Here is a 104,486-nt window from a genome sequence, read left to right as displayed (position 1 = left end):
TGCATACACTTAGATTTTAGTCATTAAAACTTGTTTTTCAACCACTCCACAAATTTCTTGTTAACAAACTATAGTTTTGGCAAGTCGGTTAGGACATCTCCTTTGTGCATTACTCAAGTAATTTTCCCAACAATCGTTAACAGACAGACTATTTCGCTTATCATTCACTATATCACAATTCCAGTGGGTCAGAAGTTTACATACACTAAGTTGACTGTGCCTTTAAACAGCTTGGAAAATTCCAGAAAATGATGTCATGGCTTTAGAAGCTTCTGATAGGCTAATTGACATCATTTGAGTCAATTGGAGGTGTACCTGTGGATGTATTTCAAGGCCTACCTTCAAACTCAGTGCCTCTTTCCTGACATCATGGGAAAATCAGAAGAAATCAGTCAAGACCTCAGAAAAAGAATTGTAGACCTCCACAAGTCTGGTTCTGTCACGACTTTGGCCGAAGTTGATGCCTCTCCTTGTTCGGGTGGTGTTCGGCGGTCGACGTCACCGGTCTTCTAGCCATCGCCGATCCATTTTCCATTTGTTTTGTCTCGTTGTCCTACACACCTGGTTTTCATTTCCCAATTACTGGTCATGTATTTAACCCTCTGTTTCCCCCTATGTCTTTGTGTGTGATTGTTATTTGTTCAGGTCGGTATGTTCCGGCTGGTTTGTACCGGGTGCTGTTTATCACCCATGCTTTGTGGCAACTGTTATTTTTTGCACTTTGTAAATTGTTGACTTTGTGCTGTTGAGTAAAGTACGTTGTTTCACTCATCTCTGCTCTCCTGCGCCTGACTTTATACACCAGCTACACCCACCAACCTAACAGGTTCATCCTTGGGAGCAATTTCCAAACGCCTGAAGGTACCATGTTCATCTGTACAAACAATAGTACGCAAGTATAAACACCATGGGACCACGCAGCCGTCATACCGCTCAGAAAGGAGACGCGTTCTGTCTCCTAGAGATGAACGTACTTTGGTGCGAAAAGTGCAAATCAATCCCAGAACAACAGCAAAGGACCTTGTGAAGATGCTGGAGGAAACAAGTACAAAAGTATATATATATCCACAGTAAAATGAGTCCTATAGCAGCATAACCTGAAAGGCCGCTCAGCAAGGAAGAAGCCACTGCTCCAAAACCGACATAAAAAGCCAGACTACGGTTTGCAGCTGCACATGGGGACAAAGATCGTATTTTTTTGAGAAATGTTCTCTGGTCTGATGAAACAAAATTAGAACGGTTTGGCCTTAATGACCATTATTATGTTTGGAGGAAAAAGGAGGAGGCTTGCAAGCCGAAGAACGCCAATCGTGAAGCACGGGGGTGGCAGCATCATGTTGTGGGGGTGCCTTGCTGCAGGAGGAACTGGTGCACTTCACAAAATAGATGGCATCATGAGAAGGAAAATTATGTGGATATATTGAAGCAACATCTCAAGACATCAGTCAGGAAGTTAAAGCTTGGTCGCAAATGGGTCTTCCAAATGGACAATGACCCCAAGCATACTTCCAAAGTTGTGGCAAAATGGCTTAAGGACAACAAAGTCACAGTATTAGAGTGGCCAACACAAAGCCCTGACCTCAATCCTATAGAACATTTGTGTGCAGAACTGAAAAAGCGTGTGTGAGCAAGGAGGCCTACAAACCTGACTCAGTTACACCAGCTTGGTCAGGAGGAATGGGCCAAAATTCACCCAACTTATTGTGGGAAGCTTGTGGAAGGCTATCCAAAACATTTAACCCAAGTTAAACAATTTAAGGCAATGCTACCAAATACTAATTGAGTGGATGTAAACTTCTGACCCACTGGGAATGTGATGAAAGAAATAAAAGCTGAAATAAATCATTCTCTCTACTATTATTCTGACATTTCACATTTTTTAAATAACTGACCTAAGACAGGGAATTATTACTAGGATTAAATGTCAGGATTTGTGAAAAACTGAGTTTAAATATATTTGCCTAATGTGTATGTAAACTTCCAACTTCAACTGTATCTGTGATGTATAGGGGTTTGAGTCCTTTGTTGAAGGTTTGAGTCCTTTTTGTTAAAGCTCTATCAGTACAATAAGCCATAATTGATTAAGGGTGTGAAACCTTACTGTTGCATAGAAGTGAGTTGCTAGTTGAGTAGTGATTTTTACATGTGTGGGAAATGTAAGCCTTGTGAGCATTGTACAAGCTTTTGAAGTGAATACAAGTTTTATGGGTAACCAGGCCTTACAGAAACAATTTGTGTTCTAGAAGATGAGGTTAGAAACCTCAAGGGGTTATACACACATATATATATAGGGGTTAAATAAACATATAGATATATATTTTACACCTTTTTGAAGTTAATGTAATGCCATTTCTAAGTGAGAAAACCACTCTGGAAAAGGGCGTAACGGCTGCTCCGTATGTGAACATAAAAAATATTTTTAATTGACTGTCTAGTGATGTGAAGAACCATTACATAGTAGAGGAGTGTAGGCAAGATATAATAAAGAAATATTCTGTCATTGTTGACAAATATGGAATCTGTTCAATATACAAAAAGCTTGGGGGGAAATACAAAGAATGTCTAACTCGTTTACATTGCAGAGAGATAAAGAGCATTTGAGAGCTCTTAGTGAACTGATCAAATCATTAAAAGGAGAAATTCAACTATTGCAGGAGACACAGGTGAAAAAGTCAGACTTGACCCCCACCTGTGGGCTCTCTGTTCCTTCCATCTATCCTCACACTGAATTGCACAAGGCAGATCAGGTTTCAAGCATCTGGTCAGCACTGCCTGGCTTTGAGTCAACAGATTCTGACCGCGGTGACGAACGATCTCTTAGGCCAACCAGAACACAGGCTGTTAAAGGAAGTAAAGACAATCCTCCAGTGACAGTAATCACACATAAATCAGCATCTCCAAGACAGATGGATGAACGGTCAAAGACTTTGAAGTATCCGCGAAACGTGGGACCATTTGAAGCGATATAAGAAACTCTACAATCTACATCCTTATGATGGGTTATAGGTATTGTTTTGAACAACCGTGAACATGGTGTACATGAAGAAAAGGTTTATAGAGTTGTTGGTGGTGAAGAGCAAGATGTGGCCGATGGATGGAGAGCCATACATGTTTTCCTTAAGGGACTGACCAACGCAACCACCAATTGGGGAGAGATAACCAAATGTGTCCAATAACCAAAATAACTGTTTGTTGAATTTAAAGAAAGGTTTAGAGCAGAGGTGGTTAGACACAGTGGGTTACCCGACATGGAAGATGAAGATGCACTCAATTCCTCCAAAAATGGGGCAATCACCCATCAGTTGGTACAATCCATACATGATGATTTGTTTCCACAACTACTGATTGGGAGAGACAAAACTACGGTGACATCATCGACATGCCTCTGTCCATCACAACTGGACAGAGACATCAATCAACATAATAAACTGGCTGTTATCAGAGTTGTGCAGGTTCCGAGTGAAACCAACAACATGATTCGTTCAGCAGAAGAGAAACCTGGTGTATGTCATTATTGCGGGATTCCTGGTCAATTTCTGGTAATTTCTTTATTATCAAATGAGGAGAGACAAACTTATCACACAAGTCAGAGTTATACTTAAACTAAATCTTTATTCACTTATTAATAAGGGAGCAGGTCAATACAACGCACATATATAAAGTCAATTGATTGAGTGCTTTACGATTACGATGGCTGGTCGACGAATCACCCACAGATGATTCGTTGAGAGCCCCGAGACAAAAGTACATAGGTCTTTTATAGCCAAGATACACCCCTTTCAACCTACATGACGAACAACAGATGTATAGAATGGGTCACAAGGTTTAAGATTTGTATGAAACGACAGTATGTGCTGTAAAAACAGTACTCTTTGTGTAGAGACCAAGGTCTGGCCCTGGGGTCATCTCTCCCTGGTACCATATAGAACAGAAACATTAAATCATGCTCTGGAATGCGGTCTCGTTATGTTTTATCACCCAAAAGACATCGTAAATCTCCTGTCAGTGTTATCTCCCAGAGGCCCATCCTCAGTAGAACACACACAGATGAGCCTTCAAACAACCCCTTATTCTGTTGCATAAAACAACCATTTGATGCAATAATAGTATTATAACATAATCTTGTAATTTCCACCATAACCTGCAGGAACATCAGCACAGGTGGCGGAATTGGTGGCTTTGACAGAAGCATTCAAACAGGATGAATGGAAAACAGCTAATATATACACAGACTCAAAGTATGCTTTCGGTGTTACCCATGATGGTAAAAAAATAAAATAGGTAACAGACACATTATGGCCAAAATGGGAAGGTCCTTATCAATTTTGCTCATAACGAGGTCAGCAGTAAAAGTCTAGGGAAAATCACGATGGATAAATGTTACTCATTGCAAGGTTGATGACAAAGCGGAGCCTGGAGAATAAAGAATTTATTGATTAGCAATCTGGGGCCTATCTCGGGTGAAGAAGCATAGTAAGATGATCAAAACCTGATAAGCTTCTATGTTGTACACCTCAGTCATCATATTAGGGATATCTAGGTGAAATGTTCAACTTTTTCCTGAAAATCGGGACATGCTTACTTAGAATACAACCTTACAGTGAAATGCTTACTTACGAGCCCCTAACCAACAGTGCAGTTTCAAAAAAATATGAATAAGAGATAAAAGTAACAAGTAATTAAAGAGCACCAGTAAAAAATAGCAATATATACCGGGGGGTGCCGGTACAGAATCAGACCCGCTACTCTGCGTCTCACAAAGACACAGCGGTTGGAACCAAAAATCTCAAATTTGGACTCATCAGACCAAAGGATAGATTTCCACCGGTCTAATGTCCATTGCTTGTGTGTTTATTGGCCCAAGCAAGTCTCTTCTTATTATTGGTGTCCTTTTGTAGTGGTTTCGTTGCAGCAGTTCGACCATGAAGGCCTTATTCACACAGACTCCTCTCAACACTTGATGTTGAGATGTGTCTGTTACTTGAACTCTGTGAAGCATTTATTTGGGCTGAAATCTGAGGTGCAGTTAACTCTAATGAACATATCCTCTGCAGCAGAGGTAACTCTGGGTCATCCTTTACTGTGGTGGTCCTCATGGGAGCCAGTTTCATCATAGCAATTGATGTTTTTTGTGACTGCTCTTGAAGAAACTTTCAAAGTTCTTGAGATGTTCCGGATTGCCTGACTATTTCATAGTTTTGATGTCTTCACTATTATTCTACAATGTTGAAAATAGTCAAAATAAAGAAACTCTGGAATGAACAGGTGTGTCCAAACTTTTAACTGGTACTGTATATGCAGCTGTTGGTCAAAGATACCTTTAAAAAAAATGGCCTCACAATGGGCCTAAGGATCTCGTCACGGTATTTTTGTGCATTCAAATTGCCATCGATAAAATGCAATTGTGTTTGTTGTCCGTAGCTTATACCTGCCCATACCATAAACCCACCGCCACCATGGGGCACTCTGTTAACAACATTGACATAAGCAAACCGCTTGCCCACACGACGCCATACACGTGATCTGCGGTTGTGAGTCAGGTTGGACATACTGACAATTCTCTAAAATGATGTTGAAAGGCTGCTATGGTAGAGAAATTAAAATTCAATTCTCTGGCAACAGATCTGGTGAACATCCTACAGTCAGCATGCCAATTGCACGCTCCCCCAAAACTTGAGACATCTGTGGCATTGTGTTGCTTGACAAAACGGCACATTTTAGAGTGGCCTTTTATTGTCCCCAGCACAAGCTGCACCTGTGTAATAATCATGCTGTTTAATCAGCTTCTTGATATGCCTGTCAGGTGTGGCATAATCCATCCGGATTATCTTGGCAAAGGAGAAATGCTGACCAACAGGGATATAAACACATTTGTGCCAAAAAATGTGAAAGAAATAAGCTTTTTGTGATATGGAAACATTCTGGGATCTTTAATTTCAGCTCATGGATTTTTTTTAAGATGTTTTATTTATTTAACTAGGCAAATCAGTTAAGAACAAATTCTTATTTACAATGACAGCCTACTGGGGAACAGTGGGTTAACTGCCCTGCCTTGTTCAGGGGCAGAATGACAGATTTTTACCTTGTCACCTGGGGGATTCGATCCAGCAACCTTTCGGTTACTGGCCCAACGCTCTAACTATTAGGCTACCAGCCGCCCCAAAGCATGGGACCAACCCTTTACAAGTTGCGTTTATAGCTTTGTTCAATGTAGATACCATACTCTGTCTCTTTCCTCTCTCTCCCTCTGTTTGGCTGCAGCCTAAAGGCCTCCTTAGTTAATTGCATATGATCGGGATCACTTTACGCCTGCACCCTCAGCCTCTACTGTATATCGTTCCTCTTGACTGGCAGCTTAACTGAAACAATCTCCATTGCTTCCACTGAAGCAATCTCAATTTCATCCTGGTCATGCCCCCGGCTACAGAATTTAATTGCTCATGTGTATCGTCTTTCTCTCTAGCGCATTCCCAACGTCAGGCCTCTGTCTCTTGCTCCTCCTCAATCTTTGCCTTCATTCAAGTCAAGCTTTCCCTGCCTCATTAGTAACCCTTCAGTCTTCCATGATAAAGGCACATGCATTGACTCTTGATGTGGCTGGAGTTATTGAGGTGTCGAGTCTAGCAGGTAACCAGGCTTAAGGTCTTTCTGACAGGGAAACAAAGGACAGGGGTGTTTGATTCACATGTGAACTGCAGCGACTGTTATTCAACTCCTGTTAAACTATTTATGAAGACTTTAGCGCCAAGGGGAGGTCGCATGTGCCCACGGATGTGTGTGTGTGTGTGTGTGTCTGCATGAATATGTGTAGAGAAGTATTTTGTGGGGTGCTCATTTTTTCCTCTGATCGTGACAGGATGGGAGGATGAAGAGATTTGTAATAGAGGACTCAGGACTGCGTTATGTAAGAAAAAGAAATAAAAGAACTTAAGAGGGGAGCTCAAAGGGAGCGATACATGAGGGCGCTTGACGGTGTGGGTGGTTCATGTTAAAAGGGGTGCAGACAGGTAGGGAAAAGTTCTGTGAAACAACAGGGAGATCGATAAAACTGCAATTTCCTCCCACATGTGAAAGACAAGCAAGGACGGTGAGTTTTAAATCATTAGCACTGTTTGAAATACTCATACAGTAGTGAACAATATGTACGTGATAATCAATGTTTTATGTTATTCAGATTCATAGGGAGTTATGCTCTTTCTTTTTAATTTAATTGGGAGATTGTATTTATTGTTTTACCAAAAGTATGTGGACATCTCATTCCAAAATCATGGGCATTAATATGGAGTTGGTCCCCACTTTGCTGCTATAACAGCCTCCACTCAACTGGGAAGGCTTTCCACTAGATGAACACTGCTGTGGGGCTTTCATTCAGCCACAAGAGCACTAGTGAGGTCGGGCACTGATACGGGCGATTAGGCCTGGGTCGCAGTCGGCGTTCCAATTCACTCGCTTTGTGCATGGGGGCATTGTCATGCTGAAACAGGAAAGTGTCTTCCCTAAACTATTGCCACAAAGTTGGAAGGACAGAATCGTCTAGAATGTCATTGTATGCTGTAGCGTTAACATTTCCATTAACGCTAATCAACTGGAACTAAGGGGCTTAGCCCAAACCATGAAAAACAGCCCCAGACCATTACTCCTCCTCCACCAAACTTTACAGTTGGTACTATGCATTGGGGCAGGTAGCGTTCTCCTGGCATCCGCCAAACCCAGATTCGTCCGATGGTGAAGCATGATTCATAATTCCAGAGAATGTGTTTCCACTGCTCCAGAGTCCAATGGCGGCAAGTTTACACCACTCCAACTGACGCTTGGCATTGCACATGGTGATCTTGGGCTTGTGTGCGGCTGCTCGGTGATGGAAACCCATTTCATGAAGCTCCTGACAAACCGTTATTGCAGTTCTGGTGCTGACGTTGCTTCCAGAGGCAGTTTGGAACTCGATAGTGAGTGTTGCAACCGAGGACAGACGATTTTTACTTGCTATGCGCTTCAACACTTGTCGGTTCCGTTCTGTGAGCTTGTGTGGCCTACCACTTCGCGGTTGAGCCGTTGTTGCTCCTAGACGTTTCTACTTCACAATAATAGCACTTAAAGTTGACCGGCCAGTTCAAGCAGGGCCGAAATTTGACGAACTGTTGGAAAGGTGGCATCCTATGATGGTGCCACATGGAAAGTCACTGAACTCTTCAGTAAGGCCATTCTACTGCCAATGTTTGTCTATAGAGACTGCATGACTGTACTCGATTTTATAAACCTCTCAGCAACGGGTGTGGATGAAATAGCCGCATCCACTCATTTGAAGGGGTATCCACATACTTTTGTATATATGGTGTATGTGCGTAGCTTGGTTTGTTATTTAATTGAGTCCATTCGAGTGCTCTTTTGCCACAGTTATGGCTTTTCATATGTGTGCATTTTTATTCTAAGACTACTGCTAAGTACTTTTACTGTTTTGTGTAAATCAGTGCTTGACATGGGTAAAAGCTCACTGGAGCTGAGTACCGTCACCTCAAATGTTCTACTGCTTGAGCTCCTGTTCCTCTTATAGAACAGTAGTTCCCAAACTGTGGGGTGGGGTGCCCCCCCGGCTTAAAACTTACTCCTGAATGTGAATGTAGAACGCACAAGGTGTAATTTCGGAATTGGGTAGTGCATCATCCTGTCCTCTTGTCATGTTAGTCATTGCATACCTTAGAGAGATATTTATAACTTGTCAGAAATGTCCAGATCAACAAGCCCATGTCAGCTAACGTTTATTTATTTAGGTTTTTTAGCCCGTAGATAGTTGTACTTTTTTTGTCACTCAAATATCACATGAATACATTAGACATGAAAAGATTTATAGAATTGCAAGAAAATGTGCTTTAAAACTGCAAAATGCAGGATGTTCCCCAATGCTGGAAGGGGGGTCCCGAGTGAAAAAGTTTGGGAACCCCTGTTAAAGAATATGAGCTCAAAAGTATTGTGGAGCTCCTGCACCTAAATATAAACAGTACCGGCACCTATTTCAGTCCATGTCAAGCACTGGTGAAAACACAAACTAAACGTATTAACAGCTATGAACATTCATATGAACTGTATTCAAATTGTGTGATGTATAACCCAGAAATATTTATTTTTATTATTTAACCTTCATTTAACTAGGCAAGTCAGTTAAGAACAAATTCTTATTTACAATGACGGCCTAGGAACAGTAGGTTAACTGCCTTGTTCAGGGGCAGAACAACAGATCTTTATCTTGTCAGATCAGGGATTCGATCTAGCAACACTTTTGGTTACTGGGCCAACGCTCTAACCACTAGGCTACCTTCAGCCCCAATATGCTAAAATAAACAATACTTTTCTTACACGTGTATGCAAAATATTGAAAAGAGAAACATTTAAGCATTATTGGGATTTTGGGAATACCTAGGGGTGCTCCTAAATACAAAGTGCTGTATTGGCCAGTTTTCTTTTTTTTGTCTATTTCTTCTCTGTCAGAGCAACATTTTTGTATGAGTGTATGTATGTCTTCTTTGTTTTTTCTCTAAGCTGTACATTAACAAGGGTACATGTACACCTCAGAGCCAGTGAGAGTGTTAGATTAAGATAAGGCTGATAATATTATTTCCTCTCTCACAGGAGGACACACGCCCAATGTGGCGTTCACTTATGCTGCAAGTGACTCACCTTACAAGACTTAACTTGGATCTTTAATGAGATATCATATAATCATATGATTTACATTGCAATTTCATGACAAGACATTACCTACCTGAGAAGACTTTAACTCACCTGGCAACTGATCTCATACATTGGAAGACAAGCCATAGGAAAATCAGCTAAGTCTCTGTTGTCTTCATTTATCCTGTTCATCCAGGATCTGCAACACAAGCTTACAAGCATCTCTCAAGCTACTACTGACCCTTAGCTTGATCAGTCACATGGACCAGCACCAGCCAGCTCCTTCTCTGTCCAAGCTGGAGGTGGACGTGGACCTGGGCTTTGCTCTCTTTTTTCTTGCCCTCCTCTGCTTCTTCCTGCTGCTGACGGTGGTGCGCTGCGCTCAGACAGTGATGGACCCTTATGGTGCCATCTCAACCTCCACCTATCAAGAGGAACAGATCACTAATTAAGAAGAGAGTACCACACAAAAGAAGAGGCACTTACAAATCATGTGCTGGAGAGAGTTGACATTCTGCTACTCACCACGCTGAAGATATATGGCAGGAATCCCTAAGCTTTATGAAAAGATAGCCTAAATGAGGGATGTCATTTGACATAGCAACAAACTTTGGTTTAATTGGGAGATGCAGCTGAAATAGCTAATACTGTAGGCTAAGCCTACGCAGGCCAGTGTATAATCCAAGATTATCACTGGGGAAAGAATGCAAATAATTTCCACAACGGCAGCTGAGTTGCACTGTTCCTTTCTATCTTTTTGTAAATAAAGTTTTTGCATGACTTGTACTGTATTTATTTCTCTAGTCTGTACATTCCTTGATAAGTGATGAATGTTTAATGCATTGACTGTATAGGGTTTAATGCCAGACGACCTTATCAGATCATGCAATGTTTACTGTATTTAGAGTGGGTTGATACTCTTATTTTGTTTTACCAAAAATGTGGGAATCAGAGCATGTGGAATTGTCACAGTGTAGGCAGAGACCCCTCTACACTGTCCTATATACATTGAGTGTACAAAACATTTCCATGACATAGACTGACCAGGTGAATTTAGGTGAAAGCTATGATCCCTTATTCATGTCACTTGTTAAATCCACTTCAAATCAGTGTAAATGAAGGGGAGGAGACAGGTTCAAGAAGGATTTTTGAAGCCTTTAGACATGGATTGGGTATACGTGCCATTCAGAGGGCGAACGGGCAAGACAAAAGATTGAAGTGCCTTTGGACGGGGTGTGGTAGTAGGTGCCAGGCATACCGGTTTGAGTGTGTCAAGAACTGCAACGCTGCAGGGTTTTTCACACTCAACAGTTTCCCGTGTGTATCAAGAATGGTCCACCACCCAAAGGACATCCAGCCAACTTGACACAACTGTGGGAAGCATCAGAGTCAACATTGGCCAATTGTGGAATGCTTTCTGACACCTTGTAGAGTCAATGCCCTGACCAATTGAGGAGGTTCTGCGGGTTAAATGGGGTGCAACTCAATATTAGGAAGGTGTCCCTAATGTTTTGTACACTCAGCGTAGAAACGTATTGATAGGGTCATGTCAAATAACTGTCAACATAGCTATCAATTAACCCTGAAACACGTAACAAAAAGTGTGTGCTGACCCAAGAATAAAGCCATTAGCTTTGCAACTTCAGTTTACATAGGCAGAACCTCGATTGCATTCTCCTTGCATCCTCTCTCATTGCCTCCTCAAAACCAATTAGAGAAGGTTATAGGGGCGGGTTTTTTCCATCCAATGGGTTTTGAGGAAACTAGGAGAGAAGATGCAAGAGTTATTCAATTTACTTTGACTAAAGATTATGCATGGGAAATTGGACAAACCTATAAGCTACCTGCATTTAAAACGAACCACAGCATGTTGAAAAAAGAGCACAGGGGCGGAGCTTCGGTGGCGTACCCGAGCGCTGAGAGAACACGGCTCCTATCCCAGCCTCAAACGCGTCCACCTCCACTATGAACGCCAAAGAGGGATCCGGATGGGCCAGCATGGGAGCCGAGGTAAACAGAGCCCTCAGGTGACCAAAAGCCCTGTCCGCCTCAGCCGACCACTGCAAACGTACCGGTCCTCCCTTCAGCAGTGAGGTAATGGGAGCCGCTACCTGACCAAAACCCCGGATAAACCTCCAGTAGTAATTGGCAAACCCTAGAAACCGCTGCACCTCCTTTACCGTGGTGGGAGTCGGCCAATTACGCACGGCTGAAATGCGGTCACTCTCCATCTCCACCCCTGAGGTGGAAATGCAATACCCTAGGAAGGAGACTGCCTGCTGGAAGAACAGGCATTTCTCAGCCTTGACATGCAGGTCATGCTCCAACAGTCGACCAAGCACCCTGCGCACCAGGGACACATGCTCGGCGCATGTAGCGGAGTATATCAGAATGTCATCAATATACACCACTACACACTGCCCGTGCAGGTCCCTAAAAATCTTGTCTACAAAGGCTTGGAAGACTGATGGAGCATTCATCAACCCGTACGGCATGACGAGGCACTCATAATGCCCTGAGGTCGTACTGAACGCTGTCTTCCACTCGTCTCCCTCCCTAATATGCAACAGGTTGTAAGCTCTCCTGAGATCTAGTTTGGTGAAGAAGCGCGCAACGTGCATTGACTCAATCGCAGTGGTTAACTGTACCTCACCGTGATCTGATTTAGGCCTCGGTAGTCAATACACAGGCGCAGACCTCCCTCCTTCTTCTTCACAAAAAATAAACTTGAGGAGGCGGGTGAAGTGGAGGACCGAATGTACCCCTGACGCAGAGATTCGGAGACATATGTTTCCGTCTCCGCCTGTGACAGGGGATACACGTGACTCCTGGGAAGTGCAGCGTCTACCAGGAGATTTATCGCACAATCCCCCCGTCGATGGGGTGGTAATTGAGTCGCCTTCTTTTTGGAGAAGGCGAGAGCCAAATAGGCATATTCGGGGGGAATGCGCACGGTGGAGACCTGGTCTGGACTTTCCACCGTAGTAGCACCAACGGAAACCCCTAAACACCTCTCTGAGCACTCTCGCAACCACCCCGTGAGAGCCCTCTTTTGCCATGAAATGGTGGGGTCATGACGAGCTAACCAGGGAAGGCTTAGTACCATGGGAAACGCAGGAGAGTCAATGAGGAAGAGACTGATTCTCTCCTCGTGACCCCCCTGCGTCACCATGCCCAGAGGAATGGTAGCTTCCCTAATTAACCCGGACCCTAATGGTCGACTGTCCAGAGCGTGAACTGGGAAAGGCCTAACCTCTGGAACAATAGGGATCCCTAACCTATGGGCGAATGTTCTGTCGATAAAATTGCCAGCCGCGCCTGAATCTACGAGCGCCTTATGCTGGGAATGCGGGGAAAACTCAGGAAAGTAAACATGCACAAACAGGTGTACAACAAAGGGCTCTGGATGAGAGTGGTGCAGGCTCACCTGGGGCAACGCCAGTGTGCCCTGCCTGCTGCCTCGACCCCTAGTGGACCAAACCGGCACCAACCAGCAGTGTGACCTCTGCGGCCACAGATGGTACACGTGAAAGCCCCTCCTCCGGCCTCCCTGAGCACAGCACCTCTCAGCTCCATAGGCACCGGAGTGGTGGTAATGGGAGAGGGAATCGACAGAGCCCTCCCTGGACGTCCGCGGGTGACCAGCAGGTTATCCAACTGAATGGACAGGTCCACCAGCTGGTCGAAGGTGAGGGTGGTATCCCTGCAGGCCAACTCCCGATGGACATCCTCGCGCAGGCTGCAACGGTAGTGGTCGATAAGGGCCCTGTCGTTCCATCCCGCTCCTGCGGCCAGGGTCCGAAATTCCAGTGCGAACTCCTGGGTGCTCCTCGTCCCCTGCCTCAGGTGGAAAAGACGTTCACCCGCCACTCTACCCTCGGGCGGGTGGTCAAAGACTGCCTGGAAACGGCAGGTGAACTCCTTGAAGTCGTCCAACGCCGCATCTCCTTCTCCCCACGTGGCGTTAGCCCACTCCAGAGCTCTCCCTGAGAGGCACGAGACGAGGGCGGACACCCTCTCCCTTCCCGAGGGAGCCGGGTAAACGGTGCCCAGGTATAGGTCCAGCTGTAGCAGGAAATCCTGGCACCGTGCCGCCGTCCCATCATACTCCCCGGGGAGGGCAAGACGCATCTCACTGGGATCGGGTACAGGAGGGACGAGTAGTGGTAATCCCTCTTGTGCTGGTGGAGGTGCTGGAGGGACTCCCTGTCTCTCCCAGCAGTCCATGGTCTGTATGATGCGGTCCATGGCAGCGCCGAGAAAGTGGATCATCGGCGCTTGCTCCTGGACGCGCTCCTCGACCCCTATACCAGGGGCTCCTGCTGACTCCATAGTACAGGTGTGGAATTCTGTAAGGGGTGCGTAACTGGTGGCAGGGAGCAGGAGCAGAACTTGGTAATAGCCGGAGCAGTTTAATTGCAAAACCAACGGCATAAAGAATAACACACATGGGTACAAAACCCGTCGCGCACCAGTCAACATGTGCATAAGCACTTACAACAAAACAATTCCACACACAGACATGGGGGGGAACAGAGGGTTATATACACGTCTAATACTGAGGGAATTGAAACCAGGTGTGTAGGAAAACAAGACAAGACGAATGGAAAAATGAAAGGTGGATCGGCGATGGCTAGAAAACCGGTGACGTCGACCGCTGAACGCCGCTCGAACAAGGAGAGGAACCGACTTCGGCGGAAGTCGTGACAACTTTGGATTTGTGTGGATTGTTGTGAAATTGTTAGATATTACTTGTTAGATATTACTGCACTGTTGGAGCTAGAAACACAAGCATTTAGCTACACCCGCAATAACATCTGCTAAACACGTGTATGTGACCAATAAAATTTGATTTGATGAGCTGTTTTTGCCCACAGAACTCCGCTGACTGGATGTGTTTTCTTTGTCGCACCATTCTCTGTAAACCCAAGACACTATAGTGTGTGAAAAGCCCAGGAGGGTGGCCGTTTCTGATACATTGTATCCGGCGCACCTGGCAACGACAATCATGCCACGCTCAGTAGCTTAGGTCACTTGTGTTGCCCATTCTACTGTTCAATAAAACAGTAACTGAATGCCTGTCTGCCTGCTTTAGATAGCCAGCCACGTGACTCACTGTCTGCAGGAGTTGATTTTAAAGCAAAAATATTCGAGTGATAGGCTCTTTTAAAACTCTGCACCTGCAATTTACCTGCAAATGTTTTATCTTTACACAAAAAGTATGTGACACCCCCCCCCCTCCCAAAAGCCAGATGGAGCTTTGTAAATTAGACGTGAATTCAGTCCTTATATAACTGTAGCAGTAGAGGCTGCTGAGGGGAGGACTTAATGTCTGGAGCGAATGGAATGGTATCAAACACAAGGAAACCATGTTTGATGTACACTGCTCAAAAAAATAAAGGGAACACTTAAACAACACAATGTAACTCCAAGTCAATCACACTTCTGTGAAATCAAACTGTCCACTTAGGAAGCAACACTGATTGACAATAAATTTCACATGCTGTTGTGCAAATGGAATAGACAACAGGTGGAAATTATAGGCAATTAGCAAGACACCCCCAATAAAGGAGTGGTTCTGCAGGTGGGGACCACAGACCACTTCTCAGTTCCTATGCTTCCTGGCTGATGTTTTGGTCACTTTTGAATGCTGGCGGTGCTTTCACTCTAGTGGTAGCATGAGACGGAGTCTACAACCCACACAAGTGGCTCAGGTAGTGCAGCTCATCCAGGATGGCACATCAATGCGAGCTGTGGCAAGAAGGTTTGCTGTGTCTGTCAGCGTAGTGTCCAGAGCATGGAGGCGCTACCAGGAGACAGGCCAGTACATCAGGAGACGTGGAGGAGGCCGTAGGAGGGCAACAACCCAGCAGCAGGACCGCTACCTCCGCCTTTGTGCAAGGAGGAGCAGGAGAAGCACTGCCAGAGCCCTGCAAAATGACCTCCAGCAGGCCACAAATGTGCATGTGTCTGCTCAAACAGTCAGAAACAGACTCCATGAGGGTGGTATGAGGGCCCGACGTCCACAGGTGGGGGTTGTGCTTACAGCCCAACACCGTGCAGGACGTTTGGCATTTGCCAGAGAACACCAAGATTGGCAAATTCGCCACTGGCGCCCTGTGCTCTTCACAGATGAAAGCAGGTTCACACTGAGCACGTGACAGACGTGACAGAGTCTGGAGACGCCGTGGAGAACGTTCTGCTGCCTGCAACATCCTCCAGCATGACCGGTTTGGCGGTGGGTCAGTCATGGTGTGGGGTGGCATTTCTTTGGGGGGCCGCACAGCCCTCCATGTGCTCGCCAGAGGTAGCCTGACTGCCATTAGGTACTGAGATGAGATCCTCAGACCCCTTGTGAGACCATATGCTGGTGCGGTTGGCCCTGGGTTCCTCCTAATGCAAGACAATGCTAGACCTCATGTGGCTGGAGTGTGTCAGCAGTTCCTGCAAGAGGAAGGCATTGATACTATGGACTGGCCCGCCCGTTCCCCAGACCTGAATCCAATTGAGCACATCTGGGACATCATGTCTCGCTCCATCCACCAACGCCACGTTGCACCACAGACTGTCCAGGAGTTGGCGGATGCTTTAGTCCAGGTCTGGGAGGAGATCCCTCAGGAGACCATCCGCCACCTCATCAGGAGCATGCCCAGGCGTTGTAGGGAGGTCATACAGGCACGTGGAGGCCACACACACTACTGAGCCTCATTTTGACTTGTTTTAAGGACATTACATCAAAGTTGGATCAGCCTATAGTGTGGTTTTCCACTTTAATTTTGAGTGTGACTCCAAATCCAGACCTCCATGGGTTGATAAAATGGATTTCCATTGATTATTTTTGTGTGATTTTGTTGTCAGCACATTCAACTATGTAAAGAAAAAAGTATTTAATACGATTATTTATTTCATTCAGATCTAGGATGTGTTGTTTAAGTGTTCCCTTTATTTTTTTGAGCATTATATTTCATACCATTCCACTTATTCTGCTACAGCCATTACCATGAGCCCGTCCTCTCCAATTAAGGTGCCACCAACCTCATGTGAACTACAGAACAGCATAGGCTAGCCTATGTAGGCCTACCTGTCACAAGACAAACGTTGCCAGGATAAGATGTCGCATGCATTGTGAACTGCACTCCATACTGAGATGCGCTGTCTGTCCCCACCCTGAGCGTCGATGATTGATCATGCAGGTAATAGAAAGGAGGTCGTAGAGACGCCAGATTTAGACATCGCATATAATTTAACAGTTCCATTTCACGTCATGCCGTTCATATAAATAATTTACTCATTACTCAGCTATTTATCCCAGGAAAAGGCAGTGGGTTTGGCCGGTAAATTTCATTAACCTGGCTCCCGCTATTCAACCCTGTAAGGCAGGGTTTCTCAAACTCTATCCTGGGCGCCCTGTTGTCCCAAGTGAAGCCTCAAGCTCTAGTGATACCCCAGCAACTCGCCTTGCACGGTCAGAGTCTGAACCACCAAGTCCACAAGAAGACGGCGACGATAATACTCCACCGTCAAAATCCAAAAAGGTTTCAACAAAACATCCCGACGCCAGCAAATGTGGACGACTGAGAAAAGTTGAAAAGAGAAGAGAATCTCCCCTAGCCAAACACAAATTTGGGTGCTACATTGAAGACTTGTCTCCTGCCCCTACAAATCCTTCTGTGCCAATGAAACCACAAAAACCCATAACAGGTGACTCCTCTGCATCAACAAAACAGCTGAACTCAAGCAAAGCTGGAACAGCTTCCCCACCAAAATCACAAGAGCCCAACAAATCTGCTCCCAAACTACAAGAGGCCAGCAAAAGTGGTTCCACTGCCCCATCAAAACCACAAGAGGCCTGAAAAGGTGAGTTATGCTTTGCATTAATGGACTGACCTTGTTTTACATTGATCTTCTCTAAATTGCTTTCTACCGAATGTCAATGATATCGTTAATGACCATCTTTAGTGCTCATGGAGGTCTTCTCGCTCCCTGATTTAGAAACAGACACTCTGTTTGTGGTGACCAGCGTGTCGCAAGCTCTGACCCATGCACCCAACCCCGTGACTCAGTCACCCCCTGTCCTCATAGAGGAGGAGATCAAGATTGACATGATGGTCCTGGCCAGGAGGAGGACCAAGACCTGGCACCACGGCAGGATTACAGAAATCAAACCAACAGGTAAGAACACACCCAACCACCGGTTTTTCCTGTTCTTGTATATAATTAAATGTCCTTTACAGATTTCTTCGTTTTCTCCATGCTCTCTATATTTCAACCATTGATGCTCCACAGAGAATGGAAGCAGGTATAAGGTGGACTTTAGAGAAGGGGAGGAGCATGCTGTCAGGACACCACATAGCCTTTGACCACACCGTTTCGCTGGAGCAGCTGTACGTGGGCGTGCGAGTGGTGGCCAAGTTCAAGGATGTCGACCAGTCCTTGTTCTGCTCTGGCATTCTGGCTGAACTCCCCAACCGAAAGAACCGCATGAGCGTAAAGTTAGTGTGTGATTGTGTGTGCAGGGCCGCCTGCTCATTAGGCAGGATTAGGCAACCGCCCATTATGGTAAATTGACGAGGGCGGCATTTTCTGAGCAAAACTGACCAAGGTGCACCTCCCAACAACACATAATTCTGGCCAAAAACAACGACAATTTCTCTCAACCAGTGGCAAATGGGCTTTTTAGGTGGGCGCTGATGCCACCCTTTGATGAGCGGTGCCCACTTTGGCAGGGACACAAAATATCCATCTTGTCCGTTCGCAGCGTGCCTCTCCAGGGTGCTGTTGGAGAAACGCATCGCTACACTGCTCCACCAACATTCCGTGAAAAAACATATTGTGTATCCGGTATAGCATGTGATAGAGTATTAGACCTTTTTCTGTAGCCTACAGCCTGGAGATCAAATGTATGACAATGTAATGAGACGGAAACTTTTTACATCATGCATGTTTCTCCGATCAAATAGCCTAACCTAAATGACACCAAAGCGAATAAAACGTGCTGACATGTTCACAAACGTATCCTTAAAAATAGGACAGGTCAAAGTAAAATGGACAATCCGGCTACTCACAACTGCTGTCCAGGAGTTTCATCCCGTGGGCCAAAATGTCATGATCAGTGGTTTCAAGTTTGTATCCATACATTTTTTTTTATGAGCTGGTCATAACAAAAAATTAAATACTTATGCATTTCCCGCTGTGTAAACACATTGCAAATAGGCTCAGGATAACTCCTCATAAAGTTGGGCAGCTGATATTCAGAGCTAAAATAGCCAAATGGATTCATCACGGGATTCAGAACTAATAAAGCCAATACAACGGCCTGTTTTTGTCAAACGGTGGGCCCAGGGTCATTGCCAGAATTTTGGGGCTGTTTGGCAAGGCTGTTCAACCTGTCTCGGCACATGGTAGATCTTAGATAGTTCTTTCTAAGTTTCAGTTTACTGAAGGCACGTTCACCTCCAGCAACTGTTACAGACATTGTACAAAAGAGTTGCAGTGCAATGCACACCTCTCAAAAAATACCCTGTAGCTGCAGACATTTAGGAGCTCTACAGGAGGAAGACCATCTGAAAAAGTCGCAGCATATATCGTCTTTAGATCTCGCACTTCATTTTCAAATCCATCTGAGATCTTTGGAGTACATGTTTCTCAATTTGTGGCAAGATACACATTTGGTTTTCAGTAATTTTCCTAAATGTAAGTATTGTGAAAACTCCTCTCATATAGCTGTAATCGTATGGAACCTCTTGTCCAAATAACTGAACATATTATCCAGAGCCATATAAAACACTGTTGCGAAATCCATTCTCTGACTTCTGTTCCTTTGCTATGTCATCTTTGGTCTCATCAGGGAAACGTTTTCTTTTTTTTCTTCTGGCAGCTCCTCTGTTCACTGTGAAATGGAGTATTTACACCCATTTCATTTGACACCGTGGAGGCTTCTGCCAGAAGAGCGTCCCATTGATTACACAGAGCCTGTATTTATTCCTGTAGTGCCTTAATGTGAGCTGTTTCAGTGTCCAGAGAAATATTTTCCTGACTGAAGAATTAGGCTTCTATTCTCAATACACTGCAAAACTTTTACCCAGAAAGTGAGCAGGAAGATTGCCTTGAAAGACATGAAGTAGCTTTTCAGACCTTTTGCCTCTGATTTGGCTTCGTTTGTCAGGCTGCAGGTAGCAGGAAGCATGTCTAGGGCCTTGATGATAGACGGTAAATGAGTTGACGCTGGTCATAGCGCAGCAATGCGCTCTCTCCATCGCGTGTCTGAAAGGGGGTTAAGACAGCAGCCAGTCTTTACCTTGAGAATGGCCCATCGCTCTGGGCTGGCACTGAACAGATTGTAAAGATGTTTCACACAGCCAAAAAAGGTTGATACTTCTGGGCACGACTGAGCTGCATGTACACCCACAAGATTAGGAGTATGGTAGGCACAAGGTATGTGGCCAGTAGATTATTTTGCAGTATGTGTGCTTGCACCCAATCATTTTAGAAATGTCACTGCCTGTCTTTCTAGCAAAGTCTTTAAATTCAAGGAAACGTTCAATTATTATTTCCCATTCGCCTGTTCCCTGAACTTTATCTTTGTGTACATATCTCACCAATAATACAATTAGCTCAGTATGGGAAATGTCTGGAGTTGCGTCACATATAACCGAGTAATAGATTGCATCTTCTCTTTCATAAAGTATTGTTTTCAAAAACCCTTTGACCACATATTCCTATGAACTTGTTTTGGCTCTCAGGGCTGAGGTAATGAGTCAGTCGTGCTCCTTTCTTTTTGTCCCTGACTTTCTGTAAGTGGCCACGTAATAGCTGGTCATAATTTGACAACAGTTCAAGTAAGCCTAGATAATGTCCATTATGCGTATCATCAAGATTGAGTGATTTCCCCCAGAATGGCAGATTCCTAGATGCTTAGTAGTGTCCCATCCAAAATCCTTTCTAGAAGTGCTCTGTTTTTATACATTTCTGACTGGATTTGTTTCTGCAGCTGACTGTCTATACCTGTAGCTGTTACGGTATGCTGCAGATTTTTCCATTTCAGTAACAGTTCTTGTGATACACACCATCCTCATGCTCTGGTAGTTTGTCATACAGTCTCCGGCATTTCACTGATGATATCTTATAGCCATCCTTACTACTCAGAGAACTGGGGGATGGTTTACTTTGCTCATGAGAAAAAAATAACACACGGAATGCAATATAATTCCGTTACACTCTTACTATAAATAAGCCAGTCTCTCTGCATCTTTTCTCTTCCGTTTGCTGACTTACTGTACAGTAAATAGTTGGGGAATGGCTTGCCTTCTGAGTCTAGGGGCATGATTTTATACAGTTCTGTCTCCTCACCACACCTGTTGGCGAATCTGCGAACAATAGCTTCTCTTTCATGGTCTTGTACTTTCTCTGGCCACAGTGCTGGATCATATAAAACCTCATCTTCCTCACTTCGAATCTGTCCATACTCTTCCTTTCCCTTATTACTTGCTTGTTCAGTCTCTTCTGTCACTCCTTCACTGGCACTGCTGCTACTCTTTAACTCCTCTTTCTCCTCCCTGCTCTCCTCTGCATCAGTCTGTCTGACAGCTTTCTGCTGAGATTCTGCCTACCTGGGGCTCTCTAGGCACTAGGAAGTGAGTAAACAAAGGGAATGTTAGGTTTAATGTTCGCTCCTACAAAAGGTTACCATACAAAAAATCTACTACTGAAAGAAAACATGTTTTAATAATAGTATACATATCAAATAGATTACATATTTAAGTGTGTCTAAGTAATCATGTGCCTAACTTTACAATAAAAAAAATGGTCTAGTTATGCTGCTGCTGCTACAAAACAACTCCCTCACCGCCAAGGTCCGTTATACGTTATATATGGTTATACGTTTTAATTTATCCGATTTTATTTATTTTTTGTCTAACATTTTTTAAATGATAAATCATTTTCTAAACATTTAGGGGCCCCTACCAGGCTAGGGCCCCATGACTCATTCATGTTTCCCCCCCCCCTAATGACGCCCTTGGGTGGGCCTACCACATAGATGGGCATTCCTAAAATTCTAATTCAGGCGACACTGTAGGATAAACCTCAGTAAGGATAGACCGACGCTGACGCCCTTTGGGTGTCTTTTTTTGATGTTCACGGACAATGAATTTTGCCCGGTCTGGAACAGCCTCGATTTGGACCATACATAGACTTCTCTAAATGACGTCTTTTCAACTTTCATTCAGAACCAAAAATGATTTCCGTCTGGAAAACTACGTGTTTTAGTTGTCTTTTTAACGTCAATTTTTTGGGTCTCGCCTAGGCCGGCAGAACAGCAAGGACCGGCCCTGTGTTTGTGTGTGTGATTAGCTATTGTGGGTGTGGTTGGATGATGATATATGGAAACATGCTAAATATGATTCATCAATGTCTTAGTAAAGCTCTGTTGCACTTCCCCTTGTGTTTCAGGTTCCTGATCTTTTTTGATGACGGCACACCTTCCTATGTAGGCTTGCCGGATCTTCACATTGTTTGCAGACCACGTAAGAACAGCCTCGGACAATTATTTTCTATCTTTAACATTTACTCAATACTTCTTGGCTCAATTCTGTTTGATCCTCCTACCAAATGTAAGATGTCTAATTCAGATCCACCTGTGTGACAATACATGTATATTCCAATGTAATACTCTTTTGAGTTATACATTTTTAAATTAATTGGCTTTTAAGGAGCAACAAAACTCATACTGTGGCTGTTGTCATACAACAAGTTTAATCTGCAAATGTAGGTGTTGGTGAGATGCTTGCAGGGAAACACACATACATACCCACACAAACTAAGCCTACTGTCTCCCTCTATCGTCTTAAGTGCCGGAGGTGTGGAAAGACATACAGGATGAGGCCAACAGGGAGTTCCTCAAGGATTACATCATTGGTGTACCCCAACCCGCCCATGGCCCAGTACAGACTGGGCCATCCCATCAATGTGGAGTTTGAGGGGGTCCAGAGGAGGACAGAAGTAGAGCAGATTGACTGCAGCTTGTTGTGTGTCGTCTACAAGGTGAGAATCTACAACTGCTCACGCTGTAACCATTTATTGAAGTGATAGTGATTGACTTGCAGTATATTGTGCTTGGTGTCCTGGTTATGCTTACCTAACTAAAGTCTAGTTCTTCACTGACGCACATAATGCCAATCCTTTTTTCCTGTGTGTGTGTTCTCAGGATGACGAATATAAGGAATGGTTGTATCGAGGTTCTTTGGGCCTGGAGCATATGGCCAACATGAAGAAACGTGTTGAGGAGTCAAAGGATAAACCAGCAGTGACACTGCACTACGCTGGTAAATGTCTGTCTCTCTTTATCCCTCTGTCTCTGTGTGTTACTGTGTCCTGTAGATAAATATGAACACATCTACAGTCTATCTGACTGAATGAGCATCGAAGTCAGCCGTCTGTTTCCTTACATGGTGTGCACAGCACTTTGAATCATTCCTGTATTTGGATTCATATAGTGGACAACGTGATTATTTCGAGAGCACACTCTCCATCAAACTGGGGGAGCAGTGTCGACCGCTAATACTATCCACAAGACCAGCGCGGCCGCTGCCAGCAAACCTTACGTCACCGCCTCAGCACCCTTAGGGTGAGTAGAATTTATGTCTCCGTGTTTATACTGTTGCTGTACTGTTTTCAAAAGAGAGTCTTGCACAAATTTCATGAATATGTATTTCCTGCATGCATTTATAATTTGATTTTATTAGGGCTGCAGTCAATCTGCTCTACTTCTGTCCTCCCCTGGACCCCCTCCCCTGGACCCCCTCAAACTCCACATTACAGTCATTTAGCTGACGCTCTTATCCAGAGCGACTTACAGTAGTGAATGCATACATTTCATTTAAAAAATTCTCTGTCTTCCCTGTGGCTCAGTTGGTAGAGTGTGGTGTTTGCAAAGCCAGCATGGTGTTTGCAATGGCAGGGTTGTGGATTCAATTCCCACGGGGGGACAGAAAAAAAAAAAGTATGTATTATTGCTAGTTCGAATCCCCGAGCCCACTATGTGAAGGCTCGGGGATTCTAGGGAGTTTTTCCTAGGTACCGTGCTTCTACAGCTGCATTGCTTGCTGTTTTGGGGTTTTAGGCTGGGTTTCTGTACAGCACTTTGTGACATCAGCTGATGTAAGAAGGGCTTTATAAATACATTTGATTGAAAGCACTTAACCATAATTGCTCCAGGGTCACCGTCAATAATGGCTGATCCCGCTCTTGGGGGGGGGGGATATACAGAAAAAAAAATCAATTTCACACCACATGCTTGTATAGGTTACACACGTGTACATGTGTGAAACAGGACAAATATAAGCATCCCCTATTTGATCTTTAGTCCTTTGGATCCTTGTTTCAGAATGGCAACATTTCCTAGTTCGTTCATTCTCCCTCAAACCCATGTCATCTTCTCCCTGATCACGTCAGGAGGCCCTATGGCCAGAACCGTTCAACCGACGAGTCATCTGTTATCACAGCTAAAGGTTTGGTCACCTTCACCCTCCACCGTTGCTGCCCAGCCTGCCTGGAATGCATCGGTCAAAGGTCGAGGCCAAGCACCGTGGACTCAACCCGATGCTCATCCCCCTGCTCTGCGAGTTCCGCCGCATGAAGGGCCACCGCCGGGTCAATAACAAGGTGGGGGTAGGTTGAAGTTTCCCCTAGATGTTGATCTTAGGTCAGTTTAGCATTTTCCTCTCTAACGGTTAAAGGTTAGCATTGGGGGGAGGGGGGGGGGGGTGATCCAAGATCTGTTCCTAGGGGGAAACTTTTTATTTTATTTATTTTTTTCCCTAGGGGGAAACTTCTCCCCAGGTCAATTAGGTGAGCATCTAGATGACTGGTCTGTCTGGAACGTCATACTTCATGATACAGAACTCTGCCATTACCTATAGTGATGACTCCGCTCTTGGGGGTGCTACATCGTGCCGGACACTGCTATTTTTAACTGGAGAGTTGGGAGCAGAGCAAATGACATGTTTCAAATATAACAGATGGAAAATTATGTATTATTCTGTTGTCATCCTACACAGTGAGGGAAAAAAGTATTTGATCCCCTGCTGATTTTGTACGTTTGCCCACTGACAAAGAAATGATCAGCCTACAATTTTAATGGTAGGTTTATTTGAACAGTGAGAGACAGAATTCCAACAAAATTTTAAAAAAAAACGCATGTCAAAAATGTTATAAAATGATTTGCATTTTAATGAGGGAAGTAAGTATTTGACCCCTCTGCAAAACATGACTTAGTACTTGGTGGCAAAACCCTTGTTGGCAATCACAGAGGTCAGATGTTTCTTGTAGTTGGCCACCAGGTTTGCGCACATCTCAGGAGGGATTTTGTCCCACTCCTCTTTGCAGATCTTCTCCAAGTCATTAAGGTTTCGAGGCTGACGTTTGGCAACTCGAACCTTCAGCTCCCTCCACAGATTTTTTTGAGAAATGTGTCACAAGCTAGATTGGCATTGGATATTGTGAAGCAGTTCTCCAAAATATCAGGTTTGGTATGAAATATTTTCAAATGTGAGATGTTTGTTCTTAAAGGAGCTGCCAATCCAACATATTTAACATCTCTGAAAAATATACTGTAACCTACCTGGTTGTAAAAATCACCAAAAACCTTAAGGCTATGAATCATCTTCATTTGAAACTTGTAATTCTCCTCATGGTTAGGGAGGGATTTAAGTCTTCAAGGGGTGCTTTTACCCAAGGTTGAGGGGCTATGTTGTGCATCCTATTTTTTTTTTCTTTTATTGATATTCCCAAATCCACTTGCTGTACCTTTTTAGTTAGGCTATTGTACAACGTCATATGGAAAAGCCACATAAGTTAAAAAGAGATGTTATCACCAACAGGTTTTGTGATGGGTTTTTCCTCAAGGTTTTTGGAATGTTGTACCTCCATTTTGTTTTTCATTATCTTGGAGGGCTTAAGTTTTTTTTACTACAATGTCCTGATATTGTGGGTAAACGTCCTGTGTAATTGGCAGCTTTTCACAAGCAGGCTTTAATGTGCTGGGCTTTGCTGTATAAACAACTTTTCACCTCAAATGTTTAATATGGAATAATTGGTCTATATTACATAGAAACAAGATGTTATTTTACCGTAATTGGTTCTCGAAAAACATTGTCCTAGTCAGCCAATTAGTCAGTATTAGTGGGAATCTGTGTATACAGAGAGATTATAGAAAAATATAACTTTGAGGTTTCAAGAAAGGAATATAACATTGTTCTAAAAGCTATACCTAGTTGGATAAAACCTTTACTACAGAATAAGGAATATTCTGGAATATCTCCTACTGTAAGTGATATCCAGGTGAATGGCATAGGTTTTACTAAACCCAACAAAAATATACGCAACATTTAAAGTGTTGGTCATAAAACGTTACTAGCACTCATCCCCCGTCGTGGAAATATGTGCACTCCCCACACAAACAACAAACCCCTCACTAGGCAGGTTTCCATTGACCAAGGTTTATCCGACAAAGGCAATGTCCCAACAACAACAACAACAAAATATTGCGACGTGTAATGGAAACGGCAGATATAGAAGAAATGTTCTAAAGATTGACAAAAAATTTATTCATTCGACAGAGGTGGATTTTTCTTTTGTCAAACTTTCTTTACTGCCACAAATTATGATTGCCGAATACTTTAAAACTATAAGCTCCACTCTACATTTAATTGTAAATGCCTACTGCTTGCAACATTTCAATATAAATGTTTAAATGTGAATCCCAGAAATGTTCCATATGCATATCAAGAAGCTGATTAAACAGCATGATCATTAAACAGGTGCACCTTGTGCTGGGGACAATAAAAGGTCACTCTAAAATGTGCAGTTTTGTCACACAACGCAATGCCACAGATGTCTCAAGTTTTGAGGGAGCGTGTATTTAGCATGCTGACTGCAGGAATGTCCACCAGAGCTGTTGCCAGAGAATTTAATGTTAATTTCTCTACCATAAGCCACCTCCCACGTAGTTTTAGAAAATTTGGCAGTATGTCTAACTGGCATCACAACCGCAGACCACATGTAACCACGCCAGCCCAGGACCTCCACATCCGGCTACTTCACCTGCAGAGAACGTGTATGGTGTCGTGTAGGGGAGTCGTTTGCTGATGTTAACTATGTGAACAGAGTGCTCCATGGTGGGGGTGGGGTTATGGTATGGGCAGGCATAAGCTACGGACAACAAACACAATTTCATTTTATCGATGGCAATTTGAATGCACAGAGATACGTGCAGATACGAGATCCTGAGGCCAATTTTCGTGGCAGTCCTCTGCTGCCATTACATCATGTTTCAGCATGATAATGCACAGCCCCATGTCACAATGATCTGTACACAATTCCTGGAAGCTGAAAATGGCCCAGTTCTTCCATCGCCTGCATATTCACCAGATATGCCACCTATTGAGCACGTTTGGCATGCTCTGGGTGGAAGTGTACGACAGCATGTTACAGTTCCCGCCAATATCCAGCAACTTCGCACAGCCATTAAAGAGGAGTGGTACAACATTTCGCAGGCCACAATCAACAGCCTGATCAACTCTATGTGAAGGAGATGTGTCACGCTGCATGAGGCAAATAATGGTCACACCAGATACTGACTGGTTTTCTGATCCATGCCCCTACCATTTTTGTTCAAGGTATCTGTGACCAGTCATGTGAAATACATAGATTATACCTTCATGAATTTTTTTAAATGGACTAATTTCCTTATATGAACTGTAACTCAGTAACTCAGTAACTCAAATGTTGCGTTTATATTTTTGTTCAGTGTAGATAAGAAATTTAACAATCGTTTATTAAGGGATATTTACTACAGGATATCGATTCCTTCTGCCATATTTAGTTGGGCTTCATGGTTTGACGTAAACTGGCGCCATGCTTGTCTCACTCCACAGAAATGTACGGTGACCAACAAAGTAAAGGAGATCTCCTTTAAGATTATCCATAGATTCTATCCGTGTAATAGCTTGAATTCTAACTATATTCCTGATGTTACAGTGAATGCAGTTTTTTGTGAACTAGAAACAATCCATTGAACACTTATTTCATAATTGTTTGCGTTGTGAGCTGTTCTGGACTGACGTGATGCTATATCTTGGCAACAAAATGCATACAACCGTTGAAATATCTAAGTTTGACATATTATTTTACACTGATTGTACAATTGAATGTCAGTATGTCATTAATCTTTTTATTTTATTCGGGAAGAAATGTCATACACATCTAAATTTTTGAAAAAGCCTTAATTTTTTACAGATTTTGAAAATTATTTAGAATTATTGAAACGTATGCAAAACAAAATGTCTCATGTATTCGCTAAATGTCTGTATTTGATTTTATATAATGTGGATATGTTTTTATTTAATTTTCCTCTTTGTAATGAATGTCTATGTAATCCGCCTGGCTGTTCTGTCTTTTGTGTTTTGTATGTTACTGTTTAATTAAAAAATATATATGTTTCCCTTACCCATTTAGAGGCAAATTTCGCAATTTGCGGTACTGTAGATCTGTTCTTAAACAATTCTTGTCCTGTAAAGAAACATTATTTCTACATGTACATGTTTTTAGAAGTTGCAAGCACAGGGGATGAGCGCTAGTAGCGTTTTTACTAAACATCATGATCTCGCGAGCTTACGTTCTGTCGCAAAACAGGCGTACGCTCGCGAGACCGTGATGGTTCGTATGAGGCTACAGCGCTAGGAACAGATATAGATAGGATTCCAATAGTGAGAAGAGAAGCGAAAACGAGCAATTGCCAACACGGATTTCCTGTGGGATAAACACACAGGCCTGGCTGCTAAAACGGTAAACAATAAATTGGAAATACACGTGTGCATGTAATTGTATTCGGGTTTCAATGACAAGGTAATCCATGCGAATCAAAGCTAACAAGTAGCTAGCTAACGCTAGGTAAGATGGCGGTCAAATTAGCTAGCATTAGGGAGCTAGGTAGCCGATCTAAATAGCTTTTAGCTAACGTTAGCGACATATTTTCAGAAATAGCCAAACAGTTATTTATTTCGACAAAATTACAATTTATGCTATTCTTCACGAAAGCAGTTCGTGTGACATGGGTGCATTTCTGCGAAATATCAGGTCATTGTTTAGTAGCGAATTTAGCGAAGCGTTCGTTATGCAGCCAACTCGACTGAATTCTGACGTCGTAGTTAGCTAACTAGTCTCAGTCAACAAATTGCTATTTGTTGTCATGATGGCTAGCGAACAGACTTAGTTGTCTAACTACACATTTTGGTCATCCCATGTCTTTTTTAGTTATCACATTTAGTTAAACTGTCACAGTGATTAACCCACGTCATTAAGTTAGTTATCTAACATTTGCATTTAGCCAGGTAACATCAACAAGGTACGTTAGCTAACGTTCTTCTTAGCTACTGTTGTTATTATAAGGCCACTCCAACCTAGCTAAGTTTTTGTTATTGAGTGCAGTAGGCTAACGTTACTGTACTCTTGGCATTTGACTGGCTTAACACTTGTGATCGTGAATACTACCAAACCAGTATTTTTTTTATTTATTTATCCTTTGTTTAACTAGGCAAGCCAGTTAAGAACAAATTGTTTTTTTAAATAACGGTCTAGGAACGTGGGTTAACTGCCTTGTTCAGGGGCAGAACGACATATGCATACCTTGTCAGCCCTTGGATTTGATCTAGAAGCCTTTCAGTTACTGGCCCAATGCTACCTGCCTCCACAATATAGAGTTTGTGTTTCAAAGCCTTCAAATGTAAGTCATGTTTAATTGTATACCTCCCCACCACCTGTTCCTCACCAGGTTTTCTTTGGCTACCTTTCTTCCTTTTCCCCACAATGCAGCTGTTATGTATCCCACCCTTCCATACTGAGTGCAATCCAACCCCTCACCAACTGCAATGAGAATACCAAGTAACAACTCTTGTCTTGTCACAGATGCCACACTCAAGACGGTACCCGTCCTCAGAACGGGCCAGCCGGAGCAGCTATCAAGACCGAGACAGAGGACGCAAGCAGAGGCACCGCAGATCGCCCTCTTTTTCCTCTAGCAGTGACCGGGAAAGGGACAAAGACAGAAGGGGACGGGAAAACAGACAGGAGGGAAGCTATGCTCGCTCTAGGAGGTGTGTTTGTATGGTTGTATTATATCTGTTCACTTGCATACTGAATTAGTTGGTATGGTAGCTTTTGTACTGTATGATATTTTATCTGGTAGAAATGTTTTCATAGTCTTCAAATCTCAATAGATGAATGTACCTGTATCAGAGTGCCTGGTGGCATTCATTTAATAATGTGTAACCTGAGTTTAAGCAATGCATCTTCTTAAATGGTTAGACAGCATTACTCTAACCCATTGTGTTGGCCCTCTTTTGCAGCTACAATAATCGCTCTGCAGAACGCAGGCCGTACGACAGACGCTACTGTGAGGGCTATCGGCGCCTGGACCAGAGCCGCGAACGAGACAGAGATCGCGGAATCAGGGAAAGGGAACATGGAGGAGGAGGAGCAGCAGCAGCCGATGGTTACTACGCACCCGACTTCTCACCGAGCATGTGCGACTACCGGCGGGGTCGTGAGAGGGAACGGGAGCAGTCACTCCGAAGGAAGGGCAGCAGGCGTAAGCACAAACGAAGGCGGCGTAGAACCAGGTCCTATAGCCCATCCTCATCGGTGAGTACAGCCCGGCCCGAGCTTCTCCTTTAACCCTCCCGCTCCTCTTCTCTCTCTCTCTCATGTCTTTCTCTTCTCTCTCTCTCATGTCTTTCTCTCTATTTCTCTTTAACCTTCTCTTGTCCACAGCTCCTGGACTTGGTAAGTAGTACAATCTTTTTTGTTTTGTTTTTTTGTCAGCAGGATTTTAGTTTTTTTTGTTGGTCTTAGTAATTCAATCCAAATGTACTTTCTACAGTCTTGATAAAATGAGTTGTGTAGTGAGACATTGATTGTTTTTTGACACATTGTGGATAAAGCATCAGCCACATTTTATCCTGCATTAAGTAGACATGAATGAGAGGTGACCATAGGTTGGGATATATCACTGTTTTTAATCTCAAACTATTTCTGTTTCATTTCCTAATCATTCTCAGTTTATTTGTTTTCTGGGAAGTACTCTGCTTAATTTTAAGTGAGCATTATTATAATTTGTAGATATTTTTGCTCTTTTATGAATTGGATTTTTATTTATGAATGGATATGCAGGTTGCTTCCTTATTTGTAAGCAGCACGGGTTAAACGGTAGAGGGGGAGAGAAGCAGAGGACGAAATGTGATCTTTGACTTGTTCCCTTGCACTATATCCCTATCGTTATATATTTCCTCACGTGGTGTCATACGAATCGCCCAATGACCACTACGTCAACTACACCACCCTCCTCCTCCCTCCTCTACCTGTGCCGCCTTCCATCGCCGTGGCTACGGCTACCCCTGAAAACCCCCTGTCCCCCTGTCGGTCGTGTCGTGACCTGCTGATGCCGTGGGGGCTGCAAACAGCGGAGCGACAGCCGGACGCGGGCACTGAGTGTGAGGGACGACGAGGAAGGGCACCTGATCTGTCGGAGTGGGGACGTCCTGCAAGAGAGATGTACTCACTGCCACTACTCTATCGTAACCCTTCTCCATATGAGTATTTAAAACCATAGAGCATTCACTGACAGGGGAGTGCCTGATGATGATGCCATGGTAGAATGTTGTTCGCTCTAGCTCAAAAAGCAGGGTGGATTGCACACAATGTTGAGGATAACGGTTTTAGATAAATATTGCTCGTTGTGTTGAAGATATCTAGCTGTGGTATGTTTTATATCGGAGATATTCAACAAACAAAAAATTATCTTCCCCTACCACCGCATTTCCTTAACTTCTTAATCGTCTCTTGCGCTTTAGTTTAAACCCAAGTCCAGGTCTACAAATATTTATTTTTTTGTAATACATTTAATTAGGCAAAGCAATTATGAACGTTTTAAATATTTTTCCAATCCCTCATATCTAGCCCTTACACCTCATGTTAGTTGAGGGAATCTAGTAAACATTCATTGGGCCTCTACAACTTAAGTTGTCTGCAGTGTTGCAATTTTTTTCATTTGACAGTGTTGCATATTTTTAATGCTACACTTCATAGTAAATTAAGAGCATGATAAAAACCAGTTATGATCATGATCTCATAACACCCACACAATTAACGTAGTTTTAAACACCCCCCCCCCCCCTCCCCCAAGTTCAGGAAAAGTTTAGCTTGAGTGTGTCTTTTTAATTACGGTAAACCAGTAAAACCAAATGCTTTCCTTACACTACCTTGCCCTAAAATAGGCACACCACCACATCTGTAGGGAATATACTTTTGTTTTCCTTCCTATAAGCTGCTGGGGGGCACTCAAATTTACTCCCTCCCTTTTTTTATTTTTTTCCCCCCTGTTAGTGTGTGGACCCCAATAGTCATAGGTTATCTAGGACTGTGGAAAAGTAAATGTATTTTTTTTATAGGCATCCCATTTGTCCACAACCTGAAAAGGGGGATGGGCGCTAGCATTGAAACGCCTAACTTTTTTTGCCTTGGTTTCCCTGCTCCTGTCCACATGTCTAATTCTTCTCTTCCCTTCTTTCCCGCTTTCTCCCTCTCTCTCTCTGTCTTCCAGATGAGATTGTCGGCACTCTGGGGGAAGGCACCTTTGGGAGGGTAATGCAATGTATTGACCATGGCCGGTATGTATCTGCATTAAAAACAACTGTTCTCTGACCATTAGCTGGTGGCCTTTTTTTAAGCCTCCAGATTCCTATTTGTTTTCTGTGACGTGTTCCCTCTCCCTGCACTAGGTGTTTACTATTTACACGTTTTAGTTCTAGAGATATAGACCTCTGTGTAAATTCACAGTGTGTCCCAAATGGCAGCCTATTAGCTAATATAGTGCACTACTTTTGATCATAGCCCTGTGGGCCCTGGTCAAAAGTAGTGCACTATAAAGGAAATTAGGTGCCATTTGGGACACAGCCTCCACCTATATCACCCTCCCATGTAATTATGGAAGAGTGGCGTGGCTCTGTGAGTGTAGCTGGCTTGGCAATTATACCCCATGCAAATGTGTGCCATGCTAATGTCCCTGCCTGGGCTCCCTGAAGCATGATATGAGTTTGAACTTAAATGTGATGATAACTGAACGTCATTATGGGAATAAAAGATGATGCATAATCAACATGAAAAGCAAATTTACTCATCACAATTGTTTTCTTGTATGAAATAAGGTGGACTTTCATAGTTAAAGAATTGGACAAATTTATCATGTTTAGAGAGAGCTTTTGCAACCTGCTTTTTAATCTTAGTGTATCCGTCAGTCTTATTTTTGCTACCAAACCTGTGACACCAGGTTTCCAAGCAACAGCACTCTTGGTTAATGTAGATAAACCTCTAACAAGACTCACATTAGGGAATAACAGCTTTGCGCCATATGCTATTCCCTAATGTATTGTGTGTTAGGACGGCACCTAAATTGTGACATTGACATGCGCAATACTTTTGATTTATTGCTCAGTTGACGGTGTTCTCTCCCTTTTGCCGCTTCTCAATCCCCCACACACACTTAGTCCCGCCCCCTGTCACTCAAGCAGGCAGTTCCTAGTGCTAGAGATTCACTCTGCATGCTTTGACCAATGAACAGCATGCAGTCAACAGATTTTTTTCAAACAAGAACGGAGCTTTCCACTTTGTTTCTTAATATAAATCCACATTTTGGATATACTATTCGCTTGTAACTTGCTCTGTGCCACACGCTGATTAGTTGGTCTTCGCAAGCTGCCAATGTGCCTGAAACATTTTGTTAGGCTAGCCTTTAATACTAATCGCTAGCTAAATCCACGGAGGTAGAGCAAATCTTCACTTTTGCTGTAATATATGGTGGTACCAGTGGTGGAGTGTATCAGAGGAAAAGCCTGAAGACTAATCAAAAATCTTTGAATGTACCTAAGGTTAGTGCTATGAGGGATCATTGGGACGTCCTTAGCCTTACCTTAACCGTTTATCTTTCTCATTCATTGTGTTTTACAGGGGAGGAGCCACTGTTGCTCTGAAGATCATAAAAAATGTGGAGAAATACAAGGAAGCAGCTCGTCTGGAGATCAATGTGCTGGAGAGAATCAATGAGAAAGACCCGGAAAACAAACAGTGAGTATACCTACTACTTAGACCACTGGTGTATTGTTTATTACCAGTATATATACACACACGCAACAATTTAAGATTTTACTGAGATACAGTTCATATAAGGAATTCAGGTACATTTTTTTTTATTTCATTAGGCCCTAAACTATCCATTTCACATTACTAGGAGAATAGATATGCATCTGGTAGGGGGAAAAGGTAGAGGTGTGGATCAGATAACCAATAAGTATCTGGTATGACCACCATTTGCCTCATGCAGCGCGACACATCTCCTTCACATAGAGTTGATCAGGCTGTTGATTGTGGCCTGTGGAATGTTGTTCCACTCCTCTTCAATGGCTACGTGAACTTGTTGGATATTGGCAAGAACTGGAACATGCTATTGATCCAGAGCATCCCAAACATGCTCAATGGGTGACATGTCTGGTAAGTACAGGCCATGGAAGAACTGGGACATTATCAGCTTCCGGGAATTGTGTACAGATCCTTGCGACATGGGGCTGTGCATTGTCATTGCATTGTCATTGCCAAACAGCTGATGGCAGCGACTGAATGGCACAACAAGGGGCTTCAGGATCTTGTCACGGTATATCTATGCATTCAAATTGGCGTAGATAAAATGCAACTGTGTTCGTTGTTTGTAGCTTATGCCTGCACTCTGTTCACAACGTTGACATCCGCAAACCGCTCAACCCATACATGTGGTCTGCAATTGTGAGGCCGGTTGGACGTACTGCCAAATTCTCTAAAACGGTGTTGAAGGTGGCTTATGGTAGAGGAATTGACATTCAATTCTCTGGCAACAACTCTGGTGGACAGTCCTGCAGTCAGCATGCCAATGGCACCTCAGCTTGAGACATCTGTGGCATTGTGTTGTGACCAAACTGCACATTTTTAGATCGGTTGTTTATTGTCCCCAGCACAAGGTGCACAAGTGTAATGATCATGCAGTTAACATGCCTCACCTGTCAGGTGGATGGATTATCTTGGCAAAGGGGAAATGCTTCCTAACAGGGATGTGCACTAATTTGTTTAATGGTTTTTGTGCTTGTAAAATTTCTGGAATCTTTAATTTCAGCTCATGAAACATTCAGCCAACACTTTACATGTTGAGTTTATATTTTTTGTGTGTATGTATTAGAAATACAGTTTCGGAATGGAAACACTTTGGCCGTAAACTTAAATGACTAAAATCAAATCAAATATAGTCACATTGGCCAAATATAACAGGTGTAGACCTTACAGTGAAACACTTACTTACAAGCCCTTAACCAACAATGCCGTTTTTATGAAAAATATAAAGTATGTCAAAGATAACGGACCTAATATATTTTTAAGTAATATAATCTTTGACCACCAACAATCACCAAAATAAAAGCTAGCCAGTTGGGGAGAATTAAATTCCCAAATCAATGAATTTAGCAGGTTTGAGCAAAAGGACAAAGCATTAGCCATGGCAAAATGCTTTGAATTGCAGGAAATTTGCTTTAAAACAGCAACATTTTCTTGTGTCTCGGCTCCATGGAGAAGTTTGTAAAATTGCAGGAAATTGGCTTAACAATGCAAAACATGGGGGGGGGCTCTAAAATGTTCTCAAATCAAGCAGTGCTGAACATGCCCATTTCCACACCCACCATCTAAGTCCCTTTTTGATCAGAAAAAGCACTGACTCGATCCTGTATAATTTAGTTTTTGTTGTATTATGTTTGCGTTTAGTGTTATTTAATATGTAACTCCTCTTTACTCCCAGCCTGTGTGTGCAGATGTATGACTGGTTTGACTACCACGGACACATGTGTATCTCCTTTGAGTTGCTGGCCCTCAGCACCTTTGACTTCCTCAAGGAGAACAACTACCTGCCTTACTCCATCGCCCAGGTCCGACACATGGCCTACCAGCTATGCCTGTCTGTCAAGTGTAAGTTTATATATTTTTTAATTGCCTTTTATTTAACCTGCTAAGTCGATGAGGGCATGTTCTCTTTCACATTAACAGCATGACATAAGTACAGTCAGATGCTTGGCTACTACCAGTCCTCCAGTCATAATTCTTACTCCGCAGCCTGGCTGTCAAGTGTACGTGCGTGCCGATATTACACTACTTTCTTGTTTGTATTGCCTTTATTTAACCAATTTCAACATGACCTACCGGCAACTGGTCATACAGTGGATTTGCAAAGTATTCAGACCCCTTTTACTTTTCCACATTTTGTTACATTACAGCCTTAATCAACAAAACAAAACAAATCCCCTCAATCTACACACAATACCACATAATGACAAAGCATAACAGGTTTTTAGAAAGGTTTGTAAATGTATTACACTTTTTAGTAAACGATTACATTTGCATAAGTATTCAGACCCTTTACTGAGCACTTTGAAGCACTTTTGGCTGCCATTTCAGTCTGAAGTTTTCTTGGGTATGATGCTACAAGCTTGACACACCTGTATTTGAGGAGTTTCTCCCATTCTTCTCTGCAGATCCTCTCAAGCTCTGTCAGGTTGGGTGGGGAGTGTCACTGCACAGCTATTTTCAGGTTGCACCAGAGATGTTTGATCGGGTACAAGTCCGGGCTCTAGCTGGGCCACTCAAGGACATTGAGACTTGTCCCGAAGCCATGCCTTCATTGTCTTGGCTGTGTGCTTAGGGTTGTTGTCCTGTTGGAAGGTGAACCTTCGCCCCAGTCTGAAGTCCTGAGCGCTCTGGAGCAGGTTTTCATCAAGGATCTCTCTGTACTTTGCTCCGTTCATCTTTCCTTCGATCCTGACTAGTCTCCTGACTAGTCTCCCAGTCCCTACCACTGAAAAACATCCCTACAACTTGATGCTGCCCCACCATGCTTCACCGTAGGGAGGTGCCACGTTTCATCCAGACGTGATGCTTGGCATTCAGGCCAAAGAGTTATCTTGGTTTCATCAGACCAGAGAAACTTGTTTCTCATGGTCCGAGTCCTTTAGCTGCCTTTTTAGCAAACTCCAAGTGGGCTCTCGTGCCTTTTACTGAGGAGTGGCTTCCGTCTGGCCGCTCTACCACAAAGGCCTGATTGGTGGAATGCTGCACAGATGGTTGACCTTCTGGACGGTTCGAACATCTCCACAGAGGAACACTGTTGCTCCTTCAGTAACCATCGGATTCTTGGTCACCTCCCTGACCAAGGCCCTTCTCTCTGTTTGGCTGGGCAGCCAGCTCTAGGAGTCTTGGTGGGTCCGAACTTCTTCCTTTTAAGAATGATGGAGGCCATTGTGTTCTTGGCGTCCTTCAATGCTGCAGACATTTTTTTGCCACCCACTTTTTTTTGGCAACCTTAGGATTGTGTCGAGGCACAAATCAATCTCGCAGCTCTGTGGACAATTCCTTCAACCTCATGGCTTGGTTTTTGCTCTGTCAACTGTGGGACCTTATCTAGACGGGTGTGGACTCCAAGCAAATTGTAGAAACGCCTCAAGGATGATCAATGGAAACAGGATGCACTTGAGCTCAATTTCGAGTCTCATAGCAAAGGGGTGGAATAGTTACAGTACCACTCAAAAGTTTGGACACATACTCATTCAAGGATTTTTCTTTATTTTGACTTTTCTACGTTGTAGAATAATAGTGACGTCAGCTATGAAATGACACACAGAATCATGTAGTAACCAAAAAAGTGTTAACCTGTTGAGGACCCCCTCGAGATAGGATCCCGTTAGCGGGATTGATTTTGACGACAGCCAGTGAAAAATCAGAGCGCCAAATTCAAAACAACAAAAATGTCATAATTCAAATGTCTCACACATACAAGTATTATACACCATTTTAAAGATAAGATTCTCCTTAATCTAACCACATTGTCCGATTTCAAAAAGGCTTTACGGCGAAGGCAAAACATTAGATTGTTAGGACACCACCTAATCAAGAAAAGCCACACAGCCATTTTCCCAGCAAGGAGAGACGTCACAAAAACCAGAAATACAGCTAGAATTAAGCACTAACCTTTGATCTTCATCAGATGGCACTCATAGGACTTCATGTTACACAATACATGTATGTTTTGCTCGATAAAGTTCATATTTATATCCAAAAACCCCATTTTTACGTTGGCGCGTAATGTTCAGAAATGTTTTCCCTCCAAACCTTTCGGTGAATGAGCACAATGAGCACACATATTACAGAAATACTCATCATAAGCTTTGATCAATATACAAGTGTTATGCACAGAATTATAGATAACCTTCTCCTAAATGCAACCGCTTTGTCAGATTTCAAAAAAGGTTCACGGCGAAAGCACAATTTGCAATAATCTGAGAACAGCCCAGAAGACACCAACAACAAGCAAACAGAAACCCGCCATCTTGGAGTCAATAAAACTAAGAAATTACATTAAATATTCACTTACCTTTGATTATCTTCATCAGAATGCACTCCCAGGAATCCAAGTTCCACAAATGTTCGATAAAGTTTATCTTTATGTCCAAATACATCCATTTTGTTCGTGTTAGGTTCACTATCCAAATCCACAATGCGCGTGCTTACTTAGTCCAGACAAAGTCAAAGTTATACTACAGTTTGTAGAAACATGTCAAACGATGTATAGAATCAATCTTTGTTGTTTTTAACATATATCTTCAATAAAATTCCAACCGGACCTATCCGTTCTCTTAAGGAATATGCCTGCTACTCGGGCCCAGGAGGTAGGATATGCATATTATTAGTAGATTTGCGTGACTGAACCCATGCCTTATAATGGGACACCTACTTCCTCGGGCTGTTATTCCCTTCAAATTCACCATAGAATCCTCAAACAAGGTTCTACAGACTGTTGACATCTAGTGGAAGCTTTAGGAAGTGTAAAATGAACCCTAAGTCACTGTATACTGTAGAGGCAATCACTTGAAAAAACTACAACCTCAGATTTCCCACTTCCTGGTTGGATTTTTCTCAGGTTTTTGCCTGCCATATGAGTTCTGTTATACTCAGACATCATTCAAACAGTTTTAGAAACTTCAGAGTGTTTTCTATCCAAATCTACTAATAATATGCATATCCTACCTCCTGGGCCCGCGTAGCAGGCAGTTTAAGTTGGGTACGTTTTTCATCCGGCCGTGAAAATACTGCCCCCTATCCCTAAGAGGATTTATACAAATCAAAATGTTTATTTGAGATTCTTCAAAGTAGCCTTGATGACAGCTTTGCACACTGATGGCATTCTCTCAACCAGCTTCTTTTTTTGTTGTTGGTTACGACATAACGTGTTCATACATGTCTTCACTATTATTCTACAATGTCGAAAATAGTACATTTTAAAGAAAAGCCATGGAATGAGTAGGTGTCAACTTTTGACTGGTACTGTATGTAGATAAGTTATTTGTTTTTTATTTTCATGCATTTGCTAAAATGCGTTCACTTTGAAATGTTTTATTTAATACATTTTAGAATAAGGCTGTAACGTAACAATGTGTTAAAAGGAAGATGTCTGTATACTTTCCGGATGCACTGTAAGTCTCACTACAACAACCCATATATAGCTCTCCCCTTGAGACTGAGAGGTTGGAGTAAAAGGCCACCGTTGTTTACAATAAGAAGCCTTTAGCCACATGAGGGCATCGTTGGTTCAAACACCTGTCAGAAGAGGAGTGCTCTTTTCATTTACCACCATCGAATGCGGATGTCTCGTTTGTTGGGATTTTAACTGGGATTTTCTCCTCACAGTTCTTCATGATACCAAGCTGACACACACAGACCTGAAGCCAGAAAACATCCTGTTTGTCAACTCCGACTTCACTATGACCTATAACGTAGAGAAGGTGAGACGAGAAGTCAGGCCTCAGGATAATGTACTTTCTTCAGAGCCTGTTTTGCGTTCACCAAGGGTGCGTCCCAAATGGCACCCTATTCCCCAATAGTGCACTACTTTTAACCAGTGCCTGGTCAAAAGTAGTTTACTTTATAGGTTAAAGGGTACCATTTGGGATGCGACCTGATTGTCATAGCAACTGCTTAAGCAGGCGTTAAGTGCAGATGATGAATTGGCCTTAATGTACCAGAGCAAAACAAATGAAGCATTTTCCATTTGGATACAGGTATGGTTAAATGTCAAGGTTACTAGATATCAGAAATGGAGTAATCAAGGCATCACTCACTGGCCCCATTCTAAAAGTTTACCTTTTACTTGTTTCATGAGGTTTGAAATTAGTTCAGTGATAGTGGAAACCTTTTTTTACTTTTTATATATATATTTTTTAGGACGTTTTCTGTTTTTAAACCATGTCATTTTTCACCTTCCTCCCCTACAGAAGCGCGAAGAGCGGACCGTGAAGAGCACGAATGTACGGGTGGTGGACTTTGGCAGTGCCACGTTTGACCACGAGCACCACAGCACCATCGTCTCCACACGGCACTACCGCGCCCCAGAAGTCATACTAGGTGAGTGACCTCCCACTTCAGACTTCATTCCTTCAGGCCAGTTGGCTGATCAATTGGATGAGGACTAGGGCTGTTACAGTGACCGTATTACGGCCACACCGGTGGTCACGATTCACGACGGCAGTCAAATTCCACATGACCATTTAGTCACGATAATAAGGCTTCTCAAAGCTCTGATGCTGCCGATGGTCATTAGTAGCCTACCAAACTTGCTAACTGCCTGGTACTCGGCACTCGATTGTCCCTCTAATCACTCTGACATCAATGCAAATGTGATCAAAAATGTTATCAAACCCTTCATGAGAGCTCATGTTGTGCAACATTTTTATAGGCCATGCGATTGCTGAAGAAAAGAGTGATGGCCTCTTAAGAAGAGGGTCCCATCAGCTTTCTATAGGCTAGGCTTACTATATTTATTATTCAACTTTCCTAATATTAAGCACATTGTAAAGAGAGGCTATACTCCTGTTGCTTATCTGGCTGGCATGAAAATTAACCATGGGAAAGGCGTCCTCCATTCGCCATCTAAGTACATAGATTACATATTTTTTTGAGACCGATTCATGATAATGGGTCATTCTAAATCGAAAAACAAATTTCACACATACAGTGCATTCAGAAAGTATTCCGACCCTGAATACTTTCTGAATACACTAAATAATATACAATGCATGTAGAGACAAGATTAAATCAAGAATATTCACCCATCACACGCTGATGATTAACTGTCATGGTCAAAACATATTGATGCAGTAGTAGCTAAGATGGGGAGAAGTCTGTCTATATTAATGCGATGCTCTGCCTTAACATCACTAGGTCCTACAGGTCCTAGTTTTGTTGCACCTTGACTACTGTTCAGTCATGTGGTCAGGTGCCACAAAAAAGGACATAGGACATTTGCAATTGGCTCAGAACAGGGCAGTACGGCTGGCCCTTGGATGTACACAGAGAGCTAATATTAATAATATGCATGTCAATCTCTCCTGGCTCGAAGTGGAGGAGAGATTGACTTCATCACTACTTTTATTTATGAGAGGTATTGACATGTTGAATGCACCGAGCTGTCTGTCTAAACTACTGGCACACAGCTTGGACACCCATGCATACCCCACAAGACATGCCACAAGAGGTCTCTTCACAGTCCCCAAGTCCTATGGGAGGCACACAGTACTACATAGAGCCATGACTACATGGAACTCTATTCCACATGCAGTAAAATTAGATTAAAAAAACACCTTATGGAACAGCGGGGACTGTGAAGCAACACAAACATTGGCACAGACACATGCATACACACATACGATTACATACGCACTATACATACACATGAATTTAGTACTGTGGGTATGTGGTGGAGTAGGGGCCTGAGGGCACACAGTGTGTTGTGAATGTATTGTAATGTTTTAAAGGTATTATCAAGTGCTTGTCACATTGTGAATGAGAGACTGATGAAGTGTGTACAGCCTGCGCAATAAACAAAGCAGAGCTAGGGCCTTTTCATGCGACTTTTTTCAAATCATTAGTCTCATGCAACCTTAGTGTATTAAAAATCTAAACATATAGCCCAACATTATGTATCACAACTAAAGTTACATGAATATCTCTAAATTAAGCATATAGGAGTACCTATTTCTTTGTTAACCGCTCAACATAGAATAGCCGCATGTGTGCACTCAAATTGTTTGGAGAAAATATCCTATTTAATTCCGTTATGTTCAATTGTATTCTTCATATTATAAAATAATGCCATGGAGTTTTAACCAAATCTTGTCTGCTAAATGAACTAGTGTAGCCCACAGCCATATGGCACAGCCAGATCAGGGCTTAACATGGACAACTAAGAGTATGTTATTCTGTTCTTCTGAAAAAGACTACATTTTCTTCATATCATGCTTCTTTAGACCTGTCTAAAATAAATCATTGATTTATTTGGAAGGTGTAGGCTATATTACATGGATTTATTAGACTGTTTAATGTAGATGTTCTAAAGGTCTGCATCAGTGGCTTGTAGGCAATGTTTGGAAGCCAGGAGATGTGAAATGTGTGTTAATTAATGGTCAAATTACTGTGACTGGCAGTTATTTGCTTGACAATTTCACGACCGCCACAGCCCAAATGAGGACTCTTCTTAAACTAAGGGTGTGTAGCCGCTACGTTGGCAATGAACGTCTATAGTCTTGTCTGGTTGCTTCAGTTGAGCGAGGAGGGCTATTCTAAAACACAAAGGGGGGGGGGTGGTGTTCCTTGGCAGTCGCGTTGAACTGCCATAGCCTGCCAGTTCTGTTCCAGTCAGGTAGACACTGAACAACTCAGTCAGACACTAAGCACAGTTGATCGGCTTAACCTCGCTTAGTAGTGCATGAGATAATTAGTTGAGTGTGCTTTGAGCGGGGTTGATTTTGTCTTTTCACGTCATTTTAAAAGCTCAAGGTGTACGCTTACCCTTGGCCATGTTATGTGGCATGTTTAAGTCCTCCCGTGTTCTATTTAAAGAAACTCAAAAGCTGCACACTCACCCTCTTGATCTGAAACGCTAGTTGTGAAGTGACGAACAATGTTTAGGCAGAAAGCTGTTGTGTTGAGACTTGGATTGTTGCTTTTGATAAATCGAAGCACTGGAGTAAGAGTGAGGCTAGTGTTTTAAATTGAGTTTTTCCTGCTGTTTTGTCAGGTTCCACCAGCCTACACCAATTCAATATGCGTTGACTAATAAGGGGGCATTTCCTGGACACAGATTATGCCTAGTCTTTGACTGAAAGACAAGCTAAATGGAGAATCTCAATTTAAATACTTTGTAATCCAGCATTAGGCTTAATCTGTCTCTGGGAAACCACCTGAGAAATGTTATTTTCCACCCATTATGTTTTTTTCCTGCAGAGCTGGGCTGGAGCCAGCCATGTGACGTGTGGAGCATCGGTTGCATCCTGTTCGAGTACTACCTAGGCTTCACCTTGTTCCAGGTAACCCCACTTCACTTCCCGACCCAATTCTGTCTGGCGACAGCTGCCTTCCTAGATTGGTCGATTTTCAGGAAGGACTGAACGAAGCCCAGAATAGCTTACTGCCTGGTCACTCGGATTGGTCAGCCCGGAGTCGGACCAGTATCACACCAGCATGTGTACCCACAAATACATTTGCGCACGTGCAAGAAAACACGCACATGTTGAGCCGGAGAGAGCAGCAGGGAGACACAGCTGCTAATCCTATTGAGGATCAACCCTTGGTTGAGGTTGTCCTCTGTGTTCTGAGTTTTGCTTGGCCGTGCTTCTAATACCATAGATGCTAGCTCACACATTCTATTCAAAGCTCTCAACTTCAGCCACATTTTACTCAGCGTTTTATTTAAATAGTTTCAAGATAGGTGAGCACTCTGATAATGGTCTGTTTGCATTGCTGATATCCACAATCTACTTTTATGGCTATTTTATACATTGAATGAGAAATGGTGATGAAATGAAGATTTACCATGGCTATCTTGTTTGTTCATCCCTCCCTCAGACTCATGATAACAGGGAGCATCTGGCTATGATGGAGAGAATACTGGGGCCAGTGCCCTCCAGGATGATACGCAAGACAAGGTCAGAGCTCACACATGACCAGGTGCATCTGTGTAGTTTGTTGCAGGTCAAAAAGCAATCCAACACACACCCCCATAGCGTCTAGTTGTTGACACAGAGCATCAAAGTCAAATTTGGTCCATGCCACATTAAAGGGCCTTTTTTCTAGTGATGTTTGTCATTGTCTTACATCGAACCCCATGGCAACTCTTCCAGGGTGCTGCCCCTGCATGCACGTGCACACACAAACTGTTCTTCTAAGTGTTTTTATCTCTGTATGTCACGCCTCAATCTTTGACAATTTCTCAACTCAGGAAGCAGAAATATTTTTACCGCGGCCGTCTGGACTGGGACGAAAGCTCATCAGCTGGGAGATACGTGAGGGAGAACTGCAAACCCTTACGGGTAAGAGAGCAGCTCCTTTTCTCTCCTTGTGTAGCACCCCACTACTTTATCTTCCTTGCCCGCTACCTCTCATTCACCCTCTCATATCGGATTAACCAGGAATTTCTAAAATCATCCTCTTTAGACATGTTAAATGAACCCTAACCCCAAATCTAGTATCAACGGTTCCTGATTTTCATTGTTATGCTTAATCACATCTCTGTATACCCGCTCTCTCTTTGTCTCTCTCTCAGAGATACCTGTTGTCGGAGGCTGAGGAGCACCATCAGCTGTTTGACCTGATTGAGAGCATGCTGGAGTACGAGCCCACTAAGCGCCTGGTTCTGGCCAACTCCCTCAGGCACCCTTTCTTCGAATCGGGGACAGCAGGCGATGCGGTGGGGGGGAAGAGCTGGGAGGGCAACCGCGACATCAGCCGGTGACCCAGGGCCTCCAGACTCTTAACGATAGAGGGATTTAAGGTGGAGCAGACAGATATGACCGCTTAAGGTGGCGTATCACAGCATGAACCTGTTCCCTCCTGCTTACTATACTGCCCCAACCTCCACAGCCAGGTGAGGGGCTCATGCTGGCAGCTAGAAGACCAGAAGGACTTCAGAAAAGGACAGTCCTCTTAGTCCTCTCGGCTTCTACTCCCAACAGAAGACATGACGAGATTAGAGTTTTTAGCCCAACCTTAAACTACCCAGCTCCAGTCTTCCGCATGTAAAGAAAAGGACCGGCCTGGTCTAGGTCCATTAAGTGGAACACTAGTGAGAGCAAGAGGGACCCTCGCTACGAAATCAAATATTGGGACCCTTTCGTTTGATGTCAGACAATAGGCGAAGAGGGGGCATTGTAATGTGTAACGTGGTTAGTTCTTCCATTTAAAGAGCACTATTTATTTGGAAACCATCGATCTGGACTAATATTAGCCAATTGGATGACATGTTTTGTCAATGCGTGATTGACACACCACATTGTTTATGTAGGCCTCTCCTATTGATATATTTATTTCTGTTACGTAATGCTTTCGAGGAGAGGGATTATGCTGCCATATTAATGTAATAATAGTACTCACGCCTAGACGTGTTTTTTCAGCTGGTCATCTTGTCTGGGGAACTGACCCACACACAACGCAAACTGCCTTTTTATACTTTGATAGGATCAGGCTTGTGGTCTATGAGAACGCACGTACCCACAGGGTCATAGTAGTCAAGTGTGGCATCCCGATGCCACAGGCACACAGCAGCACAGTTTACAGTATTTATTATGAGACGCTACTGCTGGTCACCTCCCTGTACAGTACTTTTTGTATGAGATTTAAGTGTATAAAACTGTATATATGTATGATTGTTTAGAATTAAAGTCAAGTCCTCCTTTGCCAGGGCTTATAGTGCTGTTAATGTCAGCTTTGGCCTCTGGCACAGTTATGCGAAGGCTTTTTGTCTTCGATGCTTGATTGTGTCTTTGAATCCCTGATTTATCTTGAGACTGTAGCCCTTAGGAGGACTTCTGTGTGTGTCTGGCAAAACTAGTGTTGGCATAAGATATAGCAGGCTGTCAGGAAACCCCTTAATAACCCCTATTGCTCTATTTCATAGTATTTTGCCACCAACTCTGCTACTACTAACCAAATAGTCTTTAGAGCTACAATCTTCATCTTTCCTTCATTCTGATCTTCTCCCCACCTCAACCTTATTAGAGGAGGTCCTAGGTCCCTCCCCTCAGATGTTCTCCGCCAATGTGTTTTTGAGAAGGAATAGGTAGAATGCAAGGAAAGATGGAGGTTCACCCATGGAAACTCCTCTGAAGTCTGCCTTCCAGATCTGACATAGCAGGCTCACCCACGGGACGGGCCAAGGACAAGAGGATCCGCTGTGGCAGCCGCCTGGCAGGTGTACTCCTCCATCTGTCACTAACTCGTCATCTCTCTACTACCTTAGTCTCTGCCTCACTGTCCCTGGCCTGCTTTCCCTCGCTCCATCTGTTTCTCCCATCTGCTACCATAAAAGTTAGAGCAAAGCTTAGCAAAGCAACAATCTGTAGATAAATGCCAGTAAACTAAGGCAGACAAAGTTCATTCAGACCCCTTGACCTTTTTACACTACAGCCTTATTCTAAAATGTAATTCCGCCATCAATCTACACACAATACCCCATAATGACAAAGCAAGACATTTTGCAAATGTATAAAAATAAAAGCCTGATTTGGTGGATTGCTGCAGAGATGGGAGAACCTTCCAGGAGGACAACCCATCTCCACAGAGGAACTCTGTCAGAGTGACCATTGGGTTCTTGGTCACCTCCCTGACCAAGGCCATTCTCCCCTGATTGCTCAGTTTGGCTGGGCAGCCAGCTGAGCTCTAGGAAGAGTCTTGGTGGTTCCAAACCTCTTACATTTAAGAATGATGGAGGCCTCTGTGTTCTTGGGGAGCTTCAATTCTGCAGAAATGTGTTGATACCCTTCCCTGGGTCTGTTTCTCGACACAATCCTGTCTCGGAGCTCTACGGACAATTCCTTCAACGTCATGGCTTGGTTTTTGCTTTGACATTCTCTGTCAACTGTGGGACCTCTTCTATAGACAGGCGTGGGCCTTTCCAAGTCATGTCCAATCAATTGAATTTACACAGGTGGACTCCAAGTTATAGAAGCAGCTCAAGGATGATCAATGGAAACAGGAGACACCTGAGTCTCATAGCAACGGGTCTGAGTACTTATTTACATAAGGCATTTGTTTAAAAAAATATATATCTTTGCTAAAAATGCTAAACTTTTTTTCGCTTGGTCATTATTGGGTATTGTGTGTAAATCAATTTTAGAATAAGTCTGTAATGTAACAAAATGTGGAAAAAGGGAAGGGGTATATGTAGCAACCAAGGCAGACATTAGGTTGAGAGTTAAGTTCACTGGATGAACAAAACTATTAACCTTTAAACGTCTAGCTATAGAAATAAAAAATAACCCAAGCAACCAAGTTTTATAATTGAGATTGTGTAGTTTTTTTGTATTACCCACCGTTTATTTCCATCAGTCAATGTATAGACATGATCAGGTACAAAGTGGTAGAAGGCTGATGGGTCATGGTTAGATGTTTCCACATAGGATCTTGATCTGGTATTGCATCAATGAATCAGTTAACTTCAATTGGCAGCTATTCTAAAGAAAATAGTACTCCCCCCACTCTATTGAAAATAAAGAGATACCTTTTAACACTGTTCCTCCAGACCATTGGTTCTCTCTCCCTACCCCCTCTTTCATTATGATTTATGGTCAGATTACCCATCCATTGCATCAGAACTCAAATATCACCTGGCAACACGTAGGCCTATACTACACCTACACTGACAGTTCATTACAAACTAACCAAATTTAAGAAATGGGAACAGGTCATGCCATGTCATCAGCCATGTCATCATTGAAATCAACATGACATGCTTGTTTCTTTCCTACACTGGATTGTTTGCGACCCTATAGGTTCTAATTAAATAATTAGCGCTTACGTCTTCAGCTAATCTGCCTGAGAAGCTAGGAGGGTCATCTGTTAAATCCCCATAAGAGGAGACTAGCCACTTAACCGTACAAATGCGCACTAGTCCAACCTCAAACAATGCTGTCACTGTGAGGAAATATTTGGAGTACTTGACTTTATTGGATACTGCAAATAGACAATATTTACAGGTATGTGCAATTAGAAAAGGATGCATGTCACACTTGAAATGGCCTTGCATAGATTTTAGTTTTGATAATGTGTTTAATTATTTATCAGTATGTGTTGGCTATATTCTAAATAATGTAGTTGACATTGGTTCCATTGGCATGATAATGCCCCTTTCGAAGACTGTTCAGTTCAACTTGCAATCAGAGACACTGCATGTATTTCGTTTTGTGTCGTTTCCCTCCTTTTGTACTCCCAACTCAATCGTCATTCTATCTTTGCTGTTGACAGGTCTGAAAACCAGCCCATCAGTCGAGTTCCTCCAGTCAGTCAGCTGAGAGATACTGAAACACTACCGTAGTGCTCAAAGCAGTACGGACACACACAACTAGATGGATCTTATGGTGGATCTTAAGTCTCTGGGTGATCCCATCAAGCAGTTCAGCGATTATGTGTCAGGGACGGGGACCAAACCGGACAACAAAATAGGCACCAAAAAGAGCACAGGGGCCAGACGGAAGAGCATAGTCGTGAGCACAGGGGCCAGACGGAAGAGCGTAGTTGTAGTCCGGAGGCACAGCATTGTCAGGAGGAAGAGTGTCCCTTGCGCCAAAACTTGCGCTAAAACTTGCGCCAAGCAGAGAGCCGTACCAGACTCCTGGCTCAGTGCATACCAGGCTGACATTCAAAGAGAAAGGTAGGGATGGTTGGTCATTTGTTTTTAGTAGATATAAAATCATTAAAGGCCAGTTTCCCGGAAGGAAATTAAGCCTAATCCTGGACTAAAGAGCACTTCCAATGGAGATTCTTCATTGAGCGTGCTTTTTAGTCCAGGGCTAGGCTAAATCTGTGTCTGAAACCGACCCGTAGAGTTTACATGGATAAGTATCAAACTTTTAGGTATATCTGCTTTGGAGACTCACAAAATGCCACTGAAGCATCTCTAATGTTTACGTATTGTGCTACTGTAGGAAACTGAGAGAGAAGAAGGTTGCAGAAAGGTCCATCAGAAGGAGGAGTCAGCATTTCAGGAGCCAGCACTGCCTCCCAAAGGTAATTCAGTCTGTGTGCATGTCGTGTCACTGGTCATAAGAACAGAAGGTCACTCATTCAGTAGACATCTGATTTGAGAAGATATCAATTTAATTTTGAAGGAGTAATGGGTGAAACTTGGGAATAACGAGACCTTTTCTAATTGAACTGACCTCATATGTCTCGTTTATATGAAGGGATTACACGGGTACTGTCGGCCAGGATTTTAGACTTACAAAAGGCATAATTGAACCTTTCTTTTTTTTTTTCTATCTTCATGTAGAGTAAGACAAATGCCAAGAGGAACCAGAAATCTGCGAAGGATGATTCGCTGTTTGGTGCCTTCCAGGGGCTCAGTCTGAACGTAACGGGAGGCGCCCAGAGCTCTATGGCCTCAGGCGGGGACCAGTGTAAAGTAATGTGAGACAAAAGACTTGACTCGTATAACCTGGCCTAGGCTTCGCTCATGTACATGAAAGCCTGGGCCGAGGCAACATATCCTCTAACACTTTAATCTTGTCCATCAGATGGCTCTCTCTGTTGACATGTGTATGGGATAACAATTGAGACTGGGGACGAGGTTACCTACACTTTCCCTTGAGACATTCTGAGAAGACTGAACTACGGGGAAAAACAACCGGTCTTGTGTGGTGATGAGAAATCACAATGAAGCCAAAGTTTTAAAGGTAGACTCAACAATATGATGTAGATACAGAATAGTGGGTAAATTTCCACAACAACTAAGCGCGAGGCTGTTTGGTCCCGTACCTACCACGTTGGGCTCCTGAGTGGTGCAGCGGTCTAAGGCACTGCATCTCAGTACTAGAGGCATCAGTACAGACCCTGGTTCGATTCTGGGCTGTATCACAACCGGCCGTGATTGGGAGTCCCATAGGGCGGCGCACAATTGGCCCAGCGTTGTCCGGGTTAGGATTTGGCCGGGGTAGGCCGTCATTGTAAATAAGAATTTGTTCTTAACTGACTTGCCTCGTTAAATAAAACTTTTTTTTTATTTTATTTTATTTTTTTACATATTTTCCACAGTCAAAATTGTCTATAAGAAGAAAAAAAAATCATGCATTTTTATAAATTTAGGGTTAGGCATAAGGTTAGCAGTGTAGGTTCGGTTAAAAATAACTTTTTAATAAGAGAAATTGTACGAATAGTCGGGGTTTATGACTTTGTGGCTGTGGTAACTAGTTACGACCAACAGCTTGAAGCGAACCCGTGCGCATGTGCAAATACTGTGTGAGAGCGTCATCTTGCATCTCCCTATATCCCAATATCTGCGGTGCTGCTCGTGGCAACGTCATTTTGCTGAGTCTACCTTTTCAGTTTGTTTAAAGATGAAGGGGGTAAGTGCACTAGCATATCAGACACCACAAGCTCTGGGGGCCCATGCGCCTGTCATCAATGTCTATTTTTATTTGATTTAATAAATCATTTTGACAGTAACCCTCAAGTCAATCATAAGCCTTTTCAATTTCCATATGTATTAAGAAGCTAAGTGTTTGTTTCTTGGGCTTCAGGAATGTGACGGAAAAAAAGTGCCTCAGGCCTTGTAGCAACTGATAATGTAATAACTGCCAATAATGTACTAGCTGCTAATGTAATAACTTTTGCATTCATAGAGTAATAAATGCCGATAATGTAATAAATATGCTGAACGCATAAGGTTTTTGCGCACAATGTAATAATTATTACATTACAATTATTACATTGTGTTGATTATTACATTATGAATATTGTAACTTTAACCAATAATGTAATATTCACTCTATTTTTATTTTTGTGCTTCAGTAATAGCTGACTACACACCAAACCACATTTCTGAATCCTAGCTCTAAACCTGACTTTAGCAGTAATATCAAGACTTTCAAATGACACAATTGACCCATCAATACAGACCCACAGCCCCAGTCAGTCAGTGAATCAGTGAGTCGGTGAATCTGTCTGTGTAAATGAGGGAGAGAGTGAGCGTGTGTGTGCATGCAATGTTTTTTTTTGTGGGGGGAACTACTACTAAAATCTCAACTAGTATGCAATGTTTTTTTAAATAGATATATATCCCTGAAAAGAAAAATGAGTCAGGTGATGTCCCCGGAACAAACTAAGTACTAGACAAAAACATCCGTGGGACCATGACACAAGGTCTCAAGAACTTCCCTAAAACGTCCTGGGGAAGTCCCTGGGACAAACCGGGAACTAGTTAAAAACATCCGGGGACAATGACATAACGTCCTGACCACTTTAGGCAACCATTTTGTGATGTTCCGGGGACATCCTAATGACAATTTTTTGTTAGCAGGGACGTTCCCTTGGGACCATCATGCAAACATCTTAATGACTAGCAAAATGAAAGTTCTGAGAATGTTCTGACATGGTCCTCGGTGATGTCCTGAAACTAGAAAAAGGTCCCCCGAACATTCCATTGGGACATCACGCAACATCCTAATGGCTAGTAAAATGAAATTCCTAAGAATGTCCTGACATGGTCCTTAGTGACATCTTGGTAACTAAATATTGTTCTGGAGACAGCTGTGTAGAGTGGGTCACTGTGAGAAAAGGGTCAATATCAGGGGATATCTTTTTATCTATACACTGTATAGAAACCATTAAGAACACCTGTTCTTGGCTCCCACGTGGCGCAGCGGTCTAAGGCTCTGCATCTCAGGGTGGCGCACAATGGGCCCTGCGTCGTCCAGGTTAGTTTGGCCGGGTAGGCCGTCATTGTAAATGAAGAATTTGATACATGGATTTGTACAGTATGTGTACCATTCAGAGTGTGAATGGGCAAGACATTTAAGTGCCTTTGAACAGGGTTTGATAGTAGGTGCCAGGTGCACCGGTTTGTGTCAAGAACTGCTACAGTGCTGGGTTTTTCACATCCAACAGTTTCCTGTGTGTATCAAGAATGGTCCTCCACCCAAAGAACGGACATCCAGTCAACTTGATACAAATGTGGGAAGCATTTGCGTCAACATGGGCCAGCATCCCTGTGGAACGCTTTCGACACCTTGTAGAGTCCATGCCCTGACGAATTGAGGCTGTTCTAAGGGCAAATGGGTTCTATGGAAATAATGAACGCCTTGGAAGATGTGTTCCACGACACGTGTCGCTAGCAGAGAGGAACTGACATTCCACGGAGTAGCACTATTTTCCAGAGAACGCATGGAGTCCGGAGTTGATTATGCCTCTTATACCAATGGCTATAATTTAACCACTAGAAATGTTAATTTGCTGATAGAATTGTGTTCAACATCCACTGAAGTAGCTAGCAAGTTTACTAGACAGCTACAGTAGTGTTTACCACAGCAAAACAGACTTGCTAGTTTAGCTAACCAAACCATCAGTCCTAGCTTCCCTTTATGAAAATCGAGTTCAACAATACCAATACTTTTCAATTCGACTTTTGCTTTCAAAAGCAGCTCGAACAAAACATGTAAAAAGTAGCTATAGCCATTGAATTCTACCATGGAAATATACCATGCGTTATAGGAAATTATACAATGAGTGGGTCTAATCCGGGATGCTGATTGGTTAAAACCGCATTCAGCCGGTGTCTTTTCCACAAGTTACCACAGCTAAAGCTATGAAGTTAAAATGCCTATTTACTCTGTTCCATCTCCGCAATCCACTGTCTCATCATCCCAGCCAGGCAATTTATAAACTTGACCTTCACTATAAAAAGCATGTAGGCATTAACTCCCATTTCTTTTCGACTCGCATTTGGTTTTCAACAGCGGAGATTTGTATAAACTTTGCTGTCTGTCTCTCCGACATTTGCAATATTGTTTCAATATTGAAACTCAATCTCTAGCTGTCCCATAGTAATGAAAGTGTCAGACAGCTTTTCTCAGCCAGTCGAAATCATGAATCAGCTGGCATCATTTTTATGGATATATGCAAAGAAATGTCAATCGAAAACAGGTCAAACTAATCTAAATGCAGCTTGTTTGCAGTCTTTCCAGCTTCCGTTTGTAGTGATTGTGCTAGCTGTGTTGTTGTGGATGTATCCATGTAAATGTCCCTGGAAAACAGATTAAACAAACGCAAATGCAGCTACTTTGCTTTTATTCTGGCTGCACTGTTTTACATGACTGTAAATTAGCTGTGGTTGGCTAGCTAGTAAACAAGGGATTAGAAACGTTGCCAGCTAGTATAGCAAGGGAACATTTAGAACGAATGACTGGGGCGATCGCGTCCATAGATGCAGAACAAAAAGACAACGAGTGGGTCTGGCAACCGAACCGAAAGAACGAATGATCAGCCGGCTTGGTAGCAACCTTCAGATTTGTGTCAGACTATATCTCGTGGAAGGATGAAATGGTATGAATACATTTATCAATCATTATTTGAATGTTGGTAACCCATTGTAAAAAGTGACTTCGTCTCGGGCCTAACAACACCTATGCCACTATATCCTCTGGCTTCTCGGGCATTATCGCTTAAGTAAAGCCAATCAGTACTCAACAATGCCATGATATAAAATGTAAAAGTCAATGCATAATGTGATTATTTAATTCAACTTCATGTGCAAAAACGTTATGCGTTCAGCATATTAATTACATGATTGGCAAGTTATTACATTATCAGCATTTATTACATTATAAATGCAAAAGTTTTTACATTAGCAGCTATTACATTATTGGCAGTTATTTCATTATCAAATGCAAAAGTTATTACATTATTAGCAGCTATTACATTATAGGCAATTATTACATTATTAGCAGCTATTACATTATCAGTTTCTACAAATTCAACTGACTGAAAGTATATGGGGATATCGTGAACAAATGCCGTGGTCAAGGCTTTTTACATAGTTCTTTGAGTTTTAGTTTATAAAAACGATCTTACCGCAGAAGCAACAGTTACAGGGATGGTAAAAATAGCTTGATTGCCATAGCAACATCAGGGAAACTGGGCAGAAGGGTGTGAGTGCTTCAAATACAGCAGTTCTGCAACATCTTTAGTTGAGCCTTTCATCAGGGGCAGACTTAGTGATTTGGAGGCCCCAGGCAGAGACCAGTCTGAACCAGAGAAGGATATTGAAAACGCAGACTGAAAAGATTTTGAGATTCACTTCACTGGTAAAGCTATTTGCATCACCACATGGAAGACAAGGAGGAAGGAAAATAGATAAGAGACTGACTATTGCTATTATTTTTAAATTCCTTTTATTTATTAGATTAATATTTCTACATATGATATTTATTGAATGGTCTCCTCTTAGGATCCTCCTAAGTGCTGGTTTGTGTGTGTGTGTGTGTGTGTGTGTGTGTGTGTGCCAACTTGTGATTGAGGCTGCTGAGCTTTGCAGAACACCGGTCTGTGTCCTGCAACCTATCAAGATAGACCTGGAGAGAAAGAGAGGGCAGAAAGTACTTGACAGGTTAGAAACTGAGATTATTCCCTCCACTTCTGATATTCACCCCTTATATAGATAGACCTCATAATTGTTTTTATTGTCGTTACTTTACTCTAAAGTTGAGAGAGATACAGAAAGAGGGTGGGAAGTAGCCTAGCGGTAAAGAGTGTTGGGCCAGTAACCAAACGGTTGCTGGTTTGAATCCCTGAACTGACTAGGTGACATGTTAGTGGCTCCTGTTAGTGGCTCAGGATAAGAGAGTCTGTTAAATGACTAAAATGTAAAATAAAGAAATAGATGCACTCCTGCCATCAGACTGTAGAAGACACAACATAGTCCACAACAACTTACACATCCTTACACATTTTATTTTTTTACTTTACTCCTAAAGTTTTGAGTTTTGTTGGTCCTAAGGGTTGAGAAGAGATGGGGAGTGGAGGAGAGAGACAAGTCAAAGACAGGAGGAGGTGGGATGAATGAGTACTCACCCTGGTCAGTAAGCAGAGGCAGCAGGTCAGTGGAGTAGCTGAACTCTTGGAAGGCAGTGCGTCGGCCAAGTGCAGAAACTGAACGGTCCTGGACAAACTCGGCCATCAGGCTCTCCTCCACCAGGGTCGTGTTGGCAGTGATGTCATCAGGGAGGACCACAAACATCCTGACATCATCCTGCAGGGAGAAGGGGAGAGATCAGATCAATTAGATTTTTTTTTAATGAACAGTAAGATGTATTTACAACTTTCTATACCAGGTTGTGAGAGCAAATTAACTGTGCAGCCCCGTTCTGAGTTGATTCCCAATTTCACTGACTAATGGTCCTGGACCATCATGGAAATGCTAGTGAGTGCCTCCATCCCTCTACTTTGACTGAACTGAGTTATTGATCTATATATACACACGCAAGCACGTACGTGTAAGAGCCAATAGATGAAGCTTGAAAACAACTTCAGGAGATGAAATGAGGTCTTGAACCCCAGCCCAAATGCCTTTGAAGTAGGCAACACCCAGAGCAACCAGGCCAGAACTTCTTTGCAGGGGATTTGTCAGAATGCGATCCACCTCGCCGCCAGTCTGGTTGACTTACGTCAATGATTGTGCCTGTTTTGAATCTTTCCGCAAGGAGGCGCCAACTCTCCATATTTTGCAAATGCTCAGTTGGCCTACAACGCTCATGTAGTTTTAAATTGGTGCCGATTTTTTTTTCTTCCAGTAATGAAAACCCCCACTGCTCAAATTAGTCAACAAAAAAAATCTACAAAATTGCAACAACAAAAAGCAGCATCAGCTCTACTTGAATACACACGCATTGTCCGTGTAATTTTTCGTAGTTGTCGCTACTAAATTTGAGGGAATACAATATCTCTGATCTGTTTTGGGCACTTTTTGACAAGATCACACCTCTGTTAGACAGCACCTCATGCCACAATGTAGCATCATCACTTACACACTCACGCAGTAGGTCCACATGCTGATATATTTCTGACTCTGGTAGAGCAAGGGCTGGGGTGAATCAGGCTCTGAATCCGAATTTGCATGATTTGCATCTCCCCCCCCCCCCCCGAGCTCTCGCTCTGGTTCGACATTAGCGACCGCTGTGCTGCTGCTAGTGCTAGCCGGTTGTAGGCTACTGATGATGATGATGATGAACCACCAACAGCAGCTGAGGCACTAATGCTACCACAGAACAATAGAGCACGTCGTCTGGACTCTGAACAGCCAATAAATTGGCAGATTCAATCATCTTTAGTAATCATCTTTAACGGACAACAGTTCGTGAGGGTTTGAGATTTCGTTCCTACTGGTAAACCGGTGTTTGAGTTGTGGGGTTGCAATATCAACAGTCCCTTTTATATATAACATTGTCAGCTGTTTTCGGAAGATGGGCAGGGACTCTGAAGTCCTAGCTTCAGGGGGAAGCTGGTTCTAACATTGGGGTGCCAGAGAAGAGCTTGGATTGGGCTGAGTGGGAGCTGGCCAAGAGACCTGAGGAGTGCTTGGGTTTGGGTGTGGGGTTTGAGCATAGCTGGAAAGTAGGGAGGGGCAGATCCGCTTGCTGTTCCATTGGTAAGCACCATGGTCTTGTAGTGGGATGACATGAGAGAACTTGGGAAGGTTGTAAACCAGATGGGCTGCTGCTTTCTGGATAAGTTGCAGTGGTTTGATGGCACAAGCGGGGAGCCCAGTCAACAGCGAGTTGCAGTAGTCCAGACGGGAGAGGACAAGTGCCTGGGGGGGGTCTAATTATATTTCAATTTCGTTTTTGAGAATTGTTTAAAAACATGAAATGCACTATGCATTATGTGGGTTGAATGCTATAACACAGAATAAAACAATTATTAAAAGTCCGATGACGATAATGACTGCCCATTACTGCTTATCACTTAACAATAATTTATTAACAATATTTCAACTGTGTAGATTACATTTGAAGACTTTATTTCGTTCCAAGTCATCTCATCGCTAAAGAGCTGCTGCCTATGCTGTGTGACAAAATCACAATTTTGTAGTTCTTCAAAGTACATAAGGCATACTTTTATGACTGCTGAATATACCAACTATTAACCACTTAGATCATGCATTTTCAGGTAGAGATACCTTGTGAAGCAACAGCTGCTCTCTTTATCACCTCACCACTCTTCTGTAGCAGGCGTAAAAGAAACAGATCGGACAAGTAGATACGCAATGAATTATGATCATTGTAGTTAATTACTGCGTTTTATGCCCTAAACTATGTAGAATATTGGCCTGTTGGAAACTACATCACAGTTCAGGCTGCATCTGATTTGTCTGTAGAGAAACTGAGCTATGTGCGCATTGAGCTCACAGAAAAAAACCTGAACGAAATGGAATTCAAATAATTTAACCGACATAGTTGTTTAAAAACAAAAAGAACTGACATTTTGGTTAATCGCTCAGCACTACAGCGCAAGGACGGCTCGTGATGCAGGTTCACCTAGCCTATACAGGAAAGTTGTATATTCTAAAACATTATTGGTAGCTGGTTGCATCGAACATTTGATTTACAATCTGCAATGTTTGAACACCCAAGTTTTAATTACTGAACAACCAGCCAGCAGTCACAAAATGGCAGGTTTGCTACACCTTGTATAGCTTTGAGAAATGTTAGGCTTAAAATGAGAACATTATGACCAAATAAGTCTGCCAATAAATATTTATCCATAAGCTAAAGCAAAGCTATACATTCCCTGGCACCACAGAAAGCCGAACATCGACTCGATAGGCATGCAGCAGCATAGACATGTCGCAATTTAAGCACCACGGACAACAATCGGTAGTCTATACTTAATGAGTGGCTGTCTGGCTAACACAATAGAGGGGGGGAGGGTGGGGGGGAGGGGGGCAAACTCCGGCCTTGCGGGTGTCCTTTATGCCTCTGTAGCCGAAGAGAAGATTTTAATGCTGGTAGTCATTTCTATCTGTATTGCCATGTGTTTAATGTCCTCATGTTGTATCCTATATGTGCACACTTGATAGTTGTCATTGAATTGATTTACAACTTACGCACTTCAAGTAAATATACGTTTGTATAATTTTTTGCTCGGTCACAATTTAGTCTAGTGGTCTTTGACAAATGAGCAATTGAATGTATTTTCAATTAATAATTCTTAAAGACAAAATGTTGAACAAGACTCAACTTGGGCTCATCATGCTTCACTTACAGGCAAGAACAAACTGACAAATGTCTTTGCTTTGATCACACTCAGACGACCTGACTATCTCCTAAGAATATCTTGGACATTTTTATTGTTATAGTGTAACGATTACAGTTCAACTGACAGAAAAACAGCTCTCAGACTAGGCTTCGACTTTCCATGGTACTGTAGATTGAGTGAAACACTGCTGCAATTAAACATTTGATATGTTAACAGAATGGATGCACAATGCTACTGCTAATTAAAGAACACTACTAGCGGTTAGATGATAGGTATAGGATCACGACCAATGGTCAGTTGGGGTAACATATTTTAATGTATTGGAGAAAATAAAATCAGAGGGGCTATCAACATGGGAATAGGAGTGGATTTGTCCCAAATGACACCCCATTTGCTTTTTAGTGCACTTCTTTCCCCCAGGACCCATATGGCTCTGGTCAAAAGTTGTGCATTATATATGGAATAGGATGCCAATTGGGACACTACCTTTCTAGTGGAATCCCAACCCACTGTGGGTTTGAAACTGTGATGAGCAGATCGTCGGGGCAGCAGGTAGCCCTGTGGTTAGAGTGTTGGACTAGTAACCGAAAGGTTGCAAGATCGAATCCCCGAGCTGACAAGGTAAAAATCTGTCGTTCTGCCCCTGAACAAGGCAGTTAACCCACTCTTCCTAGGCCGCCAAAGAACAAATTCTTATTTACTTGCAAAGGAAAAAAATAATCTGGATGGCAGGATACTTGAGACGTGGGGATACTCTCTTCCTCACTTTACAACCACGGTGCCTGAATAGAGGAGTAAACTACTCCCATTGTCCTCCAAGAGTGGCTGGATATTCTCCTTGTGTTTCACAGTAAGGGGAAAATTCCTTAATAACATGTTATAGCGTCTTGTACCTATTGACGAACACAAATACAAGGCAGTCGTTAGCTAAGGATTTCATTATTCTACCCTCAACTAGATTGCCTCGTTTCGGAGTCAATACTTGGTAGACCACAAAATTGGCTTGTTACAAACAAGCTTTTATTTAAAGGTAAAAAAAAAGAAAAAAAAAAGAAATACAGCACAAAAACTCCAGTCAAACTAAGGTAGTTACAGAAATGGAAGATTTCCTGTCATCTTTTCTACTTTGATTGAGGCCAGTAAGTGTGATGGTCCCATGGAGGTTGCAGATCACAATTATGTACATAAAAAAAAAAAAAAACGAGCACAAAAACTACATTTCTCAGGAGGGTGGATGCACTGTCAAGTGTAAGTAAGAATGTTGGGCTGAGTCTCAATTCTCCAACCTTCTTCCGAAGTGTACACTTGCTATGGTGGAAACTCCCTCCAGCCAATGCTTACACACCACTCATATGCTTTTAAACATCACGTGGAGTGTGCAAGCACACACTTCTGGAAAAGGGTGGAGAATAGGGATGTAGCCTTTAGGTAGTATCCTTAACCCTCACATCTCAACAGACGTCACTCTCTCTGCTCCATCTTGACTTTAGGAGGCTTCAGGAAGGACCGGGGTTTCTTCTCTTTTTTTGCCTTGCTTTTGCCTGCCTGGAAACTCCTCCAACTGTCCACTCGCCCATCCCTTGTTTCCTTGTGAAAATATAAAAGGTAGAGTCAGCGATGCACGAAGTAAACAGGAATATCAGGGACGACTTCTGAAACAACTACGACTATCTGCAGTTCACCCTGCTGCTCGTGGCAACGCCATACCCCTGAATCTCAGTTAAAACAACTGAAGAGCTAGTTATTCAACAGTAGGTACTCCGTCTCTCCTCATCCCAGCTTATTTTGGGTGATGATCAAAGTTCTGCTCAAAACATTACCCCCCAAAAATTACAAAAATGTATTTACAACCTTTTTTAAACATACCTCAAAGTTTTTCTGCCATTCCCTCTCTCGCTTAGCTTTCTCTGCCGTCTCAATCTCTTCCTCTCTTGCCCTTTTCCTGAAAAGGAAAACATGAAACATTGAATTCCATGGTATTCCCTCCTTCAGGACACAAAAAGATGACCAAAGACATTGAGGGCCATGTACAGTGCATTCGGAAAATATTCTGACCCCTTGACTTTTTCCACATTTTGTTACAGCCTTATTCCAAAACAAATTATCTAAAATCTACACACAGTACCCCATAACAAAGCAAAAACAAGTTAAGAAATGTTTGCAAATATATTTAACATAAAAAAACAGAAATATTACATTTACATAAGTATTCAGAGCCTTTACTCAGTACTTTATTGAAGCACCTTTGGCAGCAAATACATCCTTGAGTATTCTTGGGTATGACACTACAAGCTTGGCACACCCATATTTGGGAGTTTCTCCCATTTTTTTTTTCTCTGCAAATCCTCTCAAGCTCTGTCAGGTTGGATGGGGAGCGTCAGTGCACAGCTATTTTCAGGTCTTTCCAGAGATGTTGAATTAGGTTGAAGTCTGGGCTCTGGCTGGCCAACTCAAGGACAAACTTTCAGAGACTTGTCCCAAAGACACTCCAGCGTTGTCCTGGCTGTGTGCTTAGGGTCATTGTCCTGTTGGAGGGTGAACCTTCATCCCAGTCTGAGGTCCTAAGCGCTCTGGAGCAGGTTTTCATCAAGGATCTCTCTGTACTTTGCTCCATTCATCTTTCCCTCAATCCTGACTAGTCTCCCAGTCCCTGCTGCTGAAAAACATCCCCACAGCATGATGCTGCCACCAACATGCTTCACCGTAGGGATGGTGCCAGGTTTCCTCCAGATGTGACACTTGGCATTCAGGACAGAGTTCAATCTTGGTTTCATCAGACCAGAGAATCTTGTTTCTCATGGTCTGAAAGTCCTTTAGGTGCCTTTTGGCAAACTCCAAGCGGGATGTGCCTTTTATTGAGGAGTGGCTTCCGTCTTTATTTTTTTTTTTTATAAATTTGCAAACATTTCTAAAAACCTATTTCCTCTTTGTCATTATGCATTATTGTTTTCCTCCCCAATTTCAAATCATCTCGTCGCTGCAAGTCCCCAATGGGATCAGGAGGCGAAGGTCAAGCATCCTAAACATGACCCGCCAAACCGTGCTTATTAACACCCGCCTGCTTAACCCAGAATCCAGCCACACCAATGTGTTGGAGGAAACATTGTTCAACTGACGACCATAGTCAGCCTGCAGAAGCCTGGCCCGCCACAAGGAGTCGCTAGAGCACGATGAGCCAAGTAAATATAAAATGGTAAAGCTGAAATGTGTTGAGTCAATAAGTATTCAACCCCTTTGTTATGGCAAGCCTAAATAAGTTCAGGAGTAAACATGTGCTTAACAAGTCACATAAATTACTGTGTGCAATAAGTGTTTAACATAAAATGTAAATGACTACCCCACACATACAGATAATTTTAAAGGTCCCTCACTCGAGCAGCGAATTTCAAACACAGATTCACCAACAAAGACCAGGAATGTTTTCCAATGCCTCGCAAAGGGCACCTATTTGTAGATGGGTAAAATAAAAGTAGACATTGAAAATCCCTTTGAGCATGGTGAAGTTATTACACTTTGGGTGGTGTATCAATACACCCAGTCACTACAAATATATAGGCATCCTTCCTAACTCAGTTGCCGTAGAGGAAGAAAACCGCTCAGGGATTTCACCAGGCCAATGGTGACTTTAAAACCGTTAGAGTTTAACGGCTGTGATAGGCGAAAACTGTGGATGGATCAACAACAACATTGTAGTCACTCCATAATACTAAGTGAAAAGGAAGCTTGAACAGAATAAAAATCTCCCAAAACATGCATCCTGTTTGCAACAAGGCACTAAAGTAAAACTGCAAAAATAATTACTTTATGTTCTGAATACAAAGTGTTATGTTTGGGGCAAATCCAACACCACTGAGTACCACTTCACATTTTGAAGCATGGTGGCGGCTGCACGTATGCTTGTCATCGGCAAGGACTAGGGAGTTTTTTTTTGATAAAAATAACCGGAATAGATGTTTTCTAGAGGAAAATCTGGTTCAGTCTGCTTTCCAACAGACACTGGGAGACAATTCACCTTTCAGTAGGACAATAACCTAAAACACAAGGCCAGATATACACTGGAGGCGCTTACCAAGACAACGCTGAATGTTACCAAGTGGCCTAGTTAAAGTTTGAATTTAAAAATCGGCTTGAAAATCTATGGCAAGTTGACTGAAATGGCACCATTACCTTTCATGCATGTCCTTGGCTTCCCGCTCTTTCCTCTTGATTTCAAGCTCTGCAAACAGCTTCATAGTCTGCTTGTACACCGCCTGTCTGAACTGACGATCAAGAGAAAAGTGATTCCCTTAGTAAAATAACAATAAGCCCAATCTCAAAAACAGCCTTACATCTGTTCCAAGTTATATTTAACCACTTGTCAATACCATTTCTGGGTCATCCTCTTCCAAGAATTGAGGCTTCCCATCCTTCTTCAGCTGTTTCTTCTTCTCTTTCATCTGTTGCAATAAAAAAAGATGCAGTTGAAGTGTCATATGCTGTGGCAATACATGAACTCAACTGTAATAGTGGCATCACTAGTATTAACACAATTGTACAGTAAATCTGTGTCCCAAATGGCACCCTATTCCCTTTATAGTGCAGTACTTTTGACCAGAACCCTATGGGTCATGGTCAAAAGTAGTGGACAATATAGGGAATAGGGTTCCATTTGGGAAGCTACTGTACCTATGAGACGTGTGAACAGAGGGACAGGTGGTTAGTTACTCACATTATGCTCAACATATTCTCTTCCTGCTTGGATCACATCAACTGCCCTCTTCTTCTGTTCTGGGTCCAGCAAGTTTTTGTATGCCTTGTCCACAGCTAGAAATACAGTGGGATTGGGGTTGTTAAGAACTCTTTGAATGTATTCGGCTAACTGATGTTAGCCGAATACATTCCCTCACGATGCCAGGACAGCGGAGTCAATCACCACCTTCCGGAGACACCTGAAACCCCACCTCTTTAAGGAATACCTGGGATAGGATAAAGTAATCCTTCTAACCCCCCCCCCCCCTTTAAAATATTTAGATGCACTATTGTAAAGTGGTTGTTCTACTGGATATTATAGGTGAATGCACCAATTTGTAAGTCGCTCTGGATAAGAGCGTCTGCTAAATGACTTAAATGTAATGTAATGTAAACATATTGTGTCTGCAATCATATTTCTACCTTCAAAGGCTAGTTGTGCTCTGTCTGGATCATCCTGGTTCTTGTCTGGATGGACCAAGATGGACAACTGAAATGGAAGGAGAAATTAGTTAGCTTTCGTTAGTGCACCCAACAATATCAAATCAAAGTGTATTTGTTAGATACACAGGACACATCGGGGTGTAAATGGCAGTGGTGGGAAAAGCACCCAATTGTCATACTTGAGTAAAAGTATAGATAGAAAGTTACTCAAGTAAAAGTCACCCAGTAATATACTACTTGAGTAAAAGTATTTGGTTTTAAAATATACTTAAGTATCAAAAGTAAAATTAATTGATAAAATATACTTAAGTATAAATCAGTTCAAATTCTTATATTAAGCAAACCAGAAGGTACAATTTTCTTGTTTTTAAAATGCAATGAAATGCTTTATTTGTGAGCTCTCTCTCAACAGTGCAGTGAAACATGAACTCAAAATAATAACATAAGGCAATAAGTGGTAACAGTGCAATACAAATAAGGCAGTAGAGCATTAAAGATGGAATCTGCAGTGTGCGGAAACAGTGCCACTGCCGCCCCACCACCTTTGTTATTGCTGCAGAGCTGAGGAGTGTGAGCAGAATGGTAAAGTAAATTGCAATAGGTCTCTTCTTTGTAGAGTCTGACCGATAAATCAGTCGACCGATAAATCAATATTATTGGCCGATAGCCTTTCACAAAAACATTTGCGATATTATATACATTGAAATAACAAATACGTCTGCTAATTTGCAGTCGTTTTCTTTTCTCCAGAGGGTGCTGTGTGTTGCTCGTTGAACATAATTCTGCCCTAAGCCATGAGGTGAGAGTAGGCCTTATTGTTTTTTATTTATTTAACTAGGCAAGTCAGTTAAGAACAAATTCTTATTTACAGTGACGGTCTAGGAACAGTGGGTTAAAGCCTGTTGTGGATAGGGGGCAGTATTTTCACAGCCAGATGAAAAAAACGTGCCCGATTTAATCTGGTTACTACTTTTGCCCAGAGACTAGAATATGCATATAATTAGTAGATTTGGATAGAAAACACTCTGAAGTTTCTAAAACTGTTTGAATGGTGTCTGTGAGTATAACAGAACTCATATGGCAGGCAAAAACCTGAGAAGATTCCAAGCAGGAAGTGGCCTATCTGCGAATTTGTAGTCCTTCTGTTGCATATCTATCGAAACTACAGTATCTGAGCTGTTACGTGACACTTTCTAAGGCTTCCATTGGCTCTCTAAAGCCTTCAGAAACCGGATTGAGGCGTCTCCTGTCTCTGGGCAGATAACAGGAGCACAGTTTGTCAGTCGACTGCCTGGTGACAGAAAGATTGGAGATGCGCGTTCACGAGATCACGGCATTTTTTCTTTTCCTCTTTGAATGAATACAACATTGTCCGGTTGGAATATTATCGCTATTTTACGAGAAAAATAACATAAAAATTGATTTTAAACAGCGTTTGACATGCTTCTAAGTACGGTAATGGAACATTTTGAATTTTGTTGTCTGGAAATGCGCTCGCGCGTTACCCTTTGGATAGTGACCTGAATGCACGAACAAAACGGGGGTATTTGGACATAACTATGGATTATTTGGAACAAAAACATTTGTTGTGGAAGTAGCAGTCCTGGGAGTGCATTCTGACGAAGAACAGCAAAGGTAATACAATTTTTCTAATAGTAATTCTGAGTTTAGTGAGCCCCGAAGTTGGCGGGTGTCTGAATGGCTAGCCTGTGATGGCTGAGCTATGTACTCAGAATATTGCAGAATGTGCTTTCGCTGAAAAGCTATTTTAAAATCTGACATAGCGATTGCATAAAGGAGTTCTGTATCTATAATTCTTAAAATAATTGTTATGTATTTTGTCAACGTTTATGAGTAATTTAGTAAATTCACCAGAAGTTTTGGGTGGGAATGCTAGTTCTGAACATCACATGCTAATGTAAAAAGCAGTTTTTTGATATAAATATGAACTTGATTGAACAAAACATGCATGTATTGTATAACATAATGTCCTAGGAGTGTCATCTGATGAAGATCATCAAAGGTTAGTGCTGCATTTAGCTGTGTTTTGGGTTTTTGTGACATATGCTTGCTTTGAAAATGGCTGTGTGATTATTTTTGGCTGGGTACTCTCCTAACATAATCTAATGTTTTGCTTTCGCTGTAAAGCCTTTTTGAAATCGGACAATGTGGTTGGATTATCGAGAGTCTTATCTTTCAAATGGTGTAAAATAGTCATGTTTGAGAAATTGAAGTTATAGCATTTTTTTATTTTTTTTGTATTTCGCGCCACGCTCTACCATTGGATATTGGTGAGGCGTTCCGTCTGTCCTCAACAGGTTTTAACTGCCTTGTTCAGGGGCAGAACGCCAGATTTATACCTCGTCAGGTCGGGGATTCGATCCACTTTCGGTAACTGGCCCAACGCTCTAACCACTAGGCTACCTGCCTGTCTGTTTGACAGCGTGTTTGAGGAAGTAAATAATAAAAAGTGCACTATACCAAGCAAGCAGCCCTGTCCTCATCACTTAGTTAACAATAGCTGGCCAGCAAGCAAGCAATGTAGTTAAGGCTCCATCTAGCCAGGAACAGAGCTGCCCACTCTCACGCATTGGCCGTGAGACAAACGCATTTGACCCTCTTCTCACAGCACACACCTCATATCTCACGCATTAGAAAAATAAAAGCAGTACTTTTCAATTAGTCCGTTGTATAGTCAGCGCGTTTACTTTTCCGACTATACTCCGAATCGTTTCGAAAGCAGAGCATCTGCAACTGCCCTTTTAACACCACGAGCTGAACCTGTAGAATTGTGACGTCTATGATTGGTCTAGTTATGTAAAGCATCAAGGGGATTGGATGCGTGTTTTAAAGAAACGCCCCTGAAGGTTACAGTGGAGCTGAATAGAGAGAGAGAATGTTCTCTGCTTATAAAACTCTAAAAAGAGTATCACGGTGGCGCTGTTCGTTGTCAACAAAATTAGGTTGCTGTTACTCCAGTCTCTATTGCAGAATTCAGCCTTTTGACAGCATGTGCTAACGTCAATTTAATTCACACTAGTCCCCTCGGTCCGGGATTGGCGTTTCGTCTGTGACAACGAAAAGCCAGCAGTATGTTTTAGCAGGGACGTTTGGCAGGGTGACCTGATTTGTAACTATGAAAATAATTTTGTCAAACACATCGTGAACCCAAAAGTGTACGTTTTATTCTAGAGGGGCGTCAATAACTGGAAAAATAATTGGGTTAGTGTGTAGAGCAAGATTTATGTCATCTTGTCTTCAGGATTTCTTATTATTGATTTACTTTTAGTCTGATCAGTGAAACAATTCTCATTCTTAACAATAGGCTAAAATATAGGGTAATTACTGTTCTTGTCAGTAAGAACACTTATTCCCCACACTTATTTTATTATTCCTCTTCTTCACAATTTTATCAGTGTAATCACATATACCTACTTGTGTCTGAAAATTAATTATATCAGGCTATGTATTTTTGCAGTACTTTGTGGACAGTTTTGAACAAGTCATATAAATAGACATTAGATATTACATGCTCCAGGTATCAAATACAATTTGACACTTTAGTATTGTGCATATGCTAGGCAGAGATGGTATGGGGACTCACAACCAATCCTATGTTGTCCATGTAGAGCAATATGATGTCAAGGAGCTTCAACTAGTTGGCATAAACCACCTGAATATTGATATTCACTTGAAGGTTGGGTGATTGAGAAATTAATTGTTATAACAAGAACATTTTCAAACACCCAGCACTTTAAAGAGAGAGTTCACCCAAATTACAAAATCTTTGTGTCCTTACCATGAAAGCAATCTATGGACAAGGAGACTGCAATCTATGATTTGGTTATCGACTGCCAATTAATATTTTTTTTTATGTACTTTCAATTTAATCCCCCAAAAATGTCTAAGTAACAAAGTCAGCGAATGTTGAGTGTTAACATTCAAAGCATTCTGAATACACCTGACCTGTGGTTTTTATTTTTACATTTTCCACCATGGTCATACGCCTAAGCCATGTCAAAATACATAGAATTGCATTTAAAACAGTACAATTTTCCATCTAGGGGTTTGTGCCAGGGCGCAATGAAATTCTCATAGCAAATATCACTCCAAGCTTTCTTCAAAAGTTGGCAGCCCTGCAGGAAGGTAGTTAGCTTAGCTAGCTAGCAATCTGTGCGGACACTCCTCGATACATTACTGTCTGGGCCCAAAAAGCAAGACAGTTGGCGCAGATCTATCATTCAGGCGATGTGCTTGCTTGCGTTCATGATGAGATAAGATTGTTGTTAGCTAGCTAGCTAGCTAGCTAAATTACAACGTGTGTTACTAAAACCAGTGCAGTAACTATTTTTCTGCATTAACGTTCAGTCATCAGCGCATGCCATTTGCAGTTGAAATATACAGCCAATGAATTTTGTATTGAATAACAGTCATTTACATTATGGTTTCAGTAGGAAAACATTGTCCTAATAAAGAGCTAGCGTGAGCTTGTTGTAACAAGCTCTCATTGGGTTTCCACTGCCACAATGTCACAAAAAATGTAGGAAAACAAAATGTTGCTTTTTGGTCTTAATTTAAGGTTAGGGTTAGCCATAAGGTTAGCAGTGAGGTTAAGAGAAATTGTAGAAATAGGCAGGGTTTATGACTTTGTGGCTGTGGTAACTAGTGACAACCCTCTCATTGCAAGGTTGCCATAAAGGCACTGCATCTCAGTGCTAGAGGTGTCACTACAGACCCTGGTTTGATTCCAGGCTGTATCACAACCGGCCATGATTAGGAGTACCATAGGGCGGCGCACAATTGGCCCAGCGTTGTCCATGTAGAGCAATATGATGTCAAGGAGCTTCAACTAAGGTAGGCCGTCACTGTAAATATGAATTTGTTAACTGATAGCCTAGTTAAATACATGTTTTATTTAAAAGTGTTTCTTTACATGACCTTTGTAAAGCACTGTAGTGAATCTACTCAATACAAATTACATCTAGTGGTGACATTACAAACTGCAAGTTTCTGTATTGGTTATGAACAGTGCAGTTTCAGATTTACTTTGAGACTGAGTTTAATTAATTCAGCCCTTATTGTTTATTCGTGTGCTTGTGGTGCTTCAGCACAAACACTTATGGATTCTTACCCACTGCAGTAGATAGACAAATCTTTAAGTTTACCTAAGAAGGTAAACTGATCAACTTTTGAATTTACTTTCATACTTATAGAAGATAGTTGCTTTTTGGTAGTTATCATGTAAACCACAAATAGAATGTTCTTAAATAATGTTAATTGAAATACTTAAGAAATCAACATTTAGAGTATCTGTTAATCCTTTGGCGCGTCAATTGTGTTATAAAAAAGTGTTTTTCAAGTTTACATACACCTTAGCCAAATACACTTAAACTCAGTTAATCAAAATTCCTGACATTTAATCCTAGCAAAATATTCCCTGTTTTAGGTCAGTTAGGATCACCACTTTATTTTAAGAATGTGAAATGTCAGAATAATAGTAGAGAGAATGATTTATTTCAGCTTTCATCACATTCCCAGTGGGTCAGAAGTTTACATACACTCAATTAGTATTTGGTAGCATTGCCTTTAAATTGTTTAACTTGGGTCAAAGTTTCAGGTAGCCTTCCACAAGCTTCCCACAATAAGTTGGGTAAATTTTGGCCCATTCCTCTTGACAGAGCTGGTGTAACTGAGTCAGGTTTGTAGGCCTCCTTGCTCACACACGCTTTTTCAGTTCTGCCCACAAATTTTCTATGGGATTGATGTCAGGGCTTTGTGATGGCCACTCCAATACCTTGACTTTGTTGTCCTTAAGCCATTTTGCCACAACTTTGCTTGGGGTCATTGTCCATTTGGAAGACCCATTTGCGACCAAGCTTTACAGTGAGGGAAAAAAGTATTTGATCCCCTGCTGATTTTGTACATTTGCCCACTGACAAAGAAATGATCAGTCTGTAATTTTAATGGTAGGTTTATTTGAACAGAGAGAGACAGAATAACAAACAAAAAAATCCAGATAAACACATCAAAAATGTTATAAATTCATTTGCATTTTAATGAGGGAAATAAGTATTTGACCCCTCTGCAAAACATGACTTAGTACTTGGTGGCAAAAACCTTGTTGGCAATCACAGAGGTCAGATGTTTCTTGTAGTTGGCCACCAGGTTTGCACACATCTCAGGAGGGATTTTGTCCCGCTCGTCTTTGCAGATCTTCTCCAAGTCATTAAGGTTTCGAGGCTGACGTTTGGCAACTCGAATCTTCAGCTCCCTCCACAGATGTTCTATGGGATTAAGGTCTGGAGACTGGCTAGGCCACTCCAGGACCTTAATGTGCTTCTTCTTGAGCCACTCCTTTGTTGCCTTGGCCGTGTGTTTTGGGTCATTGTCATGCTGGAATACCCATCCACGACCCATTTTCAATGCCCTGGCTGAGGGAAGGAGGTTCTCACCCAAGATTTGACGGTACATGGCCCCGTCCATCGTCCCTTTGATGCGGTGAAGTTGTCCTGTCCCCTTAGTAGAAAAACACTCCCAAAGCATAATGTTTCCACCTCCATGTTTGATGGTGGGGATGGTGTTCTTGGGGTAATAGGCAGCATTCCTCCAAACACAGCGAGTTGAGTTGATGCCAAAGAGCTCCATTTTGGTCTCATCTGACCACAACACTTTCTCCCAGTTGTCCTCTGAATCATTCAGATGTTCATTGGCAAACTTCAGACGGGCATGTGTATGTGCTTTCTTGAGCAGGGGGACCTTGTGGGCGCTGCAGGATTTCAGTCCTTCACGGTGTAGTGTGTTACCAATTGTTTTCTTGGTGACTACGGTCCCAGCTACCTTGAGATCATTGACAAGATCCTCCCGTGTAGTTCTGGGCTGATTCCTCACCGTTCTCATGATCATTGCATCTCCACGAGGTGAGATCTTGCATGGAGCCCCAGGCCGAGGGATATTGACAGTTCTTTTGTGTTTCTTCCATTTGCGAATAATCACACCAACTGTTTTCACCTTCTCACCAAGCTGCTTGGCGATGGTCTTGTAGCCCATTCCAGCCTTGTGTAGGTCTACAGTCTTGTCCCTGACATCCTTGGAGAGCTCTTTGGTCTTGGCCATGGTGGAGAGTTTGGAATCTGATTGATTGCTTCTGTGGACAGGTGTCTTTTATACAGGTAACAAGCTGAGATTAGGAGCACTCCCTTTAAGAGTGTGCTCCTAATCTCAGCTCATTACCCGTATAAAAGACACCTGGGAGCCAGAAATCTTTCTGATTGAGAGGGGGTCAAATACTTATTTCCCTCATTAAAATGCAAATCAATTTATAACATTTTTGACATGCGTTTTTCTGGATTTTTTGTTGTTGTTATTCTGTCTCTTACTGTTCAAATAAACCTACCATTAAAATTATAGACTGATCAGTGTCAGTGGGCAAATGTACAAAATCAGCAGGGGATCAAATACTTTTTCCCCTCACTATAACTTCCTGAATAATGTCTTGAGATGTTGCTTCAATATATCCACATAATTTTTGATCCTCATGATGCCATCTATTTTGTGAAGTGCACCTGTCCCTCCTGCAGCAAAGCACCCCCACAACATGATGCTGCCACCCCGTGCTTCATGGTTGGGCTGGTGTTCTTCGGCTTGCAAGCCTCCCCCTTTTTCCTCCAAACATAACGATGGTCATTGTGGCCAAACACTTCTATTTTTGTTTCATCAGACCAGAGGACATTTCTCCAAAAAGTACAATCTTTGTCTCCATGTGCAGTTGCAAACCATAGTCTGGCATTTTTTGTCAGTTTTGGAGCAGTGGCTTCTTCCTTGCTGAGCAGCCATTCAGGTTATGTCGATACAGGAGTCGTTTTACTGTGGATATAGATACTTTGTACCTGTTTCCTCCAGCATCTTCACAAGGTCCTTTGCTGTTGTTATGGGATTGATTTGCACTTTTCGCACCAAAGTACGTTCATCTCTAGTAGACAGAACGAGTCTCCTTCCTGAGCGGTATGACGGCTACTTGGTGTTTATACTTGCATACTATTGTTTGTACAGATGAACGTGGTAAGTTTAGGCATTTGGAAATTGCTCCCAAGGATGAACCAGACTTGTGGAGGTCTACAATTCTTTCTCTGAGGTCTTGGCTGATTTCTTCTGATTTTCCCATGATGTCAAGCAAAGAGGCACTGAGTTTGAAGGTAGGCCTTGAAATACATCCACAGGTACACCTCCAATTGACTCAAATGATGTCAATTTGTCTATCAGACGCTTCTAAAGACAACATCATTTTCTGGAATTTTCCAAGCTGTTTAAAGGCACAGTCAACTTAGTGCATGTAAACTTCTGACCCACTGGAATTGTGATACAGTGAATTATAAGTCAAATAATCTGTCTGTAAACAATTGTTTGAAAAATTACTTGTGTCATGCACAAAGTAGACGTCCTAACCGACTTGCCAAAACTATAGTTTGTTAACAAGAAATTTGTGGAGTGGTTGAAAAACGAGTTTGAATGACTCCAACTTAAGTGTATGTTAACTTCCGACTTCAACTGTACCTATAAATAAATCGGTGACCTTTGCCTCCTTAAAATTGGTATCGGACCCCAAAATCCAATATCAGTCCGGCTCTACTTTCTACACGCATGCAATGATGTCAGAGGGGGAAAAAAGCAGTATTCGTTGTTTGCAGTAACTTCTTTGTTATTGTAATATTGCAAATGGATGTAGCTGTTTCACTATTAAGGATATCAGCTATAAAGATATGGTGGGAAATATAAAACTATAGAATATACACTATTTACTATGGAATGTACTGTCAATGTGACAGTTATTTACAGTAGATGAAGTGATCAGTACAATTAAATACTAACAGCAATGATGGTAGTGAGTGAAAGTGTGTATGTATGAAAGTGTGAATGGGTGTGTCAAGAGTCAGTGCAAATAGTATTTTAATAGGGTGTGGGTGACTAGCAGGTACAGTATGTGCAGGTGGAAAGCTAGGGTTAGCTGTTCAACAGTGTTATGACCTGGAAGCTGTGTTGGAACCGGTAGATCCAAGACCAGATCCTCCGGTACCTACTGTCAGATTTGTAGTATACCTACCGCTCTGAACCTCTTCTTCAACTCCTCATCTGTTGCCTCTGGATCAATTTGTAACACCTGGAATTCAAATTAGGCATTTCACTGGAAGCAAAGTTTATACTGCATAGCTTAAGCAACACAGATATGCATTTACCTTAACTAGGCAAGTCAGCTAAAAACAAATTCTTATTTACAATGATGGGCTACCAAAAGGCCTCCTGTGGGGACAGGGGCTGGGATAAAAAAATATATATAAATATATATATAAATAAATATAGCGATTCAAATAGCTAGACAAAGTTGACGGTGTTGTACAAAGGATGTTGCAAGACCCACTGGATGCTTATTTTAAAACCCTTTTAGGCCTCACTCCTCCCTATCTGTGATACCTACTGCAGCCCTCATCCTCCACATACAACACCCGTTCTGCCAGTCACATTCTGTTATATATAGTGTGCTTTGGGGACCTTATATATATATATATATATATGACAAAAGGCACATCATGACAAGAGAGAGACACAACACTGCATGAAGAGAGACCTAAAAGAACAACAGAGCATGGCAGCAACACATGACAACACAGCATAGTAGCAACACCACACCTTATTTTTTTACCTAACACTTATTTTTCTTAACTGCATTGTTGGTTAAGGGCTTGTAAGTAAGCATTTCACTAAGGTCTACACCTGTTGTATTCGGCACATGTGACAAATAAAATTTGATTTGATGCGTGTGCTTTGGGGACCTTTTTAACAGAATGTGACTGGCAGAACGGGTGTTGTATGTGGAGGATGAGGGCTGCAGTAGGTATCACAGATAGGGAGGAGTGAGGCCTAAAAGGGTTTTAAAATAAGCATCCAGTGGGTCTTGCAACATCCTTTGTACAACACCGTCAACTTTGTCTAGCTATTTGAATCGCTGTCATATATATATATATATATTTTTTTTTTATCCCAGCCCCTGTCCCCACAGGAGGCCTTTTGCCTTTTGGTAGGCCATCACTGTAAATAAGAATTTGTTTTTAACTGACTTCCTAGTTAAATAAGGTTTAAATAAACATGTTACACTACCCCTTTTCCTTTGAGAAACACTTTTGCACTTTACCATCTCGCCCAAATACAACAGTCACACAAAGTTAACATTTAACTTCTGACACTAATGCAGCACCTTCAACAAGAATCTCAAATGGGTTGAAACCTGCAACGATGTGTCTGTCAGCACAACACCTAAGCCATTATGGCAAGAGGCTTGAACCTCTTAATGAGGTCGCTGGTGTTGTACAGGGCACTTCAATGCAGTTATACACAACGACCTTGTCACAATAATAATAGATCAACTACAGCTGCATGTGACAGGAACTAGCCACTTACTTCAAACGGGTTTAAATTGAAGTAGGATGACCCAGGTCTGAGCAGCCTGTCTATTTGCTGCTTCGAGGTTAGCACTGAGTCTCTTTTCTCTATCTGCTTTACCTGTTGGTCAGAGACATGCCATATTAGTTAGGGTCACAGAAGTCCAGTCATGGTCATATTAGCAAGCAAATGGATATTCACATAATCTTGGTCCCTTTCACTGGCCAGCTGGCATAGCATTATCTGTCATGACTCATGAGTCCACTTGGGGAAGGTTGGATAGATGGAACTGAGCATGTTTACATTCATGCCAGAGATCCAACCCACTTGCTTACAGCTACACTAGGGTCAGACAGGCTTCCTGTCTAGATTAAGACACCCCAGAGCTGGTGCGAGATATGGCTCAGAAAATTAAACTCCATCCAGGGATGAGAAATGTGTTGAATTCCTAAAATTGTCCCATTACCCTAACTGTTCCACCGAGAAGATAGAATGACTTCTAAAAACGAGTAGTCTTTCAATCTTCTTGGTGTAACAGTTGGCATAATGGGACAATTCGGAGTACTATACAACGCATTTTTCATCCCTGGATTGAGGTATATTTTCCGAGTCATATATCTTAATCTACACAGGAAGCCTGTCCAACCTAGTGCAGCTAGCTGTAAAGAGGGTCGAATCTGCTGTGCTGGCTAGCAAGAGCACAAAACAGATCAAATACTCAACAATTTCACCACTGTTTAAATGGGAAACAAAATTCCTCTACACTGATAGAATAGCAGTGTAACAAACTATATGCGTGTAATGATCACAGAGAAGTGTGTACTGGCGAATCGACACTACTCTGTTAACGTTAGCAATTGGTAGCTTAGCTTAGCGTAGCTAGCTATCTAGCTAGCACGAACACACACCGTGTTATGCGAGCTAGGTAGCCCAGATAACGTTAGCTAACTTTAGCCCCTCTAGCTTTTTAGCTAGCAGATGTTTGTAGGCCTCATAAATGCAGGTCCAGGTGACGAATTGTCGGTATTTGTCAAATCCATAATGTTAGGTTACATATCAACACACTGTGTAATATGTATTTCCTAAATGTATCTTACCTCTGTGTAGAAATGATTGAACAAATCATCCGGACCACTCTGGGTAGAGGGCTCTCCTCCAGCAGCCGCCATCTTGGCTAAGACTTCATTCATCTGACGTCACAATATCCACTATCACATGACTGTCAATGCAGTTTTGGAGTTTTTGCGCTCAAATACATTTATACAAATAAAAAAATAGGGACCTTCAATAAATGTCAATGAAATATATAAAACATATTGCAAAGATGTATGATCGCTAATAGGACAGGTCCGGTTTCAGGTTGTCCTTTGAAACATTTCCCAAACAATTCAATAAATTGCATTCAACATAGCTAGCTGATGTAAAAGCTTACACTATAAAACTTGTAATAAAATGTTGATAAAAAAATTGAAAACAGGTTAAAATATTTATTATTTTGCTCAAAAAATTATTCGGGTGTTCAAAAATATACCACAACATTTCCACCAATTGTCCTTCACTGAACAGAAAAAAGCATTTTTCAATCGGACAATTCAGAGTATCTGCGCGTGTTCCTGGAAAGGGAGCTCTCATCAGATTCCGAGCCGGTGAAGCGTCCTCCACGCGACGGTCTCCAGAGTCCATAGAGAAAGTCTTCTAGGTTGGTCAGTCGTGTGTCCAGAGCTGTCAACTTCTGCTCGGTCACCTCCTGTAGCCTGAATCCTTGTTGAAACATCGACTGCATGTCCGCAGTGTACTGCAGCTGAGGCGGCAGCGGTTGAAATGAAAATTACCAATACTCTCAATCATTGTTGCAAGTTATATACATTTGTCTCCAAAAATATGAATTAAGCTCACGTGTACTGTCTACTACTGATACTGTATGGATAAATATCTTATAAAACCCAGACACATCTATGATGAAACGTATTGGTCAGTCACCTGGTTTTGATTTCTCTTGATGATTCTAAGGTTGATGAAGAGGATGATCAGCAAGACCACAACCAGAGCAAAGGTGACATTGGGCCACTCATGGAGCGCCCAGAACATGGCATCACTGCAAGCGCCATGGACAGATGTGTCCCGAATGCCCACTTGAGGGAACTCCATTCCAACTTGTGACCACGAGGGGATCCCACAGAGATTCATGCACGCCATCTCTGATAGTGTCCTCTTTTTCGTCTCCGGTCAATTGACGAGGCGTATGCTCATGAGAAACCAAAGTCGGTATATGCAGACTTGAGAATATGAAATTCCACAACCTCAACCCCTATTGTGATGTAATAGTGCTAGACAACTGTGAAAGACGTCATAAAAGAGTACAGAAATAGGCACTGTTGCTTTTTGCCAAGCTAAATCATATCCCCACCTTTCACAAACATCACACCAGTCTTGAAATCCCAAAGAATAACAAGTCAATTTACTTGAACAAAACTGTATATAAACAATAAATAAAAAAATGCCTATCAAAAGTTTAAGAACATCTACTCATTCAAGGGTTTTTCTTTATTTTTACCATTTTCTACATTGTAGAATAATAGTGAAGACATCAGAACTATGAAATAACACATATGGAATCATGTAGTAACCAAAAAAAGTGTTAAACAAATCAAAATATATTTCATATTTAGATTCTTCAAAGTAGCCACCCTTTGCCTTGATGACAGCTTTGCACACTCTTGGCATTCTCTCAACCAGCTTCATGAGGTAGTCACCTGGAATTCTTTTCCAAAAGTCTTGAAGGAGTTACCACATATGCTGAGCACTTGTTGGCTGCTTTTCCTTCACTCTGAGGTTGAACTCATGACAAACAATCTTAATTGGCTTCAGTTCAGGTGATTGTGGAGGCCAGGTTATCTGATCCATTACTCCATCACTCTCCTTCTTGGTCAAATAGCCCTTACACAGCCTGGAGGTGTGTTTTGGGTCATTGTCCTGTTGAAAAACAAATGATAGCCCCACTAAGCGCAAACCAGATGTGATGGCGTATCACTGCAGAATGCTGTAGTAGCCATGCTGGTTAAGTTTGCCTTGAATTCTAAATAAATCACCAACAGCGTCACCAACAAAGCACCTCCTCCTCATGCTTCACGGTGGGAACCACACATGCGGAGATCATCTGTTCACCTACTCTGCGTCTCACAAAGACACAGCGGTTGGAACCAAAAATCTCAAATTTGGACCCATTAAACCAAAGAACAGATTTCCACCAGTCTAATGTCCATTGATCGTTTTTCTTGGCCCAAGCGAGTCTCTTCTTCTTATTGGTGTCCTTTAGTAGTGGTTTCTTTGCAGCAATTCGACCATGAAGCCCTGATTCATGCAGTCTCCTCTGAACAGTTGATGTTGAGATGTGTGCTACTTGAACTCTGTGAAGCATTTATTTGGGCTGCAATCTTAGGTGCAGTTAATTGCTGATTTCTGAGGCTGGTAACTCTAATGAACATATACTCTGCAGCAGAGGTAACTCTGGGTCTTCCTTTCCTGTGTTGGTCCTCATGAGAGCAAGTTTCATCATAGGGCTTGATGGTTTTTGCGACTGCACTTGAAGAAACTTTCAAAGTTCTTGAAATGTTCTGGATTGACTGACCTTCATGTCTTAAAGTAATGGACTGTCGTTTGTCTTTGCTTATTTGAGCTGTTCTTGCCATAATATGGACTTGGTCTTTTACCAAATAGGGCCATCTTCTGTATACCAACCCTACCTTATCACAACTGATTGGCTAAAACGCATTAAGGAAAGAAATTCCACAAATTAACTTTTAACAAGGCACACCTGTTAATTGAAATGCATTCCAGGTGACTACCTCACGAAGCTGGTTGAGAAAATCCTAAGAGTGTGCCAACCTGTCAAGGAAAATTTGATTTAACTAGGCAAATCACTTAAGAACAAATTCTTATTTATAATGACACCCCCCCGTCCAATCAGGAAAACTTTTTCTGATTGGCTGGGCCTGCACCCATGGCTGTGCCCTGCCCAGTCATGAGAAATCCATAGACTAGGGCCTAATGAATTCATTTCAATGGACTGATTTCCTATATGAACTGTAACTCAGCAAAATTGTTGAAATTGTTGCATGTTGCGTTTATATTGTTGTTCAGTATAAATTCATTAGGCCCTAATGTATGGATTTCACATGACTGATGTGAGCAGCCAAGGGTGGGCCTGGGAGGACCTAGGCCCACCCAATTGGGAGCCAGGCCGAGCTAATCAGAATACTTTCCCCCCCCACTAAAGGGATTTATTACAGACAGAAATACTCAGTTTCATCAGTTGTCTGGGTGGCTGGTCTCAATTACTCAGGTGAAGAAGCCAGATGTGGAGGTCCTGGGCTGGCATGGTTACACATGGTCTGCGGTTGTGAGGCCGGATGGACGTACTGACAAATTCTCTGAGACAACATTGGAGGTGGCTTATGGTAGAGAAATGAACACTACATTCCCTGGCAACAGCTCTGGTGGACAGTCCTGCAGTCAGCATGCCAATTACACACCCCAGCACAAGGTGCTCCTGTGTAATAATCATGCCATTTAATCAGCTTCTTGATATGTCACACCGGTCAGATGGATTATCTTGGCAAAGGAGAAATCATCACTAACAGGGATGTAAACACATTTGTGCACAACATTTCTGAGAAATAAGCTTTTTGTGCATATGGAAAATGGGATCTTTTATTTCAGTTAATGAAAAATGGGACACGCGTCGGCCCAATTTCCCCATATTTTATTGTCTCTGGCTGGTATCCAGTAGGCTGTCTTCATGGTATCTGGTAGAGGAGCCACAGCGGTGACAGCGCCTGCCCCTTCTGCCCCGGACAGCTCGCTTGGCATCCTCCAGGGCCTCCAGGCGCTGACTGGCCTCCCTCACCCGTGCTGCCAGGCTCTCCTTAAGTTCCAGGACTTGATGTAGCTGCTTAGACAGGGCGTCTGCCTCCGACCACTCCTAGATAGGGATGTGGACGCATCAAAATATTAATGACTAGAAGAAATTCACAGATTAAACAGCGCCAATACAAAAAAATATTTATAAAAATGTAATATTTTATATTTTAGAAAATTTTATTTTTACCTTCCATTTCTGTAAGCATGGTAGCCAGCAGTAGCTATGACAAAGACTAGCAGCAGAGGTGAGAGGCATGGGGACAGGAGATCAATGTAGTAGAGTAGCCTTGGGAGTCTTTTCATCAGCCTGGGCTCGGAAATATGCCAGGAGTTCGTCAGGGGAGTTTGGAGAAAATAACAGAGGTCTCCTTAGGAGGAGGGCTGGAAAAGGGCAACATAGAGAAAGCCATATCAAATATCAGACATTCCTGTGAAACATAGCATAGGTTTGGCAACAACTCAATAGAGTCTTGAAAACAAATCGGAATGCTAGGTTATCAATGGAATCCTATTGGAATATTCTATGCAAACGTCAGTGAATAACAACTAGGCATCACATCTCAGAGCATCTTCAATGGATTTACCTCTTACACTGTAATATAAATGAAGGGCTCCAAATTCAAACGATAGCTGTATATTACATAACAAAATAGAAAAGGAACAAATATAAGACCTTACCCATAAGTCCACTCCATCTCGAATGCGCCCAACCTAACTGGTCCACAGGAAGGGCAGGGTGAGGGCTAGCTTGAGGGAAGCTCCCCTACAGTCTGGTGACAGAAGCAACATATAAAACACAACTACTCTTATTAAATGGCATCCTTTAAATATAAGACATTAATACAAAGCTAAATTGTGTGCAACATGAATAACATTTGCTGGTGCAATATAAGGCACATCAGTAAAACAAATAGACACTGCCCTCTTGTGGATTTAAAATGTAAAGACCAATTTCCAGCAACTGCCTTTTGTTGTCGCTTGCCCGGCAGTTGACTAAATTGTAACCTTCAAAGGCATTGGGATCAGTGTAGTTATCAATTACCACAGTAGTAACAGGTATCCATCATACAGAAAGCCAATGTCAGTTTAGAATTGCCCAATAAAACAAATATGCTTTGTTAGAGAAATTAAAAGGAATTCTAGTCCCCCTTGCTTTCGTTAAGAAAGCTGCCTCTAGAGATTAAAGAATGTGACACGGTGACAGCTGAAGCGATTATCACAACAGGGTGTAGCTAAGTGTGTCCCAAATGGCACCCTATTCCCTATGTAGTGCACTGCGTCTGACCAGGGCCCTAGCGGTCGTTTGAAAGTAGTGCACCATATAGGGAATTGTCTAAGTGACAGGTGTTGGGAGTTTAGGCCGATCTCCTTTATAGAAAAGCCTCGAGTTGGACTGTCCGCTTTTGTCCATTTCATTCCGTAGATTAACAAACTAATCTGCTTCTGAGTAAATGTGGCCAACTGGCTTTAATACTACTGTGACCTACCACTTCTTGGTCAATCAGGATGACTAGGCTACATCAAGTAAGGGGGGTGATAACTTCAAATCTGGAGAGAGCCATTTGTCTTCAATCTAGATTTACAATAAAAATGCAATTATTTAGAAGCTTCATTACCCTAGTTTGAGGATGCAAGGATTGATGTGGTTGACACTGACAAAAATAATCAATTGAAATGTAGGCCTACATCACTCACGGTAGTATATCCGGAAATGGAAATCCCCCCCTTTGATTTTAGCAGCATTTGTAGGTGAGGAGAGACAGTACTCTAAACTAGCTCACCCGGGCCTTTTGTAAGGAACACCGTTCAGGGTGAGTTCTTTCCTCACTCAAGCGATGCCGCTCTCGCTTCACCACCTGGGTAAGTTGGAATAAAAGGACAAAAGATAAAACACAAATAATAATATAAATGAAACCAAAGGCATTTGCTCTTAGCATTTCTCTATGGAACAACAGCAGGGCTTGAAGGGTCATTGCTACAGCAGCAAAAGACAAAATGTACAGCAGCAGCACAGACATTACTTTGATAATTTGTGAATCATTTTTATCCTTTGGAGGTTCACGGTCTGTAATAAGGAATTACTGTATAAATTGGGCCTCATGGTGTTTGAGTGGAGGTGAGTTGCAACTGATCCAGTGCCTTCAGGGAAGGGGAATGTATTTGAGTTCTCGGCTGTTCTGGTCTTCCTGTTGAGTCCAATGTAGATTGCGAGGTAGAAATTTCTGCATCGTTGTACAAAATGTACAACTATTGTGTTAATTTTTTTATTTGTATACCTTTGAATTTTTTACCAGATCATAAGAGGGTGGCATATCCTGGAAAATAAAGGGTTATAATCCTTTTTTTATTCAGTCATTCAAACATCATTTGTGCTCTGTCATCCAGTCTTTCGGTATTTGACAACTTCATTTGGAATCTTTATTTATTCTTTGAGCAAAAAGCCGACAAAATCTCGTTCCAAATGTGAAATTTGAGGTAGGTTTAGGAGTAGACTCAAATACTGAATGACACCATTGAATTTGAAGGTATCTGACAATTGAATAATGCTCAACTGAGTTTTATTGAAACGGAACAAACGTAAAAGTTATAAATACAAACATCAGAACAAACTGCAATGGCTTTTAAGGTAAGCCAAACCAAACTAACGGGCAAGTGTAAAGAAAACATAGGAAGTTATATAATAATATCAGTTTTAAAAAACACAATTGATCTACCTCTAGAAATGCTTGACATACACTTAACATTACAAAACTTTCAATTTTTCTACTTCCTGTGGATTCTTTTCTCCATCACGGCAAAAAATGAATATGAAGCTCTAGCCATAAGCAATTATTTACAAGCAAGTCACTATGCCACTAATAGAAACCAGAAATAAGTGGAATACAGGTAGGGGATGGAGGGGCTTGGACACAAACTTTCCTGCAAGGCAAGATCATGATTTTAATGTCCTCAGACTTTTGAAAATGAATGTCCACATTTAAAATGCTCATTGTTGGCTTTAAAATAAACAAACAAAATGTTGGAAGGTAAAAGTGATGTGTGTTTTAAGACATTTGTCCCATGTAACCGTAAGAGTAAGAAATGATTCAGCAAAACGGTTACATTCACATCTTCAGGCCAAAATGCAATTCCAGCCAATCATGTGCCAATTCTGGGGGTGTCTGTCCATTTTTTTCTCTCAGTGAAATTTGTTTTTTTTCCTCCGTGAGGGTTGAAGAATAAAAAGTCAATCAAAAACATTGCGCCAATCTCCTTATGTTTTCTCCCCCTGTACTTTTTGTTTTTATTTTGCCAAATACCTTTTTTGATGCGTCTACTTCCACTGCTGCCCATAAGAATCCTGTGAAAACTCCAGGGTGTCATTACTGTAACCATAGTTACCGGAATAGTCGGCCCCTTGCTGCAGGGGCTGCTGGGCGATGGGCTGGGACCCCCAGTTCTGCTGGTTGATCTGCCGGCGCTTGGAGTCAGGCTGGTTGAAGACATCCGCCTTCCTCTTCCCGCCCACATTGCCCCCGCGGTTCCCCCTCGCTCCTCGGGTACCTCGGCCCCTCTGTGGCTGGAATGGTCCTCCTCGACCCCCTCCTCTGCCACCCCTGGGCCCACCGATGGGTGGCCCCCTCTGGGCATAGCCCCCTCGGCCCCGTGTGGGTTGTGCTCCGCGGGTCCTGGGTGGGCCTCCCCTACTGGGGCGGCTGCCACGGCCCCTCATGCTGTACACATCGTCGTAACCGTAGTACGGGTCCTCGTAACCCCCGCGGTAGTCGTGATAGTCGTAGCCGTAGTAGTCATCGTAGTAGTCCTCGTAGCTGTAGTAGTCTGGGGGGTAGGCGGCATAGCCACCGCCCCCTCTGCCACCACGGCCCCTGCCCCTACCTGGTGGAGGCATGCGTGGCGGTGGGTAGTAGTAATAGTCATCATATCTGCAGAATACAAGAATAACACATAAGGTTCAACGTAATCCCATGACAGGAGATCTACTCAGATATTAGTCAGGCACAGTCTCTCTGTGACCTCACCCTGGGTTTCTGGTGGTCTGGCGCTGAGCCTGCCGCTCTTTCCTTTTCTTGTCAGGGGGCTTGGCCAGGACTATCTCAATCTCCTCTCCCCCCAGCTCCTTCCCATTCATTTCTGCCATTGCCTGAGGAAAGCAGAACATTTGTATCACACATACGAAGATAAAACATTTCTTTTTTTTTTTACTGAGAAAATAAGGACGATGGGTAACCCACCTTCACAGCTGCGTCCCTGTCCTCAAAGTGAACAAAGGCGTAGTCTTTGAGCTTCTTCACCCGCTCCAGCTTTCCAAACGCAGAGAAGGTCTTCTCCAGTAGCTCCTCTGTGACCGGGGTGGCTAGCTTCCTGACAAACAGGACTTTTACCTGATCACACAAACATTACAGTTCAACTCCATATTAATCTCAGTTTATGCAGAGAGGTCATTGTAAAATGAGAGAGTGAGTGTGGGAGAGCGAGTGAACAAGACATGACTTACCTTCGCCATGACATCTGGATCGGGCTCAGCGACCGGGTCAGCCCACTCCACAGTGACCGGGTTCCCCCACACCTTCACCTTGCCGCTCATCAGGCGGCGGCGGGCCTGGGCTGCAGATTTGTGGTCCTCGTACTCCAGGAAACAGAAGCCACGGTTCTTCTTCTTGTCGTCCGGCTGGTGGTAGAGGATCACTTCCTGAAGCCCCTCTGGAGGAAGGAGACTGGTGTCACATGACTGATGTCTGACCAATGACAACCCACACAACATAAAACAAATGTAAACCAAATTGGGGTGTCTGCACTGTCACTGACCTGTGACTTTGCCAAAGTCCTCCAATATGCTCTCTCTGGTCTTGTTCTTTGGGATTGATCCAACAAACAGGCGGTTGTTTGCTACAGATATGCAAACTCCAAGGTATTTCCCAGACCGGATTTCATAGTTATCACACTGAAAACAAGAATCGAGGAAAGTTGGCTTAAGAGCTGTCATTTTTTAAATTCCGTTTTGTCCTTGAGGAACTGCAGTTCCTCACAATAAAAATGACAGCTCTTAAGCTGTCAACACTTTGTTCAAAACTTTTATAAGCCATAAAATGTGCATTCTCCCTACTTCCACTCACGCTACAACCAGCTCTGCAGCTGCAATTAATGAGTATAGCAAAGTGCTCCGTTATTATTAGCAGCTTGTCATTTTTAATAGAGGAATATTACACTCATCATCGGAGTAATAACATGAATTGGTGCATGAGACAGAAATAATGCAGTGTGACTTGAGTTTTGCCATCAGCTGAAAGACTGTCCCCTTTTCTCAGCAGAGGGAGGGAGAGCAGAGGGACGCGAGTCAGGTGAGAGGCAACCTCACCACTGCCCCCCCCCCCAGACTGATGCAGGCCATCAGTCTAGTAAAAAAAAAAAAAAAAAAAGATCTATTAGCAGTGTGATCATGTTATTTTTTCAAATATAATTATAAAATGATCTGAGAAAAACATTGGCAGGGCAATTCAAGCATAGTCAATATGCAGTGATAATGTATTGGGCCTATAGCCTACTGCACAAGTATCATTGCGGAAGAACTGTTTAATTGGTTAATATTGCATAGGGTTACGTTCTCTAAGTCATAAAAAAAAATCTGAGAGTTAGATCTTGGATTACATTTTGACTCAGAAAGTGATATGGACTAAGAAAAGGTTGGTAACCACTGCCCTAGACTAAAAAAAGCACACTCAATGGAGATTCTCTATTGAAAGTGATTTTTAGTCAAGGACTAGGCTTCATCTGTGTCTGGGAAACAAGCCGCTTGGTTCTTAGAAGGTGAAGTAAGACTTGACTGACTGCAGGGACTTACAAGTTTCACCGCCTCAGCTGCTGCATCCTTGCCGCAGAAGGTGATGAAGGCGTATCCCCGGTTCTGACCCGATAGGGGGTCCATCATTAGCCTCAGGTCCCAGATTGGGCCTGCCTTCTCAAACAGTGGCACCAGCTCGTCTTCATACAGATCTCTGGGGATCTTTCCCACAAACACCTGAAGGCAGAAAACAGAGCCTAGATCAGTGAGGGTTCCACAATGTAATCAGATCAGCTCATGATACTTCAGCAGGGGAAGACGGCTGTAGTGTTGCTATAAAAGTCTGTTGCCATTCTTGGGGCCAAAGTCTTACAAACGTATCTCTTTATCAGTCATAGGCTTTGCCACAATGTTATAATGGTTCATGTCAGGCAACTTTACCTCAGTTCCAATCCCAGGCTGTGCTCCCTGGAACACTTCCTCTGGTGGGGGCCCTCCATATTTCCTCTGTCCTGTGGTGACGTCCAAGGTGTATCCTGTCCGCTCCAACAGAGCCTGGGGAACATGTAGACGTCAGCATAACCAATACACAACATGAGCAGGATAGCAACGTTTGAGGGCGAAATTTCAACCACAGTGGTTTCCAATTTTCAACATAAGACAAACCTTGTCATCAAATCTTCAAAGTTATACCCAAAATCAGAAGGTTGGGCAGCACCGCCTATGGGAGAATTAGTCTCTTACAGCCATCCCATCTGGTCTCCCATCCAGGGTTTTAACCGAGCCCAGCCCTGCTTAGCTTTGATATTTGTCACCGACTACTACCAATGTGCCAGGGTGAGAAAGATTGAGCGCTGTCCTACCTAAATATATTAATTGTTGCTATCGAAGCCATTTCAAAAGGGTAGGTTTAACAGAGGACATGTAAGCATACTTTATAAGTCACATATCAATGACACTATTTAGGCCTGTATAGCATTTGGGAAGTCCTCAATAGCTATTGTGCTGCAACTTTAGACACTTTTGGAAAATACTCTTCAAAACTTTAAATGTGTCTTAATGCTTTATGGATATTTCAGATAGTAGGATTAGGCTTTTGGTCGTTTGAGTCACAACAGCAAGGAAGGATTTTTCCCCCCCAGCCACGCATGCATAATTTCTGTCTTATAATGATGGTCAACTAAGGTTTGTTCAAATTTCTCATTAGATTTGTACATCTTGCTATTGTGTTCTCACACGCTCTCCAAAAACAACTTAAAACTTTGAGATAATGCATGCAAAATTTCTCCTACTGCGCTAAACTGAAAGTGGCTTAATAGGCCAAGGCCTAATACCAAATGGAGAAAAAAATATATACAATTTGGGCTTTTATAACAAGACACTGGAGTGTCTGCTATAAAATGTACTTTAGCTATTGGCCCAGATCATCTGACATTCGAGAGAGAAAAAAAAAAAAAAAAAAAAAGTTTGCACTGCTTTTGTAATACTCTTAGCTCTACCTACACTTCTCTTGCTTTGTGTAAATACAACATATTTGAGATATTCCTATAACCTATACGTAATTTACTCACAATGTCAACCATGCACTGCCCAATCCAATTCTGATCGGAGTAATAGTTTTTTACTTGTCCATTCTGAATGAAAAATTACACACACACACACACACACACACACACACACACACACACACACACACACAGGTTGTCCAACCATTTACACATTTCCTTGCCCCGGACAAGCCTTAATGTCGAGCCCTGATTCACATCTCCAACTAAACCAAAAATAAAAGTTAAGAGTAGGATTTAGACAGTGGCTCAAGAATTAAACATCTCCTTTAAAAATGTTGATATTTGGTCACGTGGTCAATAGTGCTGAGAGATATTTTCCATTTAACTAATTGACTGATGTCAGTTCACTTATTTGAATTCCATTTATTTTGCTCAATGCACATTTTCCCACCGCAGTTTTTCTAGAGATACATCAGATGTAGCCCTAACTGTGATATGTAGTAGGGAGTTTCCAACAGGTCAATATTCAACATAATTACCACTTGTCTGTGCTAAACTAACTACAATGACCATAATCCATTGCACGCTTACTTGTCCGGAGACCGAGAAGAGAAAATGCATGATCGAGAGGGATGAAGTAGTTGCATCGCGAGGTAGCTCTACCTGAAAACACATGACTTAAGTGATTGATAGTTGGTAGGGCTGACTCCATTTAGTCGACAGGCTGTTGGGCGACTAAGATTATTTTAGTCGAGCAGTCGCAAATAAATAAATTATGGCACAGGAGACGCTGGTCTGATTCACTGTCTCAGTGGACTAATCCATTGCGGGGACTGCACACCAGCATCACAAAAATGGTACATTTACCGTTAATTAATTTCTAATCTACAACATTTGTTTGGTTACGGTCATTTATGTTCATGCATTCAATATATTATTACAGTCTTGTACAGTTCTCATTGTCGGTGTGGACAAGTCGTTTGCGGCGCACAACCTAGGCTACACTTGTGAGGAATAAGTTTATTCCATTCCATTTACAAGTTGTCAATTTAATGCATTTTATTTGTGACGCTACTGCCAATGTTGAGTAAGGACACGCACCTGATTATGCAGGCTACCTGGCCTGCTCGCAAATGTAGGGCTATAAATGTGCAGATCTGAAAGTATTTCTGATTGTCTTAACTCACCACCACTGTGTAGCTTCTCAAAGTAATTATCTTCACCTGAAAACAGCTGTTTTTACATCCAATGAGAATGACAATAGTTCCTAAACTTTTCGATAACCACTCAGCGTAAAAAAAAGTAATGCTCTGATCCCGTGGAAATGTCAAAAATAGACCTACCTGATTACTTCTTATCCCTTGCGCAAATAGCCTACAGCTGTGTCTGTCCAGAGCTCACTGGCGCTGGAAACTGAGGGCCGACTATTTTACACAACGTTCCTAGTTTGCTAGCACGAGCTTCAGAACGGACCAAGTTGATGCAATGTTTCCTAGACCGTTGCAGACAGGCCATGCATAGCCAATTTGATTTAGAGGAGATAGATAGAAAATATCCTGATTTTGAAAAATAAATTATCTGCAGGCTGCAATGATATTTTTGGCCGATACCAATATATTCCTTGCCAAAATAACCCATACCAATACTTTAAATTTTAGCAGCCTTTTAAGCATTCTAGTACAGTTAAATAGTTGTAAATAAAAATTGTTTAACTGACTTGCCTAGTTAAATAAAGGTTACTCACACACTGACCAAAAAGTTATTTTGTTGGCATTTACATATGTCCCCATTACCAGTAAAACATAATCAAAACCTATTTCTTTCACTTACTTGCTGTGCTGTTTCATTGTTCAATCGTTTCATTCTCAACCAGGATTTCTCATACTATGGAACGCCGTTTGGGTCTTTGAGTGTCAAATAATACTATTTGACCGGTCAAATAATACTATTTGACCGGTCAAATAAGCTTGTTGACCGGTCAAATAAGCTTGTTGACCAATCAAGACCTGAATATGACTGCATGTCACAAAATGTATGAACACGTTAAATTATTATGTAGTTACACAACACTATCACTTGCACTTCATGTCAATGATTTATCGATGCATATGCTATGATGCTGGTAAAGTTGTCTCACGCACCTACAGTGCTGGTCATACATAAAGCTAGCTCGCTCAAGGATGCAAACAATGTCCTTCCCAAAAAACATAGCAAAACGATATAATCCATTTCAGTAACTAACTATATAGCTAAGTGTCATGATCTAAAATAACCCTAATTTATAAGACAGTTCTAATTTTATTAATGGTGATCAGACATCTGTGAACCTTGCCACAATAAGGATTACCCACAATAGTGGACTTTGCGGTTAGCATTCAAAATAGAAGTATGTCATTGACAGTGATGCAAATAAATACAAATAGTAGAATTATGCCACAATTGAATAGATCATGCTAAACGAGGTTGGAATGTTAAAAACAAAAAGTTAATTTGTTAAATTAACAAAATTCTGTTAAAATCACACTGGATGTATTATACCTTAGAATTGCATTGGGGGCATACTTATCTCACTGTACAGCCGTACCTATGGATTGTGGATAGGGTTGCACATTTTGGGGAATACTCAGAGGTGGAAACTTTCCGTGGGAATATATGGGAAATAATATTAATGCCATAAAAAAAATTTTTTTTTAAATACCATTTAAAAAAATATAAATAAATTACATTGGATACATTTACCATATCATATGGAGACAGAAACCTTTAACATTATAAGTAGACAATTTCAAATGATGAAATCCTTCCAATAAAAATAACATTTTTAGTTACAAATTGAACTTGAATTAAATGAGTCCACTCTTCACATGGGATGATTTCACTGAACAAAAGGGTATATGATCCATTGCATCAGCCAAAAACATTTTCAACATACATCTGTAAAAATATAGTTTTGGTTGTCTTCCTCTCAGGCTTCCATGTCTTCTCTCTGGACCTCCTCAATGTCCACCTCTTGAACATCAGACTGAGGCCTCATCTTCACGGTCACTTTCCAACCTTGTTGAGGATATCTCGTTGTCAAGCTCAAAAAGCCTCAAATTTACCCGGATGGCCGCCAACGGTAGTGATGACACCATAGGCCTTGTTGATCTCACCAGACAGGATGATCTTGCCAGCATACTTGGGGTCCAACATGTACGCTGCGGCATGTATGGGCTTCAGGCAGAAGTCTTCACGCTTTTTGATGCATTTCAGAACTGCAGTTCCCTCTGCTTGGAGCAAGTGGGCAGGGCAGTACAGATTTCTTCTCTTACATCTGCAAGCAGACTAAACATCAGACAGGATGGCATTGTCTCCCTCAATCCATGAAATGGCTACTGCTATATGTTTCAGGAGTTTCAGGCTGCTTACCACCCTCTCCCAAAATACAAAATCCAGGAGGATCCTCTTGATGGGGCTGTCCATATCGGCAGACTGTGATAGGGCCATTTCTTGGAGACTCTTTCCCCTCCAGGAGACTGTCAAACATGACACCACCCCAATGGGTGTTGCTGGGTAGCTTCAATGTGGTGCTCTTATTCTTCTCACTTTGCATGGTGAGGTAGATTGCTGCAAGAACATGATGACCCTTCACATACCTAACCCTTTCCTTGGCTCCCTTGTAGAATGTATCCATGGTATCAGTGCCATGATGTCCTTGAGGAGCAGATTCAATGCATGAGCAGCACAGCCAATGGGTGTGATGTGAGGGTAGGACTCCACTTTAGACCAAGCAGCCTTCATGTTCGCAGCATTGTCTGTCACCAGTACAAATACCTTCTGTGGTCCAAGGTCATTGATGACTGCCTTCAGCTCATCTGCAAATGTAGAGAACGGTGTGTGTTGTCCCTTGTGTCTGTACTCTTGTAGAATACTGGATGAGGGGTGGAGATGAAGTTAATTATTCCTTGCCCACGAACATTCAACCACCCGTCAGAGATGATTGCAATACAGTCTGCTTTCTCTATGATTTGCTTGACCTTCACTTGAACTCTGTTGAACTCCGCATCCAGCAAATTAGTAGATAAAGCATGTTCGTTTGGAGGGGTGTATGCTGGGCAAAGAACATTCAGATATCTCTTCCAATACATATTGCCTGTGAGCAGAGTTGAACCAGTTGCATACACAGCTCGTGCAAGACATTCCTCAACATTTCTCTGGCTACCTTCCTCCATTGAGTCAAAAAAACGTCTGATTCCCGGAGGACCATAAGCTGTTGCTATCGACAAGGTGTGTGATTCATCATTGTCACCTCGAATAGAAGTAGAGAGACTTTTGTCTGAGGTTGCTTGTTGTGAGCGCTGTGGGAACTTTATGCACTTAGTCAGATGATTCTGCATCTTTTTTCATTCTTCACATATGATTTGGCACAGTATTTGCAAATGTACACAGCTTTTCCTTCTACATTAGCTGCAGTGAAATGTCTCCACACATCAGATATATATATATATATATATATATATATATATATACACACACACACACACACTGAACAAAAATATAAAACAACATAAAAAGTCTTGGTCCCATGTTTCATGAGCTGAAATAAGAGATGAAATAAATGTTCCATATGCACAAAAAGCTTATTTCTCACATTTTGTGCACAAATTTGCTTCCATCCCACTTCTCCTTTGTCAAGATAATCCATCCGCCTAACAGGTGTGGCATATCAAGAAGCATGATCATTACACAGGTGCACCTTGTGCTGGGGACAATAAAAGGCCCCTCTAAAATGTGTAGTTGTGTTACAACACAATGCTACATGATATCTCAAGTTGAGGGAGCGTGCAATTGGCATGCTGACTGCAGGATTGTCCACCAGAGCTGTTGCCAGGTACTTTTATGTTCCTTTCTCTACCATAAGCCACCTCCCAGCATTGTTTTAGATAATATGACACCACACCAGCCTACGTGTAACCACGACAGCCCAGGACCTCCACGTCTGGCTTCTTCACCCGCGGGAATGTCAGACCAGCCACTCGGACAGCTGATGAAACTGAGGAGTATTTCTATCTGTAATAAAGTCCTTTTGTGCAGAAAAATGTATTCGTATTGGCTGGGCCTGGCTCCCCAGTGTGTGAGCCAATGCCCTCCCAGGCCCACCCATGGCTCTGGCCAGTCAAGTGAAATCCATAAATTAGGCCTAATGAATTTACTTCAGTTGACTGATGGGTGAACTGATGAAAATAATCATTGCCTCAACCTTCAAGCTACATACTAGACCCTATTCCAACTAAACTACTGAAAGAGCTGCTTCCTGCGCTTGGCCTCCTATGTTGAACATAATAAACGGCTCTCTATCCACCGGATGTGTACCAAACTCACTAAGAGTGGCAGTAATAAAGCCTCTCTTGAAAAAGCCAAACCTTAACCCTGAAAATATAAAAAAACGAAATCAGCCTATAACAAATCTCCCATTCCTCTCAAAAAAATGTAAAAAGTTGTTGCGCAGCAACTCACTGCCTTCCTAAAGACAAACAATGTATACAAAACGCTTCAGTCTGGTTTTAGACTCCATCATAGCACCGAGACTGCACTTGTGAAGGTGGTAAATTACCTTTTAATGGTGTCACACCGAGGCTCTGTATCTGTCCTCGTGCTCCTAGACCTTAGTGCTGCTTTTGATACCGTCGATCACCACATTCTTTTGGAGAGATTGGAAACCCAAATTGGTCTACACGGACAACTTCTGGCCTGGTTTAGATATTATCTGTCGGAAAGATATCAGTTTGTCTCTGGATGGTTTGTTCTCTGACAAATCAACTGTAAATTTCGGTGTTCCTCAAGGCTCTGTTGTAGGACCACTATTGTTTTCACTATATATTTTACCTCTTGGTGATGTCATTCGGAAACATAATGTTAACTTTCACTGCTATGCGGATGACACACAGCTGTACATTTCGATGAAACATGGTGAAGCCCCAAAACTGCCCTCCCTGGAAGCCTGTGTTTCAGACATAAGGAAGTGGATGGCGGCAAATGTTCTACTTTTAAACTCGGACAAAACAGAGATGCTTGTTCTAGGTCCCAAGAAACAAAGAGACCTTCTGTTGAATCTGACAGTTGTCTCAAATAAAAAAAAAACTGGCAATATATGTAGAATTGCAGGAAATTAGCTTTAAAAGCAGCAACATTGTCACTGGCCAGGAGGGCTTAAAATTATTATTACTCAAATAAAAATGTTGGTTTCTATTACAAAGTAAAAAGGAAAAGTTCACCCATTTTCAATGTTTATTGTTTTTGTGCATCTCAGTGATGTTCCATCAATTCCCTGGTTTATTTAATGTTTTCATGTTTGAGTTATTGGCGTTCAAGCAGGCAGAAATCCGTCCAGTATGGCGTAGCACTGCAATAAAGTCGCTCTCACTACACTGGAAGTTAATAGGAATACAACTTTTAGATTGTGAAAACATCTATCATACATGTCAGATTTCAATACTGGCCAAAGTCATAACCTCGGAAGGATGTCTCTCGAATGAGCCATTGATCGTATTTTTTGAAATATTACTACTTCGAGAAATGTGTAATTTAACGGAGGGTCTAGCACATTTAGTCCATGGTGCATTGCATGGTGCTGTTGGCAGAAATATTATAGAAAAGAGATAGGAATCCAACAAATTAAGAAACGTATAACACCCCACACAGCAGACTGTCAACCATTCACGTCCACATTGTCATGGTGCGTCACGCGGTTGCTAAGCTAATCTTCACGCAATCCCTTCTCAAAGACAGTGTATATGCCGAGAAACGCGCCCATTTTCCTCAAAAGCACGTAAGGTCACAATTCCAAAGCTATACGATATTACAGCAAGTTTTTCTCACATCTCTGAAAATATTTGTAATGTTGTAGTTCTTGTTAAAGAAATTCATGCTAATGTTGCATTTTTGAGCTAGCGCCCAACAGACTCCCATTCACTCCTGCTCGCCGAACATCTCATTCCAAAATCATGGGTATTAATATGGAGTTGCCCACCACCCTTTGCTGCTATAACAGACTTCACTGTTCTGGGAAGGCGTTCCATTGGAACATTGTTGCAGGGACTTGCTTCCATTCAGCCACAAGAGCATTAGTAAGGTCGGGCACGGATGTTGGGCGATTAGTCTGGCTCGCAGCCGGAGTTCCAATTCATCCCAAAGGTTTTCGATGGGGTTGAGGTCAGAGCTTTGTGCAGGACAGTCAAGTTCTTCCACAATGATCTCGCCAAACCATTTCTGTATGGACCTCGCTTTGTGTTTGGGGGCATTGTCATGTTGAAACAGGAAACGGCTTTCCCCAAATTGTTGCCACAAAGTTGGAAGCACAGAATCGTCTAGAACATCCAATGGTGGTGAACTTTACACCACTGCAGCCGACGCTTGCCATTGCACATGGTGATGTTAGGCTTGCGTGCGGCTGCTTGGCCATGGAAACCCATTTTATGAAGCTCCATATAAACAGTTAATGTGCTGACGTTGCTTCCAGGCGCAATTTGGAACTCGGTATTGAGTGTTTCGAGGGCAGACAATTATAAAAAAAAAATTTACGTGCTTCGGCACTCGGCGGTCCTGTTCTGTGAGCTTGTGTGGTCTACCACTTCGCGGCTGAGCCGTTGTTGCTCCTAGACATTTCCACTTCACAATAACAGCACTTACAGTTGACCGGGGCAGCTCTAGCAGGGCAGAAATTTGACAAACTGACTTGTTGGAAAGGTGGCATCCTATGACAGTGCCACGTTGAAAGTCACTGAGCTCTTCAGTAAGGCCATTCGACTGCCAATGTTTGTCTAATAAAATCAAAGTTTACTTGTCACGTGCACCAGAAATGCTTACTTACAGGCTCTAACCAATAGTGTGAAAAAAAGGTGTGTGTGTGTAGGTAAGTAAAGAAATAAAACAATAAAAAGACCACTGAAAATAAGAGTAGCAAGGCTATATACAGACAACGGTTAGTCAGGCTTATTGAGGTAGTATGAACATGTAAGTATGGTTAAAGTGACAATGCATATATGATGAACAGAGAGTAGCAGTAGCGTAAAAAGAGGGGTTGGCGGGTGCTGGGACACAATTTAGATAGCCCGGGTAGCCAATGTGCAGGAGCACTGGTTGGTCGGGCAAATTGAGGTAGAATGTACATGAATGTATAGTTACAGTGACTATGCATATAAGAAAAACAGAGAGTAGCAGCAGCATAAAAGAGGGGTTGGGGGCAAACAAAGCAAATAATCCGGGTAACCATTTGATTACCTGTTCAGGAGTCTTATGGCTTGGGGGTAAAAACTGTTGAGAAGCCTTTTTGTCCTAGACTTGGCACTCCAATACCGCTTGCCATGCAGTAGTAGAGAGAACAGTCTATGACTAGGGTGGCTGGGGTCTTCGAGGCCTTCCTCCGACACCGCCTGGTGTAGAGGTCCTGGATGGCAGGCAGCTTTGCCCCAGTGATGTACTGGGCCGTACGCACTACCCTCTGAAGTGCCTTGCGGTCGGAGGCTGAGCAATTGCCGTACCAGGCAGTGATGCAACCGGTCAAGATGCTCTCGATGTTGCAGCTGTAGAACATTTTGAGGATCTCAGGACCCATGCCAAATCTTTTTCGTTTCCTGAGGGGGAATAGGCTTTGTCGTACCCTCTTCACGACTGTCTTGGTGTGTTTGGACCATTCTAGTTTGTTGTTCATGTGGACACCAAGGAATTTGAAGCTCTCAACCTGCTCCACTACAGCCCCGTCGATGAGAATGGGGACGTGCTCGGTGCTCCTTTTCCTGTAGTCCACAATCATCTCCTTAGTCTTGGTTATGTTGAGGGATAGGTTGTTATTTTGGCACCACCCGGCCAGGTCTCTGACCTCCCCCCTATAGGCTGTCTCGTCGTTGTCATCAGGCCTACCACTGTTGTGTCGTCTGCAAACTTAATGATGGTGTTGGAGTCATGCCTGGCCATGCAGTCGTGGGTGAACAGGGAGTACAGGAGGGGACAAAGCACGCACCCCTGGGGAGCTCCAGTGTTGAGGATCAGCGTGGCAGATGTGTTGCTACCTACCCTCACTACCTGAGGGCTGCCCATCAGGAAGTCCAGGATCCAGTTGCAGAGGGAGGTGTTTAGTCCCAGGTTCCTTAGCTTAGGGATGAGCTTTGAGGGTACTATGGTGTTGAACGCTGAGCTGTAGTCAATGAATAGTGTTCTCACATAGGTGTTCCTTTTGTCCAGGTGGGAAAGGGCAGTGTGGAGCGCAATAGAGATTGCATCATCTGTGGATCTGTTTGGGCGGTATGCAAATTGGAGTGGGTCTAGGGTTTCTGGGATAATGGTGTTGTGAGCCATTACCAGCCTTTCAAAGCACTTCATGGCTACGGACGTGAGTGCTACGGGTCTGTAGTCATTTAGGCAGGTTGCCTTCGTGTTCTTGGGTACAGGGACTATGGTGGTCTGCTTGAAACGTGTTGATATTTCACTCGGTCAGGGACATGTTGAAAATGTCAGTGAAGACACCTGCCAGTTGGTCAGCACATACCCGGAGCACACGTCCTGGTAATCCGTCTGGCCCCGCAGCCTTGTGAATGTTGACCTGTTTAAAGGTCTTACTCACGTCGGCTACGGAGAGCGTGATCACACAGTCGTCCGGAACAGCTGATGCTCTCATGCATGCCTTAGTGTTGCTTGCCTCGAAGCGAGCATAGAAGTGATTTAGCTTGTCTGGTAGGCTCGTGTCACTGGGCAGCTCGCGGCGGTGCTTCCCTTTGTAGTCTATAATAGTTTGCAAGCCCTGCCACATCCGACGAGCGTCGGAGCCGGTGTAGTATGGAGATTGCATGGCTGTGTGCTCGATTTTATACACCTGTCAGCAACGGGTGTGGCTGAAATTGCGGAATCCACTAATTTGAAGGGGTGTCCAAATACTTTTGTATATATAGTGTATGTGCTGTTGTAAATGTCAGACTTCACTGTGAGGCACATCTGTCTAGGTTGAACATGGGGAGATTGTAGACTCCTAAATTGATAGTCTAGTTTGTTTAGACGATTTCACAGGTAACTAGCTACTTTACATGCTGATATTGTCTTTGGTATTGTGAGTAGCTACACTTGCTTGCTACCTAGCTAGCCAGCCAGCCAGCGAGCATTGCTGATTTTGTTGTCGATTTGAGCTGCCACAAATCTCCACAACAGTTTTTCATGTTGCTACCAACCTTACTATAACACCAAAATGAAACATTTGTTTACAAAAAAATATTGTTTCCGCAGTGTTATTTAACATTGTTAATTAAAGGTATGAGTGATTTTAGGTGGATTTTTCCTTTAAGTTTCATTTTTGTCTCTCACTTTTGTACACCAGCTTCAAACAGCTGAAAATACTATATTTTTGGTTATGTAAAGTATATTTCACTGCGGTTTAGATGGTAAAACGATTCCCTGTGGCTCAGTTGGTAGAGCATGGTGTTTGCAACGCCAGCATGGTGTGTGAAACGCCAGGGTTGTGGGTTCGATTCCCACAGGGGGCCAGTACAACAACAAAAAAAATGGATGAAATGGATGCATTCACTACTGTAAGTCGCTCTGGATAAGAGCGTCTGCTAAATGACTAAAATGTAAAATGTACACTATACTTTGTTTTGTCAAACTGAAATTAGGTATTAGAATTTCAGCAACCAGTAAATGGCAGAGCCATTAAAAATTGTTGTGCATTGACAAGCATATTTATCTCCAATAGAAAACTACAAGCCGACTAGGTAAACTATTCTACTATGGGGTTGTCCGATTTTGTTTTAACATTACATGGCAAAAATAGTCACACAGGGCAGGGTTTCACAAAAGCATCGTAGCAGTAAGATCATCTTTCGTCCATTTAGTTTCAATGGAATGAACATGTTAGTGCTACAACGCTTTTGGGAAACCCAGCCCTGGAAAGTTATATCCTGAGCAATAAGTATAGGCTTTGAATGACTTTGCCAGCAGCTACAGTGGCCCCATGTGGTAAAGCATGGTGCTTCCAACGCCAGGGTTGTGGGTTCAGTTCCCACAGGGGACCAGTAAAAAAATAAAATGTATGCACTCACTACTGTAAGTCGCTCTGGATAATAGCATCTGCTAAACTACTAAAATGTAAAAGTACACTAGGCTACACACCGCTGCCCATTATAAACAATTGAATTCCCTTTATCTGAACATCAGTGTCAGCAACAATCATGCATGTCCAGTCAGCGCATACAGCGTAACTGAGATTTTTTTTTGATAATACAATTGGGAATTTATTTAGCACAAAACAGACACGCTTCCGTTGGTCTATTAGGCTATGTCATCGCCAAACCTGCAATAAAAGTCTCTGGGGAGCTGGTCTACACTGATCTAAACAAATGACGGAAATACGTCACAGTGACGGAGAACTTTGTGCGCACAGGTTACACACACACGGTTATATTTAAGCAAATGAAACGACCTTCTAACAGCTGCATTTTACCTTGATCTTGGACTCATCGGGACCCTTGGTGGATTCTTGTACTTTACTTCCCTGCTTTTCCCTCTGTCTGTACGTCTTCATGACTCCACAAAGGAAAGCACTTTTGTTCTGGGAAAGCAAACCACGGGACAGATGATTCATGTATTGGTGTTATGAGCAGAGGAAAATGTAGACCCCTCCATGTAAACTTCTTAGACTAATGCGGCATCATCCAAACTGACTTGTATTCATTCTCTTTCATTCCTCTCCCCCTGTAACTCACCTGCACATGGGACAGGTCACTTTCTTTGAACTGCAACAGTACAGACAGCGCTCCCTCTTCATTGAACTCCCGCAGAGCATCAATGGCCCTCTCATCCAGGTCAGCATACGCCACCAAGCCTGAGGGTACAAGACAGATCCCTAACATTACAACCGGGCCTTTCTCCACTTCATGGAACCTCATGCAATATCATCATGCTTCTTTGGAAAACGGATTAGACTCAGCCATTGTATGACCCACCCGTTGAGAATACGTTGTCGAGACTCTCAGCCACTTTCTGAGGCAGTCCAGCGTCGATGAGTGTCTGGTAGTTCTCTGTGTGCTCGCCTTCGGCAGTGACTTCCATAGGCTCCTCTTCCTCCCTCACAAGGGCAGAAGTACCGTTCACCTCAGCGGCAGCAGCCATTCTCTTGAGAGAAAGGGGAAAAGACAAGATAAGACAAAAACAAGATTTCAGTAAGAATGTTCCACATTAGAACATATAATTTGTTTCAGATGCCCTTTACAGATCAAGACTAACAACTTGTATGGTACATACATTGTGCACATTTTTTCCTACTGCAATAGTAACTTCATGTAATCTAGCTAAACCTCTGCAAGTATTGTAAATAGATCAACTACCTAGTTCAGATTGGCTAAAATACTATAACTACACTAGAAAATCTGAACCATTCATTTTAATGCAGACAACCACGATGTCTGAAAAATGAAATACCTGGGGACAAGTGAACGGTAAGGTTATATCGGGAGCTAGCTAGTTAGTGAACTCCAACAGACAGTAAACACAAACAAAAACAATGACTATGCTAGCTAGCAAACATGTTTTTGTTGAAGCAAGCTTAGTTGGTGGTGTGTATTTCTTGGTTAAACACCGTCCCGCCCCCTTCCAATAACAGCAAGCTCAATTACAGCAGCTAGCTACAGTACATAACTAGATTTAGTTAGCTACATTGTTAGACGAATTCGACTAAATTCACAATTTGGAACATTTACACCCAGCAAAATAAACGTTTAGCGTTAGAAATACGAAAATGAAAATAACGTTAAGGTTCATACGCTTTGCCAGGAAAATAGCTAACAGGGCTAGCTAAGGCCTTGTTAGCATGCTGGACACCTTTCAGCATTCAAACAAACCACCCGCCAAAAGAGGTGAAAAATGAATAATTAGCAAACGCTTACCTATCTTTTCTAGGAATATAACAGTATCGTTAAATGTATTTTTCAACAATTAACCAAAATAGATATGCACTATGGTCAATATCAATAATATGTTTGAGTCTACCCACGAGACAGTTTTCGAGACGGCCCAGTCGCTCGCACACCACTCGGCGACGAAGGAGTACGCCCCCACCTAACTACGTAGGGCCTCACAATCTTAACCAATCGAAGTGGTTAATCGCAGATTGACATGACTTTCCACCAATAAAAGTCCCATATTTCCAGACAGAACGTCTAGGTATTGTAAATCAATGACTGTAGCTATACATTCAAAATAAGCACATATTTGGATTTCGATACTGCACAATGCTATGATTGAATTACAGTATAAACGTACTGAACGGAATGTGAAAAATTCTGTGCATTTTTTGGTATGAGGTCTTGGCGATGGAAATCAGATATGTGGAAGAGATGGGATTTTTGTTATCATTGTTAGAACTGGTTCGGATTTGAGATTGGGCTGCCTGCCTGTCACAGCTAAATGTGTGCAGCTCATGCTTTCAAAATATTGCATACCTGAAATCAAATACTAATCTGTCATAACAAATGTGCCTGATTTCAAGATTAACATTCTACAGTGGTATTTAAAGTAATCACAAAAAACTCCCAATCAGAAAACAACTTTGGTGCTTTATTAAATGCTTTGAGTGTGACTCACATACAACCTCTTACAACAACTGCCTACGAGCATTTCATATTATTCTGTATATAAATCAGACACTCCATTTAGTATATGTTACATTTCGTATGGTATGTATTCATTTGTGGATGTCCATCACCCATTTCGTATGATATGTTACGAATTTGAAAAACATACAATATGTTACAATTTGCAAAATGTACAATACGTTACGACTTTGCAAAATGTTACAAATGTTACAAATATGCGACACGTAGGATATCCAGGCTGTATCACATCCGACCGTGATTGGGACTCCCATAGGGCGGTGCACAACTGGCCCAGCGTCATCCAGGTTTGGCCGGGGTAGGCCGTCATTAGCTAGCTGGCTAACATTAGCTAAGGGTTAGGGGTTAAGGTTAGGGTTAAGTTAGGAGTTATGTTAAAGGGTTTTAAGGTTAGGGGGAGGGTTCGCTAACATGCAAGTAGTTGCAAAGTAGCTAAAATGTAATAAGCAGTTGTAAAGTTGCTAACTAGCTAAAATGCAAAAATTGTGATAAGATTCAAACTCACAAACTTTGAGTTGCTAGACGTTCGTGTTATACATAACACCAGTGGCGATTTTAGCATGTAAATCTTGGTGGGACAAACATTTTTTTGGGGGGGGGGTCCCAACAGCTACACCTAGCTATCAGCAGAGCCTTATCTGGCAGCAAAACAGTTAATTCACCTTAATTTCCTGCCTTTTAAAAAAACATAGCTGATATGGCTGACTTGCTTAAACAAATGTGGTTTCAACTGACAAGTGAGATGTACAAACTATGGAATACTGGGACGACAAGCAGATAGGCAATCCGTCAGAACAGAACAGTGGGGAAAATAGACTAAATTATTAGGGTAAGGCACATGGGCTACTAACAGCTTACTACACAACATACACTTAGTATTACTTTCTTAGCTACAGTATACATATCTCCCTGGCATATTACATCATTTATGCAGCAGCATACAATATATTTTTGGACTCACCTTGTTGTGCTGTGTTCACTTGATCAGGAAGGTGGCGCAACGGTCCTTTGTGGGCAAATTTTCAAAGTCTGGCATTCTCTGGATTTATGGTGCTTTCAAAACAACTGGGAACTCTGAAAAAACAAGGTCAAATCATGATGACATCAGGGATCTTCAGGTTGTAGCTCTAGAAAGAGGCCCAAGTTCCAGACTTACAATTCCGAGTTGGATGACCGTTCAAAACGTATTTCCCAGTCGGAGCTCGTTTTATTTATTTTATTTTTGTATTTATATATATATTTTTGTTACTTTTACCCTTTTTTCTCCCCAATTTGTAGTTACAGTGTTGTCTCATCGCTGCAACTCCCATACGGACTCGGGAGAGGCGAAGGTCGAGACACAATGCCCACTTTACCCGGAAGCCAGCTGCACCAATGTGTCGGAGGAAACACTGTGCACCTGGCGACCGTGTCAGCGTGCACTGCGCCTGGCCCTCCACATGAGTCTCTAGTGCGCAATGGAACAAGAACATCCCTGCCGGCCAAACCCTTCCATCACCCGGACGACGCTGGGCCAATTATGCACCGCCCCATGGGTCTCCCGGTCGCGGCCGGCTGCGACAGAGCCTGAACTCGAACCCAGAATCTCTAGTGGCACAGCTAGCACTGCGATGCAGTGCCTTTAGACCACTGCGCGCAAGTGGATAGGCACTTCTAACGTAACTCTATGGCAGCACCCAAGGGGCTTGAATTTTCGAGCTCTACCCTTAGATTTGGCAGTGACGTAGTGTTCCCATGAGTGACAGAAGATGGAGCCAATCATGGTGCAACTAGAGAACGTTCCCAACACCTACACTCCGTATTTTCCGCTGGCTGCCCCACCACCACAGAAAGCACTGAGCTAGGCTGAAACACCTGCATTTTGGAGCTGCCTACACAAGAAAGCAAAAAAGAGACCATGTCTGTATGCAGCTTTATTAACTCAATGATTATTTTTTTTTTTTACATTGTTTGCAAGCTGATATGTGACAAGTATTAATGCCAAAATAACATTCTAAAAATGAGGGGCTGAATGACGGGTTGCCACTGCAAAACACCCACCCATACCAACCACTCTACTTTTGCCTTATGTAACCATCTGTAACCATACCAAATGTAAAATATACTATGTTACATTTAGTCTATGAGACCAGGCTGACAAACACCACATCAGGCAATGAGTGATATATGGGATAGGTAGTAATGTAAGCAGTTTGAACAGGACTGAAGACTGAGTTTAGTCATCATGTTTCAGCTTCTTGATGTTGCCTTTGTGACAGGCAATCTCACGCTGCAAGCACTCAATCTCTTTTTTACTGTGGTCAATCTCCTCTTCATGGTACTTCCGTAGGGCATACAACTGCTCCTTCTGCCTGAGGAGCGAGAGGGAGAGAAAAGGTTGGTTGATTTCTCTAACAAGGCATAAATAAAACCATGGGTGTATTCAAAATGCCAAAACCATTTACTTCAAACAGAAAACGTTTTGTATTGAAAACAAGAGTTTGTATTGGAGAAATTCAGGTAGACCCCTCCCAAAAAGTATCATCTCACAAGTGTTACAGATGGATCTGAGTCCAGGTATCCCACGGGGCAAAAACAAACAAATCAAGGCGTCAGCATGCTTCAGTTGCTAGGCGAACCAAACGAGTTTGCTCACATACTCCCTTAAAACCTCTTCAGGATTGTCAATTTTCGCCAAATCTAACACCCTGTAGACCAGGACCTGAAGCAATATAATACAAACAAAAAAACGTGTTTATCATCTTTGAAATGCAAGAGAAAGGCCATACTTTCAGACAGGAGTATAGGTGTAATTTAGATGTTGGCCACCAGATGGCAGCAGTGTATGTGCAAAGTTTCAGACTAATCCAGTGAAGAATTACATTACTGCACAATATTTTGTATCAAGTCTGCCAGGAGTTTGCCCAAATGTGCCGAATTGGTCAATTTTTACATTTTCAAGTACATAACTATAGAGAACATACAAAAAATGTATTGATAATAAAACATTTAAGTTTACACACATTAGCTTATACACTAACTTTCACACATCTAGATAGCCGGGCCGGGCAGGGTGGGTGTGGAGCCAGAGACAGCAGTGGGGTCAAACTGTAGACCCCAATTCCTACATTTGAACATGAAAATGGATTTTATCAAACAAAACTATTTCTGGATTTTTAATTTTACCTTTATTTAACTAGGCAAGTCAGTTAAGAACAAATTCTTATTTTCAATGACAGCCTAGGAACAGTGGGTTAATTGCCTTGTTCAGAGGCAGAATGACAGATTTGTACCTTGTTGGCTCAGGGATTCAAACTTGCAACCTTTCGGTTACTAGTCCAACGCTCTAACCATTAGGCTACGCTGCCACCCCAGTGGGTGACAAATTAGAGCAAGATTACAGAATGTAAGTACATTATTTATCTTCAGAGGTGAATATATCAAACCAGTTGCTGTGATAAAAGTTTTGTTGTTGTTGTGCACTCTCCCCAAACAATAGCATGGTATTTCTTCACTGTATTAGATACTGTTAATTAGACACTGCACTTAGATTAACAAGAATTTAAGCTTTCTGCCCATATAAGACAAGTCTATGTCCTGTAAAGTTGGCTGTTGTATACAAAGTCATTCTAGTCACATTAGAGCACGTTAGCAGCAACCGTCCCGGTTTAGGGACACCCATCCCGTAGAGGTTTTAAAATACCTTCGATTGAAAAACGAGAAAAAAGCGGCAATAGCGGTTTGTCCATTTTGAGTAGCCGTAGCCTGTATTCGCTTATCCAAAATACTCCTATTTAACTCAAGAAATCTGTCATTAATTTTGACATTTTTGCCAAGGAGATATATCTTTAGTCGGGCAATTTTACATTTAACTAAGATGTTTGGTGCAGTATTTCTCAATGAAAAAATGTGCATGAAAACGAATCGTGTCTTTGAACGTCAACAAAGATTATTGAAGAATCCCTAAGGTTGAACAATCGACAACGAAGGAGCGTAGACCTCGGTTACCAATTTCGACTTACCTCCAGAACAAATGTTGTTTGGCAGAACAACCGAAAAAGAAAAACGTACCTGACCATACCACAAACCTGAAGAGTTATCTTAGGTTATTTTGGAGAGAGCATTGGGTTAAATATAATAGCATAGCATTTATTAGACATCCTTAATGATTGGACTATGCCTTCATGGTGGTACTCGACCCATTTCCAATCCCCTTTCTGATTTCCTGACAAAACATGTACAACACTGCCACATGAGTTACTACAGTTCATGATGGATGTCTTGGCTACAAATGAACTAAAACAATGAAACGGAAACATTACAAACCATCTGTAATATAGAATTGATCAGTATGCGACAAATAATACGAGGACTATTTCTAGGAAATTGCTATCAGTCTTGTTAGGCTACTTACTAGCTATGGGAGCTCCTACTAAATTAACTACTATACCATACAACACTGTCATTACATTTACCTGGTCGGATAACATCCTGAACTGGGTGGCAAAGAAGCCCCTAAAGTTGGATCTTAATAGTAGCCTTGCCATTACAATTTCTCAACTATGCAGATTAACAGGCCTACTGCAGCAGGTACCATTTCAAATCCACTCCTGTCCAACCCTTGGCTGTGTACTTTAAAATGTGGAAATGTGTAATTTCAACGTGTGGGTGTGGCTGGAAGAGGTCTAAAGATCCACATGCGAAGACATTGCACAACTATTTGCTGCCATCTAACGACAATCTGGGGATCAGTCAATATCTTTGTTTTAATCATGCGAGCAAATGTCAGTATAATATGCCACTTCTTTAAGGGATTATAATGAGTTGTATTTTGAATTTCGTGGTCGCACATTGAGATTCGTGGTTGCAAGTACGATTTGCAAATGTGTAATTACATTTTGCAAGCTTGACTCATGATGTGTGAAAGATTTAACACCGATCACAAACTTGTAACTTGACATTTGAATACATTCAATAAGATTTGCATGTTTGGTTTGGTTGCAGTCATTGCAGCTTGGGGTGGCAGGAGCAGTTGTTGAGTGTAAGGGGGCAATTGCTTTTTTACAAGGGGAATTGGGTGTGTATAGCTTTGTTGATTAAATAAAGAAAATAAGTGTATTTTTTCGTAAACTCAGGTTCCCCTTGTCTAGTGTTGGGTTT

General features: G+C 42.3%; 3 protein-coding genes and 2 long non-coding RNA genes across 8 annotated transcripts; 1 reads left to right on the top strand and 4 right to left on the bottom strand.

The window, feature by feature from the left end:
• Nucleotides 1-28,367: 28,367 nt before the first annotated feature.
• Nucleotides 28,368-45,588, top strand: clk2a (CDC-like kinase 2a). Of its 2 annotated transcripts, XM_029735796.1 has the most exons (13): nt 28,368-28,509; nt 29,629-29,816; nt 30,069-30,363; nt 31,182-31,272; nt 32,321-32,387; nt 33,724-33,840; nt 35,588-35,754; nt 39,523-39,617; nt 40,107-40,236; nt 43,114-43,196; nt 43,735-43,814; nt 44,108-44,198; nt 44,432-45,588. In XM_029735796.1, the coding sequence occupies exons 2-13, from the start codon at nt 29,629-29,631 to the stop codon at nt 44,618-44,620; spliced, it is 1,593 nt and encodes a 530-aa protein (XP_029591656.1). In that variant the 5' UTR covers nt 28,368-28,509; the 3' UTR covers nt 44,621-45,588. The 2 variants fall into 2 exon arrangements, with proteins under 2 accessions (XP_029591656.1, XP_029591657.1); XM_029735797.1 differs by lacking the exons at nt 28,368-28,509; nt 29,629-29,816; nt 31,182-31,272 and having other exon boundaries at nt 30,250-30,363.
• An 8,437-nt stretch (nt 45,589-54,025) lies between these two features.
• Nucleotides 54,026-54,901, bottom strand: LOC115176049 (uncharacterized). Its single transcript, XR_003872146.1, has 2 exons — nt 54,724-54,901; nt 54,026-54,224 (listed from the first exon to the last, which is right to left on the bottom strand). It is a non-coding gene; the product is annotated as an uncharacterized LOC115176049 (long non-coding RNA).
• Nucleotides 54,902-57,967: 3,066 nt separating this feature from the next.
• LOC115176048 (dnaJ homolog subfamily C member 8) lies at nt 57,968-74,733 on the bottom strand. Its single transcript, XM_029735794.1, has 9 exons — nt 74,607-74,733; nt 73,528-73,629; nt 72,176-72,232; nt 63,058-63,124; nt 62,615-62,709; nt 62,271-62,342; nt 62,074-62,165; nt 59,773-59,848; nt 57,968-59,493 (listed from the first exon to the last, which is right to left on the bottom strand). The coding sequence occupies exons 1-9, from the start codon at nt 74,697-74,699 to the stop codon at nt 59,368-59,370; spliced, it is 780 nt and encodes a 259-aa protein (XP_029591654.1). The 5' UTR covers nt 74,700-74,733; the 3' UTR covers nt 57,968-59,367.
• Nucleotides 74,734-78,191: 3,458 nt separating this feature from the next.
• LOC115176047 (uncharacterized) lies at nt 78,192-79,906 on the bottom strand. The gene is made up of 3 exons (XR_003872145.1): nt 79,108-79,906; nt 78,617-78,810; nt 78,192-78,490 (listed from the first exon to the last, which is right to left on the bottom strand). It is a non-coding gene; the product is annotated as an uncharacterized LOC115176047 (long non-coding RNA).
• A 1,041-nt stretch (nt 79,907-80,947) lies between these two features.
• On the bottom strand, nt 80,948-98,792 carry LOC115176046 (heterogeneous nuclear ribonucleoprotein R-like). 3 transcript variants are annotated; one of them, XM_029735792.1, is made up of 11 exons: nt 98,729-98,792; nt 97,683-97,851; nt 97,443-97,561; nt 97,181-97,288; nt 84,650-84,763; nt 84,269-84,445; nt 83,236-83,371; nt 82,925-83,130; nt 82,662-82,811; nt 82,449-82,570; nt 80,948-82,352 (listed from the first exon to the last, which is right to left on the bottom strand). In XM_029735792.1, the coding sequence occupies exons 2-11, from the start codon at nt 97,846-97,848 to the stop codon at nt 81,743-81,745; spliced, it is 1,908 nt and encodes a 635-aa protein (XP_029591652.1). In that variant the 5' UTR covers nt 97,849-97,851; nt 98,729-98,792; the 3' UTR covers nt 80,948-81,742. The 3 variants fall into 3 exon arrangements, with proteins under 3 accessions (XP_029591652.1, XP_029591653.1, XP_029591651.1); XM_029735793.1 differs by having other exon boundaries at nt 98,725-98,787; XM_029735791.1 differs by having other exon boundaries at nt 98,622-98,785.
• Between the last annotated feature and the right edge of the window lie 5,694 nt (nt 98,793-104,486).

Source organism: Salmo trutta, chromosome 36, assembly GCF_901001165.1.
Source record: "Salmo trutta chromosome 36, fSalTru1.1, whole genome shotgun sequence".
Taxonomy (NCBI): Eukaryota; Metazoa; Chordata; class Actinopteri; order Salmoniformes; family Salmonidae; genus Salmo; species Salmo trutta.
Note: the sequence above shows the minus strand (reverse complement) of the source record. Positions and strands in the feature narration are given on the sequence as shown.

What these genes read in the sequence shown, in the direction of transcription:
- clk2a (XM_029735796.1), top strand. Translation starts at nt 29,629, where the DNA reads ATGCCACACTCAAGACGGTACCCGTCCTCAGAACGGGCCAGCCGGAGC. An exon ending in AGGATGATACGCAAGACAAG is followed by an intron (nt 43,815 to 44,107) that starts GTCAGAGCTCAC and finishes TTCTCAACTCAG; the next exon opens with GAAGCAGAAATATTTTTACC. An exon ending in AGAACTGCAAACCCTTACGG is followed by an intron (nt 44,199 to 44,431) that starts GTAAGAGAGCAG and finishes TCTCTCTCTCAG; the next exon opens with AGATACCTGTTGTCGGAGGC.
- LOC115176048 (XM_029735794.1), bottom strand. Translation starts at nt 74,699, where the DNA reads ATGAATGAAGTCTTAGCCAAGATGGCGGCTGCTGGAGGAGAGCCCTCT. An exon ending in TCAATCATTTCTACACAGAG is followed by an intron (nt 73,630 to 74,606) that starts GTAAGATACATT and finishes TCTGACCAACAG; the next exon opens with GTAAAGCAGATAGAGAAAAG. An exon ending in AGCACAACTAGCCTTTGAAG is followed by an intron (nt 62,710 to 63,057) that starts GTAGAAATATGA and finishes CTGTATTTCTAG; the next exon opens with CTGTGGACAAGGCATACAAA.
- LOC115176046 (XM_029735792.1), bottom strand. Translation starts at nt 97,848, where the DNA reads ATGGCTGCTGCCGCTGAGGTGAACGGTACTTCTGCCCTTGTGAGGGAG. An exon ending in AGCCTGGGATTGGAACTGAG is followed by an intron (nt 84,446 to 84,649) that starts GTAAAGTTGCCT and finishes TTCTGCCTTCAG; the next exon opens with GTGTTTGTGGGAAAGATCCC. An exon ending in ACAGGGACGCAGCTGTGAAG is followed by an intron (nt 82,571 to 82,661) that starts GTGGGTTACCCA and finishes TGCTTTCCTCAG; the next exon opens with GCAATGGCAGAAATGAATGG.